General features: G+C 34.5%; 3 protein-coding genes across 5 annotated transcripts; 1 reads left to right on the top strand and 2 right to left on the bottom strand.

Annotated features, from left to right (window-relative positions):
* The first annotated feature begins 38,234 nt into the window (after nt 1-38,234).
* LOC120273073 lies at nt 38,235-41,837 on the top strand. 3 transcript variants are annotated; one of them, XM_039279718.1, is made up of 5 exons: nt 38,235-38,630; nt 38,738-38,895; nt 40,632-41,265; nt 41,351-41,445; nt 41,557-41,837. In XM_039279718.1, the coding sequence occupies exons 1-5, from the start codon at nt 38,325-38,327 to the stop codon at nt 41,675-41,677; spliced, it is 1,314 nt and encodes a 437-aa protein (XP_039135652.1). In that variant the 5' UTR covers nt 38,235-38,324; the 3' UTR covers nt 41,678-41,837. The 3 variants fall into 3 exon arrangements, with proteins under 3 accessions (XP_039135652.1, XP_039135653.1, XP_039135651.1); XM_039279717.1 differs by having other exon boundaries at nt 38,252-38,630; nt 38,732-38,895; XM_039279719.1 differs by lacking the exon at nt 41,351-41,445 and having other exon boundaries at nt 38,239-38,630; nt 38,732-38,895.
* Nucleotides 41,838-42,321: 484 nt separating this feature from the next.
* LOC120273960 (thioredoxin reductase NTRC) lies at nt 42,322-55,838 on the bottom strand. Its single transcript, XM_039280710.1, has 10 exons — nt 55,471-55,838; nt 51,577-51,790; nt 51,301-51,406; nt 50,275-50,540; nt 48,056-48,335; nt 47,022-47,129; nt 45,006-45,092; nt 44,647-44,751; nt 43,770-43,900; nt 42,322-42,671 (listed from the first exon to the last, which is right to left on the bottom strand). The coding sequence occupies exons 1-10, from the start codon at nt 55,685-55,687 to the stop codon at nt 42,611-42,613; spliced, it is 1,575 nt and encodes a 524-aa protein (XP_039136644.1). The 5' UTR covers nt 55,688-55,838; the 3' UTR covers nt 42,322-42,610.
* A 39,953-nt stretch (nt 55,839-95,791) lies between these two features.
* On the bottom strand, nt 95,792-99,808 carry LOC120273136. The gene is made up of 4 exons (XM_039279781.1): nt 99,650-99,808; nt 96,833-96,949; nt 96,572-96,715; nt 95,792-96,493 (listed from the first exon to the last, which is right to left on the bottom strand). The coding sequence occupies exons 1-4, from the start codon at nt 99,806-99,808 to the stop codon at nt 95,792-95,794; spliced, it is 1,122 nt and encodes a 373-aa protein (XP_039135715.1).
* Nucleotides 99,809-144,179: the final 44,371 nt, after the last annotated feature.

Genomic DNA, 144,179 nt, shown 5'->3' with positions numbered 1-144,179 from the left:
AATACATCCTATATTATTGTTAAGAGTCTCAAACTTTTAAAATGTTATATTCTTACTCAAGCCCTATAAAAATATCAAATAAACTAGCTATTAAATCTAGATTTTTCAATGTATTTGATTTGCACAACAAAATAAAATATTGCATGCTTCATATAACATGAATAATGATAAAAAGGGACTTCCCTTAGTCCATACTGAAGCATGTTTACAAAAAGACGAAGAAGTCCCAAGCCTCTTCAACTACGATTTTCTATCCTAATTTCTTCCCTCTGCCTTTTCCTTCTATAAATTGTTCTTAGATGGATCCATATGTAAAACTGTTAATTTTATTTTTAACCATCATATTTTTTTTTTAAAAAAAAAGAGAGGTTAGAAAATTTATAAAAACACCACTGATCTTTAATTCCAATGGTCCATCACATTGGGTTTAGTTAAATAAAGCAGGCCAAACAAGGTTCCATAGGCTACTATATGTTATTATTAAATAATCTAACAACCTCCCACTTCACCTGTGATCAAAATAAAATGCACACCGTACATTGAAACTATCATATGGTGGTTTCAACTCATTTAATGACATGATTCCTTCCATTTATCACATAATTAACTATAATCCTCAACTTTAATATCTCTTCAGAAATAATATGTCATCACACATAACAAGACATATATGCAACATAATGTGGATAACAAGCAAATAAGAAAAAACATAACCTTAATGCAATTTACAAGTGTCACAACAATAAGAGCTAAACAATCATGTGTGTATATATATGTATCCAACTTTCTGGCTAACAAGGACTTGACTATAACCTCCATCCATTCAACATGGCTAGAAAATTTTTTGGGCGGCAAACCTTAGTTAATGGATCCACCATCATCAAATTAGTACCAATATGCTTAATTAATCGACAATTTTTTTTCATTTTTGCACTTCTTCTTTGAATTAACAAGTACTTCATATCCATGTGCTTCTCATCCTTGGAGTGGTTTTCATTTTTAGAGAGGAAAAAAGCTGTGAAATTATCGCTGTACATTCTAAGCGATCTGGCTATGTTGTTGACAATACCAAGCCTCGAGATAAAGTTCTGCAATGATAATGCATGAATAATAGCCTCAAAACATCGCATGAATTCACCCTCCATAGTGGAAGTAGCAATAACATATGTTATTTCCTACTTTTCCATGAAACTGCTCGTCAACCACCAAGAATATGTAACCGAATGTGGATTTCCTCGAATCCACACATCCCACATGGTCTGAAACCAAATAGACAACTACTTCGAGGTAATTTGACCTCTTATATGTGAGCATGTAATCTTTGGTACCTTACAAGAACTACCTTTTTAGCTTTCCAAAGGTCCATTATGAGATTATTTTGATATTGACCTACATTCCAACAACAAAACTGATATCCACTTGAGCGTATGTTTGAGCATATATCAAACTCCCAAGCCACTAATGCATAGGAATAGATTTTATTACCTTTCCTTCCAAGTCATTCTTCAGACATTGTATTTCACCACACTTGTTCCCTTTCTAAATTTGAACTATACCACTAGAGCATTTTTCTATTTTGAAATCTCTTTAACACCTTATTGATATTTTATTCTAAGAAAGTCCTAATAGTCCTTGTGATCTACCATGGAATATTTCTATTCCAATCACATAAGTCGCCTTGCCTATATCTTTCATTTTAAAGTTGTTAGAGAGAAACTTCTTTACATCATTAGCTGCAAGAATGATATCATCAACATATGACTTAAAGAATAAAATTTCTCCCTCTGACCTTTACATAGATATGCCTGTCATGACCCGACACAATCAAGCTCGCAACAACCATAGTGATAACCTGAGAAGGGATGAGACACCCTATCATAGAGCTAGCACAAGATAAGAAGAACAACATAATATATATATATATATATATACAGCCAACCTAAACAAGATACAAGGATGCATAACATATAGACTCCCAGCACAACACTTTACTACGTGATCACTAACCATAACCTGAGAAATTAAACAATAGGAGAGATGAGTAACTCATTTACTCAGTGGGTAGAAACATAGCCACTTAAAAGGATAATAAACAGTAAAATAGAAACAAACCACATGCCCACATGTAAAGACTTGGGTTGATTTAAATAGACTAGGTTTATTCAAAATAATAATAATAATAATAATAATAATAATAATAATAATAATAAATTTCTAGAATTGGAAGTTTAAGATACTTACATTTGATAATTCAAAAGGAGTAAGTTAATATGTGTTAAACATTTACCTGGCAAGCGTCCAAACCTTCCCAGGTTAGCCATGGCTAGTGGTGTCAACAAGGTCATGCTAAGCATGATATGGGCTGTACCTAGTCCAAGTACAATGCTACAATACTGTACCCTGGCTAGGCAAGACCCATAACCGCAATTGTGCCAGGCTGGGGTCCTACCACCAGCAAGTTGTGCTGAGAAACGGCCCAAGCATGCGGCATGGTTACGCAAACCCATTGTGGGTTGTGCCAAGCACAACCCACAATGGTAACTTTATGACCCATTAGTTAATTTTAGTGTTTTTTTAATCTTTTCTTTATAAAATGAAAAAGTCAAATTTGATATTTCCAACAACTATAAATCAGCTAGATTTAAGGGTTGTGTCAAGCTTAGGCAAATATGGTTTTCTTTTCTGGTACTTTTCATATAAATAACAATAATTTTGACTTCTTTTTTATAATATATTTCCATTTTTTTCTTAACTATTTAGCTCAGTGATGTAATATTATATTTAAAGTTTAATATTTTTTTCTAATTTTTGAGTTTTTATTCATGTAAATTATGTACTTTTGTTTTGCATTTTTAAACAGTTATTTTTATTTTTATTTTTTTAATATGCAATGATCATTGCCTCATTGGTCACTGGAAGAAGCCAGAAACTGAAAGCACATATGATGTGTGAAAGATCGTTTATATTTTTTAAGCTTGATATTAATAAGTAATAACTAATAACATATTGTGTGTGTGTGTGTGTGATAGAGAGAGAGAAGAGAGGAGGGGGTGGGGGAAGTATAATGCTTCGGGCAAAGTGTTACTAGGAGCTTTCAATTAGGTTGAGTTGGGGGCCCGTGTATTATGTTTTCTCCTTGGTTTGCTTGTGTTTTTCCTCTTTATTTTTAACACCTTTGTTATATCTTTGTGTCTATTAGAATTGAATTTCTATTTTGTTACTTGATATTCATTGATTTTGAAATCATAAGGGTTAGACTCATTTGATCTGTGGTTATTTAGGGGTTGTGATAAGATTTTGGAGTCAGGTGTCTAAAGTGCAGCTCATCTCTCTCTCTCTCTCTCTCTCTCTCTCTCTCTCTCTCTCTCCCTCTTTTTCATCGGTGGCACAAATTCAGTGCTTCGTTGGTTTGAAGGACATATGAGACCCTAATGAGATTGGTGGGCTTAAAGGACATAGGAGGCGTTGGATCTTCGGAATGTAGGGTTTTCTTCATATTTGAAAAATAGATGGAAACTAAATCATATATTGCTATTCGGATGATGATTTAAATAGCAACGAATAAATCTTTTGATTGTTTGTAATCTTGGATGATAATGTCAAAAATAGTAATGGATGTTTTGATTTTTTTTCCCCAAACATTTAAATTGTATAGATATTACCATATTAATTAGTAGATAATATCGGAGATTCTTAACTTATGTAATTTGTTCTTTATTATTATTTGATTGAATAAATGAGAACATAAAATTATGATCCGATATTATTATATTAGTAGAATGGGCCGTGTCCCATGTGGGGCCGATCTTGGGGATTGGCAGGCCGTGCCGGCCCAACATGGTGGGGATGTGGGCTATGCCGGCCCAAGAACACACAGAGCCCGAGGCCACAACGGGCTCGTGTCATGTTGGGCCGTATCGACCCACTTAACATTACTATCTGTGGCTGTGAATAAGTTAGGAACCGCCCAGGTTGTTTCTTTTTAGTTAATATTAAGATATATACCCTCCTTGGTGTTGGCCTTTGAGATCCCACATGCAGGGGCTCACGATATCTCAGGTTCTCTACACACCTCCAGAATCAACCAGTCATCCACGCCACATTTTTTCACAATAGTTTTTCCATCTGCATGCAAATATAGCAAGTCATGCTATGAACAAGGATAAACCATGTTTAAAGTCGAACCATATGATAAACTCGTTAGCTAATGGTAGAAAACAACCATTGAGAATCTTATTAGATATCAAATAAAGTGAGTTCTCAACTTACTTATAAACTATCAAAAGCATAAAATTTAGGGCATCAACTTAGTGTAGCAATTAAGAAAAGCACAAAAAAAGATAGAAGAAAAGATAAAATAGAATCTATGTAAATGTGTAAAGCCCTCTAAAGGAGCTATGTTATAATATTTACATCTACTCACAAATGGCATAGACTCGGTCCAAAACATAATCTCACCATTCCTCTACCACTTCCTTCCCTTTTAAGGATATTTCACCACCTAAAACAATATTTAAAATCACATGAAGTCACTACAAAACATTGAAAAGTATACAACCCACAAAATTCTGTGTCTAGATGCCATGCATGTAAGAACAATGCTCGAGGATCAGTTTAACACAACTCTACAGCTCAAAACAATCCAATATTGTAAGAAGTAGACTCTATCCAAGATTAGGAAGCCAAAGAAGTCAAGAAATCAAAGAAAAAGGATGAACTTCACTGTGCTACATTATACTATAGTGTTGTTGTAATGTATTTTGGCTCCATACAGGTTGTATGCTGCTCACATTGCTCCGAGCCAATTCCATGCAGGTTGCATGCACCTGCAAACTGCCCACATGGTTTCTAAGTGGAACCATGCAGCCTCTACACGCTTGCAAGCACCCTAATTCACCATACAAACACCCATTCTAGCATAAAGCCTACCAACTCTTACCCTAATTTGAGAGGAATACCATAAACACATGAAAATAAGCTTATCAACACAATTATAACCACATTATCCTCTATTTAGGCTTTGCTTGGATGGAAATTTTGGAGGTAAGGTAAAGGAAGGGTTTTTAAAAACCCATGATTGGGGACAGAGTTTCAGGGGAGGTAAGGGTTGGGAGGGGTTGGTGGAGGTTTTAAAACCTCCATTTTTCTCAAGTTTCTCAACCCTACTAATTGGAGGGTTGGGGAGGTTTTAGATTTGGTCTTTTTTATTTCACAAAAATACCCTTATGGGTTTCATATAATTCCAAACTTTATTAAACTTCTATTTTTTCAGTTAGAATGAGAAAAGGCTTCATTCTTCTTCTACTTTCCTTCTTTTACTTCCTCTAGGGTTCCAAAGAACGCCGCCGCCGCCATAGCCTCGGAACAACTGGAGTCGCTGAACTGCCTCGGAGTCGTTGCCGCCGCCGTAGCCCTTCAAGGTATTTATCTTTAGTTGATTTGTTGAATAAGAAATTTTGGCTTTTTTTTGCTTGTTATTGAAGTATTTCTAATTGATTGTTTGCTAAGATTAGTTATTGTGCTCTGAATTTCTTAGCACTGGAGATCATGAACATGTTTTAGGATTGGTTTTTATTACTTTGATGGAAAAACTTTTGTGTGTATGTGTTTTTGGAATTGATTTTTTCTGATTCCATGCCAAAGTTCGAATGTTTGAGTAGGTGGTTAGTTTGTTGATCAAGGGAATTATTGATGTTAACCAACATTTACATGAAGAAGATATAAATTAGACAAAGAAGATGTAAACTTTCAAACTAAAGATAAATACCAAGCCTTATTTTTCCGAGCCTGATTTCATTAAAGGGAAAGTTAAAGTTCTTGTAATTGCACTTGAAGGTACTAATAACTTCTACTCCTTTTCATCAAATACAAGTGCACTTTATGTAGTGACCTGAACAATTGGTAAAGAATGCCATGTTTTCATGCTTCACATCAAAGCACTATGGTTCATCATTTTAGAAAATACAACCTTATAAGAATCCCATAAATCGTCAAATGAAAGACAAGCTGCAATCAGGTTGCAGATCAACAAAACAATTACCATCATATGTGGATCAATATCTATATGCCAATAGGTAAAAAAACAGATCAATGACAAGGTTAAAAAAATGAGGAACTCATTGATAATAGAAGATCCAATTTTATATGGTGCAGACACAATAGTTGGTGATGAGATGAGAAGAGGGATATTAGGTGGTCAAAAGAAACGAGTAACTATAGGTACTGTCATTTAATCTAAATAATAAAATTAAAAAAATATATATATAGTAATTATGTTAAAGTAACTAATAGCCCTATATTGATTAATTTAAAAATATAAATTTAAATATATAAGTAAGTATGGGTTTTCATCCTATTATCCCAAGCATTTGGATTGAATCATACTTAAATAAGATGTTTTGTTTATATCTAATATAATATTAGAGTTTGTTTAGTTTACTTACAATGTGATTGACTAAAATAAATCAAACACTTATCATACATGTTAAAATTAAAGTAACTAATAGTCTAACATCATATCATATTAGCATATTAGCTTAAGCTATACATATTTACTTGCAAATTACCTGCATGTAAAACAAGTGAACTTTGTATTTGATGCATTTTATGGCAATGAAAACTCTAGATCCTTATTTTGGCAGGCATGTATCCAGAAGCATAAAAATTGTAACACCATATTTATGTAAGCCTCCAGGAACCTTCAATGTGTATTCTAGTCTACATTATTGATGTGTGAAATCTGGTTTTGATGGAAATGCTAAATAGTTCATTATTGAAGTTCCAGGATCCCAACTCATCCTATGTTTTTGAGTGAATTTTACTGACTTGTTGCTTGTGCTTGTGTGGATAAAACAAACTATTTTTTAATAATTTATTTATATATAAAAAACAATGAGAAGTGCAAAACCTACCACTTTGCATGAAAAAGAAAATGCCAAGCAATACTTGATAAATCCTTCACCCCTCAGTTAAATCTGGGTTTATTATGCATTTTGAAATAGTATCATTTAATTTATTAAAATTAATAAGTCAACTATTTATCCCTTGCATGAAGACCATCAGCAATATTTTATTACCTTCTCCCTAATCTGGATGTATTTGAAGTCAACTATTTAAATTAATTGAATAGTCATTACCTTCTCCCTAATTACATCAACATCCCTGGCAATTACTATAGTTTTTACGAAAGAGCATATAGTGCTTATGTATTGTGGTATTATTGATGTTTCATATGCTAAGTCACCCAACGCACATATATATTTTTTATTTTGCTGTTAGTATTATTTTTTCTTCATATATATTTGATTTGCATTTTAATTAATAAACTTGTTACGTTTAGATGGACAATGAAAAGCAAATGTTGGCTAAACTTCTATTGGCCCTAATTATGTTGAACGACCAGTTTATAAAACTGCTACACTTACATCAGCTAGTAACAGTTGAGTCCATCACCATCATAATTGGTTGGTATGCTAGATGTAGGGATGAATTTACTAGATGCCAAATCCGACGTGAAGTCCGGCTTGAAGCAGATCGAGCATGAGATGGATTTATTTCACATTTACTTGCAAGTAATTTGTCATAATATGATACAGATGAGACATGGAGACTTTCAAGGATTGTATGACATGTTAGTAAGAGAAAGAGGTCTTAGACCATCAAGATAAGTTACCGTTGAGGAACAAGTTGCGAAAACACTATCCTATTAGGTCATAATGTTTCACACCATGAATTATCCTTCATTTTCAGGAATTCTGGTGAGACTATGTTTTGTCATTTTCACAATGTGTTGCAAGCTATAGTAGAGTTGGAGCATAAATTCTTAAAACAACCCGATTGCGTACAAATTCCTTCAGAAATTTTCAACAGTACTAGATTTTATCCATACTTTAAGGTAACAAATTATACTTACTAAATTATAAATTTAATATAAATGTGTGTATGTTGAAAATGAAAATTTTAAATTATGTCACAAGACTATGTCGGTGCTATTGATGGTACACATATTCGTGTAAGGGTTTCTAATACAAAAGCTCCCAAGTATCATGGGGGAAAAGAATACACAACACAGAATATTTTAGCTACATGTACATTTGATATGAAATTCATGTATGCGTTACCTGGTTGGGAAGGTACTACATCTGACTCAAGGATTATGAAGAATGCCATAAGTAGAACATACCCTCTTAAAATTCCAAAAGGTACTTATGCTTACATATAATTTTTACATAAACACAACAAATGTTATATAACATATAACAAAGTTTGTTTTATGTCTAGGGAAATATTATCTAGTTGATGCCGGCTTCATGTTGCGACGTGGACTTACAACCCCTTATAGGAGGAAGTGATATCACTTGAAAGAGTACTCACGGAATCCACCCTTAAATACAAGGGAATTATTTAATCTTCGACATGCGTCTTTCTGCAACACTATTGAATGAGCATTTGGTGTTTTTAAGAAGAGTTTCCCTATAATTGGGAGTTCTACAGAGCCTCATTATGGTTTGGAAACACAAAAGAAGATTATTTGTGCATATTGTATCTTACACAATTATTTAGTGCGGATCCTGATGATGCTATACTTGCACAAGTTGATAGTGAACTTGCAGAGGAAGCACCAAAGGAACATCATATCAGTCAGTAAAATACTAAAGATACCATGGAAGGAGAGTTAATTAGAAATGTTATTGCAGCTGAATTGTGGCTTAATTATAATGAATAATTTGAATAATAGAAGTGTTTTCATGTTGTCTTAATGTATGTTTTTATGTATTGATCAGTGGATACTTATTTGTATCTTTTTGAATTTTATGTACGGCTTGTATGGATTCTTTTGTTATAGTATTAATTGCTATGCGAACTTAATAGTATTAATTGCAACGTGAATTTAATGTGTGGCCATTTATGTATGTACATATATGCTCTTAATGGTAATATATATGAAGATACTAATTTTTTATTTTGTTGTTGTAGTTTGAGATATGCCAAGGAGAAAAACAAATACAAATGTTTATGATGGAAATGTCAAGTGTGTTTGGAACTTTAGTATGGATGACGCTTTAATTGATGCATACTTGCATCAACAAACAATGGGCAATAGAATTGGCGGTACCTTCACAACACATGCATTAGATAACATCATCAATGAGTTAAAGGGAAAATTTTCAAAGAAGACAATAGATAAGGAGAAGGCTCAAAACCGAATGAAAAATATTAAAAGAGCATTTACTAGATACTATGATATTTTCAAGAACAGGATGAGTAGATTCGCTTGGAATCCAACAAAGGAAATGTGGGACGCTGAATCAGAAGTCTGGCAACACTTAATTGAGGTAATTTTTTCCTTTTGTTTAACAAATAGAAGTGCAAGCTAATATTTATATTATTAGATATAATCTTTTTACCATTTCTTCATGTGCAGGCCAAACCAGAAGCAGCAGAGTGGATGAATAAGAGCATTAGAAACTATGAGAAGTTGGTTCAACTTTATGGACAAGATAGAGCAACGAGGCAACATGCTGACTGCATCTGAAATGAGGCAAAAACGACGTCCAAATTGAATGAATTTATCTGGCGGTTCTTGTTCAGGTGCGATTGATGACATTGATTTTATGGTTTCCCAAATCACAACAAACCTAGAAAATTTGGGGACAGTGAAAACATAGAAATTCATGATGATGATCTTGGAGATGAAGCATCCCCAGAAGTTCAAAGTTCTTTTAGGTTAAAGAAGGTTAGAAGAGTTTATAGTCGTGACAACGATGGAAAGTTTTCTACGGCAGTGGAAACAATGTCTAATGCATTTGTTCAATCAACAATGGCAATAGTTGAAGTATCATAGAATGTGTTGAATGTGACCAACAACATTTTAAATACATTTAGTCAAAACACAAATTCAATTAAAGCGTCCAATGTGTGGGTCATGCTTGTGAATTTAGGGTTCTCACAACCTTTTTCTGAACAAAGCTTACTTATTCCTCATCAATGATCCAAAGATGTTGGAAGATATAATGGGATGTCCAAATGAGCATCACAAATCTTTGTTGTTGAATTCAATGGGTTATAATCGAGAACCACATGAATGAAAAAACAAAAGGTAAACATTTATCGTTGGCGAAAATTTTCCTTTTGCATACTTGTGAATATTAGTTATTATACTAATTATTATCTTCTTATTTGTTACAAGCTTAAACAAGTGCAAAGGTAGACAATCCATTCATTTGACAATATTTTTGTTAATGTCTACAAGTCTGTTTTTCGGCCAATATTGTAATGGCAAAACCAAGGGGTATTTTTATTTGTTGTAATGGTAAAACAAATTATTTGCAAATGTTGTAATGGCAAAACCAAGTGGGAGAATTTTCTTACTTTCATCATTTTTATTGATTCCTAATTGTGTTTCTATTTGGTTTGTATTAATAATGCTTAGAGTTGTGTGTGATAGTGAATTGTCATATATCACAAATTATAATGAGAATTGCTAGGTTGTCATGTGACTCTATTTTGTTGAACATGCACTGGACATACAAATTGTTTTCTTTGTTTGTGGTGGCGAAAGGAAGTATGACAATGTTGGTTGTGGTGGTTGTGATGTAGATTATATATCTCCAGGATTATTAATACCCCAAAAATTTCTTTTTTCATAAGATTAAACAATTCTCCAAGTCAATACATACTTGGTAGTCATGATTTGGGAATTCTCCCCTTTATGACATCACTCATGCTATTGATTGATTAATTACACCATTATTTGTTGAAACATTATTCTCTTCCCCACTTAGTCTAACTATAATTTAAAAAATTAATAAAATAATAATAAATAAATAAATAATGATACAAAATAGAGATTAATATAAATTGGGAAATATTACTTAATCTATTAATGATATTGTTTAATCTCTTCCTCACTTAGTCTAACTATAATTAAAAATAAATAATAATAATAATAATAAAATAAATAATGATAAAAAATAGAGATTAATATAAATTGGGAAATATTACTTAATCTATTAATGATATTGTTTAATCTCTTCCTCACTTAGTCTAACTAAAATTAAAAAAAAATAGATAATAATAATAATAATAATAATAATAATAATAATGATAAAGAAATAGAAAATTATATAAATTGAGAAATATTACTTAATCTATTAATAATATTATTTAATTAATTTTATTACTGAAAATAAAGGTATAATACCCTAGTTGGTCCCTCTACTTTTCTCTCTCTTCCCTTTTGGTCCCTCTACTCAGAAATGCTCCTGACTAGTCCCTCTACTTTTGAAAATGTGCCCACTTAGTTAAAAATGCTCCCAACCAGTCCCTCTACTTTTAGAAATGTGCCCACTTAGTCCCTCTAAGTGGGCACATTTTTAAAAGTAGAGAGACTGATTGGGAGCATTTTTAACTAAGTGGGCACATTTTCAAAAGTAGAGGGACTAGTCGGGAGCATTTCTAAGTAGAGGGACCAAAAAATAAGAGAGAGAAAAGTACAGGGATTATTTTGGTGATTATACCGAAAATAAAATATAATAATAATATTTTTTTTTGTTTATTAATCACGAGGGTAATTTAGTAATATACTATGCAATTTTACCTTCACTATCCTCCCAACCAAGCACAATAAGATTTCAAAACCTCCAATTACTTTACCTTCTATCCAAGCAAAGTATGGTTCAGAACATTCTTCTACCATCCTTTACCCTACCTTACCTTACTTTATGAAACCCTCCAATACTTCTATCCAAGCAGCCTTATAAAGAAAATTAACGAGTATAACATCTAAAGGAGTCATGAATCATACAAAAGACCCCTTATATTAAGGAATTCAAAACAAATAGACAAAAGGTAAAGCCAATACAAATCGAAGTTATGAAGCTCTCATTCCACAAATACAACTCAAACAAAAGAAACAAGTGCCAAAATTAGACACGAGAGGCTCTAAAAAATAAAAAGAAGGCAAATGAAACATCACCTGCAAAAACAAATCTCAGAGGAACATGTCTCACAAGTGAGTGGATGGCTCACGGAATTTAGCACTTCATTATATTGCTAACTCTATTTTATTATTATTAGTTTTTAACATTTCAAGTAACTACATATTCTATTTTAACACTCCATAGAACAAGACATTTGGGAAAACTCAAACAAAGAGTGAAGTGTTAAATAGAACAGGAGCTGGGAAAATAAAAACAACTGAAACAGAATCTTCAACAAATAAGTCCTTTGCAGCAACCAGCTCAATGGAAGTAGCCTAGCCTGGGAAAAATCCACCAGACAAGTCCTATGCATCCAATGTTGCAGGAGTTTCTGTGAAACATCAAGGGAAAGATAGGGAACTAAAAGAAAAGGCCAAATCTGGAGATGCTTACAAGAGGAGGAAAGCATGGTTGCCACCAAGAGTTGGAGCTGCTACTTTTTTAGTTGGTATGTGCAACAAGAGTTCTTGAAGAACTTCAACCTGCTCTTTTTTTTTTTATGTGGTTCAAATTTTTTAGTCTGTCACTATTTGTGACAATGTGTTTGACCTTGTTTAAATGGATGGTTTACAAGGTTTTGATGTACTTTGTTCAACAGTTTTTTTGGAGCAAAATGTATCCATGGTCCAACTTTCTTTGTAGATAAATGGTTACTGCTATATGGTGTTTTATAAAGCTGAATATTTACTGATGGAACAGTTTCACATTTCCAATATGTTTTTTGTAAAGATGCTAATTCATTAGAATAGTGTTATTTGAGAGTACTGATTAGTATTACCATGTCCTTTGAATTTTGAAGTGCCTTTAAACAATGAAAAATGATATTCCACATATTCAGGTTGCAAATATGAATGAATGTGTTCCAAATTTTGGTCATGAATCACATTAGTCCCTTTAAAGGGGGAACCTAGCTTACATATGAAGTGTCTTTCTGATTTATAATTGATTCACTGCAATTATGCATAGGTTTGGTGAAACGTAAGGGTTGAGAACAAAGAATACAAAGCCCAGCTTACATCATCTAGGAGCTTACATCAGACTGTAGTTTCATTTATTTCCAAATAAAATTCAACTCATTCATTCAAATGACCTCAAAGAATACAACCCAATAGAGAATGCAAAATACAACACAAATTAAATGCCAAATAATAACCCATAAAGTAAAAAATAAAAAATCAAAATAGATTGCAACAATCTCAAAAGGAATTGAAACCAGATCGACATGTGTGGTGTATTTTCTTCTTACTCTCCGTTGACCACAAGTGCGCATCCTCTACCCTCTCGCACTCGCTCTATACCACGTTGGAACTATCGCCACCACCTTCTTCTTCCTCTTTTCCTTTTCTTGATCTTAGACCCGGGAACAAAGTAGAAGAAGAAGATGGGACCCAAGGCTCTCTTGACACCTGGAAAAGAGTTTTTAGCAAACTGACTTGCCACATAGTGATAGGGTGGAGGGGGCCAACTCGGCTTACACCAAGTCAATCACTTGCTGATGAGGGATTTCCGTCCTCCACATCATCAAACATAAGTAAGAATCTTTTGAGGGACTTGTAGATGAAACAAAATTAATTAGGTCAGGTATCTATTTTGAATAAAATTGTACTTGGGACACTAAAATAGAATAAAAATAAAAATAAAATAAAGTTTGCTAACTAATCAAAATATTTACTCATTACTTTGGTTATTGAAATGGGCCTAACAAGACACTAACAAGGTGGCTTTTTTTGTCTTTTTACAATGTTGAAAATTCACCCAAAGACCTTTGGTTTAGCGATACTAGGCTCACTATGCAAGAATTGGTTTGCAAAATTTTTATTTCCCGAATTCAAAACACACCGAGTATAGTGGTACCAAGGGTCTCTGATTGCGAGAGCAAATTTGCAACCCAATCCCTATGTGTTAGAGCAGTCAAAACTGGTTGGCGGGGCGGGCCGGCCTGCGGCCCGCCAAATGGCGGGCAGCAAAATGCCAACCCGACCCGACCCGTTTTGGGTTGTGGGTTGGTCGGGCCGGCCCGCCAAAAAATCAAAATAATTAATTTATTTTATTTTTATAAATGTTGTAATATATAAAACATTGAAACATTCATTATAAATTCATAAAATAAACTAAATTAAAAATTAAAAATGCAATAATTAACAAAATAAAAACATCCATTATAATATTCAAAACCCTAACAAAAATCAACAATAATTACAAAAATCTCTAAATAAAAAAACACTATTATAAATTTACAATCAACAAAAATTTAAAAAAAAACAACAACAAAACCACAAGATAAAAACATCTATTACAATTATAACATTCATCCATTACAATCAACAAAAAAATTTAACAAAATTAACAAAGCACAAAATAAAAAAACATCTATTACAATCATAATATTCATCAAAATCAACAAGTCATTAAAATGTTTTGTTATCTCCATATTTCTTTTAAAACATAATTAAATGCATATTAAACTTCATTAAAATTATTTATTTATTTTTCAATTTAAATCCTTAACAATATGTCAATATCAATATATATATATATATATATTATGTATAAAATATATTATATATATATTAGAGGCGGGCCGACCCACCCCAACCCGCGGCACGCGCGGGTTGGCCCGTTTAGGCCCGCCTCCAGGCGGGCCTAACCAACCCAACCCGCCCATTTTTATTGGCGGGGCGGGCTGGCCCGGCGGGCCAAGCCCGAATTAACAGCTCTACTATGTGTCTGCTGGGTGAGAGCTCATGGGTGGACTATCATTGCCCTGTGCATACTTCACTAAGTGAAAATGCACTTATTACAATTCTCAAGAAAAAAAATTGTGGACAAAGCACTCCCATATGCACCTCAACACTGTATTGTGAGAGAGTTCAACCCTCCATCTCTTGCATGGGAGTAAAATAGTAACAAATCATTATTTTATTTTATTTTTAGTTTTTCAAACTTAATTTCGTTCTTTGGTGATCACATTTATTTTAGAAAACTTTGGGGATAAAAGAGTTTGACATGACATTAATTTTCTGAACCACAGAATTTAATCATTTTATATCATTTAACTTTTTCTTTATGAATTCTTCTATTAGTTCGTTGTGGGCATTGGCAAGGAATAGAACATCACCAAGGAACCTAGAGTTAAACATGCCATTTTAGTCATTTCCTGCCAAATCTTGTTGGGAATCTAAGGTAAAATTTTTAGATTTCATCAAGTATAGTTTTTAATTTCCTACTAATACAAAATTGATATTGTTCTCATATTTTAGCTATTACTCCTACAATAAACATAAATAAATAAATGAATGAATGAAAAAAAAAAAAGCAATCCATTTGTGAAAACTTATAAAATAGATGAATCCCTAGAAAAATTATGGTGTTGTATGTTTTGTTAAAAGTTGCTTTTAAAACTTTAAAATAAAAATAAATTAATCCATATAGTTGCTGGAAGGTTTGTAGACATATAGAAATAGTTATACTAATAAAGAAAAGAATATGCCTTTTTATGTTTTTTTTTAATTCTTTTAATACGAAGATTTAAAGGAAAAAAGTATATAGCCGATGGCCTTTGGGTCCCCCTATGTAAAAAGTTTGTCTAACTGAAGAGATGAGTTTGAATCTTAGCTCGCACAGAAGAGGGCAAAGATATTACAGAGCTTAAGTCCTCATTTGTACCATCCCCAGAGGAGAGCAAAGATATTGTAGAGCTTAACTCCTCATTTGTATCGTCTCCGACACATGATTTGCTTATATTTAACAAAAAAATAAAAAAATAAAAAAATAAAAATTAAATAAATGCATAAAGGCTTTTAATTTTGTTCAAAACAAAAAAAACTTTTTTTTAAATTATAATAATTTAATTTGACTAAAACTCTAAACATCTTTTATCCGTCATATAAAGGGAATTATTAAATATTGTACCTTTTCTGTTCCACATGACATTTGAACTAGTATATAATAACTCAATTATTTTATCTAAAAGCATAATTAACATATGCAAGAATTTATTTACTAGCAAAAGGAAGAGTTTTTTTTTAATTTAGATATTTAGTTGCTATTTGGTTTTGTAAGAATTCGGGAGACAATTAAATAGTAATAATTATTTAAAAAATCTGAAAATGGGGGAATATCACAAAATATCTGCACAGCTGTAATGCTCGCATTTAGAAGAGAAAGAAGAGAAATGAGTAAAAATTTTAGGAGGTCATTCTACTATGATCATTTTCCACTTTGCTCATTGAATTTTACTTTAATTTTTTTAGTTATCGTACACTGATTTTCTTTCATATGGAGGTCACCCATAAGAATCCGGTCAAAAAAGCTGAGTTGGCAACCGGAATCGGCTGAGTTGGCTTGATTTGGCTTAGACACATCACTAAGCTAACTCAGTCAAACCAAGCCAACTCAACCAATTCCAGTAGCCAACTCAGCTTTTTTGACTGGATCCTTATGGGTGACCTCCCAATGAAAGAAAATCAGTATAGGGTGATTAAAAAGAAACAAATTGAAATTCAGTGGGCAAAGTGGAAAATGGTTATAGTACAGTGTCCTCCTAAAATTTTTACTCGAAGAGAAACATTTTGTTATGTCAAAGAATGTAGGCTAAAGTTAAAAATAGGTGTAAATAAAATTTATGCATTATATTCATGCATGCATGTAAAAAAAATTGTTAGAAAATGGACAAGCCACAACTTAGGGGCATGTGCAAGGTACAACAATGTCAACATATTTGCACTCTCACCACGTGTGAAAGATGAAGTTCTATCCCGAGACCTCTCTGAAACAAACACCTTATGTAAGAGACTCAATGTCAATAGGTCAACATGCCATTGGCCTACGTGTAGATTCAAGGCACATTATTAATAGTTTTTATTTTGGACTTTCAATTTATACTCAAGTGCTTTTTTAGTTTTTAATTAATTTTTAATTAAGTTTTTTTAAGTTTTTTTAAGTGAGGAAATGGATAAGCCATATTAGGGGGCATGCACAAGTTACAACAATCTCAACATACATGCACCCTCACCTTGCGAGAAGGCTAGAGTTCTATTTTGGGTTCTTCTCGGAATGAACACATTACGCAAGAGACCCGATGCCAATAGACCAAGAGGCCATTGGCCTACGTGTAGATTCAAGGCACATTTTTATAAGTTTTTGTGGGACTTTTAATTTATAGTCAAGTGTTTTTAAATTTTTAATTATTTTTTAAAGTTTCATTGGGAAAAAAAGTTGAATTATTATTTATTTTCACCCTTAAATTATACTTTTTATCCATTTTATCTTTCACATAAGTGTGGATTTATACAAAAGTGACATTTGTGTTGTTTCGGCTTTTTGCGTGTGTAGACTAGAACTTTTATTCAAGCATGTTTGTTTTTTACTCAGTAGTTGAGTATGTTCAATCTGTTTTTGGTCTCACGAGGCTGTACGTGCACATGCGTGCTTGTCTTTGTGGCGGAGCCAAGCTCACTCCCATGAGACACGTGCCTGTTGGGCGCTTGTGCCCGCAGGGTACCCGCAGGCGCTCCCATCTAGGCTCTTAAGGCCTTTTGGTCTTCTTTTGTTATGTTTTCCTTTCCCTTCTCTTTGGTTTTCTCTCCCTCCACCTTTTTCCTCTTTCTTGAGTTTTCTTGAGAACAAGAAGAAAGAAGAAAGGGTTGCTAGCCCTTATCCTTCCAACCTTGGAACGTAAGATTCATCCATCTTGTTCTTTGAAACCTTGAGGTAAGCTTCCATCCCCTTCTCTCCTTGTTGTTGATGGATAGATGATCTAGGGTTAGGATTGATGGCTTGATCCTTGTTCTTCTTCTTGCTTATTGTTGTTGCAACTTGAGAGATTGGTTTGGATTGAATTTCTTCCTTGTTTGATTGTATCCTTCCATCATTCCTTACTAGGGTTCTTGGTCACTATAGCATTGTTGTAGCACTGGTAGAACTTGCTTGTTTCCTTGCTTCTTTGGTTTAGAGTGAAACTCAGACTCTTAGAAAACCATTGAAAACCTTGAAACCTAAGTTTGAGCCAACCCTAGGTTTGTTAGGGCTACATTGCTTGATAGCCTAGGGTTTCATTCTTGTGTTCTTTTTGTTTAATTCTTGTTTGTTGCTTGTGTGAGTGAGTGTGTGTGTGTGTATGTTTAGTTGGTTAGGTAGTGAGGGCTTATCACGAGGCAAGGAACCAGTGAAGGAGTAGTTTTCTTGTGGTTTTCTAGCCTAAGTTGTGAGTGGGTTAAGTTGATACACATTTCTAGTAGAATATGATTCAAATATTTTTCATTACATGATTTGAGATTGACTCATGGTTTTATCGTATTTAAATTGATATGTTGATTGATTTGGTAGGATTTCCTTGCTTTTGATTTACATTGGAAAACTCTTGATGTCTGGTGAAAATACTCATGTTAATTGATTTGTTTGGAAATGAGTTTTTGTACTATTAAATTATATGAAACCCTTGATGTTTGGGTCAATGAGTTTATGATTATATTGGTATTTTGGAGTTGAAATGATTTGTGAGCATTTGTTTATTTAAAAATGCTTCTAGCAATTATACTTGTGGAAATGGATTGCATTCCTTGTATTTAACTGTTATCCTCGATATGGACTTTATGATGAGATGTACATGTATGGATTGATTTTGATGGTGATTAAAACATAAGGCTAACCTGTAGCAGAGGGAACACTCACGGGCAGCCAATAGAGGGGGCTTGAGGGGTTCCATTAATGTTCTCTCTCTCGGGAGGCGAGGAGAATCCCCAAAGAGGTATTTCACCGAGAAACCAAATATCACCACACGGGATCTATGTGGGTCAACGTTAAGAGTTATAAAGATTTTGACAGCTTTAGACATAGTCACAGAGGCGGCTGAAGTCAAAGAAGTATTGAGGCTATTGGGTTTAAAGAATGTTAATATATATCGAATTCTTCAAAATCCAAATTTCTTGGATTTAAAAACTTGAATCGTAAACCGATTGTTTTATCTTTTTAAAGTATCCAAGATATGTGAATTTACACATTTTGGACAGATTGGTTTATTGTCGAGTTGCGACGAAACTTGTTTAACACTTTTTAAAACTCATATTATGTTATTCATGATATTTGAATGTTGAGATTCTTAGTTGAGCAAAAGTGTTTTTTATATGCTATTCATGGTTTTTGTAAAATTATGTATGTTGACTCATATATGCTAAGATGTTCTAATCTATATTTATTTTTGCAAAAGTTTGGTTTGTTTAATTTTACCGATTTTTTTGGTATATTGGAATTTATTTGTGCTAACCCATTCACTGAGTGACCTTGGTCAGTTACTCACCCTCTTTCTCCCTTCCAGTCTCTAGCTTGTAGTGGCATTACAGCAAGGCGGAGTGCTGGGCATATCCCTGCTTGTTTTTTTTTCATTTTTATTCCTGTGTATGTTTATTTGTTGAGCATGAACTCATTGTATCAGGCTTATGGATCCACTAGTGTGTTTGTTTCCATGTGTGTAGTATTACATGGTTTGTATGTTGTCTATTTTTATTGAAAGCTTTGTGTATTGGTGTCAAGCATATTTCTTGAACTCTAGTTTCTTTCTTTGAACTTATAAATTCGATCCATTACTGTTGTATTCCAGGTTTTTGTTAGCCTTGCGGCAACTCAAGTGTTAAGTGGTGTGGGTATTCCTCCTTGGGGTGTCACGGTGGTTGCCGTGTTCCGGGTCCGTTGGTGTGACACCCACAAGTGCACGGGTTCATCAAGTAATGCCTCTCGTGTAAGCACGAGAGCGTCATATTCCCAACGCCCAAGGAGCTACCCTTACTTTCTCTTTGCATGTTATCTAACCTACAGATTCGAGTGATGTGTTCTAAACTACAAAGAAATAGAAAAACTCTAAGATGGATGTCTACAGTTGAAGTAAATCGGGGGGTAAAAATAAAGGGATGAATCTGGTCCCGGATGTGGCTTCCCTTGGGGGTACTAAATTGAGAAAGATGCTAGAACTACCATGCAATTGGTAGTTTGGACCAAGAGATTCCTAAGCTAGGCCAACCCGATGGTCACGGCAACTGATCCTAATCCAATACGAGTATTGATAAGGAATTTCTTTCAACCAAATCCTCCTATGATTGCATTAGAAGCGGGGAAAACTCTAATTAGGGCTGAAACTCAAACTAGGTCCAACCCTAATGTTGGAGGGGCACAAAATACCCTATGATCATGGCTTATTTGTACATAGATACTTTCCAAGCTAAGTGTGTCTAGTATAAGGGCGATGGTCACGCAACCAAGTACAACCTAGAAATCGACATACAAAGTTCTCATGTATATCAATACATCAAAGTACACGAAGCTTGAATCACAAACACACTAAATGCAATAGAATAGGTCGAAGCATCCAACTACACAAGTTCATTCCAAGGTTCACCAACATCCGGTGACCATGGGGTTTAGTTGTTCATACTAATAAAATACATGATAAAATCCACAAAAACAACCAAATAAATCAACATAAAACTCCCTCAAGAGGTGAATGAGGAGGAGACAAGTCAAGGAGAGCTTCCAACGACGCCACCAAATGGGTGGCTTCCTTGCCCTCTACAAGCTTCTACAATGGGAGATGAAGGGAGGTCTTGCCGAATCTTTCCTCTTCCTTTGATTTTCATGCCTAAGAATGTCTTCTTGAGCTTTCTTTACCCCATATTTGGAAGATGGAGAAGAATGGTGGGAGGTAGGAGAAGAAGATGTGTCAAAAGAACTAAAAATCCCCTTTAAAGACCTGCTCGGGTTAGCTTCACAACCTCGTTCATGGGCTTGAAGGAGCCTGTAAGAGCCTGGGATTTCACCAAAAATTTTGTGAATTGCTACAGTAAAATGCTGCAGTAAATTGCGTATACTTCAGCCAGTTCACAGGCATCTTCATGGCCGTCAACAAACCCGTCAACGAAACGCGAGACTTTGCCGTTTCTTAACTCCTTCGTGCTACAGTGCCCTGCTTTAAAACTCCATTTTCATTGTCATTTTCCTTCCAATTTGCGTTGTCGAGCTCACATAGACATCCTCGAGACCTATAACACGAATAAGACCAATTAAACCACAAAACAACAACAAATCATCGATTTCTACATGAATAGTATGACAATTATATGTATAGAATACACACATTTAGGAGTTTATCACCCGTGGGTCAGGACATGACACTTATGCCCCTTATGCAAATAAATACTATTATATATAATAATGGGTTATTTTTAATTAATTATCAAAAATAAATATTTAACTTTAATACTATAATTTTGTTCTAATTTTTGGATTTAAATTAAAATCATTACTTAACTATTAATTAATGGTGTTAATTACAAATCAAAATAAGGAAACTACCAAATAAAATAAGTTAACCATACTAATTATTTTTTTATATTTTTATTTTTTTTATTAGCAATTAAAGAATCTATAGCACAAGAACAACAATGTATTAAAAAAAAAATCAAAACAATTAGAAATACCTTCTGAAATATCACATATTACGCATGACACTAAAAGATGCTAAACTTATTAATTACAATTTTTTATAATTTTTACATTGTTCCATACACAATGAAAGATTCAATAAGACAATAACAACAATAGTTGCACACAATGAAAGATTCAATAACACAATAACAACAATAGTTGTACACAATGAAAGATTCAATAACACGATAACAACAATAGTTGTAATAAGTCCATGAAAAATCAAACCAGTTCACAAAAACTTTGGCAAATATGACATATTATGCATCACTAAAAATGGAAGCCAACATTATAAAAACCTTGCAAAATCAAACCAACATTATACAATGATAGCCAACCAAGCTCACAAAAAATGAAGTGTATCCTGTAATACAATTCATAAAAACTCCATAACATGCCACATCAAACTTTAAAACAAACAACATCATCCAATCAAAGTAAAACAAACTAATGAGGTTACATATTAGGTGATCTAAATGACAATCTTGATAACAATACATGACAAAAACGTAGCTTCTTGTTGTCTAGCAAGTCCAAAAATATTTTCATTGGTTGTCGTCTTTAGGAAAAACCTATAAAATGAATATTAAAAAAAAATCATTATAAAGAATTTTAAGAGAAATTATGGAATAAAAAATGAATTGTGGTTATAAAAAACCTTGTAAAATGAACATCGCCTCATCATCAACAATAAGACCATCAATCTCAAAAATTACTTGTGGCGACATTATTTTTCCCCATTTCCTCAATTTTAGCTAAATCATCCTCATGTGCTTTGAGGGCTTCATTATGAGCTACTTCATGAGCAGCGGCAGTCTTAAATCCTGGACCAACTATTTTAGTGAAATTGTGTAAGTTTTAGGAAATTTTCCCTACGGATGCATCCACAACACTTTTCCTTTTTCAACGTGCTCTTGAGGTACTTGTTTATGACCCTATAGGTGATGGAGTCGGAATGGGTTCCTATGCAGGCATATAAAAATATCACTTGCCATTTGGAAGAAACCTGTGTCATCATCCAATGTGATATTCTCATGTAAATACTACTTCGTATCATCACCAATATAGCCTCTTGCATTTCCATCTGCTCTATCTCTTGCAAAAACCGTGACAAGATCATTGAAGAAATGGAATCCTTTTCCATAATGACCGACTGCTTCCTTAGGATTTTACATTGTATGAGCAATAAAGTTAATAATACAAATATCATCTATAGATCATTACATAATTACAAAATAAAATTATCCAAACCTTGACATACCTATCATATGCACTTTTTTCACATTAAATAGTCCACATCTCGTGGCTCCAAGTAATCAATGTGCTCGTTGGAATCTTTTTCTTCACCATTCTTTCTAATTGAACAAGGTACCCAATTCTAAACCCATTATCAGCCCACCACATTGGATTCGTAGATAGTTCAACTAAAGCATCAATCAAAGCTTTATCCTCCTTTATGCTTCAATAGTGTTTGTTTTGACCCCTTACCCTTGGATTGTGAATCTGCTAAACAAAGAAAGAAAAAGTAAAAGTAAAACAACATTCAACTATAATATATGTTATACTCACATACAACAATTAAACCATATGAGAGATAAGGGCCTCCCACATTCAAAAATCCAAGTGTATATCTAAATTTTGATAATTATCATGCATGGGTAATGGTTCATATTTCTAGTCATTTTAAGCAATTACTTTCATTTTGGAGATTCATATGTTTAGTAATTCAAGGAAGTGATATTCATTTGGGAAATTTGTATTTTTCTTATTAACAATTTCTATTTCAACTTCTAAATTTTGTTGAGAAATTTAAATAAAAATTTGAAAGATAATGGATCAAGAATACATGTGAAAGTTAAGTGTACAAATAAGAGTTTGTTCACATACCAGAATAAAACAACAAATTTGTCAACTAGTTTGACATTTTCTTCATTTTAAACATAATTTCCACTATCAACATTGAAAGTTAAGTGTATAAACAAGTAAAAGACATGTGGAACAACTACAATATCTATTATCATGTACAATAATTACATGACAAAATCATTAACAACTACATTATGCTCAAGTTGACCGCTGAGTGTTCAACATATCAATGGTCATGTTAAGCCGAAATTATATCCACTCATCTGTTGGTTCAACAGTCGTAATGTTTTCTATATCATCTTGTGTGCTTTCTTCTAGGGTTACATTACCAACATCATTTTCTGCAGTATCTTTTATCATTTCTTGTCTAATAAAGTTATGAAGCAAACAACAAGCATTAATGATACTCCCTTGAGTGGCTATATTATAAAAACTTTTGTCTAGATAAGATTTTCCAATGACCTTTTAGAAGACCGAATGTCCTTTCAATTTGTTTCTTATGCTAGCATGTTTCATATTGAAAAATTCTTGAGGTGTAAGTGGTTGATGACTATCGGCCCAAAAAACTTAAGTGGTAGCGTTGTCCTCGAAAAGACGCAAGGAAACCAAGGCAATTTGCATACTCAACATCTATTAAGTAGTATAAACCTAGAACATAGAGACATATTTCTTATTAACTAATGGTTAATAAGCCATTTATTAGTAGGTCTCCAAAAGCAATAAAAATATTATTTTTTAACTGTCGGGAACCATCAACCCATTAGGCTTTGTCACGGAATCCCTAAGAGCTTGACCATCATGAGCTGAACATACCAATTCATACAAGACACATAAAAATTGCATATCTTGACTGTAGATGGCGAGGTAATTTGTATTAATTTCATATTTTCTTCATCTGTATCTTGGTCGATCAATTTTAGTTACATTCACAAGTATATGTGTCCCATCTAATGCTCCAAGGCAATTCTACATTAAATAAAAAATGAATTATTTGTCACAGAATATCTAGGACTAACAAAGCATAAGATCCTAGGTTATTACCATAAACCACTTCCATCTAAAGTCATTTGAGTTTTCAGGTACAGGTTCTAGTTTCTTCAAGAGAACAAAGTGGCAAAGAATAACTGACTTCAACACAACATGGAAACACCGACTAACTATCTCTCCCGATCAAAGAAAGTTAAATTTAATTACTCTATTCTGGACATGATGTGCTATAATGTTTAAAAACATTGTGATCATCTCTTGGACATTAACATTCATTGTGCCTCATAGCCCACCGGTTGTAGTTAACAATTGACACAAATTATGAAAACAACGTCGATCATGCGTAGCTTGTCAATGTACTTAATATCAGTTTCAAAAACTAAATGGATGTCTAATACATAGAAGTAGAATACTATCATTGTGCAATATAGCCGAAGTTTTTTAAGCTTCGTTACACATGTGCAATATAGCCGAAGTTGTTAAAGTTTCTTTACACATGTGCAATATAGCATATGATCATGTGTAGCTTGTCGATCATGCGTCTAATAGATGTCAATGAAATCTCATGTTCAATCATTCTTTGTCTATTATTACGTTGCTTCATTACACATGTAGTGAGAATGACATCTAATACATAGAAGTAGTATACGATCATTGTGCAATATAGCCGAAGTTGTTTAAGCTTCGTCATGTTATCAAAATCTCAGTTAACAATAATGTGTATGTCTAAGTTAACAAATATATTTTGAAGCAATGGAAAAAGGGTAAGAAGAAGTGCTATTTGACAATACATAATGACATACCTTGTCAAATTTTCCCCTTTGAAGGCTTGTGATGTGAAAATCCAATAAAATAAATGGGGATGCAATCTCAATTGATCTACATAGTAAAACATAACAAGTTCTATAAGTTTTCATCTATCCTATGAATATTATAATCTTTCATCATTATATATAAAAACTTGACACACCCTTGCGTGTGTGTACTGCAAGTGCATGGGTTGTCGAAGTAATAAAATACCCCGGTGAGTGGGTAGTCGAATCCACAGGGAATAGATGCTCAGAAACAATGAGTGTTGCTATTTAGCTAGAATGAAAATAAACTTATAAGTTGATTCAAAATAGAAATGCAAATAAAAGTAAAAAAGATAAGAGAAAGAAAATGGAGTAAAGAGAGGTAATCAATGATAAAATGGGGTACCCGGACAATGCTCACCCTAAGATTATTGCTTCAAGTGCAAGACTAATATTATGCCTCCTAATTGAAGTTTAATAAGTCGTGGAAATCCAAAAACACATGGTCCCAAACCTAAGGTCAATCATGACTAGCCCTCAATATTATGTCTCGGCGAAAAGGGATACTCTCAACACCTCACAATGTGTGAGACTGCTTGAGGCTCTAGGGACTCCAAGTGATGAACTATATTCCCTACCTTAGACCTAACCCTTTGGTATAGGCGAAAGATCCCTAATCACAATTAAGCACCAGCAATTAGGATTACTCAACACTTCACTCTATTGCTCGTACAACTAAGCCTTAGTGGAGTTTGTTTTTTAGCACTTCACTCTATCATTACCGCAATAAACTCTTGAAACATAGAGATAGGATAAATCACGTCGGAATGGAAAGGGGGTGTTTCGCTACCACTCGACTCACCCTCTCAAACCTCTTCAATCTTGCTAAGTCTAACCCAAGTGAAGTTGTCACCCCTTTAAAGGGTTACCTAGATGGATTCTCAACCCTAGTGTCACTCTAAGGGAAAATTACAATAATAAGCATGCAAGATTGAAACTTAATTAAAACATCAATTAAAAAATATAATAGAAGTCAATGAAACAAAATCATCCTAAGGTTTACAAGTCCAAGCACCCACTAAGGGTTTAGCTCTCCATGGAGCAATACAAAATCCAAGATGAAATCAAAAATAAGTTTAAGTAATCCATAGAGATAACCCCCTTGTCATCCGTGTCGATGGTCTTCAAGAGCCGCCTCGTCTTCTCCAAAGACTCCTTCGTTAAGCCTAGGCACACCCCACCAAATTAAACCTGTTCGAAACTCCCCCAATAACTCTCCTCTGAAGAAAATTGATGTCGAATGGTGTAAAAATGCACCAAAATCCCAGCAAAAACCTCTCCAAACCCTACCCGCGCTTTCCCCAAAAGATAGGCAAAAGATAGGATGAAGATCCCCCTTTGATCTTGAGCATGTTGCACACTTCCAAGAAATTCTCGATGTGGTTGTTTAGATCATCAACGGCCAAACCATTAAACTGTGCTGACTGCTGTAACATCTGGATGAAGCCTGCCTTGAGCTTAAAACTCTGAGCTGTGATCGATGGCCTCACAATACTAGATTGCGTGCTAAGAACTACGAGTTTTACATAATCTGAGAGTGTCCTCTGTTTTTCATACTGTTCAACCATATTATCAGACCCTTTCCCTGTTGACACGTCCGTACATGCGTGTAAACCGCAAGTGTACGGGTATCGAAGTAATAATCCTAGATGAGTGGGTATCGTATCCACAAAGAGTAGGGAATAAAGACACTTAAGTTGTCTCTTAACTAATGTGAAAGATAAATAGTGATATGTGTGACAAAATATGAAATAACGAAAGTAAAAGCAACAAGATAGAGAGCACAAGTAAAGGAGAAGGTACAACAATCGATAAAGATGGGGTACTCGGATATTGATCCGCCTAGGACAATCATTTCAAGTGCAAGAACCCTCTATCATACTTCCTAATTGATGCAACAATGAGTCATGGAAATCCTTATTTACATGATCCCAAATATAAGGTCAACCATGCCTAACTCTATACATGTCCCGGAGAAGAGATTGAATAACCTCTCAGCCTCACACTCGCATAGAATTGCAATGAGTTCTAGGGATTCCAAGTGATAAACCCTATTCCTATGTATAGACCAAACCCTTTGGTCCAAGTGGAAGATCCCTAGCCATAATTAAGCCCTAGGTGCTAAAATCATTTCAACGCTTCACTTCGTTGCACTAGCAACTAAGCCCCAGCGGAAGGTCATCCCTTAGCCCATTCACTCTACTATACCCGCAAAGAACTCTTGGAATGTGGAGGTAGAATAGATCACACCGGAGGGGAAAGGGGACACTCCGCTACCTCTTGACTCACCCTCTCAACCCTCTCCAATCTAGCTTTGTCTAACTCTCATGGTGTGTCACTCACTCACAAGAGTTACTAACAAGAACTCTCAACTCTAGTGTCACTCTAGGGGAGAATTCATACAATCAAGTCTCCAAGATTGGAACTCACAAAAAACATCAATTAATTGAAAGCATAATAAAGAGATTTAATGAAACGAATACATCCTAGGGTTCACAAATACCCAAGTACCCACTAGGGGTTTAGCTCTCCATGGAGCTAGATAAAATCAATGAAATCGAATGAAAAACAAAGCATCCATAGAAAACCCCCTCGTTAGTCATGGCGATGGTCTTGTGGAGAGTCCTCTACTCGTCACAAGGGTTCCTTTGTCCGGCCTAGGATACACCTCGCCGGATCGGTGCCGACGAAAGCTCTCCCACTAACCTTCTTCCAAACATCGCGCGATGTTGGAGCCGTAGAACCTCTCCAAAGCCCTAGCCAATACCTCTCAAAACCCTAGCCGCCCCCCTTTCTCAAGTTGGGGAAAAGATGGAGAAAAAAATGCTGAAATCGGGAATCCACACGCCCATGTGGGCGCCCCTATGGATTTTTCACACGGGCGTGTGGAATTTCCACACGCCCGTGTGGATTCTCTGTTTTCCTGTTTTCTTGGCCAACTGTAAACAGTGTTGCTGCGGTATTTTTGCTACAATGTTTTCTACAATACCCTGCTACAGTACCCCTTGTGCCCCTCCAAATAGTTGTGCTAACTCGAGTACGAGGAGGTTGGCACACATTCCTGCATGTGGAACCCGACCTATGTCTTCGCGTTTGAACCTTAGCAAGATTTCCTCCAAATTAGTGCATTACAACCCACATTAGCTTCTTTCTCTCATAATCGGCCTCACAACCCTACCTGCATGAAAGTAACATAAATACAGCCATATTAGCGTTAAAACACGAGAAAAGTAATGTTCAACACAAGGAAAGAACACTTCGTATTCTTATCGCACAAGCACTTATCACCTGTCTACGAATCATTCTTTCAATTTCTGGATCACCTTCAACTAATGTCGAAGGGTTGCCTCAGGTCATAACCTGGAGCTACAATCAAAGAGAGAAACAAAAATCAGAACGGTGGAAGGATAAGACAGTGTGAAATAGAACAAGTGATGAATATCTAAAATAGCAAAGTGCAAATGTTTCCAAAATGCCTATTCCCCAGCAATGGTGCCAAAAACTTGACACACCCATTACGTGTGTGTACCACAACTACACAGGTTGTTAAAGTAATAAAATACCCTGGTGAATGGGTAATCGAATCCATAGGGAATAGATGCTTATAAACAAAAAGTATTGCTATTTAGCTAGACTGAAAACTAATTTGTGATGTTGATTCAAAAGATTAATGCAAATAAAGATAAAAGAGACAAGAGAAAGCAAATGGAGTAAAAAGGGGTAATCAATGATTAAATAGGGTACCCGAATAATGCTCACCCTAGGACTATTCTTTCAAGTACAAGACTAATATTATGCCTCCTAATTGAAGTTTAATTAATCATGGAAATTAAAAGACACATGGTCCTAAATCTAAGGTCAACCGTGACTAGCCCTCAATACTATGCCTCGGCGGAATGGGATACTCTCAACACCTCACACTGTGTGGGACTGCTTGAGGCTCTAAGGACTCCAAGTGATGAACTATATTTCCTAACTTAGACCTAACCCTTTGATCCAAGCGAAAAATCCATAATCACAATTAAGCACCAGCAATAAGGATTACTCAACACTTCACTCTATTGCTCGCACAACTAAGCCCCAGTGGAGTTTGTCTCTTAGCACTTCACTCTATCATGACCGCAAAAAACTCTTGGAACATGGAGGTAGGATAAATCACGTGGGAAGGGAAATGGGACATTCCGCTACCTCTCGATTCACCCTCTCAACCTCCTTCAATCTTGCTAAGTCTAACTCAAGTGAGGTTGTCACCCTTTCAAAGGGTTACCTATATGGATTCTCAACCCTAGTGTCACTCTAAGGGAAAATCACAACAATAAACATGCAAGATTGAAACTTAATTAAAACATCAATTAAAGAAACATAATAGAAGTCAATGAAACAAAATCATCCTAGGGTTTATAAGCCCAAGCACCCACTAGAGGTTTAGCTCTCCATGGAGCAATACAAAGTTAAAGATAAAATCGAAAATAAGTGCAAGTAATCCATAGAGATAACCCCCTTGTTGTTTATGTCGATGGTCTTCAAGAGCTACCTCGTCTTCTCCAAGGACTCCTTCGTCAATCCTAGGGCACACCCCGCCGAATCAAAGCCGTCCGAAGCTCCCCTAATAACTCTTCTCCGAAGGAAATCGATGGCAAATGTCGTAGGATGCCCCAAAATCATGACAAAAACCTCTTCAAACCCTAGCCACGCTCTTCCCCAAAGGATGGGTAAAAGATAGGATGAAGATCCCCAAAAACAAACTTGCGAAGCAACATTTAAAGGGCTGAAATCGAGCATCTACACGGGCATATGGATTTCTAGGCTTCTCATTTCCTGTGCCCTGTGAACAGCTAGCAACTGCTGCTTTGCTGCAGTGATTTACTACAGTAATTTCTTCATGATACCGCATGATTGGGCACACATCCATGTGGTAAATCATGTCGCATCTTCACTTTCAAAAACATTGACGAAGCTCTTGACAATGTTACGCAAGTCGGAACATTTGAGTGTGACTGCCTTTGTGCTCCTCCAATTTATGTATTAACTTCAACATTTTGGAGGTTGGCACACACCCACATGTCTATGAGCACAACTTATGCTTTGATCTTTATTCGGCTCAAGAGTTTTCTCAACAATTACATCCATGATCTATTTTTGCTTCCTTTCTTCCAAACTTGTCTCCACAACCCTAAATGCACAAAAGAACACAAATACACACAAATGAGACATAAAATATAACAAAAGTGATGCTCAATGTACGAAAATTATACTTAGTAATACTTATACACAAGCATTTATCAATATATATATATATACATCTCCATTTGTCTAATAGCGCAATGATTTTATAAGCTATCAAACAATAATCTTAATAAAAATATTATATGGAGTGTTGCTTTCAAATCACATATATAGATATCATAATCATTTATCAACCTATAATCATCCATGCCACCATGTTTGTCCATTTTTTCAAATTTTTCCAAATTTTAATTAGAAATTAAGTTTGAATAATATATTCTTAATCCCATATTTAGTACTTCCATTGCTTTAAAAATTGAATGTTTATTGCACTTGATTTTGAGTTTTCACAATAAATAGAAATGGAATAAAAAAATTAAATAATTTCTTTTTTAGCATATATACCCTTGGAAAACCTAACAATTTCATGTGTAAAAGCGAAGATAATATTTCCATTTATACTCTACAAAACTCTAATATTTGTAGGTATACACATAAAATTTGTACAAATAAAACAATAATTAACTATTTATTAAATTGTAAAAAAACCTCAAATATTTTTTACAAAGTAGTTAAACAAAAATTTTATAAGTGTACATGCAAACTTACAATTATGTATGGTTGTATATGTATTTTTTCCCAAAAAAAAATGAATGGAATAGAAATATACCCACTCATATGGAGTTTAGGGGAAAAAAAAAGAGGATTCTTGAATTGACACTCATCCTTATCTTCAACAAGAAACAACAAAAACAAATCAGGTAAAGGGATTGACAATGCCTCTTGTGTGTGACACGTAAGTGCACGGGTTTGTCAAAGTAATAAATCCCAAGTGAGTGGGGTATTGTATCCACATAGAGTAGGGAATAAAAAATACCTAAATTGCCACTTAACCAAGTGAAGATGAATAATGATTGTGTTGATAAGATGTGATGTAAACAAAAATAAAAGGAACAAGAATGAGAGGCATAAGTAAGTGAGAGGTAAGGCAATCAATAGAAGTGGGGTACTCGGACAATGCTCCCCCTAGGACTTATGCTTCAAGTGCAAGACCTACCATTATATTTCCTAATTAATGCTTAATAAGTCATGGAAATCTTAAAGCACACATTCCCAAACCTAAGGTCAACCGTGACTAATCCTACACTATGTCTTGGTGGAGAAATCGCTCAGTCTCAATACTTCACACTACACAAAGTTGCATGGAGTTCTAGGGATTCCAAGTGATAAACCATATTCCTATATATAGATCTAACCCTTTGGTCCAAGCGAAAGACCCCTAGTTACAATTAAGCCCCAGATACTAAAGTTACTTCAACGCTTCACTCTGTTGCTTGCGCAACTAAGCCCCAGCGGAGTTCATTCCTTAGCACTTCACTCTATTGTAACCACAAAGAACTCTAGGAAATGGAGGTAGGGTAAATCATACCGGAGGGGAAAGGAGACGCTCCGCTACCTCTTAACTCACCCTCTCAACCCTCTCCAATCTAGATTTGTCTAACCCTCATGGTGTGTCACCCATCCACAAAGATTACCAATATTGACTCTCAACCCTATTTTCACTCTAAGGGAGAAATCATTCAACAAGCTTAAGATTGGAACTCAATTAAAAGCATCAATTAAGAAAAGCATAATGGAGGGTTAATGAAATAATAACATCCTAGGGTTTACAAAATCCAAGTACCCACTAGGGGGTTTAGCTCTCCATAGAGCACAATACAATTAACAATAAAATCGAAAGTAAAGATAAGCAATTCATAGGAAAACCCCCTCGGTATTTTTGTCGATGGTCTTATGGGGCAGCCTCATTTTCTCCAAAGGTCCACTTGTCCGGCCTAGGACATACCTTGTCGGATTGGTGCCGACGAAAGTTCCCCCAATAACCTTCTTCCAAGCGAAGCGCGGTGTCGAATCTGGAGAGCCACTCCAAAGATGTGCCAAAAACCTTTCAAAACCCTAGTCGACAGCCTCTCAAAAGATAGAGAAAAGTTGGAGAGAATGAGGAAAGAAGATCCCCAAAATCGGGCTGAATCGCGGGTTAAATAGGGCTGGAATCGGGCATCCACATTCCCCTGTGGATTTTCCACACGGGACTGTGGAATTTCCACAGTGGCGTGGATAATTTCCACACACTCGTGTGGATTCTCTGGAAATCTAATTTTCAGCCTGCTATGAACAGTAGTTGCTATAGTGATTTGCTACAGTGATTCGCCAAAACACTCCCAACTCCACACTTTTCATCGAGCAACATAAACGGGCACACGTTTATGCTGTAGATCGCAACTCTTCTTCAATCAAAAGCCTCGTTGGTGAAGATCTTGCTATCAATGCACAAGTCAAGATACGCAAATGTGACTGCCTTTGTGCCTCTCCAACTCATTGTAATGGATTGAATACATGGAGGTTGGCACACATTCATGTATCTTAGAACCCCACTTGTGTCTTCTCGTTTGTTCCTTCCAAGATTCCACCAAATAGTGCATTCACGATCTACTTTTGGCTTTTTTTCTCAAAACATAGCTTCACAACCCTATATACGCAAAAGAACACAAATACACATGTATTAACGCTTAAACCTGATAAAAGTAATGCTCATTGTAAGGAAAGAACACTTCGCATTTTTAACACACAAGCACTTACCAAGGATTGACCTTAGATCGCAGAGGAATTCAAGATCTTTGGATTCACGCGAGCTTGGAATTATCTTCGTGGAAGGCCAAGTCTTCATGAGGAACGGAGCCAGAGAACTGGAGCCAAGATCTAGAAACTCTCTTTCAGAGCGATGCATAGCAAGATGAGGAAAGCCCAATTAAAAAGCATTTTATATTTAAGGGCATAATTGTTATTTTCACATCCGGAACTAAGTAATCCACCCAAATATGTGGTGATTAGGATTACTTCCCATACATGTGTCTTACTCCATCCTTATTACTCTCCCACTCCTATTGTGGCATACCCAAACAAGGGTTTACACCTAATCACCCCTCATTCCTACTCAACTCTTGACAGCCAAACACCATTATAGCCCTTGTATATCTATCAAGTTCATTTTGAAGTGTATCGCTAACATGACACTCACGTGACGTGGCAATATGCTTATGTATTTTATTTATTAAAAAATTCTTAATATCTACTGGTAATGAACAAATAGTCCCTCTGAAGTTAAAGTATTCACAAAAAAATCCCATAACTTTGAGTATTCCCAGAGGGTCCTTCCCTATTTTGACAAGTTATTTTTAGACCTTCTGACAAAAAGGTGGCTGATATTAATATAAAAGTAGCTGATATTAACAGGATTGGCTCTCAGTTTGTTAAGCAAAAAATGCATAATTTTAAAAGGGAACATCAAATTTTAAGCAGAAACTCATAATATTAAAAGAGAAAAGGTAACATATTAAGTGAAAACTTATGTGATTACACGTAAATATGTAATGTTAAATGAAAACTATACATATTAAGCGGGGAGTATTGGTTGTAAGATAGAATAAATAGACAAAATAAGTTGCAGTAACATAAAAGGAAGTGTACTGAAAAAGGAGGGTCTGTCTGGGAAATCAAATGCCAGAGGGTCTATCTGTGATGTTTTAAAACTATTAGGGATTTATAATTCATTTTCCCTAATATCTAAATTGATATATTTCAATGAAGTGATAAATTTCAAAAACAACTATGTTTATTTTCAAAATTTTCCAAACTCACATGTCACATATACGTTCGTGTCAATATTAAAAGATTTTTTATAATTAAAATACAAATAACTAATCAAAATCAACTTTCTAGGTACAAAACACCTTTACATGTAAAAGTAGATAATTTTTTTTTACAAAGTGAAAAGTTGGAGGTATATATTGTTTCATATCATTGATTGAAGTGAGTGACTTATTCATCCTAATAAAATTAAAAACTTAGTGATCATAATATTTTCTTTTTTTACCTAAATTATAATGATCATAATATACTCCATATAATAGCGCAAAAACTAAGAGCATCTCTAATGAGGATGCTCACTGCACTCAATGAGCGCTGAGCCAAAAACATCCCCACTATGAGCGCTCAGTAGGCATTGAGCATCCAATTTCTATTGAGCACTCAATTAGTGGAGCCCAATATTTTTTTAGAACATTTTTTTTTTTATTCAAATAAAGCATGTGATAAATGATTAATTTTTATAATTTTTAAAATCTAAACATTGCATCTAACTTCTATTTTTTTAAAATTTTTTTAATTTTTAAATTAAAAATTTTATCTTTAGAAATACACCTACATTCTCAAACAAAACTTACATTTTCTCCACTTCTTTATCTTTGATGTTTTAGCTATATTATGGGAAAAAAAAAATATTGTATCTTCCTAAGCTCCAAATTTTTAATTAATTTTCAATTTTTTCCATATTCTTTCTTCCACCAAATATGCAAAATTTTTAAAATTATCCTCAAATTTTACAAAATTATTCCACATCACAAAATTCTTCTCACTTTTATCCAAATGTCTAAAATTTATATATATATATATAATTAGATGAAATCTTATTTATCATGCATGGCAGATTTTATCTTTAAGTTTTTAAATATGTTTTTAATGTTTTTGATAGTTCTGGTGGATAGTGTGATTAGGAGAGTCACTAAAAAATTCACTAGAATAAGAAACACACGCACACAATCAAGTAAGAGAAAGAAGACACACAAGTTGATAACCCAGTTCGGCACAACCTTGCCTACATCTGGGGGCCAAGCTAGGAGAAACAATCCATTAAAAGAGGTGATAGAATAAAGAGTACAACTCTCCCTTACTCATTCAAGACAAAGAATACTCTCTTAAGATTGGCCCATGCCCATTCTCCTCAACCCTCACTAAAGGGTCTCTCAACTTGTGGCTCATCCTAAATCTTCAAGCAGGATATCTTATATAGATGCACCTACGTCCACTTGATCCTTCCTCTTTTAGAATTCTCCACGGCTTCTTAACTTGGACACCTTCCAAAGTTAGATCTTGAAATACCCTGTTACAACATTGCCAACCTTACTGAATTGACTGAGTTTTAGCCAGTTGCACCCAAATCTGCGACCTTCAACCTTTCTAGTTCCTTCAGTTCGCCTTGTAGCAGTTGATTCGACCTGAGCTCCTCTTGCCTACAACTGCTTACTTCCTCACATCACTTCAGTAAATCTCCTCTCCTAAGGAACACGCCTACCATGGCACACACAACCATCTCACCAAAGATGGTCACCGAAGATCTCCCAATCTTCTTTCCAAACTTGGTCCAAGTTTGGTCTTCCTAAATGATCTTCATTTGACTCATGGAAATATTGTTACTAAACTTGATCTCATCTCATCCAAGTTTAGCCTTCAACATCTTCAAGCATGATCTCCAATCATCCATGTTTGGATCTTCAAATCTCTAATCATATCTCATGTAAGCTTCAATCAATCTCCATACATGATTAGTCTCCTTAAATAGTTCCGCCCATAATTAGCTCTTAGATCTTCTTTCAAATTGTGTTGCTAAATATGGTCTTGATAATCTCATTGGCTAGTCCTTGCCTAACTTAGTTTATGTCTTCAAATAGCTTCACACCAAACTAAGTTTCCTGCAATCTTCATGATGATCTTTATTCTTGCCAATAATAAAACATTCCTCTCACTCTTTTTAAGGTAGATCTTTCCTAAAAGGAGTTTTACCAAGGATATGATTTATCATCCCGGATCTTACCAAGGATAGATAAACATTCCTAAAATAAAACTTGTCCTTCTTGAAGAGATCCTTCTAACTTGATGTGCTTTCCAAAATTAATTAATCATCACATGAATCATTGAGAGGAATTTCACTAAACATAGTCTCCAAACATGATTTTCTAAACCTCATATTTTCATATGCCATGACACCAAGCTTTAGCCACATCATCATCCTAGTCACTCCTTTTTGCCAAGTCATCATTGGCACGTCATCTTCTTTTACCATGTCACCTCTTGACTTGTCATATAATGTCAATCCATGTAGTCAGACTTAACAGTTTAAAATAATTTTAGTTATTTTAAGAGAATTATAATCACTTATATATTATATTATTTAATTATTTTATTAATAATATTTTTAAGATGTTATTAAATAAATATATTTTAATGAAAAATAGAATGTAAAAAGACGAATGAAATGATTATAAGTCCTATTTTATACTATAACGATTATGAAAGATAGTTTAATTGGTAAGAATTTAATGGGTTAATGAGTTGGCATGGACATCAAATTCTAGAATAATACGATTAAAGTTGCCATAATAATGTATTATAATAATGCCCTTAAGTCTAGCTAACACAAGGAAAAACATGTTGACATAGTTAGCAGCTGGCATATGAATAAACATATGCACAAACGTAAAATTAATCCCTTAACACATTTGTGATCTCACCTTTTACATGAGCTGAAGATTATTGATGTGTCAACAAATTTTATCAAAAAAAAAAAAAAAATTATCAACCCCAATTCTCTTCCCCCATCTTAAAGAAAATCAAGAATATGTACAGGTATGAAATATAACCACAAACTTCAGAGGTTGTTTGGCATTGTTGCCAATTTGTGGTTTTTGTTTTCAATTTTATATTTTGAAAAGAAAACTAAAAAAACATGTTTTGCACTTTATTTTTATTTTCAAAAATTTGACAACAATCCTCATGTTTACAAAAGAATATGAAATAATAATTTTATGTCTTCAACTTGTTTGAAAATATTTTCAAAACTTTTCCTCCCACTATGAAACCCTTCCTCTTCTACTCCTCTCTCTCTCTCTCTATCCTTTTAATTTTTAATTCTTTTTTTTTAAAAAAAAAATATTAAAAAATTAAAAATTTTAATACTAATAATTTCAAAAAGTATATTTTTAAGAAAAAATATTTATAAAAATTTATTATTTGGGTTTGATATTTTACAAATTAGTTTATATAATATAAAAAAAATATAGTTTTATAATGTATTTATTTATGAAAATTATTATTTTACGTTTGATTTTTATATACTAGGATATAACATAAATATATATATATTAAATTTTTTAAGGCAACCCCCAAAAAAATTTTAGTTTCAAATGGTACAATTTTTATGAGATTTTATTTAATGATTTACTTATTGGTATATTTTAAATTTTAAATAAATAAATAAATTATAAATAATGTCCACAAATATATAGATTGCAATATCACCAACATGCAAAAAACAATTATAGTTAATACATATTTAATTTGAGAAAATCATATAGAAAGTCATCGATATGATATAAAGTTAAAGTAATAAACTCATTAATAGAAAATAAATAGATCACATCAAAATCAATTTGAAAAAAAAAATCATAAGATGAAAGAACCAAAAAATAAGACATGATTACAAAAATATATTTAGATGAAAAATAATATGCTCACGAAAGTTGATGGAGAAACCTTTTAACCACTCTAAATGCTTAAAATTTTACTTAAAACAGTGAAATTAGTGTTCTATCTAATTGTTGACAAGTTTCTTGTCCCAAGCATCGCGTTTAAAAAAATTAAAAACAATGAAACCCTAGATAGGGAGACAAACCAAATAATAGAGTAAAAAGGTAAACTTATTTTTTTATCATATCCTACTTGTTTCTATCATGATTCCGCTAATGTCTTCAGCATGATAAAGTGAGCCAATAAGATAAGACTATCATATTATATTGGCACACCAAACAAAGGATAGCAGTAGCACATGATTGTCTATCATATACAATCGTTTTTATCATGCCCACCAAACGAACCCAAACTAAACTAATATGAAAAATTAAATAAACATCCTTAAAAAAAAAAAAAACAATAACAAAATCCAAGATCAATAGGCGGACTTGCAGGATAAATAACCATTTTTACACTGCCACAGCCAAAATAAACTTCGTCGTTTGAACACAAGCCCAAACAGAGACAAACCATGGGAAGTCACAGAGATGGAAACCCAATCGGAGACAAAAGAGAGGGTTTCAACTTCACTCTGGAGCTTCCCGTCACCGATCCCACGTTCAACCTTGAGAACACGGTCTGCAGCCATGGCCTCTTCATGATGTCCCCAAACCATTGGAATTCTTCTACCAAATCCCTCCACCGCCCTCTCCGCCTCTCCTCCTTCCCTTCCCTCTCCCTCTCCGTCATCATCTCCCATCCTTCCCCTCCCAACCCCCTCCTCATCTCTGTCTCCGGCATTGCCTCTCTTTCCTCTCAAGATCAGCTATGCTTGCTTGTACTAATCACTTCTTTTGTTTCTGTTTGTTTGTTTGGTTTTCTTGAATCTTGTTGTTTGGAATTGGGTGTGCGATGTGATGGTGGTTGTTTTAATTGTAGGCACAGGTGCGCCGGATGCTGAGAATTTCGGAGGAGAATGATAGGGTGGTGAGGGAGTTTCAGGAGATGCATGGTGCTTCAAAAGAGAGGGGTTTTGGGCGAGTGTTTAGGTCGCCTACCTTGTTTGAGGACATGGTTAAGTGCATTCTCTTGTGCAATTGTCAGTGAGTGTCTTTCAATTTATCCATCTTCTTCTTCATCTTCTCCTTCAAAATGTGAATTTCTTTTCCTTTGTGTGTGTTCTGGTCTATTGAAGTACTCTACTTAATTTCTCCATCATCTTCTTCTCCTTCAAAATGTGTGTGTGTGTGTGTGTGTGTTTTGAGGGTCTATGAAAGTATCTTATATTTAGCATTTTACTACTCAATATCTCCGTCAACGTCTTTTTGATCTATTGCAGTGTTTTATACTGTGTAGAGTTGCATGAACTGCTGATTTTCATTATGAGATAATCCTCATGAAAGGATGAAGATAAAAACTTAGAATTGAGAACGCATTTTCTTGTACAAGATTAAATTCTTCATTTATTTTTCAAAATGTTATCTATTTTGTCTGCTGAAGTGTTGTATACTGAGTTTAGTGTTTGATGAACTTCTGGTTTTCATTATGAGATGCTCTTTGTTAGAGGATGAAGATAAAAAACCATGCATTTTCTAGTGCAAGTCTAAATCCTTCATCTTCTCAAAATGTGATCTTTTTTGTCTATTGAAGTGTTTTATATTAAGTCTGGTGTTTGCTGAACTAGTGATTTTCATTATGAGATGTTCTACATTAAAGGATGAAAATAAGAAAAAATTAGACTTGAGGGCATGGTTAAATGTGTTTTCTTGTGCAAGTTTAAAAGTGCATCATTGAACATCTGAAATTCTTCGTCCTCTCAAAATGTGATCACGTTTTTGTTAAAGTTTTCTGTACTAAGTTTAATATTTGATCAACTGCTGCATTTTCACTGCAGAATGTTCTTTATCAAATGTTGAAGAAGAAAAAAAAATTAAAAATTGAAGGCTTGGATAAGTGCATACTTTTGTCAAACTGTCACTGTCATTCTGCATTTCTCCATTTTCCTCAAAATGTGATATTTTCACTTGTATCTAATGAAAGATTTATAATGAGTTTAATGTTTGTAAGGAGTTTATACTCTCGTCCAGCTTCCAGTAAGCGATTTTACTTCCTAATCTCTCCATCTTTACAAAATGTGATCCTTCTTTTTTTTGGCCTGATTAAGTGTTTTAAACTGACTTCAATGTTTGATGATTTGCTGCTTTTCACTATACATGTTCTTTGTCAAAGGATGAAATAATAAAGTTAGCTCGTAGATGATATTCTAATTGTACTTTACTTGATTCAGTTTTGTTTTCTATGGATCGAAGACACTTAGAGGTGAGCAATTGGGGGTTATTAGACATGTTTGATTATTATCTTATATAGTTTTGTGCTTGCGTAGAGTTAGCAAAAATTTCTTGATTGTAACACCTTACATTTTGTTTTATTAACCTAGCTCATATTCTTTCCAATTCAGTGTAGATGACCAAATAATGCATGAGTTGAAATAAAAAAGTAGAATTTGAGAATTGCTAGATGATCAACTAAAGTGATTGTTTATGTAAGCAATAATGTTAGTATAAGTCTATTTGAGTTGAAGTATATGGTTCCAAAATTGTAAATCCTCTAATGGATCTGATCTCAGAGTTTTCTAGCTCCTATTAGAGAGCATTTGAAGATCAAGGTTATCATAGATATTGTCTGGAAAGTATGTGTACATCAGTAAAAATATGGTTGTTGGACATGTTGGCATTGTGAATTGTTGAATCTTTTCGTAAAGACATGTTGTCCAAAGAGAAAAAATGGTCTTATTATTGATAAATAAAATTTGTCATGATTGATAAGTTTCATTTTGTAGATGGTCAAGGACACTATCAATGGCAAGAGCATTATGCGAACTTCAGCGAGAGCTGATGGGAAGTTTAGTTGCTGAAACATTCCAGCCAAAGACACCCCAAGTGGTAGAACGAAAAAGAAAGCGTGGCAGGGGAAAGAAAGTTGCCATAAAATTAGAAACCAAGTTTGTGAAGAATTATACTGAGTGTGCAGAAAATGAAAAATCCCTGGTCAATCAAGATACCCGACTGCAATCTGTGCAACAATGTCAGTTATCAAATACTGACTCATGTTCGGAAGAGTTGCAGAATTGCTCCACCTTGGCTGTGAAGGATGAGTCCCTTCAAATAGGGAACTTTCCTAGTCCTGAGGAACTAGCAACTCTTGATGAAAATTTTCTGGCGCAGCGATGTAAGCTTGGATATCGGGCGCAGCGAATCTTATCACTTGCTAAGGATATCGTGGCCGGAAAGATAAATATCAAAAAGCTTGAAGAAAACTGTCATGGTTCCTTGTCAGGTGACTACAATGAACTGGACATGCAATTATCGGGTATACATGGATTTGGTCCTTTTACCCGCGCAAATGTGCTAATGTGCATGGGATTCTACCATAAGATTCCGACAGATACCGAGACAATCAGACATTTGAAACAGGTTCATTTTCTTTCACCATTTTATTGTCACAAAATTTGGTTTGTTTTCTTTAATTTTCATTGAAGCTGCTGAGAGTATTCTACAGTCCCATGGGCGAAGCAATTGCACCATTCGGTCTGTCCAGGATGATGTTGAAAAAATTTACACTGCATATGCACCGTACCAATTCTTGGCATATTGGTCAGCGCATCACATAACTGTTTAATTAATTTTAGTCATACTCAATTTGCAAAATTAGTCATACTCAAATTTGTCACCCTTTTGCATATTGATAACTCAATTGTTATGCAGGTCAGAGTTGTGGGATGGCTACGAGAAAAGGTTTGGGAAGCTAAGTGAAATGCCACATTCTGATTATCAAGTTATTACTGCAAACAATATGAAGTGCAGCAATGGTTGTAGGAAAGTTTAGGTGGCTATTTTTTAAAGGGCAGCTGTTTTGCACAAGCTCATTTGGAGGGCTTAATATAAAAAGCTCTCATTGGATTGAAAAATGAAAAAGTGTAAAATAGTTTATACCCTCTCCGTTTCTTTTTTATTTGTCAATTTTATTTAAGTAACACTTTTTTATTTGTCAATTTTATTTAACACTGATTAAAAAAAATTGATTGAAATTAATTAGTAACTAAAAATTTTAAAAAATTATATTAATTTTTAATATTACTTTCATTTAAAATATATTTTGAAAAATGTATAGTTAAATATAATTTATTGAAAATTATAAAAATAATTAAATATAAAAAATAAATTTGAAAAAAATAATATTTAATGTTGTATAAAATTTTTAAATTGACAAGTAAAAAGAACCAAAGAAAAACTCTAAAATATAACAAGTAAAAAAAACGGAGGGAGTGTTTTATAGCCAAGTGGAGGGAGTGTTTTATAGCCAAGTGTATAAACGTATTCGTATTTGCAGATTGGATGAATGTACAATGAATTCTAGCTGGACATAAAAGTTAGGCCAAAATCTTCCCCTTATATATATATATATATATATATATATTTCAATGTGCATCTAAGAAATAAATCAACTAATAAGCCAAAACTAACCTGTGCAACATTCAGGATGGCTATCAAAATTAATTGATGATATATGTGTATGTGTTTTTTCTAATGGAGATTAATTGGGGGACACATCACAATGATCACCTACGAATTTATGGAACACTGAATTAATTTTGCCTGAATTGCTATTCAAGATCATGAATGTTGTAGCATTTTTTTTTTCAGTTTTCAAAGTACTCATGGGAGAAAAAAGACATAAAATGGCAATCTTGGATTATCAAAATGTTAATGTGAATAAATTACCAACGCTGGCATATACCATAGCCTCACTTCAATCAATTCATTTGTTTGCCTCAATGAATTCTCTGTATTCCTTCTTCATTTTTACACCAGATACATTCCTGCATCATCAATGAATTGAGACAGCATCATGTATTGATCCATAGAGAGAAAATTATGTAACATAAATTAAAAAGGCAAAGAAGAAAATAAAATTGTCGTCCGAGAGGGAAGGTGAAAAAAATTATGTGATCAAGATATGGCAATATGAACTGAATTATTCATTGAGGTAAATTCGATGCACAAGTTGAGATAACTTGAAAATAAACTTCATAAATACAAGAAAAGATGGTTGATAAACTTTTGTATTTTTCCGTACTCTTCTTATTTTAATAAATTTATGGTTTATCCACTTTATTTAAAAAAATAAAAATAAAAAAACAACTAACTTCACCCTTATCTTCCTATCAAACATTGTAGGCAGTAAATATTTCCTAAACAAATTACATTACACTGCCATAAAAGTCATGCAGAATATCCCTCTCAATATTTGACAGTAACATGAGACACAAGGGTCCGATGAGCCTGAAACTAAAGAAACTACATTATTTGCAATGCAGAGCCATTACAACGAAAGATGTTACACAACTGCAATTTGTGAAGCTAGCATCAAAGGTTGCTTGCTTAGTTGGAGATCAATAGAAAAATCCCCACCATAATGGAGTATTCAGCCAGGAGTCCGTGTTAGATACAAACCAACAGCAAAGCTTATATATTCATGTCCATATTTACTAAATTAACCTTAGTGGGACTGTTAGTTACTCTGATATTACTAATTAAACTCAAGCCAATTCAGAGCCATATCCTAATGTCCAGAGCTATGTTCATGATTAGACTTTATGCCACACAAGATTTGGCACAAAATTTGCCTAGAACATATATGGGCTACAGTTCAGTTTGTACAAGGAAGTCAGCAAGAAGTAAAGGCTATAATGATGTTAGAATTGAATTATTATTTATAACCTTCACCATTTCGAATGAACAATTTTAAATCCCATAAACATAGAACAGTCAGACAATTGATGATTAATCTCATATATAATTAACTTTATGGTTCACTCAGAAATCAGAGAATAGAAACATTATTGAAAATACAGCAAGCACCTATGAGTTATATGTACTAAATGGTTTTGAAAATATGCAACTAACAGGATTCTAACCTGATCATTTCTTTATTTTTGAAAAATTGCACGCATGGTGTTCCCATAACTCCTGCTGCTTCTGCAATTTCCGGGTCTTCTTCAATGTCAATTTCCACGAAATGTACATTCTGATCAAACTCATCAATGACCTGATGCAGAGACAGACAAGTTTCTTGCATAAATGATGTTCATACCTTTCAAAACACCCATTTCATATATTTTGTGACAAATAAATTTATTCCATGTTTCACTAAAAACTCAAATGTCTAGGAGATTAAACGTCGCTCATCAACTGACTGTGCCACTCCTCTTTTGGGACTTAGAAGAGGAAACACTATTTATATTACTTTAACCATAATGAACAAAATATAGATAGTTTTGTTCATTCTGCTCTAGAATATATGATGCAATCCCCAGAAATGTATGTCATCCCTTGATAGAGCCTTTGGGACTGGATTATTTGATAATATTCGACGTAGAAAAGTTTCCCTTCAACAAGTTAGATGGCGTTAAATTGTTCATGAGCTTGAATGTACAAATTGAGGTGAAAATATGTCCTGATCCCATTAAATGATGGGGAAAATAACGTTCTGTTTTTGGGCCAAAGTAATTTCTCAAGTACGAGACAACAGGCAAAATAAATGAACGTATTAAATTGCAATAAAGATATAATTTGAACTTTCTTCACAAATATTCTAGAAATTGAAGATTGATAGGCAAAAATTTCGAGTGCATATGAAACTAATAAATAAAGAGCAGAAATCACAATTTTGTGTGCTTGATCACTGGAAGTTCACACTTTACATTGTTAAAAAAACACTTGATTACATTTTAATTGATTCCACCTGAATGACTATAAAACTTTGTTCATGTGATTAAAGGAATAGAGAGATACCTTGCTTAATATTGGTTTCAAAGTCCGACATGGACCACATGTTGGAGAGGTATATAACACACATATAAGCCTTGGGCTTTCATGATATATTTTCCGCAACGCATACTGCACAAGACATGCTTAAAAATGAGGTGACCTTTGCTGAGAATGATGGGCGCATTGCAATATATAAACTGAAATTTGGACTAGCAAATTCTCTTACTAGAGAGAACTCAGAGAATTGACTTACAGCACTATAGTTTAGAGACTTGGGCAAATTACTATTAAGGCAAGACATGATATCCAAATGACAAACAAGACCAAAAATTTATAACAGCAGAATAAATAAAAAAGCCGAACAAGCAAATTTTTATCATTACCTGACCCTTATGCTTCGTAAGGGATATGTCGAAACCCATTTCTACATCCTTACCTGTAAGATCTTTTTTCACCTCTTCAGCTACAGGCTGGTCAATCAAACAATCATCAAGAGCAACAATCAATAATTTGATAGACACAAATCAATTGAAACATGCATGAAAAAAATAACCATTTGAGTCGAAGATATCATATGCTATATATATATATATATATATATCAGTACAAACATGTAATTTTGCCTGTTTTGTAGTGCTTGATATAGTTTACAAAACAAAAAGCATACATGTACTCATGGAAACCAACAAAATTTATAGTAGTTGCTTGAAACAGGACCAACCTACTTAAATAATTGACGGTTTAGGAGTTGCATATCAGCAAAATGATGACATATGAAAGCTATGCACTTTGCTTGAGTAAGGCCAAGCATGGCAATCTGAGATATGGATTTTTGTAATGCTACATGCAAGGCTCAAGGTATTAGGGAAAAAAAATCATGCATAAACATGACATGATTACATGTCACACAATGATGTTCTTATTAAAATGTTTACATGACACAAAATGATTAGCATGTTTATTGCACTGCAAAATTTCAGCATGGAATGACACAAAAAAATTCATAATTATGGAGAAGATTGCTTATTGAACCCTTGCAAAAGTGACTAATTGCATAAGCCCCTCAAAAAACTGTAATTGCATTGCATATATAAACCAACTGTCTCAAGAGCTATGCAATTAGTTGCCCAATCCTGGTACATGTGCCTATCCCCACAATAATTATGGATGGTTGCCCAATGGTGGAGTACATGCTGCGGTGGAATAGGCACAACCTCGGAAAGGCAGTGAACAATAGGAGGTTGTGCCTATTCCACCACAGCATGTACTCCACCAGGATTGGGCAACCATCCCCATGTGGAGTCGCTAAATGCAATAATTCTCATATACCACATGTGAGGGAGCAAATCCAGCCAGATTGAGGCCTCTAGGACCACCAACCAGAGCCCCATCCAAGGCTGAACATTCTGCCTAAGGCATCACAATGATGACCAGAACCTTAACGCAAATGACTAGGCGCTGCATCCTTATTCTTGGTATGTACCATGTTCAAGATGCATGATCATAGAGCAGGGTTTCAAGTGGCAGAGAGGATGGGAAAGGGCATTTGCATCTTATAAATTTTTCAATAAAGTATTAACCATGATTAAGGCGTAGAAAAATAAAATAGCCACAGTCAGGTATTCAATTATGGTGGGGCATAATGAGAGAACAAAAAACTATAATTTCTTACAGTTCACATAATATTATAATTCTTATCTACATTACAAATATAAACACAAACTTGTCCAAAGACTCCGAACACTAAAAGTTTACTAAAGTTTCTGATCTCAACTATCAGAAGAAATTATTTAGAGTCATATGACTCATACAAGCTTAAACTTTATGTTTAAACCAGATGGCTGTGAACATTTAAGTAATGGTTGTTGAGGTTGAAATAACTTGAATATGAATTTGGATTTTGAATTTTATTTAGAGAGAAATGGTCCATTCCAGCTTTCTCACAAGTGTCTTAAACTTGATTTTGCATTGGTTAATTATGAAAAGCATTTTTTAATCCAGATATATCAAAAAAGGTGAAATGATGATAGTGGCTATATTAAGCAAGAAGATGGGATTAATGGTTATATTAGTCTAGTAATCCAATTGGATGTATCCTTATTCTGTATTATTCCTTTATACTTCATTTCTTAATAACTCGATATAACCCGGTTCACTAGGATTGCCGCACAACCAAATATCACAGAGTAATTCGGTTGAACCCTAGACTTAACTAGTTCAATATGTCAATGAGTTGCTTCATAAGTTGCATGTCAATGAGTTGCTTCATAGGTTGCCATGCCTGAACCAATGGTATCATATGTAAATATAAAAATAAGTACAACTATCACCAACTTAAACTATTGTTAATGAACAACAAAAAACAACAAAGTACTCAGAGAAGGAGGGAAAAGAATTACTTGGTGAAATTCAACAAGAAGATCATTGACCACTAGATATCTTTCAACTGATAAAGCAGCAACACATCCAGATCCAGCAGCTGTTATGGCTTGCCTCCATTCATGATCCTAACAAATAAAAAAGGGAGATTTAAAAAAGAAATAAAGTAGTGCACAGGATATTATTCTTTCTATCCATCATACTATAAAGTTGTCAACTAAAGATTCAAATTCATAGCTGATTTCAAAAACCATCAAAAAGAGCAATTGATAGTGACTAAATATGTCGATGAAACTTTAAGATAATAAAAGCGCAAATCATGATGCATCAATTAAAACTCAACAAAATCTTCAATGTATAATTTGCAAGAAGTTCATATCAATGCCTACATGTGTGCCTATGTACTATATACACAAGCATGGATATATAAATGTATGTATCATTGAGACAAAATATCATAATTCAGATTCAAGCATGAATCTTAATGGCTGTGTTTCAATTTTTTAAAAATTGAAATTAAAATTTAAACCAATGGTTTGACCTACAATTCAAGAATTTCTATGACCACAAAACTCCATGTAATGCAAAATTATTTTTCTTTCTGTCATAGAGTTTCAGAATTCCTGCAAAACTAAACCATGGGAATCCATTAAAAAGGAGAGATAGGTCCACAAAATGGAAGGATAATCACAGAAAGGGAGACCTGTCCCCCATCATCTTTCATTAAACTAATTCAATGTACCGCATAAGGATATCGATAGGCCCAAGCAAACCCACAAAAATCCAGCCCCATGCCCTTTACGACTTAACTTTTACTTGAGAATATGCTAAATTTGTTGTTTTAAACTAAAAAAACATGCATTCCCCAAAATAAGATACAAGTATTAGAGTGAATAATAATCCCACACTAGTTATCTGGTAAATATGGTTGCGAACATACAAGTCTAGGTTTCTTATCCTATCAACTTGAGCGTTTGGGCTGAGTTGACTCAGGATAATATGCTTGGGTTCTAATCTAACAACAAGAGCAAAAAGATAAATTCCAGAACATTACCTGTACATCACCAGCGGCAAAGACTCCTTCAACAGAGGTGTTTGCTGTGCCCTCCTTGACCCAGATATAGCCTGAAGGATCAAGCTTAACTTGGCCTTCAACCAACTGGCTATTTGGAGTGTGCCCAATACCATAAAATAAGCCCCTCACATCAAGAATTGTTTCTTCTCCTGTGTCGACTCTCTTTAGCAAAATACCAGACATCTGCCCTTTGCTATTGCTAACGACATCCGCAGCTTCTGTGTTGAAGTGCACTGTAATATTCGGGTTGTTGAATACTCTGAAACATTCGCCATAATCAACCTGTTAAACAAACATTCAGGGAGTTGAAAATTTACCATCATGAGTACTTTTTATCAAGTGTATCACGTCTTATGCAAGCACCTCCTAACACAAAATAAGGTAAGATGAAAGCTGATTAACATTCATTGTCTTGCAAACCATCACATAAGAAAAATGTTTTCTCTAGAAGCTTCTTTCCCGTAGAATTACTAGATCAACCATCATAAAACAAATTCTTGTGTCAATTATGTTACTGTATAAACTAACAATAAGAAACTAAGGATTCAACATGAAGTGTTAAGACAGACCAGCCAAGAAATGCAGCATCTGTTGGCGATTTATAATACAATGCAGGTTGAAGCATGGAGAAATAGTAGCTTCACAGTATTTGGTCAAACATTTGAAATGACTTAGTTGAATGATGCAAGGCGCAAAAAGTACTGGTAGACCAAAAGGTTCATTAAATTAATAGTCACATGCTGTCACAAGATTCAAGCATTACATAAGTTTATATATCACGCTTACAGTGTTTAGAATTCAGTCATGTGCTAATCAAAGCTACAGGATGACAATCAACATTGAACCTTCCCAAGAAACTCTTCTAATTTTCCTAAGAAACTCTTCTAATTTTCCTAAGAAACAGCATAATAGGCTTAAGCATGTAATCCTCTGAGGGATGCACATCATCTATTTATATTTTGATCACTATCATATATGGTTACTAAAATGCATATCCGCAAAATCGCAAAAGTCTGGTTGTGATCTCTAAATCAGAAGCTGAACATGACAGATTCCACATGTGGAAATCATGAAAAAATTGCCAGTTATCACTAGCAAGTGACAAGTATTACAAATGTATTAGAACATCTAGAGAAGCCCCCACAATTGCAATGTGATAAGTTAGAAGATTTCAGCCTCAATTAAGTATCTTCTGGCTAGAAAACAGCATTATGAACAAGGTGGCAGATACAAATTTCCTATTGTAGTATGTCATATAAGGAATTTGAGCAAAACTGATGATTATGAAAATTTTGCCTTTAAGGACTCAATAAGCTTAAGACAAACTTAGCTTCAGGATTATGTTCAATTAACAATGAACCAATAAGGAATCAAGTTTGTGGCCACATGACATGCTCAGTCGTGCAGTAATCCAACACTCATAATATACTCTCTTCTTTTAAGATCCCACTTGTGACGTTAATTTCTTCTTAATATTAGTTTTTCCAATGCCAAATATCTTTCCTTTCACAAAGTTATTTGCATGGACTTTGCCTCCAAACATGCTGTCATTACCAATATTATAATGCTATTGCATTAACTTCCCTATGTTTGGATTGCTGGATTTGCTCATATTTAAATACTCAATCTGAATTTATTGAATTATAGTATTTTAATTGCTTGATAGTTGCAGGCACTATTCTTTGAAAAGGTTTCAGGCTTACTGACCTTAGGCCTTTCTTCCCAGGATGCTGTCTCAATTCTCCACTAATACAATTTATGAATAGAAGTACGTTGATTGACTGTTAATGGAGAATTACATCATTTGAGTTTGCTGTTTTATTTTCATTTTATTTTTATTTTTACTATATATATATATATATATATTGAGAAAAAGATTTTCCATTTTATAATTTCATTCTTCATAGATTGACATACAACCTAAATGCCTGCACAGATTCACAAATTTCATTATAAAAAAATTAAAAAAAAAAAAGACAGAAAAGAAAAGAGTTGGGCAACTATTCCATACTGTGCATCTCCAAATTCAGAATATTGTACTCAATTGTATATGGACCAACTAGATAATACTGTTAAAGATGCCAGACATCTTACATTGGCAAATATCCTTCTAAAGTAAAAGAAATTTCATTTAATTTATGAATACTCTGCTCAACACTATAGATCAAAGCTACAATGAAAATTGTAACTTTTCTCACCTGTCTTGCATAGCTTTGGATGCTCGCAATTGGTCCTTACGAACTAGTAAATGCACATGGCGAGCGTACTTGGTCAGATATATTGCTTCCTCTGTAGCAGTGTCACCCCCTCCAACAACTGCTAGAATTTGCCCTTTAAAAAGTGGTGATGCTCCATCACATATTGCACAAGCACTTATTCCTCTGCTCCAGAATTCATCTTCACGAGGTAACCTGAGCCTTTTTGCTGTAGCACCTGTTGCTATGATAACACTGTAGCATTTCACCTTAAAAGCACAAATAACACAAATCAGCATCACTCAAATAAGGCAAATAAAATCGTAGCAATGGTATAACAGACCATAAAAGGAGTTCCCAGATTTTTGCTAAACCCAGGATAATGAAAAAAAGCAGAATTCCATTCTTTTATATCATGAAGCACCAAGTGGTGGCAATCAATTCCAAAATTGCAAATTCCTACTTTAAAGCAAAGATGGAGGAGAGGAAATGGAACACAGGCATTCCTTTCTTGCATGCTTAGCTCTTGATTTACAAATATATAGATCACACTTTCTCGAGAGAGATATCACATTAGTCTTTCCTGACATATCAATTCATAAAGGAGTTCCTAACTTTAAAATCTTATTTATTTTTAAATTTTTAACAACAATGCTCCAAATACATTATCTTGTAAACACCAATATTGCTTAAGGTTATTAAGCCTACAATTATAGATTTATGTAGTTAATTATCGTCATTTTTAAGACATTTTATATTTGCATATTAGCTTCAATCCTCTGCTAATGTGAAAATTAAGTCTCTGCATTTAGTCAAAGATCAGTAATCTGATTCTCAAACAGATTACAAAATTTCAGAAGAGGATTATTTATTATTTTGTTAGATTGTATGTAAATGTTCAATGTCTCAGTGCTACATACTTTGTAAGGGATGTATACACAATTATATCCATCCGAACATATACATATTCCAAAAAGTAATGCATATAAACTTATACATATATATATATATATATATATATATTATCACCTCACGCTCACTGCTACGAATGGTAAATGGACGATTTTTGACATCAACAAATTCCACATCTTCTTGATAAAGTTCTGCACCCCAACGCTCCGCTTGCCGTCGCATCCTAGTAAATGTAAAAGATGGCATAACATTTTATCAAGAAACTTTTGAATATCTCTTAATGATGTTTTAATACACCTAAAGTACTAGATAAATACAAAAAAGGAAATTCAAAATCTGAAAAAAAAAACTAATTAAAAAATGGTATTAAACTAGGAAAGGGAATGCACTGACCTGTCCATCAAATCAGGACCTGTTATTCCTTCCGGGAACCCAGGAAAATTCTCAACTTCAGTGGTAGTCATCAACTGTCCTCCTGGAACACCACCCACTTGATACCCTTCAAATACTAGTGGCTTTAGGTTCGCACGAGCTGCATAAATTGCTGCAGTGTATCCAGCTGGACCAGATCCTATGATTACAACATTCTCGACTCCTTTATAAAGAGCTGAAAGATTGATTTATCTTATAGTTAGTATATATGGAAAGGAAGGACTACAAATGTGATCAATTTTATTAAGTGGAAATGTAAAACATTTTACTGCCAATTTTTTAAATATGTCAGCTTAAAGAGTAGGTAATATAATCTGTATTTCATGCATTAAAAAAAAAATCTAAATAGTCCCCTACCTTTGCGCACATATCTATTTTGGTCACCTAGCTTTAAAAAGTTACGATTTTGTATCATGCATTTAGTTTTTGTTACAATAAAGTCACTTGAGCTTACAGTGTCAACAAAAATCATGCGTAGCTTACAATAAGATCACCCTAAGAGTCTACGTGGCTTATAATACGGCGAACCACGTATGACCGCCATTAACACTGAAAACCCAAACGGTCTTATTGTAACAAAAACTAAACGTAGGAAACCAAATAGTATTTTTTAAAACTGGGTGATCGAAAAAAAAAAGTAAAAAAATAGGGACTATTTAGATTGTTTACCTTTTATAAAAAGGTAAGAGCATCATGAGAAGTTAAAACAAAAAAAAAAAATAAAACAAAAAAAATTTCAAAGCTCGAAATAAGATTGCTAATATTAAGTAAAACAAAGCATTACAGAAGAAAATCACATAAAGAGGTGAGCCCGCGACTATGAAAATAAGAAGGACAAAGGCCAATGATCACGTAAAGGAAAAAAAAAACAAAAATTACAGATTCTTGTAAGGATTCATCATTAGAATACTGGAATGTGGTTTTTCCAAATTCCACAAAAACAGAGTGAATACATTACAGCTTCTATGAGTACCAGACTTAATAAATAATTTACATGACTGGAGGCTATGATAGAATATGCCAACAAATGATATTGGGTGGATTTTGATGTTCAAGCCACATTAGAAATGCCCACATATCAACAAAAAATATTTTGGAAGTGTTTTATGTGCATCCCTCACTCATGATATGGCAAAAAATATAGGCAGTTTTGGTCCAGCAATGATAAGAAAAACATGATTGGTCATCCAAATGGAAAATCCAAATTATTTATTTCCATTTATACATTTGAGGCATGAACTACATTGTTATGTTAATAACACATGAGAACACAAACATTGGGACTGGCCCTACACATACAAGCACACATCATACAGATTCAAAAATTAGAATCCAACCACTCTTAGTAAAGTAAACAAGAAAATAAAATTTAGCCTCTTAAACCATAACGGTGGATAAGGAAATCAATTCCTAGTCTGTCAGCCTAATACCACACATCAATAATATCTCTATTTTGACTCAAACTTATGTAAACCAACCAAGGAATCCTTTAAATCACCTTTGAGCACACCCAAAACAGGGAGTACTGAACCTAAGCACATGTTGATTCTGTCCAGCTAGACCATTAGATATTTAATTTTACTTGAAATATGTTTCCTTTTCAATCATTATAATTCACAATCTTTTTTTAAAATCAGCAATTTTGGGCCCCTTAAACTTTTAAAACACGCCATATTACCTTGAAGTTCAATCCTCAGATTCCAATAAACAAAATGAAAGAAGGTTTTAGCAGTGAACATTAATAGCTTGCCCAAAGTTCATTACAATTGAGTCAGATATCTTCATCTCAATGATCCATATTCCAATAAACTAATACCTGTGTCACTCATATATATTTCAATCATAAGCGGAGAATGAAAATCAAACATCTTTAACTGGGATATCCTCTAGGAAAAAGCAGCTGATCCAAAAAGGCCTCTGAGAACACTATTTAATGTGAATAATTGCTCATTTGCCTGCCGAGTGCTCTTTCTTTCCAGAAGGTATGTGTACTTGCTCAAGAAGGCCTTGTATGGCCTGAAACAGGCTCCAAGAGCTTTGGTATGGTCAAATTGATGAGCACTTGATGATGCAGTTGGGTTTCAGAAGAAGTCAGAGTGAAGCTACCCTTTACATCAAAGGTGATGAAATCAATTTTGTTGTTGGTTCATAATATGTGGGTGATTTGCTCATTACAGGAAGCAACGAAGAACTTGTGAAAAAGTTCAGAGAAGATATGAAGCAAACCTTGAGATGATAGATTTGGGAGAAATGGCTTACTTTCTAGGAAAGGAAATAAAGCAGAAGAATGAAGAAGTGTTTATCTATCAAAAGAAGTATGCTAAGGAAATTCTGAAAAAATTCAAAATGGATGATTGCAAGAGTGTAGATACTCCAATGTGTCAAAAGGAGAAGCTGATCAAGGAAGATGAAGCTGAGAAAACCTTCTACAGAAGTTTAGTAGGTTGCCTGATGTATATAACAGCTACAAGGCCTGATATCTTACACTCTATAAGTCTGTTATCTAGATTTATGAATTGTGCAACTAAAACACATCTGACAGCTGCTAAAAGGGTCCTTAGATATGTGAGAGGGACACTGGATTATGGAATAAGGTTTTGTGCAAATTAGGACTTTGTTCTGCAGGGTTATTCTGACAGTGATTGGAGAGGTTCACTTGATGATATGAGAAGCACATCAGGTTACTGTTTTAAGTTTGGCTCAGGTGTATTCTCATGGTGCTGCAACAAGCAGAATACAGTCACACAGTCTACAGCATAAGCTGAATTCACTGCAGCTAATGCTGCAATAAATCAAGCTTTGTGGCTAAGAAAGTGTTAGTGGATTTGAATCTGAAACAAGATGGATGCACAGAAGTGTTTGTTGATAATCAAGCTGCAATTGCTATCTCTAATAATCCTGTTTTTCACGGGAAAACTAAGCGATTCAACATCAAGTTATTCTTTCTTAGAGAAGTGCAGAAGGAAGGCTCAGCTGGTTTAAAATACTGCAAATCTGATCTTCAACTAGTTAACATATTAACAAAGCCTCTGCCGAAAAGCAAGTTTGAGTTTTTTAGAGAAAAACTTGGATTTTGCAGCAACCAAAGCAAGGAGGAGTGTTGAAGTTGTGCTTAGCTGCTACAACATTTTAAAATCTAGTTGTTTAAATTTCCTAGCCGTTTGATTGTTCAGCAGTAGTTGTTGATATTTAGGAGGTTGTTGATTATGGGAATACATTCCATGTAGTGCTTAGTTTTTCTCTTTTTCAGTTAGTATTTCTGCTGTATTTAAACTCATTGTCTGTCAAAAAAATAAAGTGAGACTAGACAGTGAAAATCTTATTGATCATTATATCAATTTATTGATCTTTTAAATACTCCAACAGATACAAAACCTAAAAAGTCATCAAATACCATCCTAAAATCAAATTTTGTCAACACACTGAGTCAGAAACAGCAAAGAGAACCAGAAAAAGAATTACAGCTTCAGTAATGGAAACAAACACTGTCCTAAAACCAGAAATTCTCACCGCACCCAATCAAAACCCGCAGAAAGACTTAAAAAAGAACTACAACCTCAATGATGAACACAAACACTGTCCTAAAACCATAATTTCCCAACACATTGAATCAAACAAGAGTTAGTAAAGAACTACAACTTCCATAACGGACACAAAACCTAAGAAGTCACCAAATACCATCCCAAAATAAAAAATTTTCAACACACGGAATCAAAAACAGCAACAAGAATCAGAAAAACAAGTGCAACTTCCATAATGCTCACCAATACCATCCTATATTCCAATTTTTTCACACACTGAATCAAAACCAGCAACAAGACTAAGAAAAAAAAACTGCAACTTCCAGAGATAAACCTGAGGCAGCAGCAGGTGCTTCCGTCGACGACGTCAGTGAAGCCGAGACACGATGCATGACCCGTGAAGGAGTAAACCCAAGACCAAGTAAATGAAGAGCACGACGCCGACAAAGAGGAGGAGAAGGAGAAGGAGAAGGGACGGAGAGAAGAGAACGGCAGTGAGGAGGAGAAGCAGAGACGGAGACGGTGGCCATTCCTATCCGAAGCACTGCCATCAGTTTCAGACCATACAACGAGAGAAACGGCGAGCGAGAGTGATGGCGAGAACTGAGGATTGGAAATGGAATTGGAAACGGGGACAATAAAACGAGGCTGGATGAGTTGTTGTTATCATCATCATGATCATCTATCCATCGCCTACCAATCTCATCTCGTGGATTGGGGGTCATCAATCATCATCGCTTCTAGCAGTTTTGTTTGGTTAGATGGGCCCAGTTTTGTTTGGTTAGATGGGCCTTGTTACTAGGCCCATTCGTTATAGTGCCTTCAGCCTTGTTCGATTAAATTTAAAAATTATGTCTGACAACCGGCAAATGACTCTTGCTTTGGTTTTTTGTTTAGCGAGGTTGTTAAATGAGTTCATCGAGACTTGTGGGGCCTCGAATAACATCCCAACTATGCGTAGAATCTAGGAACTCACCGGGCATGAGTTTAGCTAGCCAAACCAACGGGTTGGTTGGTACAAGCAGAGCAATTGAATTAAGATTGAACCAATTTCTATGTCACATCAACCTATTTATAATCATTAAAAGAAAGTAGAGGTTGAAATGCAAAAACACCAGTGATTTTGCTTTTAAAATATACCCTGTCAACAGTCCCGTTAGCAAACATGCTTCTAAAATGAACCCTGTTGTTCGCCATATCCCGCTGTAAGGAAAGGAAAATCATCCTCAGTCACATGGTTTTGAAATGGACTGTTGTTCGCCATCTCCTGCTGCATGTAACATATAAATCATTCTCCTAGAGTGCAGATCATAATTTTTTCGGTTGTTTACTTCCTGTTGGGGTAGTAGTGAGTTATACCATCTTTGCATAGGTGATTTGGGAAACCAAAATCGCTCACGACAATCACTCCTTGGAGAACTTTGAACCTAGATGCACAGTAACGACACCTTGAGGTAGTTTCAATACCATGATGTATTTTATTTGTTTAATGAGGAAGAACTCACAGTTTATATACACACAATTACACTGGCATTCTGAGATATATTGTCTCTGGTGTTGTTTATGGTTGAGAATGAGATGGTTTTTTCAAATGGCAAAGAGCAAACGAGAAGAAAAAAATAGGAGAAAAAAAAAGGAAAAAGAAGGAAAGCCATAATTTTAGCTTTTTCTCATGATGCCATGGAAAAGCAAGGAAAGGGAAAGGGAAACATGGCCATGAATATGGCTTTTCTTCAGTTGCATTGCGCAAAGGAGAAATAAAACAAAGAAAAAGGAACAGGGGAGATGAAGGAAAGCTATGAATTCAAAAATTTTTCTATAGCACAGAGAGCAGGGGAGGAGAAGGGAAAGGTGATGGGGAGATGGGGATGAAAAACAAAAGTTATTTTTAAAAGCATTGAAAATATTGGATGCACATCCCACTTAAACTCATTTTTAAGGGGCTTTTTTCCCTGCAAGCCCTATAAAAATTTAATATTGCCTAAATAGCAATATGGGTCATCAAATTAATACCCAATCAACACATGAGTGCTGACTAGACTGCTGACTAGTCTACTGCCCGAACTGATGACAGGGTATTTTAAAAGCAAAATCATTGTCTTTTTTCATTTTAGGAACTAAAAGAATTAAGTTATACATATCAAATAAAATGAGAAGTAGGAAATAATTACATTGACTTTGGCTGGAGAGAAATAGGAGATTTCAAAGTCAACTAAGACGTTGATATGACCCTCTATAATAAGGATGGCAGCAGACCTCCGAGACGTTGATTCAGTTATATGCACTCTCTCTGTCTTTTTTATCTGTCGTGAATAACCGAATCTTACATACCAAGAAAATTGGTTTTTTTTATACATAATTTAATAAAAAATTAGTTATCTTTCCAAAATTATCCATAATTTATATTTCACATTTCTCTCTCATATTAAATTTCAAGAAGAGAATTGAAATTGAGTGTTAAGGTAATTTTGGAAAAAATATAATAAATGCTTCTTAATGTTTATAAATGACAGATAAAAAAGAACATGGGTTTATGACAGATAAATAGGAATGGAGGGAGTAATCGTTATTGCATACGGTAATGCAAGTTGTAATTCTCAAAGAAAGGATCCAAGCAACACTTACTTAAAGATTTAAGGGAGAGCATTGGATTGAATATCACACACATGCACTAGTTTAAGCCATATTTCTTTTCAATATCAAATGTGAATTGAAATATGTGGATTAAAATAGAAGACAAAAAAAAAATTACACATTGTGCAAACATAAAACTAGAACAATATAAACTACTTTCATAATTTCCAGAACACACATGCCTGAAGGTATGAACAACCTCTACACTTGGAAGGAACACACAGACACACACACTTGCTTTACTTTTTTTCTCACTAATCTCAATACATATAATTAAATGCTAGAGTAAATAACAATTTTAACAAATAGCAACACCATGAAAGCTTCCACTAATGATATTAATGAGAATGGCCAACAAAAGCCATGGTGGTTGAGAACAGGGAAACTTGAGAGCAACTTTACATTGAACAAAAAAACTCAGGTTGGCTACAGACTGGAAACTCAAGCAACAATGAATTGATAGTCAACAACACGCAGTTAGTATTTTACTGATTAATGTAATACCAAACTTATAGTGGCTAATTGATTAAAATATTGCAATTTTTTTAATTATTTCTTAAATTGCGCAAGTATTTTATATTTTTTAAATTAGTGGAAATTGCCAAAAACACCCCCTAAGTTTGCCATATTGCCAAAAACACCCCGTTAGTTTTGCACTCCCCAAAAACCCCTTCCTTTTTAATTCCATGTTTTTCAACCCCCAAAAGCATGTAACGGATGTCAACGGATTGAATTTCAAATTTTATGGATGGAAATGCCCTTGCATGGGGAGTCGTGACTGCAGCCATTTCGGCGGTATGAGAGGAAGTGGGGGGGTTTTCCGTATGGTAACCCCAAGAGAGGAATTTACTGGAGCCGTTTACTGAGTTTTTTCTCAACTCGCGTCTTCAGTTTTTCCATTTCCGAAGCTGTCTCCGAAGTTGTCTCTATTGGCGCAGCCTCTGTAATTGCAGCTTTTCCCTTTCCACCGGTATCTCGAAGGAGAAGTCCCGCGCAAGTAGTTGGCATTTAATCAGTTTGCAATCTAAGGTATTGAGTATGGTTTTATGGTAACTATTCTATTATAAAGAAAGATTTTTCGATTTCGTTTTGTGCTCCTGTTTTTGTTGGAAGATATTAAAGTCTGTAGGGGGATTTCTCGGCTGGGGTTTTGTTAGTCTGCAAGGCAATTTCTCGGCTAGGGTGTTGTGTTGTTTTGCGCTTTCGTCTGTATACACTATCGAAATAGTTATTTCAATTGTTATGATTTGTGTAATATTTATAATATACATTCCCTCTTTCATTTGATATAGTTGCAGTTTTACAAATGAGGTTTACGTTTAAGAAATGAGATGTTACAATTTAAATTTTGTTGTCTCTGTTTAAGTATTGTTGTCTCTGTTTAATAAACTAGGTCTCTATTTAACAATTGATATCTCTGTTTAATAACTGAAGGTTACCGTTTAAAATCTTATATTTCCGCTTAAACATTTGTCAATACTGCATGTTGAATGTGTTGTTATTGTTGCAGGCTTGTGACTATGGCGGTCGACCCTAGTTAATGGGCGATGCTATTTGACACCCGTGAGTGGAGACCTTAGTGAATTGAAAGATAACATGACTCCTCGATCTTTCGAGATCATCCGAAGGACACCGCTTTGCGACGATTCATTTGAGTGGAAGCTATATACCAAGAGAGGGCCCTTCTTGATTCTCTCATCGCAAAGGTACGATGGCCGCACTAATAAATTCGGGATCGGGGAAAAGCTCGCTGAGTTTCGAGGCCCTCGGGATGTGGCCCTCGTTCTTGGTCTGCGTTGTGATGGCGACGTAGTCGTGTTTCATAAGAAGAAAACCCGCTCAGTGTTCGAAGGGAGGTATTTATCAAAAACCTACGAGAGACACAGAGACTCCATCAAGAGCACTCTTGTGCAACTTGTTCAACGGAGGGGAAGAAGATAATTTTTGTCAAACTCGATGGTGTACCTCATGGAGTGCGATCTCTTCCCAAATATATCATGCTCGGTTCCGAATCGGATCGTTGATTATGTCGATGATCTACCCGCCATGGGGCGATACGCATAGGCGCAGGCGACGCACAAGTGGCTGATGGAGGACATTCCACACGCGATCGCTCGAGTGCAAGATAGATGCTGCCGGAAAAAGACCACACATGATATATTAAGGGGTGCTCGATCGCGCTTAACGTATGGTTTTCACGAGTGACCGAGCGGGAAAGAAAGTCTGTTTCGGTAAGATCCCAAGGATGGTGTGCTACGGTGAAAGTAGTTACAGGAAGCAAGCGACGGTAGAAACCAGCTTGTTATCGCTCGAAGGAAAAGAGGTAATAAATCATGGACAATGTTTAACAGAAGTCTTTAATATTTAACCATTTTATTTAACGTTTAACTTTATTATTTACAATTTAAAATTTATTCATAAAGGTGTAAATATTTTGTTCTCCTTTTAACTTTAAAATTTACATATGTTAGTTTCCTGAGCTGGTTCCGGCGAATGCTGAAGAAAAAATATTTGTTGGGGTCAACCAACGGATGGATGCTATTGCTCCGGAACCACTTGCTCGAAGGCAGGATGAGAGGGCAGCCTCTATCATGCGCGCTCAACGCCGTTCTCCTACTTCCAACCCACCACGCGCACGCATTCCTCGACGTCGGAGAAGCACTCCCCCACCCCGCCAGATTGCAACAACCCCCTACCACGACAACGACAGTCCCCCAATTGTGGCGGCCCCGACCATGGCGGCCCCTCCGGCAGTAGCGGCCCACCGACTACCTTAGGCGAAGATGTCACTGCAACTCTTATGCAGGCGTGCCAGATATTGATGACCGAGTTTCCTCGGCTTGTCGCTCGTGTTGAGGCACTGGAAGGACGTTCACAACCGACTGCGCCGTCCCTCCAAAGAAATGAACCACCCGAGACGGATGAGCCATCGGAATTTGATGATGACGACATCATCAGGGTGGCCATTCCAAGACGGCCACATTCGAAGAGACTTGCGAAAAAGAGGAGAACAATACTGTCTCTGTCTCCACCGCCGGCTGATGATGAAACAATAGCAACACCATCGGCGATCTGTCATTCTCGAGTATGTCGCCCGTAGATGACATAGCCATGCGATGGAGGATATCGTAGATGATGTGGCCGTTGCTGCGTGCTGAGAAGATCGTTTACTCCCTTGTTAACGAAATCCCGACCCGGTGGAACCCATGCTCGAGATGCGGCATCAAAGATGGACACAATCCCACGAAGAACAAGAACAAGCTAAGGGTGTGTCTCCGGTTGATCTCTATTCACGTGGCTACGGTGAGAAGATCGTTGAATCATTACGCAGTGGCAGTGGCCGTGATCGACGATGCCGCATCGAATCAAGACACAATCCCACAACAAAAAGAAGCATGTAAGGGTATGTCTGCGGTTGATGCTGTCGTCGTCCCCGCATCGAAGCCAGACACAATCCAACAACAACAACAACCATGTAAGGATGTGTCTGCGGTTGATGCTGTTGTCGTCCCCGCATCGAAGGAAGATCTCTGCGGTCTTTGAACACCGTGAAGGCTCAGCAGCGATGCCCTCGTGAAGACCCCGACCGAGCAGCGAGGGAGATGATCAAGACCAATCAAAAGTGGGACAAGGCGGCTCGGCAAGTCTTCGTTCGAAGAAAAAAATGGGTTGTCAATCGCGTCTTAACAAATCTGACGAGCAGGAGTTGATGAGGATCTTCCTTAATTGCCGTATGGACAGGTAAGTTTAAAGACCACTTGATAGTGTTTAAAGTTTTTATGATAGTGTTTTAACTTTTTTGTGATAGTGTTTAAATGTTTATATGTTATCATTTAATTTATCTACTTAACGTTTAATTATTTATAATATCATTTGAGCATTGATAATATCATTTAAATATTTAGAATATGGTCTAATTATATCTGTTATCGTTTAATCTCAAAGACCTTGTCGTGTGGAAGAATGACCAGTCGTGCCCACTACAGGGACAAATTATACTCATCGCTTGAGGGTAAGGAGATGGTCACGAGATGATGTGATGGGACGCTTTTGTATGCATAATACAAAAGTCGATGAGCAAAGTGCCATATCCCTACAAAAAGCATGCCTCCATCACAAGACAGCTGGCGCTGTTTATGTCAAAGCAGGACGACGCACATGAAATAACTATGGCTATGATCGAAGATGCTGTGCGCAGCTTGCATGAAGTTCAAATTGTCATCCTCCCGATAATAATGAATGGCCACTTCCATGTCGTCGTCCTTGACAATGACAAACAAGAATACAAGCATTATTCTTCATGCGCGAGGTACAAAAAAGACGCGTTGGACATGGTAAGTTCTTTAATTATGTCAGATTGATAGTGTTTGTTATTTAATCAGTATCTTAATCTCAACTTGCATATCTCGGCAATGGAATCTATTCGACACTACTGTCGATATGCAGATTCGCGAGTCGGCGACCATGAAAGTACCCACTCGTTTACGACATGGAAACCCCAGCAAAAAAACAAAGAAGCGTCGATTACGCCATCTATGTGATCGCGGTTTATCGAGCAATTACTTTGGGGTGAGAAGCTACGACTACAGCAGACATGACGTTCCTTACCTGAGATTAAAGTATGTTATCCGCATACTTAAGGAGGGGAGGGCAGCCGGTGTCCATGAGAAAGGGGGGTTGTCCGAAGCGGGTTAAATTTTGATTTCGTAGTACAGGACTTGTATATGTTAATGTTAATTTTATTTTCGAATGTAAACCAGGACAAATTCCATTCAAATTTAATTAATTGTTTAATTATAAAGTCAGACTAAATTCCATTCAAATTCAATTCATTGTTTAATTTACAGTGTCATTGTTTACATTTCAGTTTAAATGTTTAGCTTTACCATCTATCGTTTAAATATCAGTTTGAAACATTTAAAATTACAGTTTCTCTGTTTAAAATAACACTGTCTCTATTTAAATAACTGATAACACTGTAAAGAATAAGAGTTTAAGTATGAAAAATTTCCAGTCAATTCAGATTGTTTCTCTTTAGAATTCAGCTTATTTACAATGCCTAGTGGCGACAGTTTCATTACAAGATCTACGATTGTGACCGGATCTATGGCAGCGGCTGCAATGTAACTCGCAGACATCTAACGCTTGCGACTCGATCCTCTTTCATCTAGGACGCCCGGTGCCTTCTCGTCACGGTGGTCGCATAAGCGAAGCTCACGATTTCCAGTCCGAAGGTGCATCGCTACGTCGGGTATGGGGAATATAGCTTCCTTATCGCTCGAGTTTGTAATTGTCGACGGTGAAGTAGCCGTTAATAAATCGATGAACGTTGGTGTCTGTGTGCATTATTACAGCCCAAGTGTGTTTGCAAGGGATACCATAAACTTGCCACCTTCGACATGAACAAGTTCTGATGGCAAGATCTACAGAGTTCTTTGTCTTTCGGGTCGATCACTTCATAATGATCATCGACACAGCGACCAACACGAAGATTTCGGCTATCCTCAGACAATGATCTCTACCTTGAATGTATGATGCGGGCATAAGTAGGTCTCCCATTTGTTCGCTTGCTCACGCGGTTACATAACATGCGCATCAACTTGAACTCGGCAAATAAGGTTAAACAAAGAGCGTTGATGGTTAAATAATTCGTAAACATGTTTAAACATTATTGTAAATAGTTAAACGAAAAGATTAATATTTAAAGTCAGACAAGTCGAATTAAACAAATATCGAAAATATTTAAAGGGTAACACTAAATGTTAAGTGTAAATCAACATTCGCAGACCTTATGGAGTCGACCATTTTCGTCACCGGTAAATGACGAGCTTCTTTGATCCAAGCATTGAATGACTCCGCGACATTTGAATACATCTCACCCCAACGATCACATCTGAACAGATAATTCGACCAATGTGCCACATCCAATTTATTAATTAACCAGTGATGAGCTTCGGGTGATGTGGCCTGAAGTTCATTCACGGTATCATCGAAATCTTTAGCCGTGGATGCCCACGCAATGCGGAAGCATATAGACCAGCACTCCTCCCTCAATGCATTCCCAAGTCTGACATTGACTTTCATAAAATTGGCCTCCAAATGTCGAAGACAGTATGCATGTGGCGAAGAAGGAAGACTCTCGCAATTGCGTTCACAAGGCCCTTGGACCTGTCCGACACGAAGGTAATTATCTCATGATAATCTCCTTCCTCGTATAAAGTATCGCCTAACTTAGATATGAACCAAGTCCAATTGGCATCGGTCTCGTTGTCGACTATACCGAAGGCGACGTGGAAAAAACCATTGTTTCCATCTTTCCATATGGCACCCAGTAGTGTACCCCGATATTTTCTAAGGAGGTGGGTACCATCGAGAAACAGTAGCGGCCTGCAAGCCCTCTTGAATCCCACAATACACGCGCTGAAAGAAAAGAATGCACGTTTAAAACGATCATCGTCTCTTTCCACGATCGCATACTGCTGGGAGTTTGTCTCGACCACCTTATCCACATACCAAAGCAAGCGATCATAGCTGGAGATGTCACCTGCCAGTCGAGGACCACCCGGGCATGCTCTTTTTCCAACCAAGCCTCGCTTGTATGGTATGTGGACACCATGTTCCCGCAACATGTCCTTACGAATGTCGATGGCCTTGTACAAGGGCCGGTCCTTGAGCTTCCCGAATCACTCGTGCGCTAACCCATTTTTTGGGCGCTTTTCGGATGTGGCGCCGAACCTATGCCATCACCGCAAGTGTGTGAGCGGGTTGATTGTCTTGATTCGAAAAGTATTTTTTTATTATACTCTTTTAATGCATGAAGGCGTCAGCGACAACCATCGGTGACGCATTCCACGATCACCCGATGTTTTTCGTTCTTTATGAATTTGAAGTCAAAAATTGCATTTTGATTGCATGATTTCGAAGTACATCCCTGAAATGTTCAACGCCGTCAAAACGTTGTTCAATATCCAACGACAGCACTTCAGAATGATCTGACGAGGAAGGAAGACATCCCACACTATCAGGGTCACTATAGGGATGAACGGGAGCACTCGCAGAATCTGAATTCCTGCCAACACTTCAGTCAAATGAAAAGATCAATATGTTAAGCGGAGAATATAATGTTCAAGTGATAATGCAAACATTTAAACGTTAACGTAAATACTTAAACAGTGACCAATTAACATAAACGAATAATACCAGATGTTAACCAGTGACTGACATACTTAAACAATAATGAACCTATACAACTGGATCAAATAAAAGAGAAGGAACTTACAACGAGTAAAACTCATTTTCATTAGGATTCGGCAATGGCACATTGTCTGTCTCGACAACAAGATCAACTACAGCGCATTTGAATATAGAGTGCACGTGACACATCCGCTGGAAGTCAACATCGTTTTCTATTGGACAAACCGTTTCATATCCATCTAGTGTGATAAACTTCACCCTGACAAGGGAAACTTTGAGACCCCATCGCTCACATATCTAAGCTAAAACCAACTCCCAAGAAGTCTGAGCCGTGAACATTAACACTCTTCCTTCCCCATTGAATCTAGCAATACCACAAAAACTCTCCATAATATATCGGCCAAAAACCAAATTGTACAAACCAAATGAAATAAAGAACAAAAAGAAGACGAAGAAGAAGAAGAAGAAGATGTAAACAACAAACAGCAGTCAGATAGGCAAACAAAAAATTGCACAGTTGTATGCATAGAGGTTAGACTAGACGTAATGTGATTGGGCGGTATTTTTCCCTCCATCCCAAGGGCAAAAAGGGAAATATATGTCACTGTCGCGAGGAAGACATATTGTCATCGCTCGAATGAAAGTTCTCACCTCAACATGTCCTGCTTGTATTGAAACTCTCTATTTAAAATAACAAAGTCTCTATTTAAAATAACAAAGTCTCTATTTAAAAGAACAAAGTTTCTGTTTAAAAATACCGTTTAAGTATCGGTTTCTCCCTTTAACATGATTTTTTTCTACTGTTTAACGAGTTTCTTATTGTATTATATCAACTTAATTACAATGTAATGTACCTAAAAATACAAATCTCGATAAAAAAATAGAATGTTCACTTAAAGACAATACAATACAACATTCATTTTTCTTATTCAATATCAACTTACTTAATATACAAATCTCTGATAACATTCATTCCCCTTAAATTTCATTTATTTTGCTCTGTTTAAATTTCATTTTCTCAGTTTAACATTTTCTTATAAAGTATCAACTTAATTACAATGAAATGTACTTAAAATACAAATCTCTAATAAAAATACATTTAATACAATACAATACAACATTTATTTTATTATTAAATATCAGCATAATTACAATGACCTTTACTTAAAATACAAATCTCTGATAAAAATAGAATGTAAGACAATACAAAAATTCTCCGTTTAAGCTTCAAACTCTCCATTTAACGGACGATGTAACCAACACGGACCTCGGAATCGTCCAAGTATACCTTTGAATAGGGTGTCTACAACACTCGCTCCAGTCAGACCACATTTTTTTATAGATCAAGTTCTTTTTAAAAGATATGTGATGAACCTTTTTCTGGTAATCATCAGCAATCAACTTGTAAGTGAAACCTTCTTTTCTTGACCCAAGGCGAAACACATTTCCGTCATTGCTTACCCATAGAGCAAGAAGGCGAGCATTTCTCCTTGGGCAAGAAAAAGAAAGTTTTCACCTATAGGTTGTTTACGGATGACAAGAGGAAGACAATCATGACACATCCTGTACAAAGTTTATGATCTAAAAAATGTGGTTTGAATGGAGTGAATGTCGTGAACGCCAAATGTTCGACTCGACAGGATGACCATCACACAAGAAGAAGAGGAAGAGGAAGAGGAGTGGTTGCGCCCGATGAGAGTATGTTCAACGAAATGGTTCTTCCTTCCCATTTATCTCTGCGAAATCCAACGACTGCTTCGCTTGACTTCCGATTTTTATGTGCAGCGGGAGTGGAAAGCGCTTGGGTAACGAGCGTGCATTAATCAGCTAGGGGAACACTGGCACCATCGCGTTGTATAGTTTAAGCGGATAAAAAAATATAGGTTAAAGCGATAAAAAAACAAATTTAAATGAGAAGCCAATATTTAAAGCAGTAACGGATGTATTTAAATATAGAGTTCAATATTTAAACAATACTAACAAGTATATACACAATGCCTACTCGGCAACAGATTCATTGCACGATCTGCGATTGTGACCGGAAGCGTGGCAATGGCTACAACGCAACTTGCAGACCGGAAGCATGGCAATGGCTACAACGCAACTCACCGTCCTCGGACGCTTATGACTCGATCCTCTTTCGTCTAGGACGCCCAGGTTGCCTTCTCGTGGCAAGAGCTAAAATTGAGTACACCGGAAGCGTGCCAAATTTTAGCGTGGCAAAAGCTAAAATTGAGTACACCAAATGTGAAGAAGAAAAAGAAGAACAAGAACAAGAACAAGAAGAACAAGATATGAGCCTTCTAAACTTTGTTTGAGACAAAGCAAGCAGGAGGCAAACAAAATTGGAAAATTATTCATAAAGTTCGGACATGATATGATTGGGCGTCATTTTTCCCTCCTTTTGCAAGGGCAAAAAAGGAATTTCATATCATGGACCCACTTCAACTTACCGGCGGGGGGTTAAAGAGAATGTAAAATATAACCGAGGGCTGTCCGGGGTGTGCAAAAGTTGGAGGGGGTTTTTGGGAAGTTTTGAAAATGACGAGGGGTGAACAGTAATTTTCCCTTTAAATTAACGGTCCCACTGTATTTTTTTAATATTTAAATTTTATTTGCTTAAAAAATAGAGGGGCCTATTATTTTTTAAATAATGGGGCTCCTCTGTTTTTTTAGAAAATAAAATTTAAATATTAAAAAAAATACAGTGGGACCGTTAATTTAAAAAAATAATAAAAAAAATATAAAATAAACATTTCCATAAATTATAACGGTAATACCCAATTTGGGAAATAATTAAAAAAATTACAGTATTTTAATCAATTAGCCAATCATAGTTCTCCATATAAGACTTTTAAAAAGGTGGAAGTCATGGGTCATAAATTATGTTCTGGATTTATGAAAAAGAATTTTCAGAATAAATACCTTGATTAGATGCATGCAAAACTGACAAAAGATGATACTCCCCTTGGCATGTACAACATCCACAACCTTTTCACAGGCGTCTATTTGTTCTTTAGGGGCTGTTTGGTTCCTCGTATTTTAAATTACAGTGTAAGTCAAATTACAGTGTAAGTCATTTTACTGTATTTTAACTTACATCATGGTTGTTTGGTTACCTGTAAATTAAAATGCTGTATTTTCTTTTCAAGTGTTTGGTTTGATGTAAATTGTAAGTTAAAATCACCATGTAAAGTAAGTGGTGAGATTACCCATTTTGCAAATTTTTTTATATTTTTATATCTTTTCAATATTTCATTTAAAATGTATTTTATTTATTTAAATCTAATGTATTTATTTATTTAAATAGATTTATGTTAATGGATTTTATCCATTTTATTTATTTAAATTAGTTATTCAATATACTTGAATTTAACTTACTAATACAACCATCATTTAGCATACTCACTTCAAATTATGTTCATAAAACAAGATAAAAACTAAATAAATCATATTCAAGAACTCAACATGTTCATCAAACAAATTGGAAACTCAACAAACTAATTTCAACAACCAACACCATTAAATTCTCAACATGTTTATAAAACATGACATAGTTCAACAACACCATCAAATTCTCAACATGTTCCTAAAACAAGATATAAACTCAATAAATCATATTCTAGAAGTCAACATGTTCATCAAACAAATTGGAAACTCAACAAACTAATTTCAACAACCAACACCATTACATTCTCAACATGTTTATAAAACATGACATAGTTCAACAACACCATCAAATTCTCAACATGTTCCTAAAACAAGATATAAACTCAATAAATCATATTCTAGAAGTCAACATGTTCATCAAACAACAAACTAATTTCAACAACCAACACCATTAAATTCTCAACATGTTCATAAAACATGACATAGTTTAACAACACCAAACAATAGCAAAAATACAAAATAAGACATGTCCACAAACTCAAAAACACGCAAAATAAGAAAATCATAAGAGTAGACGATCTCAAACCCCACCATCACGCCCCAACTGCCTAAGGAAATCATCCATCCAAAAGCATCGAAGGTCATGATCTTTGTTTATAAAAGCAGTTACCAGATTATTTTGGGCATTCAAATGGTCATATGCTAAACCAAGGTCAGACATATTGTAATAGCCAATCAAAGTCATGACCTCATCGTACAATCTCTTACTCAATTGTACACCTTTGTCCGTCTCTGCAGCACTTGCAAGCCTATCCAATCCAGTGGAGATTTTTTGCATGACTTCCAATTCTTGCTGCCATAGACGCTTTGTTCCCTTGTTAACTTCTTTGGTCTTCGAAGTGGATGTTGTTGGTGTTTCCGCCAGAGGAGGTTGTGATTGTGCGAAGTCCCAATCATTCAACCCTAGTGGAATATCGTCGGAATCTAATGTCGGCGGTGTAGATGGCATTTCCATGTGGACACCCAGACTCCTAGAGCTTTGAGAGCCTGTTCTTGCAAATGACCCTGTTGCTTGATCGTTCCCACAAACGATAGCCATCTCTTCATAATCTTCAATAGGCTTATTGATGTAAATAGCTTCAGTAGGATGGGACTACATGAAAACAAACAAAGAAAAGTAAATAGAGATAATGCACACAAATATCGATTGCAAAAATAAAAAACAAACTTCAGTTTACCTGTATGTACGTTTGGAATTCTTCAATGCCCATAATGATTTTCTTCTCTGAATTATCCCACGAAACTCCACTTAAATTCTTAAGTATTTTTATTATTAACCATATTTTTCTTACATGTCGGAGACGATTGATAACATGTGAATCACTCACATGCATGTTAAACCTCGTACTAACAGCCCTCGCAACTGCATGGATAGCAGTACTCTTGAAACCTTTGTCAGTTTTAAGACCAAGGTTTGCCTGCTCAGTCAAGCTTCTGAGTAAAAATGAGGTCATGATCGCTGTCCACCTAAAATTAGTTGGGCATCTCCTTCCAACACCTTCGCTTTATTGGGTCATCTCTACTGAGTCCATCTATTACATATACAAAAAAAAAAGACAGTCTTGCAACAAATAAAAAAAAAATGATCCATGCAAGTAATGCACATAAATTATGAATACTAATAAATAACTAAAATGATAATGTTGAGGATAATACCATTGAACAAAATAAAAAAAATACGAAGATTCTATATATCAAAAACAAATCAAATCTCCAAGTTAACATTTTAAGTACAAAAACAATTCTCTTGTTGCACATGGTCTACATGATTAAATACAAAAACAATTCTACAACATACAAAGGAAAACACTATCTATTATTCCACATGGCCTCCATGATTGCATCACGTATTGCTAACCATTCTCTTGCTTCCTCACGTGCTTGGGATTGTGTTCTAACTTCTTGCACGTTAGGTTCCGATTCTTCAACATCGGGTATATAAATATCATTGCCTCCTTGTAAAATATAATTGTGTAAAATACAACACGCAACCACAATATCCACTTGTGTTTGATATGGAAAGAATGGTCTAGATGTGAGAATTTTGAAGTGATTCTTCAAAGCTCCAAACCCTCGTTCCACGGTAGTGCGCAATGAAGAATGTCTATAATTAAATAGTTCCTTGTTATTTGATGGTGTGCGAGCACTAAATTCATTAAGATGATAGCGGACACCACAAAATGGTGATATGAAACCCGTTCTTGTGGAATATCCCGCATCTACAAGGTAATACTTGCCTACATGGATAATTGTATTAGTTATTCCATCAATATAATAATTTTAATTTTTGTCAAATAATAATATACCTTCGGGCACTATAAGTCCATTATGTCTTTCTAAAGAATCACGTAGGACAAGTGCATCATGTGCTGAGCCCTCCCACCCAGCTAGAACATATGTAATCCTTAATTCAAAGTCAACTGCGGCCAACACATTTTGAGTGGGATATGGTTTTCTCCCACGGAAACGAGCTACAATTTCTTTTCGAACGGATGCGTGGATATGTGTACCATCAAGCACTCCTATGCAATCCTATTTATTAATGGACAAAAATATTACATATTGCATATAATTCTGTTCCCACAAAGTAGAGTAATTCAATATTTTCTTACCTTAAAATATGGCATAAACCTTGGATCATGTGTAATGACTGAACTAGTAGTTGTGCGGGGCGGTTGGATAAATTCACCCCGAAGCTCTCCTATGGTATACAATACATGTTTAAAATATCGGCTAATAGTTTCACCGGAACGTAAAAAATTTACTCCAATCACCCTATTCCTCACATTATGACCAAGAATATGAAGAAACATTGCTACTTGCTCTTCAACGCTGCATGTAGGGTATTGCACAACAATCCTTTTGACTTCAACAAATCACATAACCCAAAAAATACAACCCTTTTCATCCTTAGCATTGCTATACTAGCCTCCTCGGATCCATGTATTATTCTTGAAATATAGTTTGTACGTTGTTGATCTCTATTGTAATATGCCTCTCGTGACAAATTCAATCCTCTTCTCTTACCGCGGCAAGTACAACACTTTCGTCATCAATTTGATTGTCCATTTACAATCTGAGTTTAGATACAAAAAAAATCACTATAAATCAATGACTAATTTACATTGTGTAAAAAAAAAACAAAAAACAAAAAAACATGAGTTATATATATGCTTTTATGTATTTGTAGCTAGAGTGTGGAACAAGGGGAGAGAGCAATGTGCTCAAACTTGTAACCTTTCTTGAGAGGAAAAGTTGATTAGATAATTAAAAGATTCATTGGCAATAATGACTACTTGTGTGGACTGCTATGTGTCTTGTCATGTGTGCGTGTAAATTGGACTAGTTGATTCTGAGGAAGTCTTAGGTGTTTTACGCTAATGAAACTACTAAATTGAAAATTTTTTTGTTTAATTAGACGAACTGTGTGTGTGTGTGTGCGTGTGTGTGTGTGTGTGTGTGTGTATAGTGGCTTTAATCTTTAAAAACTTTTCTGGAATATTAGCATAGATGTGTAAATTTTGGTTGTAATGCATGTAGGTAGAGAAATGAAGGATAAAGCTCCATTTCTCTACCTACATGATAAAACGACCAACATACTTTGTTTTATATTAACATTTGATAAAAGTGCTTTTTAAGTTTAGTTATTTTTTGCTAAAACTTAAGCATTTTAAGCTTTTATTTGTTATGTTCGGGTGTCAACAAACAAAAATGATTTAATATCTAACATAACCATTTATATCAGTAGAAATAATTTAAACATACAATACTTAATATAAATAACTTTTTTTTTAGAGTAAGATATGAAAATAAATAAAAAAAATACAAACCTATTGACTTCAATAAAATGCCCATCAACACAGAACCATTTCATGAATCAAATTGAATAAAATAAATAAATAAATACATAAAAGCAGTTTGAATATAACAAGTCAAGCTGATCATTCATAATGCTAGTCCAAGTTCAAGAATACAGCTAAGTTTCACTTCACCCATACAGATCACTTCTGAATATAAAAAAGATGTTTATTGTTTATAGATTTGTGTCACCATCCATCACTGGAATGGAATAAGTTCTGAGTTTTTGTTATTTTTTTTCAGTTAAGAGTGGCTTAAATAAGTCCATGTACAATACTAGAATCTATAAACATCAGGTCATTCTTTTGGTCATTGGACAAACTAAGCAGTGAGAAAAGCATTACCAGGTAAAGCCTGAGCACTCCTTATATAACTTGAAGAAATTTCTTTCAGGTATGGATCCCTAAAACAAAATGCTCCACAATTGAAGGATATGTTTCAGGGATCAAACAGTAATTGTAGATGATAATATATAAAGAATAATCCACATTACAAATATCTGAATTACAATGATTCATCATTAGAGGATTGAGCATAAAAGCATTATCATTGAGAGTGCATGACTTAATCCGTGTCACACAATGGATTGACAACATTAAAGAAAATAAGGAAACTTTTTGAAGTGTCAAAAAGAAGATCTAATTAAAAAAAATCAACAAATGCAATCCAACTCAGTAAGCAATCCAATTCCGTCAATTATGTCTTGATTTCTTAAAGCATTCCTCAACACTTTGACTAAATTTTCAAAATTTCAAAAACCAATCCATCAAAATCATAAATCAAGCTAAAAATAGAAAAAAAAATGAGATTTTTTTTAGACTATGAAGCAGTGAATCTGACGAAATCAAACACACAGTACAAAAATATTGAAAATATTCAGCAAAAAAAAAACGAAAAAAAGGAAAACCTTGAGCCTGTGATCACCACAACGATCTTGATACTGAGAATATGGTCATCATCAAGAATCTCAAGCCTTTCAGTGCGCGATGAATCACCGGGAGGCGTCGACCTTGATCTGAAGAAAAGGTGCGCGATGAATCCCTAGATCTGGACTGCCGTTTGTGAAGGAGAAGGTGCGCGATGAATCCCTAGATCGATCTGGACTACCGTTTGTGAAGGAGAAGGTGCGCGATGAATCCCTAGATATGGAATGCCGTTTGTGAAGGAGAAAGATCAAAGCCCGAGTGGAGAGTGGTGACTTTAATAAAAAGTAATTGAAAACATTTTGCTACATTTGGACTTACAGCCAAATTGGCCGTAAGTCCAAATGCAGCAAAACAACCCTTTTGCTGCACTTAGACTCACTGCATGTATGTTTTCTCAGTAAACCAAACAACCCAACATAGCATTTTACCTGTAAAACAAATTACATCACATCTACTTACGGGTAACCAAACAGCCCCTTAGTGTATATTCTAGGACAATGTTGAAATCTACAGTAAAAGATGAATAACTATTGAACATTCAATAGCATGAAGAAAGAGAGGAGACATGATTTATTCACAAGTTCTGATATTGTAAATCAGAGACATCATTTTCCATACTGTTAGAAACACCAAATTGATTGCTTAATACCTAACTTTGACACAAATAACCCCATCCTATCAATACCATCAAACATTCTGGATTGAACATAATACTTCTGATAGCGGAGCTGAATTTTATTTAGTCCAAGGACCATCAAAACACAGATAAATTTCAGAATAGGTTTTGTACAAGATGAATCCAAAATAGATTTAAAACAATATTGATAAAGGACATTCTTGATTCATAATTTTCACAAAACATCAAAGGATTTTGCACTAAAAATCACACCAAAACACCATACATCACCAACATACTATACATAAATTTTGACCCATCTAAACTATCCGCCAATAAGAAATAAAAAATTAAACACACAAATTCCTAACTAATTAGCAGCTCCAACAATCCCTAGATCTAAATCGAAGAAGAAAAAACAAGAATCCAATTAGAAGAATAGCAAATAACATCATGAATATAGATGAATTTGATGATCACTAACCCTCAAATGAGAATGGAGATGAAGAGAGGTAACAATCCAATCCAAAGGCCAAGCAGAGAATTCTTAATTCTTCTTCTTCTTCTTCTTCTTCTTCTTCTTCAGAAATCTCAGAGTCTAGAAAGAACAACCCTTAGGACAACAGAGAATACAAAACATTAATAATAATAAAAAATTAGAATAATCTCAGAGTCAAGAGAAATAATACACTAATTATCGAAAAAACCTTAAAAAGTTGTTTGCAAGATCATCTACCAAAACATTAAGAGAAGGCTGAAGACCCAAGTTAACATCGCTAGAGCCCTCCCAATACTCATCTTCAACATCGTCTTTATCATAGCTTCCTCCATCATCCTCATCATGTTCTCTATCAATTATTAGCTTTGGTTGTCCATGAAGGCCGGAAAAAAGAAATGTTAATTATTTTTTTGTGATGAAAGTGATTTTGGCGTACTACTTGTTCTCAGTCAGAATACATGGTTATCCATAACATAGTTAATGCATCAACCCTTTTATATTTAGTCCTGATTCTATATATTTTATTATCCCTACATTCTCTTTGAATCTTACCTTAATCCAATACCCAAACCTAAGCCTTCAAACCTTCTAAATGTTGGGTTGGGAATCCCTTCTTACTTGGAGAAAAAGGACCCAATTTTGTGGTGGCAAAAAGCCCATATTTTAAGCTTATTATAATACCGTAAAATATCACTTTGAAGAGAAAAAAATTAAAAAAAAGTTTCAAGGCACAACCAGCCAAGAGAACATAGAACAAAGAACAGGAGAATTTATGATAAATTTGTTGTTTAAAGCTCATTCATAGTTTAAAGAAAATTGATGGTTTTGGCAACTGCACCATTAATCCAAGACAAGGCAGGAAAGCAAAGAGGCTACTTCTTACCAGTTCTTTTGGTAGCGAAGAAAGCACATATACATTTAATATGAAATGAAAAATACCCTAAGGTAATGTTTGGTTGGATGTAATTCTAAATATAGTGGATTTCTAGTTACAATATAACTGGAAATACTTGATTTTCAAAATACAGTGCAGTCAAATCTTGTGTTTGGTTGGATGTTATTGAAATTACTGTATTATAAAATTTTATGTTTGTTTGAAAGGATTTGTAAATCTGGAATTGGAAAACACATGTGTATATATGTATATATATGTGTGTTAGTGTGTACATATGCATATATGTATATGAGTATATATATAAATGTAAAAATATATGTATATATGTGTATATATTTTATGAATATTTATAAGCCCTAAAAGTACTTCTACATGTCTCCATCTAAATGGGAGATAACTTAACTAACTCAAAAAATACTTATAAAATAAAACACTTAAGTTAAAATTTAAAGAAAAATTCAAAAAGCTTATCCAGACATGAACTTGTTCAGATACGCATAATCAAGTGGCTTTTTTTTAATTGGTCCTAAGACATATATATTTGGATTTTTTTCTTCCTTAAATGTATGTTTCACAAGTTAAATACTTATACAAGAAAAAAAAAATCAAGACAAGGTTTTTACTTTCCACCCTTGAAATATAATAAAATTACTTACCAGGGACTCTTTTCAATTTTAATTTATTTATATTCTCTAAAACAGTTTTTGATGTTTTACCCTGCACCTTCAATTACTCATTTGTATATGTAAAATTTATTTTATAATTCATATCCTTAAATATTAGGTATTTGATTTAATAAATAAATAATAGCTTTTTTTTACTAAAAATAAAGATATAAAATTGTTTTTAATGAATGTGGTTTACCTTTTTTTTAAAAAAATATTTTTAATGATATAAGTATGATTTTTAAATTAAAAGTAGAAGTATTATCATATTTTATATCTAATATTTAATGATGGCATTATAAAAGAGATTTTATATGTTCAAAGAGGTATAGAAAAAAAGGTCATTTTCTCCCAAATTAATCATTGTTCTCAATAGTAGCACATAAAATATCTACTCTTAATTTTATATCTCCTCCTTCTAAGCTTTCTTTGGAGAGGGCATTTGTCCATCTTATTGGGTGTTTGATTTTGTTTTTAACTTAAATATTTGCTTCTTCATGTGGATTTTTTTCATTCTACCCTGGCAACCACTATCTCCATCTCATCTTCTTCCCCATCTCAATTTACGCATGAGTCCACACCAGTGAGCCTTGATGCGAGGATCCAGAGACAAACTTGTTGAAGAAAAATTCTGTGCAACCAAAAGGATATCACCTAAAAATATTAGGTGGGATTTGATGCTTGACACTTGAATGCTTGAAGGTTTCATGCCGTTCGAGATGGAGAGGGTTGTTGAGGATTATCTAGTTAGGCTCACCTGTTTTGCAGATGAGTCTCATGAACATGTTCAAAAGGAATGATCTGAGAATGAACATATAAATTTTATTGCTTTTGATCTTTTGGAGATGCTAAAGAAGAATTGTTTTATTTCTGCTTATGTAAAGGCTTTCCATCTCCTTTTAGGGGTCTATTTGTTTGTGTGTATTTCCAATTACATGCAATTGGAAATACGACATTTTTAAAAAACTAATGTTTGTTTGGATGTACTTGCACATCCAAATATAAATGCAAATAACCCCAAACTCATTATCAGTTGTGTTTTGCATTACGGTGAAATCCATTGTAATACTGAATCTAATGTAATTGAAAAGCACAAGAAAATTTTCAGCCGTTGTGTTTGCTCACCCCCTTTGAGAAACCCATCCCTTTCTTCATCACCGTTGCTCTTCTCCTGCCACATCATTGGAACCGTAATAGCAATAGCAACAAAAATCAGGAACAGATCGGCCGTGATCGACGCCCCAGACCATTGTGCTCTTCTCCTACTGTGTCGCCAAAATCGTAGCAGCAATAACAATAGCAACAAAAACAAGGTGAGTTTCTCTCTAAATTGTAATTTGCTCTTCTCCAGTTGCTTTCCATTTGGTATAATGAATAGGGTTTTGATTAGCCCCCATTTATAGCTGAATGCAAGAAGTTTGTAATTATCTTGTATAAGGGTAAACAAAGACCTCAATTGTTCTGATCAGCCCCCATTGACGCTTATCCATAGCTTCCATCTGATTCTTGAGTAGACAATTGAGTAAATTTTTTATGCTGATCTTTGTTGTGTGTTGAAAGAGGTTTAAAGAGGAAGTGGATAAGAAGTAGAGGTGATTTTAGATTTAGGGCCTGTTTGGATGCATAGTAAATTTTTTCACAAGAATTTTATTTCATAGGATTCAAAAATGATTCCTGTGGAATTTACTATAGGAAAAATTCTTGCAGAATGTTGTTTGCATGTGCACAGGAATTTTTCCATAAGAATTTTTAATTTTGAAAATGAAATTAGCCGTTAGAGTTTTTAAAAAAAACTAGCCATTGGAGCTTTTGAAAAACTAGCCGTTAGAGTTTTTTAAAAACTAGTTGTTAACAATTTCCCTCTATTTAAAGCCAACACTCTTATGCAATATGTAAACTTAACTCTCTTCAGCTCAAATTTTTACGTCTCAAAGTCTTTTGTTTTAATATGGATTTGGATCAATGGAGAAAGATTAATGAAGATGATGACGAATTTATGCTCACCATTTTACTAAGTCTATTTCTTGTAAGTTCAAAAACCAGGCCTTGCCATACATCAATATTAATAGGTGCTGCATATGTACAAGAAATTCTTAAAGGTCATGAGGCACGTTGTAAAAGTCAGTTTTGTATGGGGCCTCGTATATTTGAAGCACTTGCCAATTGTTTAAAAGAAAGATCTCTTCTTTTCAACTCGAAAAGAATTACAATTGAGGAACAACTAGCAATGTTTGTGTACACTCTTGCACACAATGCTAGTAATCGTGATGTGCAAGAACGTTTTCAGCATTCAGTAGAAACGGTTAGCTGTTACTTTGGTAAAGTGCTAAAAGCTAATACTACTCTTGCTAGCACATATATAGAATTACTACCAACAACAACAGCTTCCATTATCCAGAACAGGAGACTTTTTTCCCATATTTCAAGGTTAGAAATCTTTATACTGTCTTTTTAAAACATTATTTACATTTTCTTAATTTTTTTCTTAACAAATTTAATGGGTTTATTATTTTAGGATTGTATTGGTGCTATTGATGGAACACATATTCCATTCACTATTTCTCTAGCCTTGCAAGATCCTTATAGAAATAGAAAACAAACATTGTCCCGGAACGTTATGGTCACAATCGATTTTAACCTACGTTTTGTATATGTTTGAACTGGTTGGGAAGGTTCTGCTTCTGATGTTAGAGTACTTCAACATTCAATCAACCAAGGCTTTCATGTCCCGCCCAGTAAATATTTCCTAGTGATGCAGGATATGCAAATACTCCAAATTTTATTGCTCCATACCGGGGTGTGCGTCATCATTTACAGGAGCAAGGACGTGCAGGATGTAGACCAAGCAATTACAAAGAACTAGTTAATTTGAGACATGCTTCATTAACTCGACGCACCACCGACCCTGCTGCTGGTCCCAACTCCATTTCCAGCCATGATTACCTTTCCTAACCTTTATAGAGACACACACACACACAGAGGGATAGAGAGAGAGAGAGAGAGAGAGAGAGAGAGAGAGAGAGAGAATGAAGATGGTGGCCCTTCTTTGGCGGGTCAGCAAATAGTGATGGCAAGCGGCAACAAACAGCGACGGTAAGGAGCGGCCGTGAAAGAATGAAGACTGTGGAGATCGAGAAGGCTTTTCTAATATCCTCACACTCAGCCCGAGCAGCTCGAAATGTAGAGAAAAAAATAATTTGGGGTGATCTCTTTTACAAATTCCTATGGAATCATGTGATTCTATGGAAATTTATTACTATCCAAAAAGTATCCAAACATCCCATAATATCATTTCCTACATAATACTAAATTCTATAGGAATGTCCACCATTCCTATGGAATCTAGTGGTACCCAAACAAGGCCTTATTTTTTTTTTAGAATATTTATATTTTAAGGATGACTTTTCTGGGAACTTTTCAGTAATTACATGTGTTTTTTAAATAAAATTTAGACCAGATAAATATTAACAAAATCAAACATAGTCATGAGATGAGATGATATTAGCTAAATAAAATAGACTATGATGAGATAAAAATTAACTGAATAAAATAATCACATGCTAACAGAGGGAAAATAGAGACTAGTGGTTGGAAAGCAAGATAAAATCCAACAAATTTAAACATAAATAAATAATTTTCTCTTCTTGTTCCAAACATAAAGAACAAACTATTTTGATACGGAGATTGAATTGCCTGACTGACTCTTTGATTTTGATAACTCTTTATGTATACAAGTAATTATAGATACATAGCTTCAACAAACTCACTCATTTGATATTGGATGGATACCTGAAGTATATATAGTAATAGATTTCTAGCACTTAAAGCTATGATATAGAACTTCATGTTTGGAGGAACTTTACTAAGCTAATAGTGTATAATGCAGCAATATGTTGTGTGTATATAGATATATACAAGTTATACAATCGAAGGGAAAAGCTTAGACGTTGTTCTCTTTATTTGCTTGTGATTTTGTTGTTCTCTTTACTTGCTTGTAATTCATGTGATTAAGGGTTTTGGACTAAACTCTTTTTCATAGATCAACCAAGAAGAAGATTTTCTTTTTTATTGTTGTGGTTATTTTATAATTGATTGCTTTTTTGTTGTGTTGCTTGTGATATATGTTCGGTTTTTATTTCTTGTAATTCATGTCATTCCGGCCTTTATAGGGTTGGGTAGAATCAATACATATATGTGTGGATTTTTTTTAGTGTGTAATTTTGTTTGTCAATCAAATGGGCAAAGATTTTGGATCACAATCAGTTGTATGATTTAGTGAAAACTCTCTGAAAAATCCATACTGTTGTACCCTGTCCTGATTTTAGACCTCGGACTTTCTTTTTAGATTCCTGTGTATGCATTAGGGTAAAATGGTTATTTAGAACTAGTGGCATCCTTGCATGATTGCATAGTAGGTTGTGTGGGAAAACCAATCGAAAACCAGGGGCAAATCAGTCTTTTGGACCCTTTTCTTTTTATTTTCTATTAGAAGAGCATTTTGGTCATTTCTCTTATTTTTTTTTAAAAAAAGTGAGAAGATAAGAAGCAACATGGCTGCTTCTCTTTCTCTCATCCTTCCTTTCTTCTTTTTGTTTTCATTCTCTCCTTCATTCGGCTAAGCATCTAACCTTAGAGAAAAAAAATTCTCCGTCGGGCTTTTCTGCCGAATCAAAGCTTCTACTCTTTTCCTCTCATCCTCTTGAGCTCGATAAAGCTTCGATCCAAGGTTTTTCTTTTGTGTTTTTCTGGTATTTAATCATTTTTGAAAATCTTTGAAACTCTAGAAATACCCTATGGATTGGGTTATTTTTAGGCTCAAATTGAAGCCAGTGTTGTTATTATTCATTTGTGTGAATGTTTGTGAAGAAATTTCATAATTTGGTGGTGTAAATTGGCAATAAACCATTGCTTAAGGGTCGGTTTATTGCAGCAATTTTTTTTTTGTTACTGTAACAATCCCGAATTTATTGTAGCACCAAAAATTTTCAACCTTTTCTTATATTTCTTTGGCCCAAATTGGAACCCTTCTTACTTGGAATTCATTGGAACTAGGTTTACTCAAGTTTGAGGTCGTTTGGGTCGAAAATGATGATATTTTCCCCTAAAACCCTAGAGTTACATGTTCGACATGTAACATTGCATTGTCATGCATTTTTGCTTCCATTCTTGTGTTCATTGGTTCTGTGAGTGGTTCAATTCTTAATTGCATAGATTTAATAAGAGTATTATAGTATTTATTTATGTGTTTTATAACATAAATTTGATGATAAATCAGATTCCCTTGATATATGTATATTTTGAGCATGAACTTATTTGAAATGGTTAAACCTAGAATATTTATACGTATTTATCTTGAAAGAAGCATGTTTACATGTATATGTATTTACATGCAAATGGAATATGGTTTGATGGGCATTTTCATATTCAAACATTGTATGGTGGATTCCTTGAGTTGGAATTGGAAATAATTTCATTGTGGCATTTGGTTTTGATGGTGACTACAAACCTTAGTCCGACACTGCAATGGGGATCCCATGATCTGGCATGATGGAAGATAGCATGGTCAACCTTGAGTTTACCTTGGTCAAGTGGTGCGTGGAGCCATTGATATGGGATTCTTTTATATAAGAAACCCGATGTCAACACACGGGGGTCTCAGTGGCCAACACCAAGGAAGACAATACTTTGAATTTTAAAAAGTATTAAAACACCTTGGTGGTCCCATAGCTAGACTTGGCCACGATTAGCTTGGGAAATGTTTGAGGCCAGCCTGTATTTTGAGCGGTGCTCAATGTGTTGGAAAATGTTACTTACCGGTACTATTTATAAATCATTGTATTAACTATTAATCTGTTGAATACTTGGAGCTACCTTTATATATTATTATTGTGGTAATTACTATTTGAAATGCTTTATTACTCTGTTATATCTATGCTTCACCACTCACTGGATAACACCTGTTACTCACCACTCTCCTTTCTTCTTTCTCAGACTGCAACATTGGACTAGGTTGTGCTGGGCAGGCAGTAGACTAACCTAGCTTTTCTCAGTGTCTAGGTTAGTTTGTAGTGTGCATGTAAATTTTATGGATTCACTAGACTTGACTTTTAGACTTGACTTTTGTGTACTATTCCTGTATTTGTACCTTCTGGTTGTATTTGGAGCCCTAGCTGGTTCTGTTGTAGATTTGGTCTCCTATTTTAGTAACTGTGATAGGAGGTTTGTTTTGAGCCTTACGCTGAATAGGAGGTGGGACGCTGTATGGTCCACTCTTTGTTATCGTGGTGATTGCCATGTGCCCTGCTAGGGTCGGGGTGTGACACATACCGACCCCTATAAGGCCGTATGGACCTTATATGACCTAGTTCAACCTCTCGGGATTTTCTATACCGACCTCTATACGGGTCGTATGGACCTTGTATGACTCCAAAACAACTCCGAATGGTTTCTATACGTGCTTAAGACCATCCTAGATCAAATGTAACCTTTAAGAGTGCGATTACAACCCCTCTTTATGCCCTAGAAATAGGTAAAGAGTACAAAGATGATGACAATATGCATACAATCATACATGACACAAATTTAGCATAAAAAACCATACAAATCAAGGGAAGAACCACTTGACTCCTTAGAGACACCTACAAATTCTTCACTACATCAACAATGGGATACAAGAGGGTATTCTCTCTAGAAACAACTAGAGGATTACAATAATGAGAGAATAACAAGTTAAGAGCTCGCTCTCAACAACACATACATCATCACTAGGATGGATCTACACAATAAAGACATCAAGAAGAGATTAAGGGAAAATCAAACCTGGTAGGTTAGGATAGCTACCCGCAAGGATTCTCTACCCAAGATTTGGGTAAGATCCAGTACCGATTTGCAGTCCGATCATCTTGCTTGCTCAAGCCCTAACCTTTTATTCTTCCTCTTCTTCTTGGTTTCTTACCTCTCTCTTTATTTCACCCTAATGTTTTGACACCCTCTCATTCTCTCACTTGGATTTTAATCCAATGGAAAGATTACTATTGTGCCCTCAAGTGCTTCCACTATTGATGTAGTTTTCATTTTTTTTTCATTAAGGGGTTGGACCAAAGCCTCAATCTTATTTCTTCTAGCCCAAAATGGGTTGAAACCCAACAAACCTCCCCCTCATTTCCATTTTGGGGGCTTCATCTAAGCATGCCCTTTGCCTATAAGCTTCAAACTTCTCCTTAGGCAAGATCTTCTATTTGTACACTCGCTTGTACTTGAGTGTCTTCTTGCTCTTTGGCAGCTTCGCCATATCATACTTGTGGTTCTCATATAAGAAACTCATTCCTTGTTGTAAGGCTTTAAACGACTTCTGCTTCTTGTCATGTAGCTTGGCCTCTTGGTAGGTTTTTGGCCCTTTATTATTACTAAGCGTGACAGACTCCACACAACATCTACTGGAAGGATAATGCTCTCTAGTAGTTCTTCTCAACTGAGGCTTCATTAGTGGTGTGATGGTTATTCTTCTACTTTATCAGTTGGTTCTATAGCATCAACTGAATGAGTTTGTCTTGCCTCTTCAACTGGCTTCACTCCATTAATCAGATAGGCTTGCTTTTCCTCTTCAACTGACTTCACATTATCAGTAGGATAATTTTGTTCTTTCTTTGTCTCATCACCATCTTCTTGGGCATCTCCCTCTTGATTTGCATTCACCATGAGAGTGGACATGGTATCCAAATTGTCAGAAACTCAAACAAAGGAATTAGGAGATTCACCGTGGTTGCCATCATTTGTCACTTGGCCTTCAAGGGATATCACATCTCTGCTCCTGACAATTTTCTTGTTTATAGGATCCCACAATCTGTATGCACACTCTTCATGGCAACACATCATAAAAGCACATTGCTTCACCTCAACAACATCAAGCCTGGACCTTCCATCTTCAGGAACATGAACATAGGCCCTGCACCCTCTCAAGTGATCATAAGAAATATCTTTCCAAGTCCAAACCCGGTCTGGTACTCCACTGTACAAAACAGCTACTGGAGAAAGATTGATTAAATTCACTGCAGTCCTCATTGCTTCCCCCCAAAAAGGCTTAGGTAGCTTTGCATAAGAGAGCATCCATTTGATCCTCTCAACTATTGCCCTGTTCATCATCTCTACCACACCATCCAACTGAGGTGTCTTGGCAGGTGTCTTCTCAAGCCTTATACCACTGAGTTTGCAATATCTTTCAAACGGCTCACTGTATTCACCACAATTGTCTGCCTTGACTGCTTTTAGGTTTTTCCCTATCTCTTTTTTAACTTTGAGATGGAACTCCTTGAAAGCATCAAGCACCTAATTTTTGGCAAGGTTGTTAGACCCCGCCCGGGCATTGACCTGGCCAAGGACATGGATCAAGGGTCGATGGGTGCGATCGGGTCGAACCAGTGTTGAACCGGGGTTAATAATAAAATATTAAAAATATATTATAATAATTAATAAATATAAAAAAATATAATATAATCACTATTTTTCCATAACTAAAAAAAATAATTAATCTATTTTAATATTTAAAATTTTAATTTTATACATCATTCTTAACTTTCTAAACCTATAAAATATTTAAAAAATAAAGATAAAAAAATAAAAATTCAAATGCATGTGATATATGTGAGTCCCGAGTGGTCATGCATCTCAGGACTTACATGACCACTCTCTCTCTCTCTCTTTAAAATGATTTTTTTATTCTTAATCTTCATCTCTTCTTAATTATAATGAAAAGTTTGAGAGGTCAGTCATCTTCTTCCCACTCGAACTGAACCAAAGATTGTACAACGACCACCGCTATAGTTCTTCCTCCGTCGCTCATGTTCGCCACCTCTCACTGTGTGTTCATCATGTCATGATGGACGATTCCATCTGCCCCCCTCTCTCAATCTCTCTCCACCGTTGCTTCTCCTTCTCTCCTCTCTATTTTCCTCTCCTTCACTCTCTAAGCCTCCTTTTTTTTTTCAGTCATATGTTAGAACCGGTCAGTTTGACCGGGCTGATTTAACCAATTCCTGGTTAAACCGGCAGGGTCATTCGGTTCTTAAACAGGCAAGTTGAAGCCCAAGTTTAAGGGCATTCCCAGACCGGCCTCATGGCTGGTTCTAAGTTTTTTCGGTTAGACTGACCCAATAACCTTGATTTTTTGTCTTCAGAGCAATGGCCCACACCTTCCTTGAGTGGTCATCAATGAAGGTTACAAAATACTGTGCTCCTCCAAAGGTTTTCTCTTGTATATAACATACATTTGTATAAATCAAATCAAGAATACATGACTTTGTACATGAGGAATATGAGTGAAAAGCAACTCTATGTATTTTTCCCTCTAAGAAATCATCTTAAGCTTTGAGAGTCATAATTTGCAAGTTGGGTAGACATTGGTTCCTAGCAAGAAGATGTAGTTCTTTCTCACCTATGTGGCCATGCCTCTTGTGTCATAAATTAATGTCTACACCCTTTTTAACTGAGTTCACCTCTTCTTTGTGGAGCCTTACTTGCAAAACATAGAGTGTGTCTGTCTTTCTTCCTCTAGCAAGCACTAGGCAGCCTTTGGTGAGCCTACACTTGATTTCACTAAACCAACTGATGAACCCCTCATCATCAAGCTTGCTTGTGGATATTAGGTTTAAGCTCATGTCTGTAACATGTCTGACATCTTTGAGTAGCAACTTGTACCCAAGGTTTGTCTCCAACCAAACATCTCCAAAATACCTACAATCTTTGATGTAGCATTATTCCCCATCTTCACATTCCCAAAGTCACCACAAGAGTAAGAAGTAAAGAGCTCATCAAAAGGAGTAACATGGAATGACGCTCCTGAGTCAAGCACCTAGTCACTCTCTTGGCTGACAAGACTGATACAGCTATCATCACAGATAATACAAATGTCACCCTCTTTGACTAATGTATTTGTCTCTTTCTCTTCTTCACTTCTTTCACCCTGTTATCTCCTAAGCAGTCTACACTCCTTCTTCATATGACCTACTTTATTGCAATGAAAACACTTGTTTTTCCTACTTCTTAGCCTTCCTCTGGATGTTTCTCTATCCCCATAACCTTGTGGAAGTCTACTTGCACTTCCATGTTGTTCATGAGTTTCTGATATGAGTGCTTCAGAAGAAGATTCACCTTTCTCTTTTCTTCTGGCTTCTTCACTCAACAAACTTTCCTTTACCATCTCCATTGTTAGCACTCCTCCAAGGGTTGAAGTACTCAGAGATACTACCAGAGCTTCCCAACTATATGGTAATTGAACTTAGAAGTAGCAACGCTTGCAACTCATCTTCAAGAGTCATCTTCATAGATGTCAATTGGTTCACCAAGCCTTGAAAGTTACTAGTATGCTTAGTCATACTCCTTCCATCTCTGTACTTTAAATTCACCAACCTTTTGATGTAGTGGCTTTAATTCTGAAGGTATTCTTCTTGTACATGGCTTCTAGCTTTCTCTATAGCTCATTAGCCTTTACTTCTTCAGAAATATGGTGGAAGATACTTGTAGTAACCTATTGCATAATCTTAGCAAATGCTTTTAAATGCAATATCTCCTATTCATCATCACCACCACCCATCTTCCCTGGCTTTGCCTTTCCCATAGCAGGGAGATATAGGTCTTTCACAATCAACAAGTCTTGCATTCTTCTCTTCCAAATTGCATAATTGGAAGAATTTAGTTTCATCATCCCACATGCATTTTGTCCTTCCATTCTAGATCATAAGAACTGCCTCTGTCAACCTAACGCTCTGATATCATTTGTTGGGGTTACCTGCTCTGAAATAGTGAAAATTCCGCGGAAGCCAATGTAGCAAAAGTATTGTTCACAGTACTATAGTAATTTACTGTTCACATATATGGCCTCTATATGGCTTGGATGCCAGCCGTATGATTTAGTGAAAACTTTATAAAAAATCCATACCGACCCCTATACAGCCGTATGGATCCTGTATGACCTAGTTTAACCTCTCAGGATTTTCCATACCGACCTCTATATAGGTCGTATGGACCTCGTATGACTCCAAAAGAACTCCAAATGGTTTCTATACATGCTCAAGTGGTCAAATACAACCCTCAAGAGTGTGATTACAACCCCTCTTTGTGCCTTAGAAATGGGTAAAGACTACAAAGATGATGACAATATGAATACAACCATGCAAGACACCAATTTAGCATGGAAAACCCTACAAATCGAGGGAAAAAATCACAGGACTCCTTAGAGCCACTTACAAATGTTTCACTACATCAACAATGGGATACAAGAAGGTGTTCTCTCTAGATATAACTAGAGGATTACAATAATGAGAGTATAACAAGTTAAGAGCTCACTCTCAACAACACATACATCATCACTAGGATGGATCTACACAATAAAGACATAAAGAAGAGATTAAGGGAAGATTAAACTCTATAGGTTAGAAGAGCCACCTGCAAGGATTCTCTACCAAAGATTTGGGCAAGATACGACACCGATTTGCCATCCGATCGTCTTGCTTGCTCAAGCCCTAACCCCCTTTTCTTGTTCTTCTTATTCTTGGCTTCTTACTTTTCTTTTTCTTTCACCCTAATGTTATGACACCCTCTCACTCTCTCACTTGGATTTTAATCCATTGGCAAGATTACCATTGTGCCCTCTAGTGTTTCCACTATTGATGTAGTTTTCCTTTTTTTTCATTAGGGGATTGGGCCAAAGCGCCAATCTTATTTCTTCTAGCCCAAATGTGCTAAAACCCAACACTAATTGCATGGAGGTGACCGATCAGATCCAGATCCGGTGGCTCGACGAGACACTCAACGCAATGGCTAGTGGTGATCTCACATCCAAGGTTGTTCCCTATTTAGTGTGCCAATTGGTAAAAATTGTTGATTCCCTATCTAGTGTGCCTCTGTTAGAATCCTATTCAAACACAAAAAGTTTATAAAAATAAGAATATTTTAATTTAATAATAAAATATTATTTAAAATAATAATAAAAAAAATTTAAATCCCTCCGAGTCATACGGGCTTGTCCCCGGAGCCGGCGGGTTTAGTGGCGAGCCGGGTCGGGTCTGGTTCATTCTATGACTGAACAGGACCCGGAAGATGCTCTGGGTTAACTTGGCTCTGCGGCTTTACTCTATAGCATGGGCTGGTTCTCGGTCTGTGTTTTAGTGAAAAGGATCTAGCGGGCCCGAGTGAACCGGCTTGTGCCCCCTCTCTAGATTGATGACCCCTATGAGTGTGATAAGCAGGGATAAGAGCAAGTAGCAACAGCTAAAAAGAAGGCAGTGTGATGAAGTTGTGCTGCTGGGCATGTATTACATGTAAAAGCCATGTAGGCTTGGATCTTTTATTTTTAAAATGATATGTAATAAAATTTTTTTATCGTTATAAAAAATTTATTATATGATATAGATATTTTATTTCAAATGATATGAATGAGAAAGGCATAAAGTATGGTAGAAAGATGAGATATTGACTTTAGGTATAATAATAATGTTTGAAGTGGATGTGTTTCAAAATACCAAAAGTTGGAAGTGGGTGATTTTTGGTATTGATTCTTGAAAGATAAAACAAATGAAAAAAAAATAAAAATATTTTATTGGTAATTTAATAGAGTATATTGATAAAATTATGTCTAAAATCTATTTCTTATCGTCCAAATGTTTTGGGTGATGAGTTAAGTTGAGTAAAGTGAGGCTTTTATATATTAAGAAATAAATATACAGTAATATAGTATAATATACTATAGTATAAGACTAATGTATATCATTTATATTATTACGAATATAATTATCACAAGATATGCAAACAATTATAATTTCAGATTATTTCTTGACAATTAAATATAATATTATCAAACTATCACAATAGTCCTGTGGACTATCATGTCAATAACTTATAAATTCTCTTGAAAAAATTAATCTAAAATTTTTTCAAGGACAATTTGGTTTTAGTTGCTTATTCATAATTAAAGAGATGAGCCACTTAGTTAACACCTTCATTTGATGAGTTAAGTTGAGTAAAGTGAGCCTTTTGTATATTAAGAAATAAAATATATACAGTAATATAGTATAATATACTATAGTATGAGACTAATGTATATCATTTATATTATTATGAATATAATTATCAAACAATTATAATTTCAGATTATTTCTTGATGATTAAATATAATAATATCAAACTATCACAATAGTCACGTGGACTATTTTGTCAATAACGTATAAATTCTCATGAATAAATTAATCTAAAATTTTTTAAAGGACCAACGAGCTTATAGCACAGTAGTATCCTAGGTCCCCTCATTTGGGAGAAACGCGAGTTCGATTTCTTTTAACCGCACTCCCTAGTTTCAAAAAGGTGAGAATGTATGGTAATTCCTCTGCCCACGTATGACCCGGAAGGTTTGTATTTGTTGCCCTACCTCAAAAAAATTAAATAAATAAATAAATTTTTAAAGGGCAGCTTTGTTTTAGTTGCTTATTCATAATTAAAGAGATGAGCCACTTAGTTAACACCTTCATTTGATGAGTTTACACATCAAACAAATAAATACTGACTTGATAAATTCAAGTGATGCATTATTTAATATATTTTTTTTTATTCAAGTAATGTATGTATAAGTTTTCCATTTTTTTTTTAAACAAAGAAATGAGTTAGTTTGAGTTAGATAAGTTTCCAATAAGAAAACAATATGTGTGTATATATATAGATCATTTATTGTCCTAAATATTGTAGGCATTTTTGTTTAAAAAAAATTACCTATCAAATAAGCTTTTAATCTCATATAAGTCCCTTTCAATTGTATAAATCAAAAATGAGTTTGGCGGTCACTTGGATCACTACATGTAGAAAAATTAGGTAGATGAACTAACCTATCATCATTATAAATCAGAAAGTATTTGTATATGTGGAATTATCTATTTTTTTTTATAAGAAAAGAAACAATTTACACCAATAATTATTGTTGAAAAAGTAACTTTTCCTAAAAGCAAGATTTATTATTATATGAAAGTATGTAATCATCTCTGAGAAGTTTGTACTTTCCCTCTAAATCCATGCTAGTTTCCCATTTCCTTTTTAGTCTCTCCTTTATTAGCCATTTCTTTTTCAGCCCTGATTCCCAAATGGTGTTAGATGGGGCATTAATGGCGGTGGAAATTACCAGAGTCCCCCCATGAGTGAGAAGATTTTCTAGCCACGTGAAATGATGAGAATGCCCTCCATTATCTCAGTAACCATTCACAGTTGGACAGTTGGATTTGCGAAGTGTTGGGATTCGCAAAAGCTTTTCTTCAATGAAGGCGCAATTATTCATCTTCTATATATCATGGTGAAGCCGGTGGGAAACCTTTTCCCCGCAATTGTCATCCTCGTGAGCATCGCCTTTCATCTTCTCCGAATCTATTGTTCTCTCATTGAAGGCCGTTGATTGAAGAAGTTTCTCCAAGGAAATCGCAACCGAGATGTGACAAAACGGGCCTTCAAGCAGGAGGATGAAAGTGCTGTTATGGTGTTTGGATGTTTATCTCCTGTGTTTACAATTTGAATCTTTATTTCTTGTGTAGCATTGGTTCCTTTTTGTGTGAAATACGATATTATCATGATGCGTATTTGCTTAAGTTTATCATTTACTTTGTGTATCTTACTGTGTAATATTTTGTTTCTGTGTAAAATAAGGTGTTCCTATGTAAAATATCTTGTTCATGTGTAAAATAAGTGTGTTCACGTTTAAGATATTGATGTGCTTTTTGCTTTTATTTTCCATAATAGAAGATGGCAACGATGTTTGTAAATGCACGGTGTTATCTTGCTCCTATTGTGGAATTTATCTCCGCATTGAGGAAGGAAATTAACAGGCAGCACTGGGAGATACTCCAAGGCACTCCTTTTGGCCATTTCATGGCTGTCGCACTCATCATGTAGGAGAGAGAGGTGCTTGGTGTGCTATTGCAGGTGTATGATGATCGCAGCTAGCGCTTCAAGATAGGAGAGAGCATGTTGGCATTCAGGCCAAAAGATGTGACACTCATTCTGGGCCTCCACTGTGAAGGGGATTTCATATCGTTCAAGCATGAGAGGGTATAATGCTAGTTTAAGGAGACATTCCTTAGTAAAGTGCATAATCGTTACCATGACGCAATTAAAGACAACCTATTCAAGCTCGTATGAAGGAAAGACGGTGTTGAAGAGACATTTGTGAAGCTTCAAATAGTCTACTTTATGGCAACCATCTTCTTCCCCAGCACTTCTCTTAACACGCCAATATTTGTGGCTAGGTACGCTGATGATCTTCGCTCACTCGGCCATTATGCTTGGGCACATACCATTCACAGGTGGCTGATGGTTGATCTCCTAACAACGGTGGCACGTGTATAGATGAGGTGCAAAGGAAACTACACCACCACAGGTTATTTGAAAGGGTGCGCCGTCACCTTCATCATTTGGTTCTATGAGGTAACTGGCAATGTGAAGAAACAAAGCCTCGGAAGGACACCCCGCATAATGTCTTATGGGAAACCAGTTGCATTAAGGCGACTTTAATCGGTCCTCTGTTGAAATCGCTAAAAGGGAGAGAAGAAAGTTTGTGATCTACCTATGTGAAATTTTTGCAAAACATGCGACTTGGGTTATTTCCTATGTATAATATTGTTTTAGTATGTATAAAAACATTTGCATATGTATAATAATCTCTATATGTGTAGAAAACAATTTTTATGTGCATAATAAAGATTATCTGTGTGACAAAGCGTCTTGATGTGTAATGTTATACATTCCTGTGTAGAATAAATAGTTTGTGTATATCTCAAAGTTTTCCACGTGTATAATAAGGCTTACTTGAGTAATATGTGACCAATTTTAAAGTTCTACAAACTTGTTCCAGCTAATGATGAGGAGACTGAATTACTTGGTGTTACCAGGTGGGAGAGCAGTAAGCAAAGGTATGAGAGGTCACTCGAAGTGGGAAATAGAAAGAAAAAGGCAGGATAACATTCCCAGCCAAAGAGGCCTGTAGAAAGAAAACAGACCCCTCCTATAGAATCCTCTAGAAAACCAAGCCGACAGCCGGCAAGGAAGCGATCTAGGGAGGATTGGCCCTGAGACAACTCACTGAAATTCTCTCACCATCAATCATAGGGAGACAACGATGATGTGTGACATCTTGTAGCAGGTATTAGAGGAATTTCATGAAATGCGTACGTGTTTAGATGAGCATGACGCAAAGGACGAAAGATGGCAGAGGGCCGTATCAAGGTCACCTTCACCGGATAGTAACATACAGCAGGAAGTAATGGATCTTTCTCCTTCTCTTTCTTTAGGTAAGAGGTTCAAGTGGGTAGTGCGGTCTTTTGGAGATTGGTCTATCCATAGCCTGGAAAGGGACACTTCAGAAACGGTTGTTGAGCTTTCTGATTTTGATGGCACCCGAGAGGAGATATCTCCTATTGCAACCCCTCCAAATAAAAATCCCATTCCTAAGGCTCCAATGCATGCCTCTATTGTAAAGCCTGCACCTGTTACGGAGCCTGCCCCTATTACAGAGCATGCCCCTGTGGTAGAGACTTTCACCACCCAAGGTGGTAAAGTTGATACACTACCAAGGCGTGTAACACGCTGCATGGCTAATGCAAACATACCTGAAGCTGGCCTTGCCAAACTATCATCGAAGACGGTTCCACCAAAGAAAGCCCCAGTGAGGGCCCCAATGAGGTAGGCCCCACTGAAGAGAGCTCCGCAAAAAAAACTTTACACCCAAGAAAATCGCACAAAAGGGAGCATGAAGTACGAGGACCCGTGATCCAAAAAACAAACCGCCTATGCCCTCCCCGCCGAAGAGAATGGTCCCACTTGACTCTAGTTTAACTGACGTATCAGATACCAAACTAAAGGCCTTATGCAAGTCAATATAGTTGTAGAATCCCTAATCGGAATGAAGAATAGAACACAGGAAAACAATTCGTTTGCAATAATGCCATACGAGGGTCCACCAAAAAAGATGACCCAGGAAATGAGAACCCCACCTTGTTTCCTTCCACAAAAAGAACTATGCAAGCTTCGGGAGGCTGAACTAGTTAGAGCAGGCAACCGTTATGCATTACTTGAATACTAGAGTGGACAAGTAATATATGATGAATGTGTAATATTTTTGCTTCATGCGTATTATAACTATTACAGTTGTAAAATACCAACTACATGTGTAAAATATGTTATGCATGTTTAAGATAGTGTTTTATTTTTTAATGTGTTTTATACCTGTGTAATATAGTTTGTGCCTATTTAACAAATATTATATTTTTGTAATATATAATTAATGTATAACTTTTCATCTCATTTTTTTTTAGGCTCAGTAGTGTGGAGGGACGACTGCGGGTTTACAACGCATGAAAACATTTACGTCCTCCTTGAGGGTAAAGGTCAAGTCCCAGATAATGTTGTCGATGTCCTGGTCCTCATCATGTGTGAATAGTTACTCTCAAATCTCCTCACATTCAAAAACAAGCCGTTGTCACGCGTCCTCTGGCGCTCGCCATGTAGAAGTCGTAATTCGCCATAGACCATGCTGTATAAAAGATGGAGGATATCATGTTTGGCCACAAAACCACTAACATATCCTAATGCCAATCATTTTCAATGACCACTATCATTTGTTCACGTTTGACTTGGAGAATTCGAAATACATGCACTACTCTTCCCTTTAATCGTCTGTGTATGACTCAGATGCCATTGACATGGTAAGCCCTTCTCAAATGCTTGGCGTTCCTCATTTGATATACTCCTTACTGATGATTGAATATGATACTTTAGTGAGATCTCTTTGAACTATGTTTGGAGATTAATTTTGGCCACAAAAAATTCAGAGATCTACCTCTAGAGCATGTGTGTGATTACCCCAACAACCCCTAGAAGCAACGATTATCCAACATTTTGCATTCGCTACATGGAGCAAATTTTAAATGGAGAACGATTGGATAAACCATGGGGGGGCATCCCTATTTGAGATTGCGTTACGTCTTACGGATATTGATGGATGGAATGTGGTAAAAAATTATGAAGGCTGACAATATCAGCAATATTTCTAACGTAGCAAAGAACACCGGAGGAGAGAAGGACGATGGCAAGGCTGGAGAGATGCAGATGAAGACTGCCGAGGACCAATGCTCTAAACTTGACATGAATACTGCCCAGGACGATGAACCTACGACAGAGACTACAGCGGACACTGAACCTACCACAAAGACTGTCGACGATGCTGATACTGCCTAGGACGCTCAACATACCTTGGAGATTGTAGCGGACACTGAACCTACTACAGAAACTGCTGACAACACTGAACTTGCTAAGGAATCATAAGCAGACCATATGAAAGATGCAGAAGAAGCCAGAGATATAGACAAAGATGAAGATACCAACTATTAAAAACATTTTCATTCTATGGAACTAAATATGCAAAAGTTTGTACTTAAATCATTTATGTATCATGCCTGTGGGTAAAATCTTTACTTTGACATGTAAACATTTTCGCAAATAGAAATCCATTTCACTGGAAACACAAATATATAGGAAACGAAAAAGTAAACGAGAAAATACAATAGTAAACAAGAACATCTAACCTTACATAGAAACACACGTTGCTACACAAGAATGGATCTTTTTACATAGTAATATGCTTTTCTACACAATAACATCCAACTTTACACAGGAACACAAGTAACTACACAAGAAAATGACATACGACATAATTGCAACTAAAATTAAACATTAACAAATATAATTCCCCAGTAAACACATAAAAGAAACATGCGCCCCTACATGTAAAGCTATACTTCCACAATATAAATCTTCGAAAAAGGTAAAATAACTGCATAAAGGAGTTTTCATAGCTAGTCCGTAATGACTGCATTACAAAATCATCGATTATGTCCACTTTGGTGACACCTTCTACAATGTAAATCGCGCACATCAAAGGCCGGTGACTCGATCCTTTTCCTTCTCGGAAGGCCAGGTCATTTTTTTTACTATTGGTGGCCACATTTTGAGTTGATGGGTGTCATTGGATGGCTTGTCACTATTAGGGATCAGGTATATTGGTTCGACATATGCATGACGATACGATTGAACTGTAAAATATTCGTCAACATAGCAATGTACATTTGTATATGTTTGCATAATCGTGGTAGTTGCATGGTTGCACGAGACTCCATGCACTTCCCATCTCCTGCAGGAGTATTTCTGGATGCGTAGGTTAACACTATTGTGATCATTAACCACTTCATAAATGTCATCGCTTGATCGGCCCACCCTAAAATACCGACTATCTTCAATGATTTGTTCAACCTTTGTGCCTATCTCAGGGCAAAGGTATATATCCTACCTGGCGGACACTTCGAGCTGCTCTGTCAGCATGTTCATAAGTTTAAACCTGGGTGTTAACATGCGAGAAGCTAGTTAGAGTTAGTAATTTACATAAACATAATTTGCTACACACAAATTTGTAAGAATACATAGCAATGCACGATTTTACCCATTGACGTTAAATACTACATAGATTTTGGAAATATTACACAAGCACGTAATATCACATACGGTAACTTAAAATAATATATAGTAAAACATTATTTTACACATTAACATTAGATACTATATAGGTATTAAAAATATTAGACATGAACAATTATTTCTACATATGACCATCGTTTACTACACAAAGACATACAGTTTTACACAATAATGACAACTATTACATAGTAATGTTTATTAGTACAAAGTAACCACTGAACTGTAGATTTAATCTTACCATTTAGAATCGACCATGCTCGTCACCGGCAGATGCCTTGCCTCTTTGAACTAGACATTAAAAGACTCCGCTACATTCTAGTACATCTCGCACCACCGCATACCCCTGAACAAATAGTTACACCAATGATCAATGTTGAGCTTGTGTTAACAACCAATCATGTACATTGGCCAATATAGCTGCAAATTCACTAACTTCATCGTTAAACTCTTTTGATATGTATGCGTACGTAATTTTCATGATTACTACCCAACACTGTTCTTTTAATGATTTCCCGAGCCTGTCGTTAGCCTTTATGAAGTTGTCCTCCAAATGGCGCAGACAATAACTATGCGGCGATGTAGTGAACACGCGCATAACTACTTTGATAAGACCCTTGGACCGATCTGAGATGAATGTAATAACTTCCTCATAATCATCTTCACCGTACAATACCTTCCCAAGATTAGCAAGAAACCAAGCCCAATTATCATCTATTTCGTTGTCAACAACAACAAATGCTACATGGAAGATACCCTCATTGCCATCTTTGTCTATTTCCCCTAACAAAATTCCGCCATACTTGCCAAGCAAATGAGTTTCGTCAACAAAAAGCAATGGTCTGCAGCCCTGCTTGAACCGCAACAAACAAGCCCAAAAAGAGAAGAAAGCACTTTTAAATTGCTCACCGTCATTCTCAATGATTATAAAATTGTCAGGATTCATCTCCGACACTTTGTTCATATACCAGAGAAACAAACCATAGCTACTAACCTTGTTACCATGAATGGCAGCCCGTGTAACCTCATTCCCCATCCAAGCACGCTTATATGTTTGGCGAACAGCATGATCCTGCAATATATCTTTCTAAATATCGATAGCTCTATATAATGTCCGCTCCTTGACTTTCCTCATTACATGGTGAGAGACCCATTTTTTACTTGCTTTAGGGTATGTCGTTGTACCAGTGCCTCCACAGCAACTATGCGTTGCTTGAATTGTCTTCACACAGAAGGTGTCAACATTTTCATCTTTGGATGCATGCACACACCATTGGCAATCTGGAGCAGCACACTTGACGGTAACCCAAAATTTATCATTTTTTATAAATGTAATATCAAAATTTTATCTTATGGTGTTGCTGTGTAGGCAATATTTGAACTAGTCTGCATTGTCAAAGCATTGACCCACTTTTAAGGTCGATCCATCAAGTGTTTGTGAAGACTGAACAATACTGAGAGCCCCCGCGGAAGGATGTTGGGACAAATATGTCTCAACATCAGCGTTCATGCTTGCTAAGAAGGTGTCCTTGCATGACAATGCATTACACAGACAATATCAATAACATTCTTTATTACACCAAAAAAAAAACTTAAAACCTACACAAGAACGGTTAATATTACATAGTAAAACATAATATTACACATAAACACATAATATTACATAGAAAAAACTTTTACTACACTGGAAACTATTATAATACATATGAAGCCAATTTAATAAACATGAAAAAGATTAATTACACAGTAACACACAAATCAAAGGTAACCAGCAATAGTTATCATTTTTATTACGATGGAATCAATGAGGCCGAGTTGCTATCCGCTAACCTACTCGTGTACTCGATGGTGATGTCGACGATAGTGTTGTTGAAAATATGATGTATATGACATATGCGTTGAAAGTCAGCATCCAACTCAATTGGGCAAAATGTCTTATATGAGTCAGGTATCACGAACTTCAGTCTGACCAAAGAACCGTCCAATATCTACCGCTCACATATGTCACCCATTACTGTTTCCCATGAACTTAATTGGGTGAATTAAAGCATGCGTCCTTCTCCTTTGTATCATGCCATGGCACAAAGGTTTCCATTGATTATGAACACTTGCATGGAATTTAAAAAAGCTACAAAGGTTATCAGCAATTACTTACTATAAAAGATGAGAAAATAAAGAACCTCAAAAAGCTTTCCCCACGGACTCTAGAAGATGGAGAATAAAAAATGAGACAATGACAAACCTAAGAAAGTTCTTTTCCAGGGCTCAAGAAGGTGTAGAATAACAAGGAGGACAATGAAGAATCGAAGGAGGATAAAAAAAAAACGAGGCTTCAACGGTAAGATGAAGAAGAAGACTTCGATAAAAAAAAATGAAAAAGGTTGTAACATTGTAAACTTCCTTGGGATTTGCCTTTACCTTTTCTTCAAAAGTGGATGTGCGTTGGAGAGAAATATCCCTCCACAAGGGCAATCTTAACAATTCACACCCACTTAACTGACGGGTTTGACGGCAAGGACTGAAAGGGAATGGAAACAATAAAGGAGGGACTATATGGAATATGGAAAAGTCAGAGGGACTGAACAGGAAGAATGAACCTTTCCAGGGACTAAAAAGTAATTTTCTATTATTATTATTATATAGTAGCTTACATTAATAAAGACCTAAAGTTTAATACCCCTTGCAAACTCTCATTTTTTGGAGGCAGTTGTCGGGTCACATTTGATTTCTTTTGTGGGCCCATGTCCCTTCTCTCTCTAATGTACGTAATATAAACTCACTATTTACTTCATTGATTTTATCAGCTGGTACTTTTTTTTTTCAAACTTTCATCTATTTGGGGTTTTGCTTTTAGGGCCGTTTGGATCGCGGAATAGGAATGAGAATGAAAAGAATAGTAATGATAATGGTAATGGTAATGGTAATGGATGGTGATGGGAATGAAAACTGTGTTTGGTTGGTAGGAAATTTTATTGGGAATGGGAAAAAGAAAAAGAAGTATGTTGTAAAGTTACCATTTTGCCCTTAGTGCAAATGAATAATATCGAAACATTACTTATTTTAAATTTTTTATTAGTGAAATATTTTGAATATTATATATTTTTATTATTATCTTATATTGATTAAATAATTTATTTTTATTATGATTTAAATTATTTACTACAAATAACTATTATAAATATTAAGATATTATTGTCTAATTTAATAATTATAATTAAATATGTATGTTAAATAGTTCGTATTATTATTATTATCATTATTATTATTATTATTATTATTATTATTATTTATTTTAGAAATTAGAATTAAATATATATGTTAAATATCTTGTAATTAAATATTATGGGAGAAGGGCATTAATGTCTTTTCCCTTTAATTCCCATCCATTACCCCCAAATTTGGGGGTAATGGAGATTAGCCATTTATTTGACCAGGGCATCCATCCCATTCCTTACCTTCCCCAAACATGTGCTTCTCTTGAGATATGTGCTCATTCCCATTCATGGGTAATCAAAACCCCCATCCAAACGCACATTTAGTTTCATATGCCTAATAATAGTGTCCCTCGTGTTTTTTTTGGTATAATTCCCTAAATACTCCTACCTTTTCAAATTTACCTTTTTAGTCTCTTTACTTTGAACTGTAACCTTGTGGTCCTTTTACAATTTTAATTTAACTATATCAGTTCCCCTAAACCCTAAACCCTAACCCTAAATCATCAAAAAAGGGACTGGCATAGCTCATTTAAACATAGTAGAGGGACTAAAATATTATAATTTAAAGTGAGAAACTAAAAGGATATGTTTGAAAAAGTAAAGAGATTATTTAGAGAATTATACCTTTTTTTTCATGCTCCCAATAATGGCTACTTTCTCTATCCCCTTCTTCCTACTTCCTCCCTCAAGGTAAATTTTTGAGGTCACTGTGTTTTGGCCGATTACCACTTTAGTAACTATGTTTTAATTTGTATCAAAGTGGTCATCATATATTAATTTCTTTTCACCGGTATGTCATTTATGGATTTGAGGATAATTTTAGCTGAGGTGATAGCCGGAGATGCCATGTCACATCATAATAAAAAAGGTTTTAACGCATAGCTGGGCTGGACACGTCACCCCTAGACCACGTCATTTTAAGCTTGCCTAGTCAACTTCTTCTCGCCTCGGCCGTTAGTCGTTATGGAGGTGCAATCTCAAATCCCTGTCTCCTCTGCCTCCTCCGCAATTGCCTCTCTCATAATCCTAAAGAAATCCACATCCTTGATCTTCGTTTCCCATTTCTTCTTGTTGCCATCGACAACATTAAGGCCGGAGCCAGCGACATCTACACCACCCGGCGAACTCAACGAAAGAGATAACCTAGTCTCATCTACCTCGTCTTTCTCCATCTTTCTCATTTTCTTGTTTTGATTTTGTTTTTTATTGTTTTTTTTTTTGTTTTCTTTGGAGATGAGCCGGATGATGAGGTGTGCCATTGCTTGATATCCAAAAACTCCGGGTCACTGAACTTTGAAAAAAAGGAAACATCTTTTAGGTCTATAAACATACACAAAATCCTCTATTTGACCCATATTCTAAATCAATCCAATCTCAGATTTCTCCTCCATCAAATAACAAAACCATTGATCAAATCCTCAAAGAAAATAAAAAAAATCAAACAAAACCATAGATCTAATAACCAAACACCACCAGATCCAAAAATAAAAGGAACCACAATCTAATCTAAAATTTCAAAGTATCAAATAAAAAATAGAAGCCCTAACCTACCGATCATGCAATCCAAACAATTCAATCAAAAAATTAGAGAAAACCAAAAGCAAGAGCCATGATGTAGATTGATGATTCCCCAAAATCACTATTCAGGATTCATGGCGAGAGATCGATGGATCTAATCGCCAAGAACAAGCTCTCCTACTCTTCAATGGATACTTCACAGCCTCCATCAAGATCGAATCGAAGAGAAGAGAGAGTTAGTCATGCAGATAATGAAAGAGGGTAAAGGATTGATTAATAAGAAGACGATGAATAAATAAAGCGAAGCTGAACAAGGATGCTGCAAAGCCTTCACAGTTTTTAGAACTCTGAAAACCCCAGGTCACCGTGTTCCATCGAGTGTGGTGGTGGCTAAAGAGCTAAGGTGAAAGAAGCTGACGAGGATGCTGACTAGACAAATTTTACATGATATAGTTTGGGCCTAACGTGTCCAATCCAGCTACGCATTAAAATTTTTTTATTTTAATTTGATGTGGTATCTCCGGCTGCCACATCAGCTAAAATAGGACAAAAATCTAAGAGTGACTTTTCGGTGAAAAGAAATCAATATACGATGACCACTTTGATACAAATTGAAACATAGTAACCAAAGTGATAATTGACCAAAACACAATGACCTCCTCAAAAAATTACCCTCTTCCATCTCTCAAATAAATAATGAAAATCAATATTTGTACTTTTTTATTTTATCACAATTTTTGAAAGAAGACTTCAATTATTGAAAAAGGTCTCTCTCAATAACGTATAACATGTGTTCAATGAATAAGGAATGATCTATTGTAACAAAGTTTTATTCATCCAATGGAGTCAACACCTAGGATGAAAATATAGGGTAATTTTTTTGAGGAGGTCAATATGTTTTGGCCGCTCATCACTTTGGTCACTATATTTCAATTTACATCAAAGTGGTCATCATATATTGATGTCTTTTCACCGGGAGGTCACTCTTGGATTTCTGACCAATTTTAGCTGACATGGCAGCTGGAGTTGTCACATCACATTGAAATAAACAGTTTTTAGCAAGCAGCTGTATTGGACACATCAGCCCCAAAGTATGTCATGTGAAGTTTGCCCAGTTAGCATCCTTGTCAGCTTCTTCTCATCTCAGCCATTTAGTCACCACAAAACCTTGCGTAGCTCGGCGATCTGAAATTTTTTGAGCTCTGAAATTTGTGAAGGCTTTGAAGCATCCTTGTTTAGATTCGCTTTATTTATTTATCATCTTCTCGTCAATCAATCCTTTGCCATCTTTTGTTCTCCAGGTGACCAGCTCTCTCTTCTCTTCGATTTGATATTGATGGTAGTTGTGAAGGATCTGTCGAAGAGTAGGAGAGCTTGTTCTCTATGATTAGATCCATCAATCTCTCGCCAAGAATCCTAAATAGCAAGTTTGGGGAATCATCAATCCACATCATGGCTCTTGCTTTTGGTTTTCTCTAATTCTTTGATTGAATTGTTTGGTTTGGATGATCGGTAGGTTAGGCTTCTGTTCCGGATCTGATGCTTTGAAATTATAGACTAGATTGTGGTTCCTTTTTTTTTTTAATATGTTGGTGTTTGGTGATCAAATCTAAGGATTTGTTTTATTTTTTATTTTTTATTTTTTTTTTTGAGGATTTGATCTAGGGTTTTGTTATTTGATGGGGGAGAAATCCGAGATATGATTGATTTTGAAATATATGGGTTGAATAAAGGATTTTGTTTATGTTTATAGACCTAAAAGATGTTTTCTTTTATTCGAATATCAAGCAATGGCTTGACTCATCATCCGACTCATCTCCAAAGAAATAAAAAAACAAGATCAAAACAACAAAATGAGAAAGATGGAGAAAGACAAGGTGGATGAGACTAGGTTGTCTCTTTTGTTGAGTCTGCCGGGTGGTGTAGAACTTGCTGGCTCTGGCCTTGACGCCGTCGGTGGAGGCGAGAAAAGATGACAAATAGAGATCAAGGATGTGGATTTCGTAAAGATTATGAGAGAGACAACTGTAGACGAGGCGGAGGAGGAAGGGATTTGAGACTACACCTCCATAGTGTCTAACGCCCGAGGCGAGAAAAAGCCGACTATGCAAGCTTAACATGACGTAGTCTGGGGTTAACGTGTCTAGCCCAGTTGTGCGTTAAAAACTATTTATTTTAATCTGACATGGCATCTTCAGCTACCACATCATCTAAAATTACCCCTAAATCCAAAAGTAACCTTCCGGTGAAAAGAAATCAATATACGATAACCATTTTGATACAAATTGAAACATAATGACCAAAGAGATAATCGGCCAAAATACAATGACCTCATAAAAAATTTACCTTGAAAATATATTGGGTAAGATTTAAATATTTAACATATATATACATACATTCATTTACATACATATTATAATGTTTATCCCCTTTTAAGCTTTGTAAACCGCATTTTCAGTTGTTTGTTTGTTTGTTGAAGTTTTTTTGGTTTTTTTATGGGGCCCACCACCAAACTATAATGTTTGTTTGCTTGTTTAGTTTTTTCTTTCTTGTTTTTTAAATTATGCACTATCAATCCACTACAAGAAGATGACAAACCGTAATTTAGTAATGAACTTGTTTCGTTACTTATTTGAAATGGATTAGTAATGGATTATCAATCCAATTCAATTTTACAAACGGAATTTGCATCCGTTTCAACATTTGAAACGTAAATGTCATCCGTTGGTAATCCTTTTATATTTTAGAAATGGCTCATAGCTCCATTTGTAAATTACCAACAAATTTGTAATCTGTTTATAAGTTAGTAACGGATTACAAATCTGTTTCTAATATTAGAAATGGAAGATAATTCCATTTGTAAATTAGAAACAGAAACAAAACTTCCGTTGCTAAATTGAAAAATATTTGTTAAAAAAAAATTAATGTGGAGATACTTATTTATAGGATTAGGATTCAATGAATATTAGTTCAAAATTTCAAAAATTTGATTATCTTTTTGAAAAAAATAATTGCTTAGAATTAATTTAATTAATTAAAAATTTCTCAACCGTGCAACATTTGAAATATATAAATTATAAAAATATAATAATTATTTGAAGATATAATTTTGTAAGATTATTAACTCCTTTTCAGCACATTTGTTTTCAGCCTAATATATGTATATATATATTATGTTTAAATACTCAAACATAATATTTATTATATTTATTTTCTACAGAAGTAAGTCATTTCAAAATGTGCATATATTTTTTTTAATGATAAAACTATGATTTAATCTTTCATGCTAATTTAATTATGATTTTAATCATAAAAGTATCTATCTCATTCTTTCGCATTGTGTTGCAGCTTATCAATTAGTTAAATTTTCTTTGCTACCACTTGATGTGTTTGGTTAGTCTTATCCGGAATATTGGCAATTTGGCATTTATTCAAGTGAAGCACATTGGAAAGGTAAGTGCTACGTATTTTTTATTTATATGAATTCAGAAAGGGAAGTAGATTTTTATGAACTATGATATGGTGACATATACATGATATTTCATGCCACTAGATATAGAACACTTAACCATTTCGGTGCTTTAAACTATGACTAGAAATTGTAATGTTGAATGTGAGAAATGACTCGATATTCATGCATTTTTCTTTTTAAAGACAATATTTTAATTGTTAGAGGTCCAATAAACATTAATGTTCACTGATTCCATCATTTTATAACACAGTGCTTACTAAAATGAATTCTGAAAGGGGTTGGATGTATGTTAGACTTAAAGATGGCTTTTGAACCCTGATTTTTTTTACAAGGAATCCATGAATTTATTGCGTTTGCAAAGAGGCACCTAGAATGTATGGATGGAATCAAAATCAAGTGTTCCTGTAATCATCGCAAACGTCAAAATCGTGCCTTTTGGGATGAAAATACAATTAGGTATCATCTAATGAAGTATGGATTCGTAAGGTATTATTACTGATGGATTCTCCATGGAGAACCTAATGAGCCACATATCGATGCTCACGGTGATCAAGATGTAACTACTAAATAGGTTATAGGTGTTAGACTATCATCGTATAATACATATGAACAGATGGTCATAGATGTTAGAGGGCTTGATTTCTCACCTACTTATATGGAGGAACCTCCAAATACAGTGTCTCAGAAATTTTTTGATATGTTAAGAGCCCCTAACCAAGAGGCGTGGCCGGGCTGTGAAAATCACTCACAACTATCAGTAGTTGCAAGAATGTTAAATATGAAGGCAGAACATCATTTATCTGAAAGGTGTTTCAATGACTTTTGCCAATTTTTAAAGGAAATGTTACTGGTTGATAATGCAATACCAAGTAACTTTACATCACAAAGAAGTTAGTTCAAGGCTTGGGTCTACCAGTTGAGAAAATTCATTGTTGCCTTAATGGATGCATGATTTACTGGGGAGTAGATAACAAATGAGTTGCAAAACTTGTGAGCATCCTAGGTATAAGTGACGACAAGGTAGCTCATATATATAAAAAATTATATCCCATACAAGAAAATGTATTACTTTCCTTTAACATCAAGACTACAAAGATTATATGCATCAAATGCAACAACAAAAGAAATGAGATGGCATACTGAGCATGAGGCTAAAGAAGGGGACATGCGCCATTGTTTTGACAGCCTTGCTTGGAAACATTTTAGTAACACCCATCCTTCATTTGCAGCAGAAAGTTAGAATGTGAGATTGGGGTTGTGCACTGATGGATTCCAACGTTTTTGGACAGTCAGGTTAATAATATTCCTCTTGGCCAGTAATTGTCACTCCTTACAATTTGTCTCATTCGATGTGTATGAAAGAAGAGTATATGTCCCTAACGGTGATAGTGCTAGGCTTAAGAAATCCAAAAGATATGTTGGATGTGTATTTACAGGCTCTCATTACAGAATTGAGCCAATTATGGGATATTAGAACTGAAACCTATGATGCATCAAGAAAGAAAAATTTTCAAATGCGTGCTGCACTTATGTGGACCATAAGTTATTTCCCAGCATTTTCAATGTTGTCTGGATGGAGCACTACAGGCAGGAAAGCTTGTCCCTGTTGTAAGGAAGATTTGGATGCATTTACTTTAACAAGAGGGGGGAAGCAATCATGGTTTGATAGTCACCGCAAGTTCTTACCTCCTAATCATCCATTTAGAAAGAACAAAACTACTTTTCGAAACAATAGAATGGTCACAAAAAATTTATTCCTACTATCCAAACTAGTGATGAAATCTTTAAAGAAATACAAGATCTGAAGCTAAAAAGAGTTATGGATACTAGGGCGTATGAGACCAATAGCAACATTGCTAAGACTACTGGTTCGAGAAAATATAGCATTTTTTGGGATTTACCCTATTGGCAAACAAATCTAATCCGTCACAATCTTGATGTTATGCATATTGAAAAAAAATGTGTTTGAGAACATATTTAATACTATGTTGAATGTCGAAGGGAATACCAAAGATAATGCTAAATCAAGAGAAGATTTGAAAGAATTTTGTTATCGGCTTGAGTTAGAAAGAATTGATGCTACAGAAATATATCCCAAAGCATGTTATACTTTGGATAAACAGTAAAAAATTGTGTTTTGCGAATGGCTTCGAAATCTTAGATTCCCAGATGGTTATGGATCAAACATGAGTAGATGTATTGACATGAGAAAGCTGAAGCTATTTGGTATGAAAAGCCATGATTGTCATGTCTTTATGCAAATGTTACTTTCAATAGCATTCAAGGAACTGCTTCCATCAGGTGTTTGGCTGGCATTAACAGAATTAAGTAATTTATTCAATGAGCTCACTTCGACTATAATCCTAGAAGAAGATATGTTAAGTCTTAATGAAGAAATCCCTTTAATCCTCTGTAAGATTGGGCGTATATTTCCTCCAAGCTTTTTTTATTCAATGAAACATCTTCCGGTGCACTTGGCTTATGAAGCATGGATTGCGGGTCCAGTACAATATCGATGGATGTATCCATTTGAAAGGTGAGACACATAATTTATTGGTTTATCCCCTTAACATAAATAATGTTTATCACTTGACATATACAAATGGAACTTTGTAGGTATCCTAGAAAATTAAAGAGTAATATTAGAAATAAAGCTAATGTAGAAGGCTCCATATGCAATGCTTACTTAGTCAAGGAGGCATCATTATTCTGCGCACATTATTTTGAACCACATATGAAGGCAAGGCTTCAAAAGGTGCCACGTAATGTTGACATTGAAGAAGATATATTAGAATGTCCCGGCAGTTTATTAATTTTTACACGTCTTGGAAGGACATTAGGAAAATCAAGAATCAAGTATCTTACAAAAGAAGAATATTCGGAGGCACAAATATACATTTTATTAAATTGTCCAAAAATCAAACCATTCATAAAGTATGGAAATTTATTTTCAAATTAAAGGCTTGGTCTGCTTTTGATTTTATACTAATTTGTTTTTTTTTGTTTTAATATGTGAAGTATCTATGTCGATGAGTTAAGCTCAATGTATCCACAGATTGAAGATAGACACATTGATGAGAAATTAGAACATGAATTTGCAATGTAGTTCTACAATTTTGTGCATGATCCCTCCAAAAATATTTCTAATCAATTCCTGAAGGACTTGTCAAAAGAATCGCTGAGAAGCTATAAATCTTACGGTGGATGCATAGTGAATGGCTATAAATTTCATTCAGCAAGTCACAATTCAGATAGCACGATAATGAATAGTGGAGTATGCATAAAGGGTACAAACTATACTACAACTGAAAATGACTACTATGGCCAATTAAGAAAGGTTCTATGCTTAGAGTACCCAGGATTACCAATCAAGCGAACCATTTTGTTTAAATGTGATTGGTTTGATCCAACACCACATACAAGAACAAAATGTCATTTGCAATATAAACTTGTGGGCGTAAACCATAAGCAGTTCTTCAAGAAATATGAACCCTTTGTTCTTGATGTTCAAGTAACACAAGTTAATTATACAATGTACCCTGGCTTAAATTGTAACAAAGTTGATTGGTGGGCAGTATTCAAAGTGAAAGCCCGATTCATTGTAGAGCTTCCTAAACAAGTTCCTTGGACAACATCAGTATCATGTGAAGCACATTTTCAACAAGATGAAATGGAAGCCCCTTTGATACACATCAATGTTTTTGATGCAGAAGAGTCTCTAAATGATCCAAATGGGCCAGATATTGAAATAGATGATAAAGAAGTAAAGAGTGAAGAGGAGCCTCTACTTGAATCAGAAGGGGATGAAAATGATGAATTTGCAGAAATTGAAAGCGATAGCCAATGAATTAAGGTAAATCTATAAACAAAATGGGTAAGAATCAAATTAAACAACAATAATAATAATAGAATTAATTTGTACTTGTATTATATTTGTATATATTCTGATGTGGTAATGATTGTTTAGGCAAGATGAGACGAGGTCGTAGAGGAGGTTCCACTTAAAGAGGCATACTAGACTAGTTTAGACATATCATTTCACACACAGATCAATAGACTACCTCTACTCACGATGATCGTGATGACGGTTTAGCTTCCACGACACGGAGGATTCTAGTACATGTTACTTCTACTCCTTGTGCTAGTGGAGGTGCTACTCATGATGACGGTTTTCCTATTACACATGCTAGTGGAAATACAACATCATCATTGGATGATTTGGACCATGCTATAACTTTGTGGAGAATGCACATACAAGTAGTAAATGGAGTGTAAGTTTAAAATTTATTAGTTTTTAAGCGTAATTGTTTGATACAAGAAATTTATTTTGTTTATTGTTTTAAACTTTTTATATTTGGTAGTTATTGTTTTTATTTGTTTATAGGTTGCATCCTTTTGATGTTTGTGCTTGACGGATCACATCTATCTTTAAGGAAAGAATGGACAAGAATGGACACTGTTGGAAGAATGTTTCTAAAGAGACGAATGACTTCAATTGGAATGAATTTTAGGTTTTTAATTAACTACTAGTTAAAATGAAAAATTAATTTTATTTATTTGTTGTTTGTTTTGGCATGTATAAATTTTGTTTCTTTTGCTTTCATTAAATTAAAAATTATATGTACTATTTTTTTATTTCTTTATTAGAGAAGTCGATTGCTCAATCTCCTGCTATCTTGTCTTAATCAATCAATGATATGATTATCAAATGCATTTATTAAGTCAAAACCTCCATTTAATAACAAGAGCAAAGATATGTTTAATTTCTTAAAAAAAATTTGATCATTTTGTTAGCTTTATGTTTAAGCTACTTTTCTCATCTATTTCAATTAATCTAGACTTATAACTTTGACTAAATATATAATCAACTAATTACTTAACAAGCATTAACCTACATTTGTCACAATTTTATTTATTTATTTTTTTAATATTTGATACTTATCTACTGTTTGAATTGAAAAGTAGTGACACACCCTTTGCGTGTGTGTACCGCAAGTGCACGAGTCGTCGAAGTAATAAAATACCCTGGTGAGTGGGTAGCCGAATCCACAGGGAATAGTTGTTCAGAAGCACAAAGTATTGCTATTTAGCTAAAATGAAAACCAATTTGTGATGTTGCTTCAAAATATCAATGCAAGTGAAGTAAAAAAGAGAAAAGAAAGTACGAGGAATAAAGAGAGGTACTCAATGGTAAAATGGAGTACTCGGACAATGCTTACCCTAGGACTACTGTTTCAAGTGCAATAATAATATTATGCCTCCTAATTGAAGTTTAATGAGTTGTGGAGATCTAAAGACACACGGTCCTAAACCTAAGGTCAACCGTGACTAGTCATTTACACTATACCCCGGTGGAAAGGGATATTCTCGACGCCTCACACTGTGTAGCACTGCTTGAAGCTCTAGGGATTCCAAGTGATAAAACATATTCTCTAATATAGATCTAACCCTTTGGTCCAGGCGAAAGACCCCTAATCAGGATTAAGCCACAGCACTAAGGATTACTTCAACACTTCACTCTGTTGCTCACGCAACTAATCCCTAGTAGAGTTTGTCTCTTAACACTTCACTCTATCATGACCTCAAAGAAGTCTTTGAACGTGGAGGTAGGATAAATGACGTCAGAAGGGAAAGGGGATATTCGGCTACCTCTCGACTTACCCTCTCAACCCTTTTCAGTCTTGCTAAGTTTAACCCTAATGAAGTTGTCACCCCTTCATAGGATTACCTAGATAGATTCTCAACCCTAGTTTCACTCTAAGAGAAAATAAAATCAATAAGCACACAAGATTGAAACTCAATTAAAACATCAATTAAAGGAAACATAATAAGAGTCAATGAAACAAGGTCATCCTACGGTTTACAAGTCCAAGCACCCACTAAGGGTTTAGCTCTCTATAGATTAATACAAAATCAATAATAAAATTAAAAGTGAGTGCAAACAATCCATAGAGATAACCCCTTTGTCGTCCATGTAGATGGTCTTGAGGAGTCACCTCGTCTTCACCAAGGACTCCCTTGTCAAGCATAGGGCACACCTCACCGAATTAATGCCGATGAAAGCTCCCCCAATAGCTCTCCTCCAAAGGAACTTGATGTCAAATGCTGTAGGACCGCTCCTAAATCACAGCAAAAGCCTCTCCAAACCCTAGCCGCCCTTTCCTAAAAAGATAGGCAAATATAGAAAGAGGATCCCCAAAATAAAACTCTCAAAGCGATATTTACAGGGCTGAAATTGGGCATCCACACGGGTGTGTGGATTTCCAGGTTACGTTTTCTTGCGTGCTGTGAACAGTAACTGTTACAGTGATTTTGTTACATTGATTTTCTACAGCAAACTGATGCAGTGCTTTTACCAAAATACTCCCGAATTCATTTTCTTCATCGAGGCTGCTAAGTTGGGCACACAACCATGCGGTAGATCACATCGTCTCTTCAATTAAACCACATTGATGAAGCTCTTGGAAATGTTACACAAGTTAGAACACATGAGTGTGACTGCCTTTGTGCCCTCCAATTTGTATATTCACTTGAGCATTTTGGAGGTTGTCACACACCCACATGTCTATTATCACAACTTGTGCCTTGACCCTTGTTCGATACAAGAATTCCATCAACAATCGCGTCCACGATCTACTTTTGCTTCCATTCTTCTAAACTTGTCTCCACAATCCTAAATGCACAAAAAAACACAAATACACACGATTGAGCTATAAAATCTGATAAAAGTGATGCTCAATGTAAGAAAAGTATACTTCATATTATTTACACACAAGCACTTATCAAGTAGTATGGGTAGATTCATACATAGTTGATGTATTCATTTTCATGTTACACTACAGAAACACTTCATCTAGGATGAGTTAATTTCATCTATTATCAAGATGGCATGGCAACGCAAAGTTGCAGAACGTTATAGATCATTGATGTGTGTCTTTAGAAAAGGTAAAGAAAAAAATAGGTATGTCACTGACATTGCATGGTAAATATGGAATGTAGCATGGAATTCCCCGGAGTTTAAAGCTCAAAGCCTGAAATTTTCTGCAAACCGTCTTACTGAGGTTGAAGAACCTGGATCTGGTATATCCCAACACTCAGGAGGCTCCATTTCCCACATATGTCATGTAGATAAATTGGTAATGCATTTTTATTTGTATAAATATAACTTTATTCTCCATATAATATTTCTAACATTAATTTCAACTTAATATAAGTTGTTATGTTATTGAAGTTATCGAGGCTTGGTGGTGAGCCTTTTTCATATGAGCTTTTTGAAGCAACACATACAAAGAAGGTTACCTCTGACCTTATTGATGCAAGAGCTCATGCCATCAAGGTAAATATATCAAATAACTCATTATGTGTATTTGAGTTATGGATGAGTAATTTATTTATATATATTTAAGTTGAAGACTTTGTTTACAATTCATGAGTTTTTAATTAATTGTGTTAATTACAATATTTGACTTCTCAATTTTATTATGGTAGGATCGTTATTTGAACCTCATGGATCAAGCATCGCAAACACAAGAAGAGGGTAATGAGCCTTTTGTTGTGGACAAAGCAAATATATTTCTTCAAGCTGTGGGAGGAGAAAAGAAACGTCGGGTTTATGGAGTAGGTTCCCAAGAATCTGTTTTCTATCCCCAGTTATTGCAGATCTCATCTACAGGTGCATCATTTATGGGCCTACATGTTAATATTAGACAAGCATGCAATATTGTTGAATTGCTTCCCATTTATAGGTACATCATCCAAGGAGCTACAAGTTAAAATTACACATCTGAGTGAGACTGTAGATCAGCTACAAGATAAAAATAAAGAGCTTCAGGAGAGTCTGCATGAGATGAAGGATAATAACAAGGGGCTTCAGCAGAGTTTGCATGAGATGAAGGATGACAACAAAGGGCTTAAGCAGAGTCTACACGAGATGAGGGAGGAGAGAGATCAGTATCGTGAACAGATGTTGCGTCAGATGCAGGATATGATGATGGAGCTCGAGGCTAAGATCCTTCAGCGCTCACAGTTCACTCTAGACTCACAGCCAGCTAATGATGATCATGATATTGACCATCTAGATGAGTTGTAGCTTATTAGTTATTTGTTAGCATGTTTCTCTTGTTAAACTTTATTTTTGGACATTTGTTTTCTACATTCATTATTGAAATAATTATTGTTAGCTTTATTAATTGGAAAAATTAATTTGTTTTAATAGGAATTGTATATATCAGTTATATAAATAAATATAATATTTTTATTTTTTGTTAATTAGGATTTTAGCAATGGATTAGAAACATATTAATATGTTTTAAATATATATATATATATATATATATATATATAGCAAGATTTTCAATGAAAATTTTTTTGGTTTTTAATTAAAAAACTAATTTAAAACATCCCCAAATCCATTTCAAACGCTTTCTACATTTCTGAATGGAAATTATTCACTACAAATCATTGTTAAATTTTTGAAACAAAGTTATGAAATAAATTTTGTAGAATTCAGTAATGATTTTGAAATAGAATAATTTCCGTTACAATTTTTTAAAATTTGGAAATGATATGTATTTCGCTACAAATCCGTTGCAAATGTCTGAAACATAATTCTATTTCATTTGTAAAAAATTAGCAATGCTCTTTTTAGAAACTGAAGAATTCCGTTTCTAATCCGTTGCTAAAGTGAATTAACACCGGATTAGAAATGGAAAATGATGTTTGTAAATTGCAATTTTCTTGTAGTGATCCTCTCGGCCAATTAAAAATGGGTGCTTGTATTGTACTTTGTATAATGTCAATCTCCACACTTAGATGCCTTTAGTTAGCCTTGGTTATTTTAGTTGGTTAGCATGTAACATGATTGTGTTCCCATTCCATAAAACCTAAAACGTAAGCACGGGCTTCATGCTAGTAAAATTTAAGTAGGGATAGCAAGTAATATTTGAAAAGTCAAAGGATGGCAAAGTAGCTTCTCAATTTTTATTTTTTAAGGAATGCAAAGTGAAAACCTCTAAAATCTTAGACTTTTGGATAACTTTTTCTTTTTTCTTTTTTTACCTCCTTCCTTTTTCATTTTTTTACCAAGTCCTACTAAAAGTTTTATCGTGAATAAAATTTATTAAATACCTTCCAAATATATTGTTCATCTTCCCTTTTCTTTTCTCTTTTATGCATTTCCAAGGTTTTGTGATAGATGTTCTTTTATTGTTTATGATTTCCTTTTCTAGGAAACAAATTTGATTTTAGATTTCTCACTTAATTCCCTTATCTATTTAAACTCTAGGTTCTTATATACGGAATTTGGATTATAATTCTCACCAAACAATGATGAAAATAAGATATTGTTGGTTCTCAGCTCTTACACATTGGCGTCTGTGTTATATTTTTGTTACACTAGAGTTGAAATTTTATCCCCCTCGTGTAAAACAAATTGAATATAAACTTTATATGATTAGTTAAATTTTTCAACATGTTTGGAAGTTTTAGGATCTCTTGCAGAGTGTAATAATGATCAAAATTTTGGGTTAGAAAAAAGCAAATTCCTTAATAAATCTACTAGTAACTATCTTAATCATTTTTTATATATAAATATCAATGCATTATGTGTAGTATATTTACCAAAAATATGTTCCATAATAGTGCCTATCTTTAGAGTTATTTGCTTATTCTAAAAGTAGTTTGTGAAGTTAAAAATTTTGGAAGTTTCAAAAGCTAAGATCTTGGGTTTTTTTTAAAAAAATATTGTATTTTTTAAAAAAAATATATATACTAAAATACGCATTTGAGCTATTATTTACCAAAATGATCACTAATGGCATGAAACTGGTAAAAAGAATACCGGTTTGTTTGTGCATTGAAAAATGATAAATGCATTACTGTTTTTCTTTTTCTTTTCCTTTTTAAATTTTACAACCCTAGTTATCTTAAATTTTTTATATGAAAATTTTAAATTTAGTCCTTAAAATTTTCTAATTCAAACTCTTTCTCACAACTCTATTTAAATAAGGTAACTTATCATACTTACCCTAACCACATATTCCTCTCTTCTTCTCTTCCTCCTATTCTATTCTTCTTTTCTAAATGGTAATACTGCAGAATCAAAATGAGAATATCTTTTCAATTTTATCGAGAAGGTATTTTCTTTAATAAATATTTCATGCAATTATTTTATATAAATTTATATTATATGTAATGTTATTATGTTAGATTGATGAGGTAGTATTGTATAGCTATGCTTGTTTGTGAACATGTTATTTTATAAGTTTGATAATTTGTAAATTAGTAGTTGTTATATTGTGATGTATAATTACAAAGTAGATTATGATAAAATGCCTAAGAGAAAGTATTTTGATAAAATTCCAACAAAGTGGTTGATAGAATGCCTAAAAGAAAATGTTTGATAGAAATGCCTTAAAGAAAGTGTATGATAGAATACTAACAAAGTTGTTGATATAATGCCACAAAAGTTTTGATAGAATGCCAATAATTTGTTTGATAGAATGCCTAGTTCTATACCTTATATCTTCTTCATCTTCACGCCTCTAATTTTATTTTTAAATGTCTAAGCATACTAAATTCAATGCTTAATTTGTTGCCAACAAAATGTTTGGTAGATGCTCTTTCTTAATGGTCATTGCTAATTATTTTATGTAATCATATTTTATTTTATTTCCTTATTTATTTTCAAATTAATTAATTTATATGTTTATAGCTTGATCGAGTTCTTAGGTGTAGACATATTTTTTTATTTTGAGCTACCTACTCAAATCACTGGCATTTAAGAGAAGCTGAGTTCTAGCATACATCTCAAATTCATCATTTTTGTATTGATTCTGGTTTTATTAGTGCATTAGTAGAAAGATAGCGGTCGAAAACACACACATTCATTTGACTTGTGGTGAAGCAACGGTAACATTCAACAATGTGGCATTGTTATTGGGCTTATCCATTAATGCCAATGAAGTCATTATGCAAACATCTGGCTTAGGAATTGATCCCTATGAAGAGTTGCTCATTGTTGTCTCGCCTCCAAAGCAAAGAAAAGGCTAAACAATAACCCTTACTTGTTTCCAAGAAACATTTGGTGTGTTGCTATATGATGAAAGCCAACAACAAATTGAGCAATGTGTTTGTGCTTATATACTAAGGCTCATTGGTTGTGTTCTAATGGCAAATATATCACAAAATAGAGTTTATTTGAAGTGGTTACCACTTTTACGGAACTTCATAGAAGCCGGAAGATACAGTTGGGGGTCGAAATGTCTAGCAACCCTATATTAGTCCCTATGTCATGTATGCAACAAGGATATGAAAAATATTAGCAGATCCATGATACTACTTCACTCATGGGCATGATATATAATTTCTAACATATCTCCAAGAACTCAATCCAATGTGTCATTTCCTTTAACCCGCTGGTAAAAATAATTTTTAGTGACTATTTATTTTTCATCCAATTATCTAAATTATATATATATATATATATATATGCTAATTCACTCTTCTTGTTAGATAGACACACATTCAAGTGGTTGATGAAAAACATAGTAATAGTCATAACGTTAGGATGTACAGACAACCAATCGATCGATTGAAAATGCAACATGTAATTTATAAAAAAAAAGAAGAAGATATAAATAATCATATACATAGCTTTGTACATTTATGATTACTACTTTCCTTTTAAAAAAAATTAAATAGTTTATATGGAGTTTGTATGATATGGATGACATAATTGGAGAGGTCCTACTTGAAATTTATGCAGATAGGTTATTGTGGACAACATATACATCATTGATTTATTTGAAGTTGTTAAGTGGCACCAAACAAATAAGGTAATAGAAATTTGGATTCGCTCAAAGTATCTCATAAGCTCCATTTAATATTAGACTAACTCATGATTATGACCTTCGTGGCAGAGCCGACACAGATTGGGAGATAACACATGCTAGGTGAATTACATACTGGAGAGAAAGAGCATCACGTTGTCTTAATCTCTATGTTCCAAGTGGGGGAAACACAATATTAGGGTCATATTATGACTAATATACCATCAATATTATAATCTTTTTATCATTAGACCATGACCTATTAGAGCATTACAAAAGAGGTAATGTTTTTCCAACTCCACTTCGCGCCTTTCCTAGTGTTAATGTTGATGTTCTACCATCGAGTCCTCCACCACCAAGACCTCATAAGTGTGGTTCTCATCTCCGAGGTGAAGATGAACCTAGTTTGCATTAGCAACAGAATGAAGTTTTCTAGCCACTTTCATCATTAGTTGATGCTGCCATTAGCCAAACATCTTATCAAATAGGAATTGTTTCATTTGACCCTAATACATACTCATTGGCTCCATGGATAGACTTCATGCTGAATCTATTTGGGTATCAACCTTACGTACCGATGTGGAATCTATTTAAGAAAGGATACTCTTATAATTCTAGTGTGGGCATCGCTTCTGAATTTAGTACCCTCATATGTGTTGGAGGCTCAAATGATAGCATTGTAAATTCCGCGTTTTGTCTAGGGTTATCTTCTCAATAAAAATCTTCAGCGCTTGATTCACTATTCTTTGTATATATAGTTATCATTGTCATGGGCATCCCTACTAGAGCTCCCATACTCACGAACTTCATTGCCATGAATATTATGAAAAGAAGTCATTCTAATATCTTTGCGTCTGTAACTTGATTGTTTGTGTGGTTGCATACTGGCTAAGTAGTATGTCGGTGCATTTAATGATTGTTGTAGGCTAGTTAACCCAACATTGCATGGCCGAACATCACATATGCTCCATTCTATTAAGGTCCTTTTAGCTTCATTAATTGGCAACATGAACTTACATGAGGGAACATTATCTAAAAACTTGAAAAAGAGAGATGCCAATAAGCTTTTTTTAAATATTTGATGATGAGTGGATAAGGTTGTTTTGTTATTATTCATAATTCACTATACATGGGCGTAATAGATGTCTATTGTGCGTATAAGTTCTTAATCCAGCTAATGACCTGCGCCAGCTATTGTTTTTCCTATGAACTCATGAAAATAATGGCTTAAGTTATTTTCATGAAGTGAAATAATTGTAATGGTTGGTGTAATGTAGTATATGGTGAGTCCGTGGTTGTTCTTTCGACATGACATCTTGAGCTCATGAAATACATTTTCAATTTGCTGATGAAGCAACTGAAGTCCTCCATTTATTTTCTTTTAATTGGTGTAGATACAAAACATGTAGCTAGCTGTTGTTGATTAAACTATTTGGTCCACTACGGGCTATAGCTGCCCTATGCTAAAACCCACCTTAATTTTGAGTTTCTTAACTATGTTCACAACTTTTTATAAGCAGGTTATAAACATATGCTAAGTGAGGATTATTTCGCTTCGAGATTTGACTGGTATCTCTATACTTGACCCTTTTTGTGGCTTCGTTTAACTTAGACTTATAGTTTATTGTGCTAATCTTTTGATTATTAGGTAATTATCGTTTGCATCGTATGCCATCTTTTTAGTATTATAAGCTATTGAAGTTGAAAATATAAGCTTTGACATGAGCTTGGATTAGCTTAAACCAAAGAATGTTAGATACAAACTAAACATATTATATGGGCCTAATTGAACCCAAAACTTAAGATGATTAGATGAGAAACCAAGTTTATATATTCAAATTAATACTTTTCAAATTAATTGATGTGGGGCTATTAGTTACTTTAACATATCGCCTCTATGTGCTAGTCAATTTTAACTAACCACATCTCAAACATACCAAACAAACCAAGCTCTAATACAATGTTAGATGCAAACCAAACATATTATTTGAGCTAGATGCAATCCAAAACCTTAAGCTAATAGGATGAGAAACCCATGCTTATCCACATTTTCCAAATTAACATATGTGGAACTATTTGTTAATCTAGCAAAGAAGTAAATAATACTCATGTAAAGCAAAGTGCAATTCTAATCTAAGTTTGAAGTAATATGGAAAAATTTGCTTCAAAATGGTATGGTCTAGTCTATCACTACTTACAAGGATTCATGAGCTTTAGTTAATGTGTAACTTTTAGGCTATAATACATTTATTAAAAAAATATTTTCAATTGATATCATCCTCCTTAATTGTGTAAGGCAGAAGTTTCACTTTACATTTTCTAGCTTATAAATTGTCAACCAAGAAAGGGAAATACTTTCAGTTTTCTATATAACAAATTTCCTTTTGACTTCTTTAATGTGATCTATCTGTCCCTAGTTACATGTAAGTTAACCATGTTTTCAATTATATTTTAAAGAGCCTTGCCAATGTGAAATTTTGCATTATTAGAAATTTTTGGCATGAGGATCCTTTGGAAATGACTGTATTATGGTTCATTCTTGAGATTCTTGCATTTTGAACTTCAATACCTGCATATGAAGAAGGATATGTTTTCAACTGTGTCATACATCCATTGGCAATGTGAAAAATTCGTGCAATAGGTGCACTTCATTATATCCTTGTATTTTAATTTAAATAAATTTATAAGACAGGCATATCCAATTTTACTTTGAGTTAGAAATCATTCTTTTGTAAAATCCTAATGTAATAGTGTTACTAGAGTGAGTTCCGTGGTTCCGTCCTTGTTATAGTGATAGGCTCCAACTTGGTGAAGAAGAAGGAGGTCCAGATGATGGCCTGATCTTCACGGCGTAGGATCTAGGTTGAGGGATAACTAGTTGCAAACATCTGGGGATGGATGCGACCCGTACGTTGGGGAGAGACGATTGGAAGCTTCAAAAAATCTGACCCGCTATCAAAATAATCACAGAACCACAAACCAGAAACTAATCCACACAAAATAGCCGAAAGCATAGATCACGAATTAGGAGAAAGCCGAAAATTTCCTCTTGCGAATCCGGGCAAACTCACAAGAACAATGGTAGTAAGACAACTCTTATTTCGTGAATAATAATCAAAGTTCTATCATTCAAAAGAGAATGTACAAGGCTATTTTATAGCCAACTTAAACTTGGGATACCAAAAAACTATCTTATTAAAATTGGCTAGAGAATCATTCTAAAAAAAGAAAATGAAAATTTGCTAGGAAAACAATCTAAAAATAAGAAAATAAAATTGGCTAGAAAATTAATCTAAATATTGGAATAATATCCCTGGGTGCTGTAGCACGTGAAGATGGAAGGCGAATCTCTCCACTCTTAATCTTGGAATATTTGATTTCCTGATTGATTGGGATTTGATTTTATTTCTTTTCAGAAATTGGGTTGGTTTAGGAAAGGGATATTTTGGGCTGATTTGTCATAAAAGAAAACCACATCTCCCTTTGTTTGCATAGGGCAAGCGAAGATAAGCACAATTTTCTTCTTGGACATGCATGTGAGTGTGAGGCCCACATGTGGCATAACTTTAAATGCTTCTCTCTTGCTATCCTCTTGTTTGATTAAGTATGGAATTATGTCCTCATTTCTGGTACACCTAAGCACAATTAAGGTAGAAGAAATTGAAAACACCACCATTTCAATATAATTTTAGAATAAGCTTAAGTTAGCGTTCACCTAGTTTTGGATTTATTTAGCACGGTTTCGTGTAAATGATCCTTGATATGTTTCCTCTTCTATAACAGCTGAAGTATTACAATCCATAGGTGGTGTAGTTGACATGGGAGTGATGTTCTCAGCACATAGCAACCAAATTAGTCTAGCTAGTCCACTGATTACATAAGGAAGAAATTATCGATAGTTTATATATTTAAAGTTAGAGTTTGGAAATAAAGAAGTTTCGTTGACCTTCCAAAGTAGTTCCAAAATGATATAGGAGATCATTTTACGGAGGAACTTTTGTTCAATTTCTCCTATATCATGGTTTATTGCCTACAACTTCATAACCTTGATGCTATTATTAATTGCTTCAGGGGCATGTTAAATTCTATCTAACATTTCACAATTGTTTGTGTGATTGCAAGTTTCCTTAAGACTTCATCTTGTTGGCATAATCTTGTCTAATTATGGAAACTTTAAGAACCTATTACACTAAAATGATTGAACTTCAAGTATTTCAGGAATAGAAATATATTTGCACCTTAGAACTCGATCAGACTGTAAAAATATAAAATAATTAATTTAAAAATAAATAATGAAAATAAAATATAAAATATGATGACATGAAATCTAGACATTAAATTTAGTATGTTTAAACATTGAAAGATATAATAAGATATACGAATAAACATAACATATGATGATATTTGTTTACAATGAAATAATTAGCAATGAGAATTAATAAAGAGCAAATACCAAACATTTTGTTAGAAAAAAAATTAAGCATTGAAAACAACATATTTAGAAATTTAAAAATAAAATGAGATGCATGGAGATGAAAAAGATACAAGGTGTGAAACTAGGCATTCTATCAAACACAATTCTTGGCATTTTGCCAAAAATTTTGTAACATTATATCAAGGACTTTGTTAGCATTCTACTATAAATCTAATAAGCAATTCTATCAAATACTTTCACTTAGGCATTATATCAAACATTTTGTTGGCATTCTATCAAATATTTTCTCTTAGTAATTCTATCATACGCTTTGTTGGCATTCTACAAATTACTTTATCTTACTCATTCTATCATAATCTACTTTGTAATAATACATTATAGTATAACACTACTAATTCATAAATGATCAAACAAATAAAGTAACATGTTCACAAACAAGCATACTTATATACTACATCATCAATCTAATATAACAATATTATATGTAATATAAATTTATTCAAAATAATTACATGGAATATTTATTGAAGAAAATATCATCTCCCATAAAATTGAGGAGATGTGCTCATTTTTATTCCGTAGTAATGCCATTTTAAAAAAAGTATAAAATTGAAAGAAGAGAAAATGAGAGGAAGAGAGGAGGATGCAGATGTGGTAAGGATTTAATAAGTGGTGTTATTTAAATAGGCTTTAAAAGAGTTGTAATTAGAAAAATTGTATGGGCTAAAGTGTAAAATTTTTTTAAAAAAATTAATATAAAAAAGGATAGAAAGTACATAAACAAAGTGAAAACCGTAAAACTTTTACCATTTTCCATACTTATTTCCATTTTTTTTATAAAACATAAAAACTAGAATATATCATATTGGCATCCGTAATATGGTAAAATTACTTAGAAATATGTAAAACTGTAATTAAAAAAATATATACACTACACGAAGATGTTGAATTAGATATCGTAATTTAGCAACGGACTTGTTTTGTTACTAATTACTAAGGGCTTGTTTGGATGCAAAATAAAAAAAATATGGCATAATTTTATTATGTAGGAAGTGCAACTGATTATTACAGAAATTATGGCAGATTTTATTCCTACAGAATGGGTGTTTGGGTAACAAAATAAAAAATTATTACAAAAATTATTACATATTTTTTTCTTCCAGAATGAGTGTTTGTTTTGCAAAATAAAACAATATGGCATAATAAAAATTACCATTGAGAATTCAAATTTGAAAAATAGCCATTTGAATATAGTCGTTGTAAATATAGCCGTTATAATTATAGCCGTTATCACTTTCCCCTATTTATACACATGATTCCTTTACATTATACACATACTGTTCTTCTTCTTAAGTTGAAAAATTCATAGTTCTAACCATTGTTTCACCATGGATTCCTTAAATCTTTGGAGGATGAAGAAGATGATCTATTAATAGCTAGCTCTTTGGTCAAGAGATGTCAGACAACTTCCACAAATGTAGAACATCACACATCCATTCTTACTGGTCTTTGCTTATGTACAAGAAATTCTTGAAGGTCATGAGGAGCGTTGCAAAAGAGAATTTCGTATGGAGCCTCATATATTTCAAGCCTTTGGTTGATCATTTTAAGAGAAAAAAATCGCTCCTCTGCAACTCAAAAGCGGACAACTGATCGAGGAGCAATTAGCAATGTTTATGTACACTCTTGCTCATAATGCTAGTAACCGTGATGTGAAAGAGCGATTTCACGATTCTGAGAAGCAGTTAGTTGATATTTTAGTAAAGTACTTAAAAAGTCATTAATCGACTTGCTCGTGAATACATAGAACCTCCATTGACAATAACATCACCAGTTATTCAGAATACCCGAAAATTTTTCCCATATTTCAAGGTAGGCAAAGCTATATATTATGAATTTTATTGTGTTTTTTTTTGTGGTTATAAATGTTTATATGTTTGTTTATTTTTTAGGATTGTGTTGGTGCTATTGATGGAACACATATTCCTATCACGATTTCTTTGGATAAACAAGATCCTTACAGAAACAGGAAGCAAACAATATCACAGAATGTTATGGTTGCATGTGATTTTGATCTTCGTTTAAGGATATTTAACAATCATACAAAAAATTATATTCAACAAGTTTATGGAAAAGTATATTCAACGGGTACATAATGAAAAAGATTCCCATAACAAGTACAAACAAGAAAAGGATATTTAATAGGTTCAAAATTACAAGTTCATAATCAAAACAAGTTCATGTTCATCTCTTAGTCAATTTTGGTAAACATCATTTTGAGCCATGGCACTCTATGATCTTCTTGAAGACATAGAAAGAGTTCACGATAACTTTTATCTTTAATGAAAATTTGAGTAGCTTTGAACATTTCCTCTTTAGTGAAAATGCCACTAATTTGGTTGAACACCTTCATGCAATCTTCTATTGTGTGCTTTTCCACTACTTGAGTGCCTTTGAGAACTTCGAGATATTCTTTGTTCTCGCGCTCTTGAAATGCAATGTACTTGTCCATATTGAATGATGACTCTTGAGGCCTTTTCCCTTTTCTCTCGTTTTTTCTTCTTTGCCCATCTTGATCTCTTATTCCCCGAAGAATTTCATTGCTTGAACTTTGAGTTTGAGGATTCCATGGTTGAGAACTAGGAGGTTCCACTTACATGATATCATCATCCTCAGTCTCGTGTATAGGTGATGGGTGCCTTGAATTATTTGGAGTAAAAACACTTGGACTTGGGGTGTGCACTGGTGATTGAGAAATATCTTCATAATCTTCTATACCACGAGATCGTTTGCCTTCAGCATATCTCCCTATATTTTAAATATATAATACGTTAGTAGCATTAAACTTTATAAGAGTAACATATTAGAAAATATATGCTTACCCTCGTAAACTTCCTACAAAGCTGTAAAATATGGAAACGGTCTAGTATGCCACTTCCTTGCATCCTTATTCCTCTGTTTGATTTTTCCAAATTAGATGGTTGTAATTAATGAAATCATTCATTATTTATGTACATACCTCTAGTAGTGGTGCCCAAACATCATCAGGAGGCGATACAATGTGTCTTTTATAATACCATCCAAAGCCACTTAATTCAGAAAACCCTTTTACGAGCTTATAGGTTTTTTTCAACTCTTGTTCTAATGCTTTGATTTGGCTTGTGGTGATGCTTGGATTGGAAAACTTGGTTATCATGTCACGTACCATCTTGTTCCATGCTTCTTTGGTCTATCCATTTTGTGAACGGTATGCAGGAGTATTATACCCACCCAATAACTTTACTAGATGAGCCTTGTGAATTTCATTCCACTTTGCTCTACTTTCATGTCTTCCTTCACTTGCCACACCTTCACTTGCCATAAGATAGTATTTGATAGCTTGTAATTGATAGGCTGTATATTCTGTAGCAAAAATGCCTCAGCACTATATTCAAAAGATGCTTTTCATTATTTCCATATCTTCAAAGCAAAAGAGCAAGGAAGAAACAAAGACATTAATTGTATTATTAATTTCAATATGGAACACATGCTTCAAAGTAATTTACTGTTTGATTTCTGTATTTAATTATAAAACCAAACACACCACTTATAGTTTGGAATAAACACTGTTACTGTAGCCTTTTTGCATGAAAATTAATGAAACAAGTAGCAGATTGAGTTTGACAGCATGTTTTCCATCCATCTACTATCCTGTTAAGCAATACTATATATATATATATATATATCACCAAATTATTGTAATACTTGCAATCCCATAATCTCAAATTTATTCCTTTTCATCATGAATGCCCACACAATTGAAAAAGAAAAAGCAGTGATGTTCAGAAGAAGAAAGATGAACAGCAAAATGCATCTAAAAGCATGAGAACCAGTAACTCCTAATCTGCTTAAATCCTTGAAACATCTAAACAGGCTCCTCATCTATCACAAAGGCAAGGAGGAAAAGAAGATAAAATGCATCACAATCAAGAATATCAAAAAGAAACTATTGAAAAATAAATAAATCAATCAAACCAAAACCCAATCAAGATTCTTGCTTTACCCATCCAATTCCACCACATCTTTATCAACATTCCACCCCTCAACTTTCTTCCAGATTCCTTTCTTTCCATCATAACCAATCCAATCACAAAAACAAAAGGGGAATATATATTATATATTCTAGCATTGAAGTCAACCGAAAAATATTATATATTCTCATGTGAATAAAGTTCTAGTTGATAGGTAATTGATACATGCATGATCCCTTTAATTATTTCAACTGAAAATTAATTAAGTTTTAATCAAATCTTGAAGTTCATTACAAACCATAGATTCAGAAATGATCTTCCCTCTCATTATTGGTACCACTTCACCAATTAATAAAAACAAGGAAAATTATTGTACTGATTAGCTAGATATACTAGTTCCTTGGTCATGATTTAGCCAAGAGTACTTAATTACATGAGTTCTTGAACATTGATATATAATTCTGAACTACAATATTATATAAATCCTAACAATTCCAAAGTCATCAAAACCAGTACATTTTACTAATATTAAATCTTGCAATTAGAACTTTATCAGGTATCAAAAGAACATAGTATGCATAAGAAATGGAAAGAGACAATTAATGCAATTATATAAATAGAAGATGATATCTTTCTTCATCTGTCTTCTCATATAATCAAATTTCAGAAACTATTGGATTTCTGAGATATTGGTACCATTGATCCTTCTAAATACGGTGACCACATTGATATATCATTGGCTGAGAATTAAATTTAGGGTATCATTGTGCTCCTAAATTATTAATTTCTTTTTTAAAAAAGAAGAAAATAGAGATTTTGATTTCTGAGAATGAAATTAGGGAAAATGGAGATGGGAATTGGGGGAACCTGGAAGCCGGTGGGGAGAGAGGTGGCGAGGGTGGTCTGCTGGTTTTTGTAGAAGATGAAGGAGTCGAGACGATCATAGTAGATGCCGACGTTGTCGTTGGGGTTGAGAGAAGAGATGGTGACTTGAATGCTGGAAGAGAGGAGGTTAGGAGAGGAGAGATTGAATTGCTGGCCTGTGATGTCTTGGAGATAGAACCAGGGTTTGGTTGGACGGAGAACAACCCAGACGATGAGGAATATTATCGATAGGATGAGGATGATGATGGCCAGAACGCAGGCGAATACGCGCTTGTAGAACTTCCGGTGTTTGCAGGAGCTTGGGCTGCAACTCCGGCGTCGGGCTTCTGCTTTGGCGGAGGAGGAGGCAGGATCTTGGCTGCTTTGGCGGAGGAGGAGACAGGATCTTGGCCGATCGTTGAAGAAGAGAAAGACGGCGAGAGAGAGAGAGAGATTTGAGGGAAACACTATCACAGCTCTCACGAGTTTTGAGATAAAAAAATATTCCAGTCTGACTGGAATATTTTTTTATGCCATTTTTCCCACTTCATGCCATAATTCTGTAGTGTAAAATAGTTACCCAAACACCCATTATGCCATAATCCTGCCAAAATATTATATTATGACATATTGTACTGATTATGGCATAATATTGGGTTATCCAAACAGGGCCTAACTGATTGGTAACGAATTAGCAATCCATTTTAGTTGTACAAACGGAATTTACATCCGTTTCAACATTTGAAACTTAAATGCTATCCGTTGGTATTCTGTTTCTATTTTAGGAATGGCCCATAACTTCGTTTGTAAATTACCAACAGACATGTAATCCATTTGCAAGTTAGTAACGGATCAAAAATCTGTTTATAATATTAGCAACATAACATAATTTCGTTTGAAAATCAGAAACAGAAACAAAACTTCCGTTGCTAAATTTAAAAATATTTGTTTAAAAAAATTATTATGGAGATACTTATTTATAAGAATATGATTTAATGAATATTAGTTCAACATTTTAAAATTTTAATTATTTTTTTAAATAATTGCTTGAAATTAATTCAATTAATTATAAATTAACTTAACCGTACTCATGAAATATTAATTTCTAATTATTTATTCAACATTTAAAATATATAAAATTTAAAAATACGATAACTCTTTTAAGATGTGGAGATCTATTTGTAATATTACAAACGGACGAGGATCTGCTTGTAATTTTTCAATTATCTGTTTGTAAAATTACAAACGGATCCTTCATTTGTTTGTAATTTTACAAACAGATCTCCACATCCGTTTTTAATTTTACAAACAACTTCTTGTATCCGTTTGTAAAATATTAGATAAATATTTTGAATTTTTATTATATTTGTTTTGGAAAAAATTATTGTTTTGAATAAATTTTGGTAATTATAAATTTTCTTAAATCTAGTCATGAAATATTAAATTGTAATTAATAATAATAAATTAAAAATATTTATTTTAAAAAAATATTATGAAGAATCTTATTTATAGGATTAGGATTTAATGAAAATTATTTCAAGATTTTAAAACTTTGATTATTTTTTTTTTTAAATTTGCTTGAAATTAATTTAATTAATTTTAAAGTTTCTTAATCGTGCTCATGAAATATTAATTTATAATTATTAATTCAACATTCAAAATATATAAATTTTAAAAATATGATAACTTTTTTAAGATACAATTTCTTTACATTATTAACTCCTTTTGTATGTATAATGTTTTAGGACTAAAATTATTTTGTAACTTTTGAATGGCTTATATATATAAAGAACACTAATAATTTTCTTCAAAGAATATTTAAATTTTCTAAATATATTGACTATTTTGAGATAAAATAAGTTTTAAAAAAAATTATTTATAAGTAAAAAATAAAATTACAAACGGATACAAGGATCCATTTCTAATTTTACAAACCGATAGGGATATGTTTGTAATAGTTTTCAAACGGATCATTATCGCTTGTAAAATTACAATTGGATCCTTTGTCCGTTTGTAATTTTACAAACAGATCTCCACATTCGTTTGTAATTTTTCAAATGGATCTTTATCTGTTTGTAAAATTACAAATGGATCCTTCGTCTGTTTGTAATTTTACAAACAAATCTCCACATCTGTTTGTAATTTTACAAATAATGATGCTACCAAGTCCAGATGGATCTCCAGAAGACTTGGATGATATTGCTGAACAAAATCTAGCCAACATAATGGAAGGCTAGAAAAACTTTATTCCTAACTACCGGGACGAGGAAGTGGACGTTGGGGATGCCTTTCAACTTACTTGGGTGAAGCCCATCCAAATGAAGTAAAGGTTGGGGTGGAAGCTTACTTAGGATGAGAGAGTTGGGGGTGGGGGAGATACATGAGAGAGGGATGCATTCACATAAGGGATTACATGAAGATGAGAGGAGGAATGGAGCAAAGGATTTGTTTATTTCATAGAGCAAGCCAAGGATGGGGATATGGTGGTTTTTTCATCTTACAAACCAAGGGGCCTTATATAGGCTCCAAGACTTTACCCTTAAGCCATACTGTTTATAACAAGACACTTACCAAACTTCAACAGTGAAACTACTGTTGCTACCAAACTTTACTATTTCTAACATAACACTTACCAAACCTTACTATTACAAACATGACACTTACCAAACACTTACCAAACTTCAACACTAAAACTACTGTTGCTACAGTTGCAAACCTATTTTACACACTAAAAAAAACAAACACCGACTCCTTTACATATTAAAAATAAATAATACTGCTTCAGTCCACCAAAAGATGAGCAATGGTGATATCCTCCCTTTGATGGAATACAGAGTCATCGAAGTCATTGGAGAATTGGCCTTGAGGAGCGCCTAAAGGAAGGTCTTCATCAGGATCTTAAATTATGGGGAGGTAACTTGAAGAATAGTCTCCCAAGTGTTGGAGTGAGATTGTGGCATTTATGTCTTTAAAGTGTTGTACTACTGGTGGATTATTGTATTTGAGATTTGCAAATGGGATATCTATAGGCAGTACCTCTTTTCTTGCATAGACTTTCATGGTAGAATCCTCCATTGCTAAGGGATAATAGTAAGATTGCCTGATGGAGATGAAGGTGAATGCTCTCCATAAGAAAATTTGTTTGGTAACTGGAGTAGTAAATAGTTGCAGTTCTTCTATGAATACTTCAGTTGGAATTTATATCTGATAAGGAACAGACTTCGTGAATAACCCCACAGTGATTTGATGTGTTGCATCTTCAAAATATCCTTCTTCATAGCCTGGTGGAATAGATTTGATTGATAAATTTATAACCGCAGGTAACTTTAATTTCTTGAATATTTTGGCTAACAGATATGAGAGTTTCCAATGCTTTTGAAGAGACTTGATCTGCTTTGGCCTTGTGAGTACTATTCTGCTAATCATGCCATATTGTAGTAATTTTTCAACACTTATTCGTATTCCTTTTTATATCTTGATCAATCCAGGATAATAGTTCAAAGGATGCTTTAACTGATCCCTTTGTAAAATATTGGATAAATATTTTAATTTTTTGTATTATATATTTTTAAAAAAAAATATTTTCTCTACTAAATTTTCATAATCATAAATTTTCTTATATATAGTCATGAAATATTAATTTGTAATTAATAATAATAAATTAAAAATTATATAAAATTTATACAATATATTATCTCTTTTTTTGATAAAATGAATTGCGTAAACAAAATATTTGTAATTTTTCAAACGGATCTTTGTAAATTTAGAAATGGATCCTTCATCCATTTGTAATTTTACAAACAGATCTCCACATCCGTTTGTAAAATATTGGATAAATATTTTGATTTTTTTAATATATTTTTAAAAAAATTGTTTTTCTAACAAATTTTCGTAATTATAAATTTTCTTAAATACAGTCATGAAATAATAATTTGTAATTGATAATAATAAATTAAAAAAATTATACAATTTATACAATATATTAACTCTTTCTTTATAAAATGAATTTCATAAACAAAATATTTGTAAAAAAATACTTACATAATTCATTAAAGAACTTAAAATTATATTTAGTGGCATGGTTTATGATTTAATAAATATATCTTTATATATTAAAATTATTTGGAATTTTTTTAAATGACTTACATATACAAATATGTATAAAACTTTTCTTTAAAATGTGAATATATTCATAAAATTAAGTTGGATATAATAATAACTGAAATATATAAATAGGTATAATAATTGTTTCTCAATAAAATTGTAATATATAAAATTAATAAATATATTAATTATTTCTAGATTGAGTGAATTTAAAAAATAAAAAAAATTATAATAATTTTAAAAATATTAAATTGCAAACGGATCTTGGATCCGTTTGTGGAATTTCAAACGAATCTTGGATCTGTTTGTAAAAGTGCAAACGGATCTAAGATCTGTTTGTATTGAAGTGGATTTGGATCTATTTATCAAACGGATACAGATCCGTTAAGATATTAATTAGTTTTAAGAAGACAGAATTTTTTTCGGTTTTTCTCTCTTTGAAACCCTAGCTCCCACTTCCCAGCCCGGAACCTAGCCCTTCAACAATCACTCATACGTTGCATTGCTAGGGGTGAAAACCCTTCTCCATCAATTCTCTTTCACCAGGCCGATATCCTTCTAGAAGGTAAAAATTGATTACCTTCAACTTCTTTTTGTGGATTTCATGTGTTTGAGAAATTAATGATTGTTTGTTACATATTTGATACTGTTGAATGATGCCACTTTGTCAACATTTAGGGTTTGCCCACCTTGTTTTGTTCCAATCTCACTTTTGTCTAAGTGCTTGTTGACAAGAACCCCCGTAAGGGAACTGGTTTGTCGAAGTAATAATCCCAGGTGAGTGGTGTATCGTATCCACAGGGAGTAGGGAATAAGAATACTCAAATTGCTACTTAACCAAGTGAAAATGAACAATGGTTGTGTTGATAAGATGTAGTGTAAACAAGAATAAAATAAACAAGAAAGAGAAGCACAAGTAAATGAGAGATAAGGCAATCGATATAAATGGAGTACTCGGATATTGTTCCACCTAGGACAATCGTTTCAAGTGCAGAGCCAACTATTATGCTTCCTAATTAATGCATTAATGAGTCGTGGAAATCCTTTAATATGCGGTCCCAAATCTAAGGTCAACCGTGACTAACTCTATACGATATCCCGGTGGAAAAATCGAACAATCTTAACACCTTGCACTTGTATAGAATTGCATGGAGTTCTAGGGATTCCAAGTGATAAACCCTCTTCCTAGATGTAGACCTAACCCTTTGGTTCAGGTGAGAGGTCCCTAGTCACAATTAAGCCCTAGGTGCTAAAATCACTTCAATGCTTCACTCCATTGCCTTTGCAACTAAGCCCCAGCGGAAGGTCATTCCTTAGCCCGTTCACTCTACTATGACCGCAAAGAACTCAAAGAAATGGAGGTAGGATAAATAACGTTGAAGGGGAAAAGGGACGCTCCGCTACCTCTCGACTCACCCTCTCAACCCTCTCTAATCTAGCTTTGTCTAACTCTCATGGTGCGTCACTAACTCACAAGGGTTACCAAGGTGAACTCTCAGCCCTAGTGTCACTCTAAGGGAACATTCAATCAATCAAACATTCATAGAAAAAACCTAGTGTCGATGTTCTTGTGAAGTGGCCTCATCTCCTCCAAAGGTCCCTTTGTCCGACCTAGGGCACACCTCACCGGATCAGTGCCGACGAAAGCTCCCCAATAATCTTCTTCCAAGTGGAGCGCGATGTCAAAGCCGTACAACCTCTCCAAAACCCTTTCCAATACCTCTCAAACCCTAGCCGCCGCCCTCTTGAAAATTAGGGAAAAGATAGAGAAAAGAATCCTGAAATCGGGCTGAAAATCAGCTTTAAAGGGCTGGAATCGAGCATCCACACGCCCCTGTGGATTTTTCACACCGGCGTGGGGAATTTTCACACGTCTGTGTGGATTCTCTAAATTTCAGTTTCTCGGCCGGCTGTGAACAGTATCTACTGTAGTAAACAGGCACACGTTTACGTCGTAGATCATTTTGCTTCTTCAATAAATGGCCTCATTGGTGAAACTCTTACTATCAATACACAAATCAGGATACTCAAATGTGACTGCCTTTGCACCCCTCCAAATCATTATGCTAGCTTGAATACAAGGAGGTTGACACACATTCTCGCATCTTGAACCCAACTTATATCTTCGCGTTTGATTCTTCTTAAGATTTCCGCCAAATGTGTGCGTTCATGATCTACATTGGCTTCTTTCTTTAACATTCGGCTTCACAACCCTATATGCATGAAAGTAACACAAATGCACAAGTATTAGCACTAAAACTTGATGAAAGTAATGCTCAACATAAGGAAAGAATAATTCGCATTCTTATCACACAAGCACTTATCACTTGTGAATGCAGAGCATTGATGCCTCATGTTTTCCTTTCAGCAGAAAAAAATAAGTTTTCTTTATGTTCCCTTAATTTCGCATGGTTTAATATACGTGGTATATGATGCAGAAATTGGTTATGGTTTTTTATTTAATTTCATGTAACATCTATGGATAGTATTAGTTGAATAGTTATCTGTCATCTATAGTTGTACTACGTAGTTTGTAGTATAAGGGTTGTTGGTCATTAGCATGAGATATTAATGATTGTTATAGTTGTAATTATAGTTGAAGTTAAATTTGAGGTTGTTCATTAATGGTGGTTGAAAGGAAGGGAAAGGGAAGAATGAAGGAGGGGTGGAGAGTCATTGAAGGTGGAAGAGAGGTTCATGTACATGTTCATGATCATGATGATGGCATGGAGAATAGGGTAAAGGAAGAAGAAGGGGGGGGGAGTTAAAAAGGCAATGTTTTTTATATGTAGGTTGTATATATGGTTTATAAAAAAAGAGAAAATAACATGAGATAAATGGAGAGGTTACACGTGAAATATGTGCAGTCAGGATATTGTGGACAACATTTACATCATTGGTTTGTTTTGAAATTAATGAGTGGCACCAAATAGATAGGGTAACAAGACAATTTGGATTCACCCAAGGTATCCCACAAGCTTTAATCAATATTGGACCAACTCATGATCATGACCTTCATGGCAAAGCCAACACAAATTGGGAGATAACACATGCTAGGTAGATTGGATACTTGAGAGAAAGAGCATCACGTTGTCTTAATCTCTATGTTCCACCTAGGAAAAATGTAATTTTGGGGATGTATTATGATTGGTATACCACTAATACCATAATATTTTTATCATCAAACCATGACCTATTAGATCCTTGCAGAAGAGATAATGTTCTTCCAGCTCCACTTTGCGCCTTTCTAGTGTTGATGTTGATGTTCCACCACCAAGTCCTCCACCACCAAAACATCATAGGTGTGGTTCTCATCGCCAAGTTGAAGGTGAACCTAGTTTACATCAAAAACAGAATGAAGTTTGCCAGCCACTTCTATCATCAATTGATGTTATCATCAGCCAAACATCTCATCAACCAGGAATTGCTTCATTTGACCCCAGTACATACTCAATGGCTCCAGGGATGGAGTTCATGTGGCATCTATTTGAGTATCAACCATATGTACTAATGGAATGAGGTGAATTGAGTCAATCAAGATAGCTTTAACAAGATATTTTGCAATCATCCCCACACCAATCATATTTTGCTATAACTTGAACACTTCGTCTTCAACTGTGCAATATTTAGGATATTCATCTGATGATGATCCACCTACTGAACCATAGAGATGACATAGATCACAAGGACTACTGAATAGAAATATTCACCCACCTCAATGGTTTACGAAGATGTGGAATCGCTAATAATAGACTATTGTATTTCCTGTTTTATTATGTATCATTAGTCATCAAACTAAGAGGTTACTACAACTATGTTATTTATTAGAACACTTTGTTTCCATATGTGTGGAATTGTTATTGTTAATGTTTATGTCAATGTATATTTGTTATGAAACTGGCTTCTAAACCAAGTTGTTAATAATTATGTAGTGTTTTAATTCTTTTTCTTTAAATTTTTCATTTTAATGATGATTAATGATACTTATGAAAAACTTTCTTTTCATATTAATGTTATATAAAAAGAACAATAACATGTTATTGAAGAAGTGTAAACAATAAAAAAATATTTGCAAGAAATCAAAGAAATTAGGGTAATAAATGAGTATCATCTTAAATCAATGCCAAAAATATATAAACAATTTTTTACATCGTTATGAAACTATTTTCTGAATCAAGTTTTTAATAATTATGTTGTGTTTTACTTGTTCCTTTTTTCTTCTATAACTGCTAATAAAAATATATCATTTTCATTTTAATAATGATAAACAATACTTATGAAAACCATATATCATACTCTAAATAGATGAAAATAGTTACATATATTATAAGAAGATTTGAACAATTACACTATCTAATCTACATTAAGAACAACTACTTGGACAAGGTACATTGGGGCAAGTTCAATAACTATTACCTTTATTTTGATATAAACCACAATGCTTCACCTGACCACCTTCCTTTATAACCATTTCATTATAAATCCTCATTGATTTGGGGAACCCTTTCAAAGATTTCACATTGTAATGTTAGAACAAAGATGCATACAATTATATAGGTTCCAAGACCCCTCATTCAACACAACTTGAAACTCTTTACAATATATATTAAAAATAGTCTTAAGCTTGTAAACATTATCCATGTATTCCTACCAATATAGATGAATAGAAGCACATGTTGCAATAACATGGGGACAAAGGAAATGAAGTGTTTGAAACTCACCATAGTTGCACCATTGTGCCCTCAGGTCAATGTGGTAACTACTAGTCACACCACCATGCTATGGTGGAGCCGTTTCATCTACCATGAAAGATTTTTCTTCACAATCAAATTGATGAACATAAATGTTACCTGTTGATTGTTTATTTTCCTAAATTATTTTTATTAGTGCATCTAAGAATGTTTGACCTGATGTAATCTGAGCTTATGCTTATACATTTTTCCTTACAAACAATTCAGCCAATTGAAAATAAGTCAATTTAAGTAATGCTATTATGGGAAGATTCATTATCCCCTTCAATACTAAATTAACACATTTAGCAAGGTTAGTAGTAATATGCTCATACCTTCGACCTTCATTATCAAAGGCTTAAGCCCACATCTCCTACAGTATATTATTCATCTACTATGTCACCTCTAGATCGTATTCCTGTACCAAGCCATACCAGAAATATAAATTATGAGTAGCCTACACACCTTAAGGAAAGTAAGGCAACACAAATAATAATAATAATAATAATAATAATAATAATAATAATAATAATAATAATAATAATAATAATAAATGATAAAAATACATGTGAATGTAAGTTTTATAATTTACTAGCATTAACAACTATCTATTGCATTTCTTTATGTTTGAAACAACGCATGAAATTTGTAGAGATATGTCTAATGCAATAAACATGGTAAGCATGAGGAGGATTCATTTGCCAACTAATTACTCAAAATGCTCTTTTGATAGCCTCATGATGATAAGAAATTAAACAGATTCCTTCTTGTGGTGTCACATTCATGCGTAAATACTCCAAGAAGCAACGTCATGCAAGTAAACGTCTCTCCTTCTATGATGACAATTGTGATTGGAAAGATGTTTTTATTACCATCTTGAGCGAATGGTAACAATAACGTCTCTTTATATTTTTCATAAATTTTTTTACCATTTATTTGTGCCACCGACTTGCAATATTTGAAAGCCTCCATACAGGAGAGAAAACTCTAAAAAAGTCTATAAAATATACAACTATCACATACCAGATAACTTCTGATATATGTCGGTTCCATTTGGAGATCAATTATTATTCTAGGGACAAATTGTTGCAATGCTAATAGCCATTTTAGTAATTCATCATATAATTCCTCCCAATTATTGAATGCTGCTTCAACTACTTTCTATTTGGCAATCCATACTTTTCAATACATCGGAGTATAACCATATCAATTTCTGATTTTTGCTATCAAAATGGAAACATTGATGCTAGTCTTTTCTTTAACCAAAAGCTATATATATATCGAGAAATCATGTTATAATCCAGCATGGGATAATTTTGGGAAATCATTACTGATATGCACGTATGAGGACCGTTGTACTTTGTAATCAACCAAATATGCTTCTTCTTACTTAATGATGCACGAACCCTCCAACTACATTGGTGGTGAGTGCTCGCATGACAGAAAATGCGCGCACAACTCCCAGTTGTAAGTTCATGGGTCATCAAGTAATAAATCTCTCACGCAAGCACGAGAGGGTCATATTCCCTGGGGTCCCAAGACCTTCTATTACTTCCTTCTAGATGGTACTATCTAGCCTACCAAATTGAGAGGTTGTTGTTTACAAACACAAATACGAAAAATAACAAAAGAAAGAACTATAAACAAAATGGACTGAGGTATACCATACAAGCAATATAAAGAGCAAGTGGCAATGGGAATGGGTGGCCTCGGGAGAAGAAAAGCAGGGATGAATTTGGGAAATTAAGTTCGATGTTGGCTAGAATTGGCCTGCAAGACTCGGAAGTCAACTACCTCGGAACCTCCGTGGTGTAGCACTAATCCAATACAGGTTCTTCCATCCGAAAGATACCCCTACGATGTCGTTGGGTATAAAGAGTCTTGGCTAGGGAAGTTCTAATGCTCTACAGGCTAAAACTAACCCTAATGCCAATGAGGGGCTACCAGCACTAGGAACCTCTGGTGTATTGGTACACTGAATCCCCCTTCAAACATTGTCTGACATAACACATGCAAGCATTCTGCTATACAACCATCATTCAAGAGTTACAACCTACAGAATCCATCCATTGTGGATTGAACATGATAAGAATAGAATGAAACCAAACAAACAAACCAACATTCATTCATAAACAAATATCATCATCCAAACAAGGTCTTCTCCCAAGGTTCACTAGATGCCCGGTGGCTTTGGGAGGCTAGTTCCACATCAAAAGGAGAGACTTCACAAGGTAATAAATGACAAAGCTCATAAACAACTGGCTTAGATGTAGGCTAGAAGCGGTGATGAGAATCCGGAGGATCCGTACCATCAGACTCTTTGATGTGTTCCTTAAGTGCAACCTTCTTCTCTCCTTAAGTTTTGCTCAACAAATCGCATTCTCCAATTGGCTTCAAGTGTTGGTAAAATGTTTGGAGAATGGTAGCCAAAAGACCCTTTAAAAGCCCTTGAAAATGGCTTATAAAAGCCGCATTTTGATCTATGCAGACTTCATGCATGTACATGCCGCCCTCACAAACTCTCTGGACAAGCCCTGCGGGGCTTGCGGCGATGTGCAGGAAAAATTTACTACTACAATGATTTGATATAGTAATCATCTACAATAACTCCCACTATAGTAATCATTGCTACAATATCAACATCTGAAAATCTGCCTCTTTCTCACCCAAAGCATGGAGACACATGTGAGCTTCACTTAATCATCTGAAACACTTTAAAATGGCTTATCAACACTCTATGTGATCATCCAATGTCTTGAGATAAAAAGAAAGGAAATACAGGTAAAGGACATCGGAGTCGTATAAAATACACATGAAAGTGCATAAAATATATATTATAAAAGTGATGTATTTAGACACTTATCATACATCCGGCACCATATAATTTGCATCTACTTGAATACCAAGTTGAATTGGGCTCGATCACTTTAAATCTACTAACTTCTGCAATCAGTAATGATTAATCGCTTTGTTGCCATCATCTTTAGTTTGGAATTGCATGCCTACATGCAATTCTCCATCTGTCATTACCCCTCTTAATGTGTGAGTGTAGAAGAAAGGTTACTCTGAGAATTCTGGTGCGAACATCGCTTCCAAATCTATTGCCCTTTTATATGCTGGAAGCTTAAATGACACCATTGTAAATTTTCCATTTTGTTTGGGCATATCATCTAAATTGTAATCTTCTAAATGAAAAATTAAGGGCTTACTTTACTATTCTTTGAATAGTTATCAATGTCATGGTCATCCTCACTAAAGCTCCTATACTCACCAGCTTCATTTTCATGAATATCATGAAAAGAAGTTGTTATGATATATTGATGATTGTTACTTGATTGTATATGTAATTGCATACCAGTTGATTAGTATGTTGGTGTATTTGATGGTTGTTGTGGGGTAGTGAACCCAACATTGCATGGTATAACATTATATGCCCTCCATTTTATTGAGGTCCTTTTAGCTTCATTAACTGGCCACACGGATGTAGTTCACTCCCATCCCTTAGTATGTTGAATATTGTCATCTTTGTTGATTTGTTATTGAGATGAACCACCGGCAGAAGTAGCAGCACCTAACATCATACATAGTTCAAGAACTTGAATATCATAAAATTTTTTATGGCAGTCAAATATCATCTAAGCATCACGGTCGTTGTGTAGTTTAAATGTTTGATAGGAAATCTTGTTGTAATCTGTATTGCATACGTGCAACCCATTCACCGCCTGCCACTTCCAAGTTCTCTTCAATGATTCTCTTTAAAAGTTTTAAAGAGAGATCATTTTCCACATAGAAACAAGCTTGTTATTGGAGAAATATATAACACTATCTTCACTTGTAGTAGTGAAACCATTGTAGTAAACTAGAACAAGTGATCTTTTCGTCATTTTTTTAAGAAAAGGAATGTATTGTAGAAAAGTAATATAAAGATAGTAAATATGGTAGGAATAAAAATATAATGACAAGGTTTATATAGGGGAGAATTAGAAGTATTTCAATGAGAAAGCTTTTTTGCTAATTGAAATTTTAATCATTATAATTTTGTATCATTTTTGGTTTATTAAACTTTTGACAATCATAATTTCTGACGGTTATACATTTGACTATTATAATTTTGTCAATAACATATTTGATTGTTATAATTACTGACAATTGTAGATTTGACGGTAGTGTTTTGTTACCATTGTATATTTGATCGTCATAAATTTGACAATTATAGATTTGATTGTCATAATTACAGATAAGTTCAGATTTGATTGTTATGATTTTTTATCATTGTAGATTTGATCGTCATACATTTTGATAATTATAGGTTTAACTGTCTAATTCTGATAATTGCATATTTGACTATCATAATTACTGACAATTGCATATTTGAGCATTACAATTTTTTATCATTGCAAATTTGACCACCATAATTTCTGATAGTTACAGGTTTTGATCATCAAAATTTTGACAGTTATAGGTTAAACCGTCAAAATTCTAACAGTTGCAATTTGATTATCATAACATCTAACAATTGCATATTTTACCGTTGTGATTTTTTTCTATTGCAGATGTGACCCTCATTGTTTTTGGCAATTGCAAGATTAATCATCAAAATTCTGACAGTTCAGATTTGATTGCCATAATATATTTTGTAAATTTCACTAACATAATTTATGATAATTACATATTTGATGTTATAATTTTTATCCATCGTAGATTTAACCATTGAAATTAGTTACCATTAAAATTTTAAGCGTTGTACTTTTTTAACCATTAAGGATTTAATTAAGGGTTTAATAAATGATGATAAATAAAGTTATGAGAAAGAGTTTGAATTATAAAAACCTTTAAGAAGAAGTGTGAACATTTTATGTAAAAAATACCGGGCTATAAATTTTTAAAAAAAAATGCTTTACTATTTTTTGAATTAACAAACGAGACCAGTATTTGTTTTATTTGTTTATTTATTTATTTATTTATTTATTTATTTTGCATTTGTGAGCACTTTGGTAAATAATAGCTAAAGTGCACATTTGATAAATTTTTTGAAAAAAATATAATATTTTTAGGAAAAGAAGCCGAATATAGCCCCAACAATTTAATGGATAAATTTAAGCCGGTTGCTTCGCAATTTAAAAAATTTAAATACTATTTCAAAAATGCCGCACGTGGAGGCAATATAGCACTTTGATATAATGTGAGAGAGAATTATTCAAGCGTGAAAGGAGACAATAATTCCAATTAATTTATTTTAGGGTCGGTTTGGATAGCCAGAAATTATGGCATAATCCGTACAATATGGTATAATTTAATATTTTCTGAGACTTATACCATATTGGTTGTTTGGGTAGTAGGTACTTATAGGGATGGCAACTGGTCGGGTCGGGTGTGGGTTTTACCATACCCATACATGTACTCACTACCTTGCTAGTATACCCGAACCCGAACCCGAACCCGACGGGTTTTAAAAACCCCAACCCACACCCACACCCAACGGGTAATGGGGTACCCGCAGGTATACCCGCCCCCGCCTCCATATTAAAAAAATTAATAAAAAATATTTTTTTAATAGAAAAATAACTTAAAAGTAATTATAATTTTTTAAAAAAATAAAATAATTATAAAATTACAAGACTAAACAAAGAGGAAAAATAAAAACCCTAAATTGTTAAGTTGTAGAACATATTAGTATATATATATATATTATATAAATATTTTAGTAATTTTAATTTCGGGTCGGGTACGGGTCGGGTACGGGTCGGGTATTAGAATTCTCATACCCGCAACCACACACGTTTCATACAAGTCGGGTTTTACCCGAACCCGACCCGCAACCCGGTCAAAGCGGGTTTTACCCGTCAAACTCAGGTCGGGTCGGGTGGGGTCGGGTTTGGGTATTATTGCCATCCCTAGGTACTTATTTTAGAGTATAAAATTATGGCATAATATATGTATTATGGCATAAAAAAAATATTCCACTAAGAGTGGAATATTTTCTCATTGTAAAAAGTCTCTCTCATCCTTTCAATCTAGACACCAGCTATGGGTCTACCGACGGTCCGGCCAGCCTCGGGCGACCGGCCGGCGATCCGGCCGACCTCCGGGGACCGGCCACCGGTGGTTCGGCTAGTCTCCGGCGACAGGCCCTCGGTCCAGCCCGATCTCCCCGTGACACCTACCGGTCCCACCCGGTGGTCTAACCAACCTCCGGCGACCGGCCACCGGTGGTCCGGCAGGCCTTCAGCAACCGACCACCGGTCCGGCATACCTCCGGTGACATGCCGGCTGTCCACCGGTGATCTGGCCGACCTCCGGCGGTCCGGCCGACCTCTGACGGTCCGGCGCTTACCGACTGGCCTCCGACGACCGGCCACCGGTGGTTCACCGACCTCTGACGACTAGCCACCGATCCACCAGCGGTCCATTCATCGATCGCCTAGTCTCTGTAATTTTTTTTTATTTTCTTACCCAAACACTCATTCTGTAAGAATAAAATATGCCACAATTTCTATAATAATTACTTGCACTTCCTATATAATAAAATTATGTCATATTTTTTTTTATTTTACAATCAAACGGGCCTTTAAAAATAATTGTGTCACAGTTACGCTTTCATTGTCATCTCTCACCACTCATTGACCATCCATTAATAAATGAGTGGTGAGAGATTTTGTTATTTAAATAAATATATTCACTAAGTTTTTAGCAAAAATCAAAAGCAATACACATCAATCATTAATTAGAAAAATATATTTTAACTTTAAAATATTTGATTTCGATTAGTGCTCCATTAATCAAATTAAATTTTAGTCCATTCACATAACATTTTTCCTCCAACATACCAATTTAAGTATTTTTTACGTTGATTGCAATCCACTAAACTAATAAATATCTGTCACATAAAAATGAAAATCATTCAAACCATTGGTATATTATCATAAATCATGTGATACATATCTAATGGTTTGATCCAATGTACAAATAGTGCTTACAAAAAAAATTTATAACGAGTGGTAAGCTCTGTCAAAAGGTCATGTATATATATGGAGATACACCAATTATAATAATTTAATAAATTCTTAGAAAGTCTTCAACCATACCCCAAATCTTAAATTTGGGGTCATGGTTAGCTCTAACCCACTCTCAAATATTACCCCAAATTTAGGATTTGGGGTAGATGACCCCAAATTTGGGGTTAACTATTTGTGGCCCCAAATTTGGGGTCCCACACATATATTATTTTTTAATCAATATTTATTTTTATTTTTTTTATTATAATTAAAATTATAAATTAATAATTTATGAATATAATTAGACAATATCCAACCATGGTTAGCTCCAATCCACCCAAATCTTGCCCCAAATTTGGGGTGGGGGATGGATGATCCCAAATTTAGAGTCACTAAAGCCATCTCCAATCCACAACCCTAAATTTTTACCCCAAATCCCAAATTTGGTTTTGCTACATTAAATTATAATCCAACCACAAACTCTAAATCTTACCCCAAAAGAGAATATTATTTTACACATCTTATTTTTATTATTATTTATAATTAAAATATTAATTATATAAAGTAATAACTAATAATTTTTATTAGTTATAATAATAAAAATAAAAAATATTGAATAAAAAATTATAAATAAGGTTTGTGACCCCAAATTTGGGGCCCCACATATTTATTATTTTTTTAAATTAATATTTTTTTATTTTTATTAATATAATTAAAATTATAAAATAAATAATTCATCTTTAATATAATTATAAGTTATCAATTTATATAATTATAAATTTTGTGTGCATTTAATTAATAATTAATATATGATAAATTTATTAAACTAAAATAGTTAAAAATATATTAAAAACAATGAAAGACACATACACTGCAAATTTATAACAAAATACATTGTAATAAATATTAGTAAAATATTGTAATAAATGTTTTAAATTATTCGTATTAGTAAAATATTACATTGTAATAAATATTTAATTAAATCATTATTAAAATTTATTAATTTCAAGTATTTTGTGATTGAATAATAATAATGATAATAATAATAATAATAATAATAATAATAATAATAATAATAATAATAATAATAATAATAATAATAGGATGTGTAGAGGAATATTATGAGAATATAACATTTGGGGTAAAAATTGGGGTTTGTGGTTGGAGTATAATTTACTGTAGCGAACTAAATTTGGGATTTGGATAAAATTTTGGGGTTGTGGGTTGGAGATGGTTTAAGTAAACATGACCACGGTTCAAGAACCACCGGTTACGGTTCCTAAACCGCCGGTTCTAGCTCCAAAAACTTTGAACCGGAACCGAATCGCCAAGGCAAGGTTCTTGGCAGTTCGGTTCTGGTTCTTGGCGGTTCTGGTTTAGTTCTGGTTCCAGTTCTGCGGTTGGGTTCAACGGTTCCGGTTTGACGGTTCAAACGGTTTGGGCTATTTTTTACCTCCACAGTCCGATGAGCAAAGAAAGTCACAGCGATTCCATCCAACCTCAGAAGGAACTCCTTAGAAATCAGAATGATCGGAGGTAACAACCATGATCGCCTTCTCTATCACGTCAAAAATATCCGAGATTGAGCTACGGAAGAACCGTCTCCAGTAATCCATCAAAGATGAACTGCCGGCCATCTCGCTGTCACTCAAGCTTGCTCCTTCCCACCTTATCCAACATTAGGTCGGGTTTCCACATCTGTAGATCGATCCAGCCCGCCGCTCTCAGATAGAGATCTAGGATTAGGATTTCATCAGAGGGGATTTAGTGTCAAGTCTTCAAGAGAGAGCCAGCCAAAAGAGAGAATAAATCAATAAAATAAAAACTTAATCAATTGGTTTGATTCAAATGTTTAGGCCTAACCCAATCAAATGATTCACACGACTCAAAGTCTTAAATGGTCAAACCTAATTAGATATTATAAGTCATAACATTATTTTACATAATATAATAATATATGAAACTAAGTAATTTGATATTTTGAATTTTTTGATTCAAGTAAAACCGGGGTTTGAACCGCCGGTTCCATGGTTTTTAAAGTTTGAAACCGGAACCGAACCTTATATAAAGGTTCCAGTTCCGGTTTTAGGACGGTTCCTGTTTTTCCGGTTCCGGCTCCGGTTCCGGTTTTTGGAGGTTCGGTTCCAGTTCGATTTCATGGTTTCGGTTCAAAATGGCCACGTCTAGTCTAAGTAGTCAATTTATACTTATAATATTAATTTTATGTGCAATTAATTAATTAATAACAAAATTGTTATTTAAATTAATTTATGATAAATTTATTAAACCGAAATAGTTAAAAATATATTCAAAACAGTGAAAGACACATGTACTATGAATTTTAAACAAAATACATTCATAATAATATGAAAGCTAATGCAATGTAAAAACTAATTATATTAAAACAACATATCAATATTCCGGTAAATCAATACCACTTCCGCCAAGATTGTTGAAATAGTTTTCAAAGGGATTCGAAGCTGAAGGGGGTGGTTGTCGAAAATGTCCTCTTTTTTGCATAATTCAAGCTTGTTCACATTGAATATAAGCACGAAATTAGGATTACTAATTGTGTTTAAATCTGTAGTCAAGATCTTTATTTTCTTTTTTAAGCTCTTTCATAGCCATTTTATTTGCATTTTTCTTCTTCATTATTTCCATAAGTTGTTAGTTATCTTCTTGCAATTTATCCATTGTTGATATAAGATCAATTTCATTTTTTTTCTTCAATTTAGCCTTTTTCACACCGGCTGGACGTTGGGAAGAGTTTCCACCACTATCATCATCTAGGTTAATTGAAAATTGTGACAATCCAAGGGATGCCGCAGATTGAGATTCATGTGTTGCATTGTCTAACTCGGAGGAGAGAAAGTTGACGCTGTGTTTCCAAGACATTTTGCTTGGAGTGAGCATGTGGTCCTTAAATTTTTCAAAATTTTTGACCTTATTCCATTCATGATCATACTTGAACCCTTTTTGGTATTTTGGATCTTGTCCTAGCAACAGTTTTGCTCGACTTAACTGCAAAATTTTGTATTGTCAAGCTAAAAGAAAATAATACATAATTTACATGCAAGAATTGTGAAGATATACTTACTGTATCTTGATCCGCAGCACCACTAGGATTTAAATCATCTATTTATCGAATGCATGAATTCAATTTTCGACAATCCTTCTCTATTTCTTGAACTCATTTTTTCAAGATCTTGCATTACAAGACACCCAATTGTAATTTTTTTTCTTGTCATACTTTGCTTCCACTTGAGATCAAAAACATTCTCCGGATTGGTTTACATTAATAATCAGATTTTGAGAAACTTCCATGTAAATTTGACAAAGGAAGATAACCCCTGCATTGATGTATCTAGATTGATGAGAATTCATTTTCAATCATGTGTTAGAATTCATTTATGATCTTTGGATGTGGAACACTTATTTTGGGATGCCAGGTACGAATAATAACATAAATGTGTTAGAATCATCTAATTTGCTCTCTAATTTAGCTCGAGGTATTGCTCCTCCGGCTCATTACGTCATTCAAAGCAAAGAATATAACATGGGATATTATTTAGCTAATAATATATATC

Source organism: Dioscorea cayenensis, chromosome 12 (assembly GCF_009730915.1).
Source record: "Dioscorea cayenensis subsp. rotundata cultivar TDr96_F1 chromosome 12, TDr96_F1_v2_PseudoChromosome.rev07_lg8_w22 25.fasta, whole genome shotgun sequence".
NCBI lineage: Eukaryota > Viridiplantae > Streptophyta > Magnoliopsida > Dioscoreales > Dioscoreaceae > Dioscorea > Dioscorea cayenensis.
Note: the sequence above shows the minus strand (reverse complement) of the source record. Positions and strands in the feature narration are given on the sequence as shown.

Coding starts and splice junctions, on each gene's coding strand:
- LOC120273073 (XM_039279717.1), top strand. CDS start 38,325: ATGGGAAGTCACAGAGATGGAAACCCAATCGGAGACAAAAGAGAGGGT. Junction 41,266..41,350: donor CAATCAGACATTTGAAACAG/GTTCATTTTCTT, acceptor AGTATTCTACAG/TCCCATGGGCGAAGCAATTG. Junction 41,446..41,556: donor TACCAATTCTTGGCATATTG/GTCAGCGCATCA, acceptor ATTGTTATGCAG/GTCAGAGTTGTGGGATGGCT.
- LOC120273960 (XM_039280710.1), bottom strand. CDS start 55,687: ATGGCAGTGCTTCGGATAGGAATGGCCACCGTCTCCGTCTCTGCTTCT. Junction 48,336..50,274: donor TCCAAAGCTATGCAAGACAG/GTGAGAAAAGTT, acceptor CGAATGTTTCAG/AGTATTCAACAACCCGAATA. Junction 45,093..47,021: donor TTCTTGTTGAATTTCACCAA/GTAATTCTTTTC, acceptor TTGATTGACCAG/CCTGTAGCTGAAGAGGTGAA.
- LOC120273136 (XM_039279781.1), bottom strand. CDS start 99,808: ATGGAGAAAGACGAGGTAGATGAGACTAGGTTATCTCTTTCGTTGAGT. Junction 96,716..96,832: donor TTGATGGATCGACCTTAAAA/GTGGGTCAATGC, acceptor GTTACCGTCAAG/TGTGCTGCTCCAGATTGCCA. Junction 96,494..96,571: donor CTAAAGCAAGTAAAAAATGG/GTCTCTCACCAT, acceptor GATATATTGCAG/GATCATGCTGTTCGCCAAAC.